This window comes from Taudactylus pleione, unplaced genomic scaffold, assembly GCF_031769625.1.
Source record: "Taudactylus pleione unplaced genomic scaffold, aTauple2 ptg000302l, whole genome shotgun sequence".
Lineage (NCBI taxonomy): Eukaryota > Metazoa > Chordata > Amphibia > Anura > Myobatrachidae > Taudactylus > Taudactylus pleione.
In genome coordinates this window covers 1,929,293-2,073,471 of record NW_028284703.1, presented here as the reverse complement: position 1 = coordinate 2,073,471, position 144,179 = coordinate 1,929,293, and positions in this window count along the sequence as shown.

Below are 144,179 nucleotides of genomic sequence, written 5' to 3'. Positions count from 1 at the left end.
TATTCTGTGTGCTGTACCTGTCTGTCAGAAATTTCCTGTGAATCACCTGCTGTGATTCTATATGCTCACATCCTTGCTGTTTGGATTTCCCAGCGCAGTGACTCCTGCAACTGTGGCCTACCTCTCTGCTGCCCATGACATTTCTATACCACAGCCCTGTCAAGCTGTGTCAGTCTGTTTCCAGCTGATTCTAGCCTGCAGTGTTCCTGTCATGCCTGAGTGCACCTGTCTGCCATCTAGTTCTTGCACCTTGGCCTGCAAGGCCACATTACAGCGTGTCTACATGTTGACTCTCAAGTCGCAACTCAGCTGTTATAGCCACAACTCGGCCTGCAAAGCAGCATCACAGCCTGTCTACGTCTTGGCTCAATAGCCGAAACTCAGCTGTCCTAGCCACACCTTGGCCTGCAAGGTCGCATCACAGCCTGACTACATCTCAGCTCTCATGCCACAACTCAGCTGTCAAAGTCGCACCTTGGCCCTCAAGGCCACTATGTGTTGTTCCTGTTACACCTCAGCCCTCAAGGCTGCAACTTGGCCCTCAAGGCCACTCCATGTTGTTCCTATTACACTTCGGCCCTCAAAGCTGCACCTTAGCCTCAAGGCTGCTTCGTGTTGTCCCTGTCACACCTCAGCCCTCAAGGCCACTCCATTTCGTTCCTGTTGCACCTCGGGGTCTAGGCCACTCCATGTTTTTCCTGTCATACCGCTGCCCTCAAAGCTGCACCTCGGCCCTCAAGGCCACTCTGTGTTGTTCCTGTTGCACCTCAGCCCTCAAGGCCACACCTTGGCCCTCAAGGCCACTCCATGTGGTTCCTGTCGCACCTCGGCCCACAAGGCAACACTTTGAACTTAGTCTGCTACTTCAGCTAACAGCTCCGCCACAGTATTGTGCATGGCCTGTCTAGTCCTTGTTTGTTATTTGTATGTCTAGTTCATGTCTGTTATTGGCCTGTCTAGTCCTTGTCTGTTATCTTGCCTGTCAAGTCCATGTTTGTTATTTGCCAGTCCAGTCCTTGTCCATTATCTTGCCTGTCTAGTCCTTGTCTGAAATCCTGCCATATCACAGGCCAGGTCACTCCTGCTGTGCAGCCTGTATTGTTTTTATAGTCGCTCCTTGCTTGACAACCCAGCTGCACCATAGTCCCTAGATGTTCCTGAGACCTAATAATCTGTTGATGCTAGAGTACCCTGTCCATCACACCTGTTCTAGTACCACTCTCCTGTGGAAGGACTGCCACTCCTCAGCATCGTTTCTTGTCAGCAGTCCTGCCATGTCTCATTGGTTGTGTAAGCCTCTACTGCTGTAGGTTTAAATAACAGTGTGAGTATAAATCACTAAGGGAACAACGGGTGGCTGTTATTGGTGGAAGATCCTCCCATTGGCTCTAGAGGTCTACACAACTGTACGAGAACCATAACAAATATTTAAAAAATCCTTACTGTTCCAAGCATAAGGTAATAATTTAACAGGTGACAAAAAACAATAATATCTTCCTGTTTGCCATCATCTTATTTAAATGTAGACACATGATCATCCTGTGTCTTCATTTTAAGAAGATGATGGCAAATAAGAAGACATTATTGTTTATTTGGTCACCTACTACATTTAGTACCTTATCCTTGGCAGAGTAAGGATAATTTTATTTATTAGCTGGGTGAGTGCCTCATCTAGGAGAGAGAGAGAGTCATTAGAGTGTGTGTGTGTGTGTGTGTGTGTGCGAGAGTGCGAGTGTGTATCTGTGTGTGTGTATTGATGCTCTTTCTCGCACAGGGCACCAAAATGTCTAGTTACGGATCTGGTAGAGAGTTCCTGAGAGTGTGAGAAATCAGAGTTAGGGGTAAATTTAAGTAGAGATTTTGCCCATAGCAACCAATCAGATTCAACTTAACATTTAACTAGCATATTCTAGAAGAAAATAGCTAGAATCTGATTGGTTACTATGGGCAACATCTCTACTTCTAAAATCTCTCACTTTAGTAAATACAGTCAGGTGCATAAATATTGGGACATTGACAGAATTTTCATATTTTGGCCTCTATTCACCACCACAATGGCTTTGAAATGAAATAAACAAGATGTGCTTTAACTGCAGACTTTCAGATTTAATTTGAGGGTAATTACATCAAAATCAGGTGAACGGTGTAGGAATTACAACGGTTTCTATATGTGCCTCACACTTTTTAAGGGGCCAAAAGTAATGGGACTATCAACTCAAAAGCTATTTCATGGACAGGTGTGGGTTATTCCCTTGTTATTTCATTATCAATTAAGCAGGTAAAAGGTCTGGCGTTGATTCTAGGTGTGACATTTGCATTTGGAAATCAGTTGCTGTCGACTCTCAATATGAGATCCAAAGAGCTGTCACTATCAGTGAAGCAAGCCATCATTAGGCTGAAAAATCAAAACAAACCCTTCAGAGAGATAGCAAAAACATTAGGTGTGGCCAAATCAACTGTTAGGAACATTCTTAAAAAGAAAGAACGCACCGGAGACCTCAGCAACACCAAAAGACCCAGAAGACCACGGAAAACAACTCTGGTGGATGACAGAAGAATTATTTCCCTGGTGAAGAAAAACCCCTTCACAACAGTTGGCCAAATCAAGAACACTCTCCAGGAGGTAGGTGTATATGTGTCAAAGTCAACAATCAAGAGAAGACTTCACAAGAGTGAATATAGAGGGTTCACCACAAGATGTAAACCATTGGTGAGCCACAAAAACAGGAAGACCAGATTATAGAGTTTGCCAAACAACATCTAAAAAAGCCATTACAGTTCTGGAATAACATCCTATGGACAGATGAGACAAAGGTCAACTTGTACCAGAGTGATGGGAAGAGAAGAGTATGGAGAAGGAAAGGAACTGCTCATGATCCAAAACATACCACCTCATCAGAGAAGCATGGTGGTGGTAGTGTCATGGCGTGAGCATGTATGGTTGCCAATGGAACTGGTTCCCTTGTATTTATTGATGATGTGACTGCTGACAAATGCAGCAGAATGAATTCTGAAGTGTTTTGGGCAATATTATATGCTCATATTCAGTCACATGCTTCAGAACTCATTGGACGGTGCTTTATAGTGCAGATGGACAATGACCCAAATCATACTGCAAAAGCAACCAAAGGTTTTTTTAAGGCTATAAAGTGGAATGTTATGCAATGGCCAAGTCAATCCCCTGACCTGAATCCGATTGAGCATGCATTCCACTTGATGAAGACAAAACTGAAGGGAAAATGCCCCAAGAACAAGCAGGAACTGAAGACATTTGCAGTAGAGGCCTGGCAGAGCATCACCAGGGATGAAACCCAGCGTCTGGTGATGTCTATGCATTCCAGACTTCATGCTGTAATTGCCTGCAAAGGATTTGCAACAAAGTATTAAAAAGTGAAAGTAAGATTTAGGATTGTTTAGTTTGTCCCATTACTTTTGGGCCCTTAAAAAGTGTGAGGCACATATAGAAACCGTTGTAATTCCTACACCGTTCACCTGATTTGGATGTAATTATCCCTCAAATTAAATCTGAAAGTTTGCAGTTAAAGCACATCTTGTTTGTTTCATTTCAAAGCCATTGTTGTGGCGAATAGAGGCCAAAATATGAAAATCTGTCAATGTCCCAATATTTATGCACCTGACTGTATACCTCTTTGTATAGTTCACTTTTTGCATCTGCACTAATGTGAAATTAAATACTGTATGATCATCTAGATTTAATGAAATAATAAGCATACTGTAAAGTATGAAGAAAGGTTTTAACCGACATTATGATTAGTAGCAAGTAGTATATTCTGTAAACATATTTTGGTATATCAATGTTAGTGAACTGTATGTCTCAGAGACTGTCTCCAGTTAAGACAATTAAAAATAATTTTCTTTGTTCAGATTTAAGGGTTTTAACTAAAGTTTATTTTTATATTCAGTATTTCTTTATCAAAGTAATACCATACTATACCTTTGTACAAATCAGGTCTCTTCTGGTCACTTTACACACCTCCCTCATGTTTAAATTAGGGATGAGTGGGTTCGGATTTCAGAAATCCGAACCAACCCAAGCCTCCCGATCCTAGCCGGGAACCGAGTCCGGCTCGAGTTTTCCCACGTGTCTCGGAACTCAAATCGAGGCAAAACGTCATCATCCCGCCTTCCAGATCTCACAGGTTTTGGATTCTATAAAAGGTCCCTGCGTCGTCAACGTGAAGAGGGAGGGTGGGAGTTAGGGCTGGCTGGGCTGTGTTGTGCTGCTGTTGTCCATAGGGGCTGGCTGGGCTGTGTTGTGAGGTCAGTTATCCATAGGGGCTGTGTCCACTCCAAAAGTCTATAGGGGCTGGCTGGGCTGTGTTGTGCAGTGTCCCATACAGGCTGTAGTCCTAAAGGAGTGCTGTAGTGTTGTCCAGGGGGTGATCTTTCCATCATGGGTGGAGCACCCCTGATGCACCCAAGTGCAAAAAAAACATTTATTTCTGTATTTGTGAATTGTGTGCACTGTAGCTGCATGTGCATCAACAAAAGAGCAGTGCCAAGCATGCGCCTGTATCATAAGTAAATGGCCGGGTGGCTCATCTCTTAAATGGTGGTGTAACCCCCAAAGTGCACTTCCAAAAAAATAAAAAAATCTTCTTTTCTGTGTTGTGAATTGTGTGCACTGTAGCCGCACGTGCATCAACAAAGGAGCAGCACCAAGCGTGCACCTGTGTCATAAGTCTGTTAAAGGGTGGTGTAACCCCCAAAGTGCACTCCAAAAAAGATTAAAAATTCTTCTTTTCTGTGTTTGTGAATTGTGGGCCTGATTCAGACCCGCTCGCAAGCTCTGAGCGCTCGCAAGCGGGTCGATGGTGCCCTAGTGCGCATGCACACGACGGAGGGAGCTCCATCGTGCGCATGCGCGAGACCCAAATAGTGACGGCCAAGCCATCGCTATGGGTCTCGCACCAAAGGGGGTGTGCTGTCGATGGTGAGTGACAGCATGCCCCCTTTGGTGGGCGTGCCGTGTGCGTTGCTGCCCAGACGGAGGCGTTCCCATGGGAACACCTACTGTCTGGGGACGGCCCCACTGACATCACTAGTGATGTCAGTGGGAGTGCTTTTGGCTCTGATAGAGCCAAAAGTACTCCTGGGCTTGCGGCAGCAAGACCCTACCACAGGGTCTCATTGCAAGCCCGATGGTCGCGATGGTCTTGACCATCGCGACCATCTTTTTTGGCCGCTCGCATAAGCTGTGGGTGGTCACCCACAGCTATGCAAGCGGCCAGGAGGTTGCTCCAATTTTAGGTAGGAGGGCCCTGATGCAGAGCGAGCGCTCTTGTCAGGGCATCCGGCTCTGAATCAGACCCTGTGTGTGCTGTAGCCGCACGTGCATCAACAAAGGAGCAGCACCAAGCATGCGCCTTTGTCATAAGTCTGCTAAAGGGTGGTGTAATCCCCAAAGTGCACTCCCAAAAAAATTAAAATTCTTCTTTTTTGTGTTTGTTAATTGTGTGCGCTGTAGCCGCATGTGCATCAACAAAGGAGCAGAGCCAAGCGTGCGCCTGTGTCATAAGTAAAGGGCCGGCTGGCTTGTCTGTTAAAGGGTGGTGTAACCCCCAAAGTGCGCTCCACAAAAAATAAACAATTCTTTTTTTCTGTGTTTGTGTGTGAATTGTGTGCACAGTAGCCGCATGTGCATCAACAAGGCAGCAGCACCAAGCGTGCACCTGTGTCATAAGTAAAGGGCCGGCAGTTAAACGGTGGTGTAACCTCCAAAATGCACTCCACAATAAATAAACAATTCTTCTTTTCTGTGTTGTGAATTGTTTGCACTGTGGCTGCATGTGCATCAACAAAGGAGCAGCGCCAAGCATGTGCCTGTGTCATAAGTAAAGGGCCGGCTGGCTAATCTCTTAAAGGGTGGTGTAACCGCCAAAGTGCACTCCAAAAAAAATGTAAAATTCTTATTTTTTGTGTTGTGAATTGTAGACGCTGTAGCCGCACGTGCATCAACAAAGGAGCAGCGCCAAGCGTGTGCCTGTGTCATAAGTCTGTTAAAGGGTGTTGTAACCCCCAAAGTGCACTCCCCAAAAAATTAAAAATTACTTTCTGTGTTTGTGAATTGTGTGCGCAGTAGCCGCACATGCATCAATAAAGGAGCGGCGCCAAGCGTGTGCCTGTGTCATAAGTAAAGGGCCGGCTGGTTCATCTCTAAAAGGGTGGTGTAACCCCCATAGTGCACTCCAAAAAAAAATAAAAAATTCTTCTTTTCTGTGTTGTGAATTGTATGCGCTGTAGACGCACATGCATCAACATAGGAGCAGAGCCAAGTATGCGCCAGTGTCATAAAGCAAGGGCCGGCTGGCTCGTCTGTTAAAGGGTGGTGTAACCCCCAAAGTTCGCTCCACAAAAATAAACAATTCCTTTTTTCTGTGTTTGTGTGTGGAATGTGTGCGTAGTAGCCACACTTGCATCAACAAAGTAGCAGTGCCAAGCGTGCGCCTGTGTCATAAGTAAAGGGCCGGCTGGCTCATCTGTTAAAGAGTGGTGTAACCCCCAAAGTTCACTCCACAAAAATAAACAATTCTTATTTTCTTTTTTTGTGTGATAAATGTGGGCCTGATTCAGAGCCGGACGTTCTGAATCAGGGCCCTCCTACCTACAAATGGAGCGGCCTCCTGGCTGCTCCCATAGCTGTGGGTGACCACGCACAGCTTAAGCGAGTGGCCAAAAAGATGGTCGCGATGGTCATGACCATCGCGACCATCGGGCTTGCGACGAGACCCTGCCGCAAGCCCAGGAGTGCTTTTAGCTCGATCAGACCCAGACGGTAGGCAATCCCACGGGAACGCCTCCATCTGGGCAGCAACGCCCCCGGCACGCCCACCAAAGGGGGCGTGCTGTCACTCACCATCGACAGCACGCCCCCTTTGTTGCGAGACCCATAGCGACAGCTTGGCTGTCGCTATGCGGGTCTTGCGCATGCGCACGACGGAGCACCCTCCATCGTGCGCATGCGCATTAGGGCACCATCGACCCGCTTGCGAGCACTCAGTGCTCGCGAGCGGGTCCGAATTAGACCCTCTGTGCACAGTAGCCACACTTGCATTAACAAAGTAGCAGCACCAAGCGTGGGCCTGTGTCATAAGTAAAGGACCAGGTGGCTCGTCTGTTAAAGGGTGGTGTAACCGGCAAAGTGCGCTCCACAAAAAATAAACAATTCTTCTATTTTTCTGTGTTTGTGTGTGAAATGTGTGTGCAGTAGCTGCACGTGCATCAAAAAAGGAGCAGTGCCAAGTGTGCTCCTGTGTCATAAGTAAAGGGCCGGCTGGCTTGTCTGTTAAAGAGTGGTGTAACCCCCAAAGTGCGCTCCACAAAAAATAAACAATTCTTTTTTTCTGTGTTTGTGAGTGAAATGTGTGCGCAGTAGCTGCACGTGCATCAACAAAGTAGCAGCGCCAAGCATGCTCCTGTGTCAAAAGTAAAGGGCCGACTGGCTCATCTGTTAAAGGGTGGTGTAACCCCCAAAGTGCACTCCAAAAAAAATAATTCTTCTTTTCTGTTCTGAGAATTGTGTGCGCTGTAGCCGCACATGCATCAACAAAGGAGCAGCGCCAAACATGCGCCTATGTCATAAGTCTGTTAAAGGGTGGTGTAACCCCCAGAGTGCACTCCAAAAAAATTCTTCTTTTCTTTGTTTGTGTACACCTTAGCCGCACGTATAAGTCAATATAATATAAATGGAGGACCAAAATAAAATAAAAATAAAATAGGGAAAGCACAAGAACCACTTCCTCCTAGTGCTGAAGCTGCTGCCACTAGTCATAACATATATGATAAAATGCCATCAACATCATCTGCCAAGGCCGATGCCCAATGTCATAGTAGAGGGCATATAAAATCCCAAATGACAAAGTTCAGGAAAACGACCTTAAAAAAAACATTTAAATCATCTGAGGAGAAACGTAAATTGCCATTTACGACACGGAGTGGCAATGAACGGCTTAGGTCTTTCCCTATGTTCATGACTAGTGGTTCAGCTTCACATGACGATGGAAGCCCTCCTCCCGCTACAAAAATCAAACGAGTTAAGCTGTCAAAAGCAAAGCAAAGAACTATGCGTTCTAAGAAGATATAACAAATCCCCAAGAAGAGTCCAAGTGTTGCGGCGGTTGTGATGCCTGACCTTCTCAACACTGGGCAGGAAGAGGTGGATCTTTCCACCATTTGCACACCCTCTGCAAATACTGCAAGGAGCACCCACAGTCCACTTGCTGATATTCAAATTGAAGATGTCACTGTTGAAGTACAACAGGATGAGGATACTGGTGTAGCTGGCGCTGAGGAGGAAGTTGACGAGGAGGATTCTGATGGTGATGTGGTTTGTTTAATTCAGGCTCTGGAGGAGACAGTTGTTGTCCATGGGATGAAAAAGCCCATCATGGTCAAGCCTGAGCAGAAGACCAAACATTCCACCTCTTTGTTCTGGCAGTATTTCTATCCAAATCCAGACAATAACTATCTTGCCATATGTACCATATGTAAAAATGAAATAAGTAGGGGTAGGGATGTTGACCACCTAGGAACATCCTACCTTATACGTCACTTGCAGTGCAGCCATAAAATGTTACTGTCAAGTTCAGAAACTTTGGCTAAGACCGTAAGCAGTCCAGGTACACCTAAATCCCTTTGTCCTGTTGTATCCAAGTGCCTGCAAACCACACCATCAACTCCCACCTTGTCAATTTCCTCCTTAGTCAGGATCGGAAGTAGTCCTGCAGGCCATGTCCCTGGCATGACTGACTCTCCTATCCGGGATTCCTCCGGAGGATCCTGCATTGCTACGCCTACTGCTGCTGATGCTGCTGTTGCTGCTGGGAGTCATTTATCATCCCAGAGAGGAAGTAGGAACACCACTACTTTTACTAAACAATTGACCCTCCAACAGTCCTTAGCGAGGAGGTTGAAGTATGACAGCAGTCATCCTGAAGCAAAACAAATAACTGAGGCCTTGACTGCTATGCTGGTGTTAGACGTGCATCCGGTATCCGCCATTAGTGCAGTTGGATTTAGACAATTGATGGAGGTAGTGTGTCCCCGTTTCCAAATCCCATCTAGATTCCACTTCACTAGGCAGGCGATAACGAGACTGTACAGAGACATCAGAAAAAGTGTCCTCAGTGTCTTAAAAATGCGGTTGTACCCAATGTCCACATAACCACGGACATGTGGACAAGTGAAACAGGCAGACTAAGGACTAGGGGCTTCATTCAGAGGCGTCTGTATGGTCTACAACCGCATGGCCGTCTCGATGTTTGTCCAGTGCGCATGCGCACAAGGGAGCCGGCTCCTTTGTGCGCTTACGTGAGACCCGCTTCGACTGACAGCGCCGGTCGTAGCGGGTCTCTTTCCAAAGGGGCGAGCTGTCGATGTTGATTGACAGCTCACCCCATTTGGAAGGCGGGCCGGGGGGGTGGCAGCCCAAAAGTGATGTCAGTGGAGAGCTTCCGGCTCTGACAGAGCCAGAAGCTCACCGGGGCTTACGACAAGTGAGACCCTACCCTAGGGTCTCGTCATAAGCCGCGATGGTCGCGATGGTCTATGACCATCGCAACCATCACCTTAGCGGTCGTTAGAGCTGTGGGTGTAAACCCACAGCCTAACGACCGAAACAGAGGTGGCCCGTCAGGATGCAAGCGTCCGCCCAGTTTCTGAGCGACCGCTTGCATCCTCCGACCACCTCTGAATGAGGGCCTATATGACTGTGACAGCCCACTGGGTAAATGTGTCACCTTACGCAGCAACAACAGCAGCGTCACCAGTAGCAGCATCTCAGAAACGCCAGCTCGTTCCAAGGCAGGCTATGCTGTGTATCACCGGTTTCAGTAGGAGGCACACCATCAACAACCTCTTAGAGAAACTGAAGGAAATCATCGCCCAGTGGCTTACCCCACTTAGACTCTCCTGGGGATTTGTGATATCTGACAATGCCACCAATATTGTGCGGGCATTTCATCTGGGCATATTCCAGCACGTCCCATGTTTTGCTCACACAATAAATTTGGTGGTGCAGAATTTTCTGAAAAACGACAGGGGCGTGCAGGAGACGCTTTGGGTGGCCCGAAAAATTTCTGCCCACTTTCGCCATTCAGCGACTGTGTGCCAAATACTGGAGCACCAGCAAACACTCTTGTACCTACCCCAGGATCACCTGAAGCAAGAGGTTGTGATGCGGTGGAACTCAACCCTCTATATGCTTCAGAGGATGGAGGAGCAGCAAAAGGCCATTGTAGCCTATACATCCTCCTATGACATAGGCAAAGGAGGGGGTATGCACCTGACTCAAGCGCAGTGGAGAATTATTTCCATGTTGTGCAAGGTTCTCCAGCCCTTCGAACTTGCCAAACGTGAAGTCAGTTCAGACACTGCAAGCTTGAGTCAGGTCATTCCGCTCATCAGGCTTTGGCAGAAGCAGTTGGAGAAAGTGAAGGAGTAGCTAAGATGGAGCGATTCCGCTCGGCATGTGAGACTTGTAGGTGAAGCCCTTCATTTGCTTTGCCAGGATTCTAAGGTGGTCAATCTGTTGAAATCAGACCACTACATTTTGGGCACCATGTTCGATCCTATGTGGTGTCTCTCTTTCTGGCTGCCACAAGCCTGCAGAGGTGCAAAGACCTGCTGGTGAATACACTGTCAGCTGAAGCGGAACGTGACATGTCCTTCTTCATTTTCTCCCGCAACTGGGACTGCCAGGAAAAAACTTACCAACCTGCTGGCGGTAATGCAGGGCAGGCAGGACCAAGTTTGGACATCTGGTCCCAACTGAAGGACCTGGCAAAAATTTCTAACATGTCTACTGTCACTGCAAATAATACTGACAGAATGGTGGAGGATTACATCGGTGACAGCATCCAAGTAGGCATGTCAGACAGTCCGTACCTGTACTGGCAAGAAAAAGAGGCAATTTGGAGGCCCCTGTACAAACTGGCTCTAGTTTACATAAGTTGCCCCCCCCTCTAGTTTGTTCTCCAAAAGAGTATTTAGTGCAGCCGGGAACCTTGTCAGCGAAAGGCGTAGGTGGTTGCTTCCACAAAATGTGGAGAAGGTGATGTGCATCAAAATGAATGATCAATTCTTCCAGGGAGACCAGCCTCCAGAACGTATAGAGGGACCTGTGGTGGTGGATTCCAGTGGGGACGAATTAATACTCTGTGAGGATGAGGATGTACACAACACTGAAGAGGGTGAGGAATCAGTGGTTGAGGAGAATGAAAATGACATTTTGCATCCGTATAGCCAGTTTGCGCAGGGACAGATTAATTACCTGCTTGTTTTGTGGGGGCCCAAATGAACCAATCATTTCAGCCACAGTTGTGTGGCAGACCCTGGCGCTGAAATGATTGGATTGTTAAAGTGTGCATGTCCTGTTTATACAACATAAGGGTGGGTCGGAGGGCCCAAGGACAATTCCATCTTGCACCTCTTTTTTCTTTGAAAAACTAGGCCCCAAAGAGTACATAATGCAAACTGCCATCCTGTCTGCCACTGCAGTGTCACTCCTAGATGGGCCACATGTTTGTGCTGCCCACTTGTGTTGCTTAGCATAGTTATCCAGCTACCTCGGTGCAACCTTTTGCCCTAAAAACAATATTGTGAGGTGTTTAGAATAGACTGGAAATGAGTGGAAATTAATGTTATTGAAGTTAATAATAGCATATGAACAGAAAAACCCACAAATTCTGTGATTTTAGCTGTGTTTATGCTTTTTAAAAAAAAAATACAGATCCAAAACACAAAACCCATAACCCAAAACATGGAAGGGTGGTTTTGGCAAAACCAATCCAGATCCAAAACACGAAGAAAGATCCAGATCCAAAACCAAAACACAAAACACGAAAAGTGGCCAGTGCACACCCCTAGTTTAAATCAATAAAGGGAACTATTGTCCCATTATCAAACAATAGTCATAAGCCAGGCCAGATGTTGAACATGCCTTTTGGTCTGGTTCTTCCTGTTGAGACAGTTAGTCTGCATGGTTCTTTCCCTTGTGATGACAAATTATAAAATCAAATGTTTGCAAAACCAGATTCAGAAAACTCCCTGTCTTCTCTGCATTCTGTTGTAGCCAGTTAATGGGGTTATGGATGAACACCTGACCATACAGATAGGGCTTCAATCACTTTGCAGCCTACTTTGGCCAAGCATTCCTTTACTACTGTGGCATATGCCATCTCCCGTGTCAGTAGTTTGTTGAAAAAATATGCCATAGGGTGCTCTCAACCATTCTCCCCCACCTGGCTCAGCACTGTGAACAGTCGATGAACCAAGGCATAGGTCTACACAATGAACTGCTTCCAGAAGTCTGGGTCCACTAGTACTGGGTGGCTGGAAAGTATCCATGTCAGTCTGTTAAATGCCTGCTCACAGTTGTTGTGTCCAGTTTATTTGTCAACTGTACTTTTTGGATGTTAAATCAGTGAACGGTTTTGTGACGGTGCTATAATGGGGCACAAATGTTTGGTAATATTGAACTGTTCCCTGGAAAAGACACACCTGCATTTGATTGCTTGGTCAGGGCCTTTGAATGACCAAATCTTGCCTCCACCAATATGATGACCCAAACACAACACCTCTGCCATCCCTGTATGGCATTTGTCCAGTCAGATGGTCAATCCAGCCAGAGCAAATATGTTTAATATCTTCATCTCATGTTACAGTCAGTCCTCCCAAGTCTCACTGAAAATAGCTATAGTGTGTCATATGCCTGGGCGTACTTGCAGCAGATCATCCACCGCATGCTAGAACATATTTTGGGCATTCTTCAACCTGTAAGAGCATCATGGTGACCTTTAATTGCCCAAAAAGGATGGTGAGTGCCTCCCTGGTAAGGGGTATCTGCCTGTACCCCTTTTTAAGGTCCAAGGTGGACACAAAGTAGTTTGCACGCAGCCAATTGATGAGCACCTTATGTTTTTGGGCAAATGCTTTCCCATGACAGCCATTTAGTACACCACACCCTGTGTCTTAGTGTCAGAGTAATTACCTGCCTCCCCAAAGGCAGGTTCCTTGTGAAAAGTGGTTAATCAAGAACCTTTTCATTAATCTTGCTACAGATGTTCCTAATGATGGTACTTGATGATACTTGAAGCAGCAGCATGTCTCATGGTTTGCAGACCATTGTTGTCTTGGTGAAGAGGTGTTTGAAGATGGAAATCATTGAGGAGGTTGGTGTGATGTCTTCACCGCTGTCATGTGACTTTGCTGAGACCTCCATAACATGATAGATTTGGGCTGTGCAGTGCTTCCCCACAATGGACAATTTGCGAGGAACTCATCATCTAATTTGGCAGGATGCAGCATTGTAATTGGATTATGGTCAGAGACCCACGCTTTGACCTCCAAGGCCATTGAAATGTAATGTAACATTTGTTAAGCATAGTTCACTATGTTGTCCCTTTTAATTTCCTTTTCATGTTGAAACTTTATCCACAATTTTGAAAAATTCAAACATCATAAGGAAATTATATACTAAACAATATATTGTAAAATGTTATCCACTACCTCCTGTAGTGCCCAAGGTTGATTACCATTTCTTTAATTTTGTTCACTTACATTGGGATCTAGGGTAACCCTGTGCAATCCATCTCAGGCTGCTTCTATTATCTGTGCTTTGGGTTTTGTATATCACAGCTCCAAAGCCATTTGCAAAGCAGCTGCTCTAGACTAATGACATATGTAATTGGAGCAATGGTATTGTATTGCTGGCATGATAACCTCTGAATGCAGTTCCTTCTCAGTTGCCTCACAAATTCTGCATCAGAGGAGTCACATGCCCACATGTTAACTTGGAATTTAATGCTACATTATTCCAGGGTGACAGCATACCAAGCCAAACACATTTCCTTAATGTTTTCATACTCAGCACACTCTGCTGGACTTAATGACTGATAAAACTTTAGTGCCTTTCTTGTCAAGCTATTCATTCAATACTTAGCACATGCAGCACCTTTCAACTACAGTAATTCAGTACCAATAATGACTCAAGTATGTGTAAGTAGCTGTCTATATTGATGTTAATGTCAATGGATGTGGACATGTCTTTGTATCCTAGCCTGGGTGTTGAAAGGACTGGGTTATATACAAGAACGTTTAGCATAATGTTTAGCACTGCCCCTCTCTCATGCATTGCAGCTCCCTCACCCTATTCATCCAGGGACTCACACAATTGTGCTGGACTACCTGCAATGACTAGAGTGAAAGTAGCCGGTTGACATCTGCTATTTGACTAGATCCCACTTCCTTACACTAATTATTAGACCTCTCACCTTCAGAGTGAGGACTATCTAAATGCCATTTGACTAAATTGCCAATTAGAATAGGGCAGATCTCTACTGGTGTGCTCTTGATACCTCTCAGCTGGCATATTTCCTGTAAATGAGCCTTCTTGGCCTGGCTTGTTTGTTTGACTTTTTAGTAAGTGATCCAACTGCTAGCAACTAAATTGTGAGGTAATGTGGTATTCAATCACTGGGACTAACAACTGGAGCTGGTTCAATAAGGTTTTTTTATTAGCTCACATATGGCAGGACCCAACAAAAATAACCAACCGACCAAGACATTAGAACATTGACCCAGATGAACCTTTGGGTCAACAACTGCCTGTGGGCAATCTCATTTTTATAATACAGAACACCTATTTACAGACCAGTTGCAACACCTGGCTTATTTAAACAAGCAATACTATATTAATCTTTGTACTGACATTATAATATTATTACTAAATATCTGAACTATACAACAGGTCTCCTCTGGTTACTTATGCAAGTCAACATAAACATCAATGTATTATTCTATAAGGTAGTTAGCAGATTTGCATGAAAAAACTATATATGGATAGATTGTTTTAGAAAATTCATAAATAGCACTTCACCTCTTGCAAAAGGCTTAGAAACTGATATAGTCTGTTGCTCTGGTTTGTAATAAAATACACACTTACTGGCAGGAGCTGTGAATTCATAGATGCAAAATGTCAAGAGGACATAGTAGAGTGCCAGAAACTCGGGATTACGCATGGGCAATAACAGAATGTCAGGATACTCAGGATTGCACTCAAATATTAGTCTCTGAAGCTCATGATTGCACACAGTTCGCAGAATGTCAAGATCTCGTGATTGCACTTGGGCAGCAGAATTTCAGGAGCCTTTGAATAGCAGTGTGCCAGATACTCAGAATATCTCTCACACATTATATTGTGTCAAGATCTTGGGATTGCACACTGGTGGTCAAAACTTTAACTTTACTTTAACCCTTAAGTGATCTGTCCTCACTCATCTTTCAATTCAATCTCTGTGAATAATTTTCTTTTCAGTACCAGACTGCTAAAAGTAATTCTTCTGGAGCAAGTGTTTAAGAATACATGATTAGAACTACCTTTGTGTGTAAGGAATGGATGACAGATTGGCTGAATTTAGAGCCATTCATCAGGGTGCAATTTAAAATGATTTGCAGATGCACAGAATTCTGTCTATGGTGAAGATATAGTTGGTCTCAGCAGCTGAAGCAGTTTTGTCATTAGTGGATGATTGAAGCAGGAAAATGACAGGCATATGCATATAGTTACCTGTTAATATAATATTAAATAGCTGGATATTTATTTCTGATAAAAAAAATTGTATTGTACAATACAAAAGGTGGACAGAAAATGAAGCACTAGGGTAAAGGAGTGTCATCAAGTATAAATAAAGCCATTTTCACTTTTATTTATTAAAATAGGTGATGTATCAAGATGGGCTATAATAATGTATATCCATTACACAACAGCACGTAAAATCAAAGCATATAGATAGATTTGATTTTACATTGGCAGGGAACATATTATTCAGTGATTCAGTCAATTTTATTTATGCAAATTAAATTTAAATTGATGCATATGTAGACCCAAAGTGACTGGCAACAGGTCAGATGCCAATTAGGACTGGCACAAAATGTGTTTGGTTAATGACTGTAGTCTGACAGTGAGTGGCTATTTGGTAACCACACTAATTGGACAATGTGTTATTGTTATCCAGTAGCTTTGACAAAGTGCTACCTCAAAGCTGATTGGTTGTCATGGGGAACGTCTCCAACTGTCCACTTCTCCGCTCATCAAAATAATTTTTATACATCCCTCCCAGTCACCATTGTAATTCCATAACATGATACATGACATCAGAACATTGGAAACATTCACAATATCCAATTGTTTTATAAATCATGTTTTTCTCTGTGAGTTGTTCAGTACTCCACATACACAAAGTTACTAGCCAAGCTGAATTCCTTATGACTGTAGACATCAAACAAGGCAGCAACTTTGAGAAAACTGTAATTTGTGAAGTGCTCTGGTGATTTGTGCTACTTTATATACAAGGCAGAAAAGAAGACGAAATCAGGAAAAAGCAAAACAGCAATTTATATAAACATAAATAATATTGTATATAGTTAACTATTGCTTATACAATGTATATCTCCTGTTAGATTTGTATCCCTTTTTCATTATCAATTGTTGAATGTGTTCCTGATGACAAAAAAATATATATGCTAGTTCATGTGGTGGAGCATTTGAGTGTAATACAAATTATAGTAATGAATATTGTAGTAATTTAATGCTCTAAGGGGTCCAAGTACTAAGTCTTTGAGAGAGATGAAGTGGATGGAGATATAGTACCAACCAATCAGCTCCTAACTGTCAATTTTCAAACACAACCCATGGAGTGACAGTAAGGAGCTTATTGGTTGGTACATTATCTCCATCCACTTTATATCTCTCCTAGGCTTAGTACATAGATCCCTAAGTACACTTAGGAATTCTCGTTCAACAGATGGATTAAAAAATTCTTTTGGAGAAAGTTGCTATGGTGACCGGAAAAAAATGTATTGTTTCAAATTACACAAATTAAAATTAAAATTATACTGATACATTATTTTGGACTTTTATCTATACCAACACTACAGAGAATTCAGATGGTGACTTAAGCTGGGTGCACACTTACACGACCCAGCGGCCTACCGGTCATTGTACCAACATTGCAACTGGGTGGGTATTTAAATTTGCCAGTCCAGTAGTGATGTCAGTGTTGGCGGTTCCTGCAGCCGATGTATGAGTCCCAGACAACGTCAATTACAGACTTATTGAGAGTACACACCCGCTGATGCACTACAGATTTATAATTTGTCATCCAAACAAGTGTTAAATCAACAAGTGTACCCAGTTTAAGCCCAGAGGGCAAGAATACAAGGGACTGAGACAACCGATTGGAGACAAATATCTTTATCTTAGTGTTTTTCCCTACTTTATTATCCTAATTTCTTTTGTTATACTGTATATAACTAATATTGAGTGTTTTAATTTTAAGTTAAGTATCCCTAAAATGTGCAGTCAGTAGGGCTGATTATGAGTGGCACACCATGGAAATTTAAATGCAAATGGTCAATGTTTGCCACCTGCGCAAGGTGCAAAAAAGTCACACAGTGCATATTTTCCACAGTGTGTTCGTCTTATAGGCGTGTTATGGAAGTGGTCACAGGCGTGTTGCTGAACTGGTTGCGGACATTGGAAACCATACTTTGATGGGGAATCTGCACGTACTGTAGCATGGGGCTGGTGCTAGTTAAGACGGTGCAACCAATGGTTGCATCTAAAGACACACCAAGCGGTATTTCAGCATCTATTGATGCTTAAAATGGGCATCTCAGTCCTTACACATTCAGGCACATAGCTGTATACCAAGGCTTGTAGCAGTAGTAGCCTAAAGTCACAGGTGCAAGACCAGCAAAAGATCCACACGAGGACACTGCAGCGTATGAGTCAAGTCCAGTACAGAAATATATATTTAAGGCAACATGAAGCCTAGATTATGGATCTAAATGAGTAATTGGAAACACTGATATCCATTGACAACATGTAGATGAGTTTGCTGATAAGGCACTGATTGAACCAGTGGAGAGGAGGAAGGGGGTCACAGTTCGAAGAAGGCATAACATGGAGGGTTTAGAGAAAGTTGATCTAACACACCCCAATAAAAATGCTACATTTTTGGATTTTTTTTTTTAAATTTCTATATTGTTTTACATGGAATAAATACATTGAGAGCTACTCATCATTGTCAAGTATGTCCTTGATACATCATATAGTTTTCCTGGTTATAGAAAAGCATTTATGCCTTACAATTGCATACATGTTTATAATATGAAATTATATATTTTCTTGCTTGAGGGAAATTTAATGCACTCCAGTACATTGATTCAGACTTGTGCTGCCTGGTAGTCAGGGCCGGAAACAGAAATCCTGGGACCCGGCATACTAATTTGTTGGGGTCCCCCTATCCCCTCTTAGAACATATATGCAGGTGGCCAATTGGCTCATCCCCTGTGTCTCTCAGCCTTATCCTCGCCTGTGTTGCACCAGCCTCATCCTAGCCAGAGTTGCTACAGCCTCATCCTAGCCAGCGTGTCTCCAGCCTCCATGTCTCTCCATCTCCAGTCATCCACTCATCTCCCCTCTGTCCCCCTGCTTAATCATCCCCCAGTCCCTCTGTCTCTCAGCTTAATCATACCCCTGCCCCTCCGTCACTCAGTTTAATCAACCCCCAGCCCCTCTGACTCTCAGTGTAATCAACCCCTGGCCCCTCCATCTAAGTTTAATAATCCCCCATTACCTCTGTCTCTCACCTTAATCATCCTCCAGCCCTTCTTTCTGTCAGTTTAATCATTCCCCAGCCCTGTGTGTCTCAGCCTCATTTCTTCAGCTCCACCTCAGCCTCATTTCTTCAGCTCCACCTCAGCCTCATTCCTTCAGCTCCTCCCCAGCCCCCCCTTCATCTGCAGCCCTGCCCAGCCAACACTTACCTGCTGTGCTGTTCTGTTCCTCTTCCTAGGCAGTCAGCTATGGCCCGGCTCTGGCTCCTCTCTCTTTTCCAGCAGCGCGACGTCATGATGTCACAAGCGATCTGCCGGGCTGCCGGCCCCGGCTTCTCAGCTCTCTCTGCATATGGTCTGCATTTAGAGCAGGAGGCCAACGGCAGAGGCAAGGGATAGGGGGACATGCACGGGGCCCCTTGGAGTCTCGGGCCTGGTACAAGTGTCCCCCTTATCCCCCTCTCTCGCCGGGCCTGCTGGTATTACACAAATGTAGCATGAGCAGGTTGTTTAATGAATTCAGGAACGTCATCAGTGCTGTGTGCTGCAGGGGTGAAAAGTCTGAACACATAATTGAGCAACTTTCTAACGTGTTTGAAGGTTTGACAAACAAAGTGAACACTTTGCTTGGTCTCCAAGGACACTCAACAATAGTTTGATAGCAAATGTGTATATTGTAGTTACATTGGAAAACATAATTGTGCAATGTGCTTTAGAATGTATCTAATATTCCATGGTGAGATTGAGTTACAGTATCATAAATTACATTCCCATAGTCTATAGTTGCTACTATATTAGAGATGAGCTGTTTGGTCGTGTTGAAAACCAGCTCGGGTCTATCCAAATTTCGGATCACTGATCTAAAAACCGGATCACGGGTTTTGCATTGCTTGTAAACAAATCCAAATTACATGACTTTAGCTGTTTTTATAAATTTTAAAGAAATTCAAAACCGAAACAAACCAAAACACTTGAGGGCGGTTTTGCCAAAACCAAAATCATAATATTTGTTGGTGGTTTTACCAAAACCAAAACACGGGAGTCCAAACACATCTCTAGTTGTCATCTATTGTGCCATGTGCTTTGTGACCATGACTGGGAGAGACCATTTTTTTCTATACAACATTCCCAAATTAGAATATATTTTAGATGTCATTGTGTGTATATGCAAACTGACTGATAGGTATAAATTAGAGTAAGCCATATAACCACATATTTATATTTGTAAACTGGTGTCAAATTACAAATAAATGCATAATTTGTTGGTTTGGTCCACTTAGCAAATGTATCCTTTGTCCTAAGATGTAGGGAAATAGTTTTCAGTGTTAAACAATACTTACAGTAATTCTCAGTTACAGTATCCTTTGTTCAACCTTCTGTAATAGAAATCACCACCTATAATAATAATTACAAATTGGAAGGCTTCAAGACAAAAAAAATGTGGTCGACCTGATGGCTGATTTTAACTATCCAGATATAAATTGGCACAGTGAAATTTGTGGTTCTGACAAAATAAATACATTTGTATTAGTTTTAAAAGGCAATTACTGTACCTTTTGCAGTTATTAGAGAATCCAACTAGAGGGGCAGTTCTGCTTATTACTCTATAACAGTAAAGATATATCTAATGTATAGGTGAGGGGACATTTATGTAATAGTGATTAGGAAGCTACAAAAGGTGCATGAAGGTGCAAAGTTTTTGTGCATATAGATAGATAGATAGTGTGACACAGTCGGGATAGGGGTCCCTCTCCTGGGGTAGATGGACTCCCTCTTTACACACACAGCAGCTGCGGAAACAGGATACAAGTCAGGGGTTCTTGTACAAACTGATTGGCACAAGTTTTTATTGTTCCAAATGAATATAAACATAAAACATAAACATAAGTCCTAGCCCGGCTGGGCACTAGCTAAACAGCAGATTCCCTCACCATCATCAAAACATGTGCACAGTACTTACAAGGATTATCACCAAGTGTCTCTGAACAGGCTAGTCTGCCTGCTCTCCCAGGTGTGAGACACTCAGCCACAAACAAACCCAGCTTATATTAGCCATTTCCAGCTGAAAGCCCTAATGAGCCTGTTACCAGGCTGAAAGGCCCAAAACCTGGAGTGGCCTGTGGATGGAGCCCTCCCTCTCCTCACATTCACACCCCCAGGACCCAAACCGGCTTGTCTCTAAAGCCGACATTTCTAGTCTGTTTTTTCTAAACAAACTTCTCCTGGTGGTTTCAGAACACATATGACAGGAACCTAGGACATACATAGAACCCATTCCACACTTCTCCAGTGCTTCTATCACAATAGATAGATAGATAGATAGATAGATAGATAGATAGATAGATAGATAGATAGATAAATAGATAGATATGCACCATATTTATTTTCCATTCTTTTTTTGGGGGGGGGTGTACCAAATTATAACTTACCTCTGTGCATCTGGAAAGAACTTATGCCACTGATTAGATCTGTACATGCACAGTGCAACTTCTGCGCATGCTCAGATCTTAAACCTTCATGAACATCGGAGTTCCAAACATCTTTGAATTAGGCCTCTAGTCCCATTGCCCACTGAGGCAGGTCAGACTCATATCCAAATAGCCAGAAGCAGTCAAGTGCAGTCCAAGTATCAATATACTGTGTCTAGATCACTGTGCAGTTCTGAGTGTTGCCTCCATGTATCCCTGCCTGAGGTACAGTACAACAGCAGTATACAAGAGAAAGTTTGCACCTGTCCTGGAAAAGCTGCTATTAGTCTGCGCAATTATCTTAATGTTGCAGGCCAATCAATGGAACACTTAGGGCTCTATTTACTACAATGCGCATTTGTAATGCAGATTGTAGTGTGATATTACCGGCAGGCAATATCACAGGGATTTACTACAAATCCCTTGAAGGGACAGAGCTTGCGATAAAGCTCTGTCCCTGCGAATCCCATCCGCACACTTATCACGGTATTTTCGCAAAAAAAAACCTGACAAGTGCAGACACATGTGCTGACCGACAGTCCCTATGCCCTGTCCCCCGGTGCTAAGCCCCGCCCCCCACATTCACGGACCCCCCATGACCCACTCCACCCCCCGCGATCCCCCCTCCCTTAATTACACTTACCTGCAGTCATCGGTGCTCCAGTGATGTCCTCCTTATTTTTTGGTCAGCTGACATTCCATACTGCACTAGGACTCAGCCAGGTGACGACCAGGCACCAGTGCAGGCTGGGAGACCAGCTGACCGGAGGGAGGACATCACGGGGGGGTGCCTAACCCTAACCTCCCCCCAGTGGTGCCTAACCCCTCCTCCCCACAGCCTAACCCTAACCTCTGCAGGGGGGTGCCTGACCCTAATTTCCCCCCAGGGGTGCCTAAACCTAACCCCCCCTTCCCCTGGGAAATAAACAACACTTACCCGTCCGGACGATCGGGATTGCGGATGTTCGGGATGTCGATGCTGGTATCATGTTCACCTTCGGGATATCCTCGTTGGCATTACGTGTCAGTATATCGACGGCCGGCAATATAACTATATCCACATGGAAAAATAAATCTTGATGAGTGACACATCATATCTAAATGTCTGGATCTCATGTAAAAAGCCAATTATATAGTATTAGGTTTTAAATGAAATCTGCAAATGTTTATACTAGAACATTTTCAGATTGAGTAATTGCTATCTGCCATAAATTATTATTTTTCACCGTGTTTGTGGATTATTAGAAATAATGTGTTTGTGTTATTTAAAATGGGAACAGTTTTGCCAGTTTAATACATTTCTGAGTTCAGATGGTTTCATATCTAACCTGACAAGATTCAGTATTTGAACAAATGGCAAAAATGATTGCATCATCACAAACCCCTCTAATGCCTTTCCTTTGGCTGTATTAATGCTTTGTTTCTGCTTTTTTCTAAAGTTTCTGCCTGTAAATAGCTTATGCTTTTTTATAAGGGAAAACAACTCTCATAATCCTACATTTATTGCAATAACAAGTTAAAAAATATTACTGTGTGGGTAGAATATTATTTTTTTTGCAGTCGGTTTATATTGATTGCCTAGAAAATAAGAACAAGTCATCTATATTGTGTACACGAACATTAAAAGTGCACAGAGCTACAATTTAATAAAAAGGAGTAGAACCTTTATTAATTCAATGTATTTACAGTTGTTGTGTAATATACTATTTTGTGCAGTACACAGCCAGGGAAGGATATAATTGGACAGTTATATATGGAACAAGACAGTATTAAAATAAAAATTGCTCATTACTACTTGTAGTTAATACAATATTGCTTTGGATTTGTTGGGGTCTGTTACAAACAGTAGCACATATGTATATTTTATTGTGCTATCATGTATGACAGTTGGAAACCCATGACCTTGAAATTAAAAGTACTGTATGTCCCATTTGATAAGTTACAATGACGTACTTTGAGGAGCGGTATTAAAGCTTCTAAAGAGTTGAGAAGTTTTACATGGCAACCAATCAGCTTCTAGCTAGCCTTTGTCAAGTACATTGTTTTAAAATAATAGATTGAAGATGATTGGTTGCTACAGTATGAGCAACTTCTCCAATTGACCTTTTCTTCACATTTCAGAAAGTTTTATACAAATATCTTAGAGACAGGTGTATACATGTTTTTGATGTCTTAGACATACAGTATATTACTTGGAATTACTGGTGGTCCATGGCCAGATCCCACACATAAAGGCTGTTTTTGTGGCCTAAATATACTATGATGACTTTTACACACTATACTGTTTGACATATTGGGCCTGATTCTGAGTAAGTTTGAATGCAGCCACTTATAGCAAGTTTTGTCAAACTGCACATGCACCTGTAGTAATCATATGCATCTTTGCATATCTCTAGGTGAGTTGGACGCATCTCAGACGTATCTCTCTCCTGTGAAATGGATGTTTCTGTCATCTGGCACTCAACTGGTCATCAGAGCCTTAACTAGACTTTTTGGTGCCCTGTGCCAGAAAGAGGCATTGTCGCCCCCCTCATTTTTCAAAGGGACATAATGCACCCAAAAAAGTGCCAGGTAAGAGATATGAGAGGCCAGGAGATGCTGGGGATGAAATAAGAGAAAGCTACAAGCAAGAATGATAATAAACAGAAAATTGACAGGTCCAAACAGCGCCCCCTGACCTGTGGTGCCCTGTGCCATGGCACCGGCCACACTACCCTAGCTACGGCCCTGATGGTCATACAGTATGCATGTGGTGGGTATGTAACCAGAGCTACTCACTATTCTGAGTCATGCATATGCACTCTGGATGCCAAACTCAGATAGCTCTCCTGAACCTAGCATGGAGTCGGTGTAAGTCCCCGTGATAATGATAATGGCTGCCCTTGTGTATGGAAAAATGGAGTTGCGCATTTTATATGCATTAGGACTTGCAAATAGTTGCATTAGCATTCTGTTTGCAATTTATTCACATTCAGAATGTGGCTGCATTTGGACATAGGCATTTGGACTACGCAGATACAAAGCCATCGCAGACTGAGGGATGAGACATCAGTAATTGGAGGTGAAGACCGGGGAAGTGGTTGGAGAAACACATTAGTGCCTGTCCAATTGAATGCAGTTGCATGGGCGTGCATAAATTAGCCACTGCGATGGCATACACAATTTGAGTACTCACAGCATGCAACAAGGATAGCATTTTCTGAGTAAGGTCAGACCTGTTGAAATTATGCATGAGGTGCCGATGTTACTCAATGTTTCCGATGTACAGTATACGCAGGACTGCAAGGTATTATGGATGTGAGATAGCGGTAGTGGGCGTATCTATTCTGGCCATACATGCCTACTCTCCCATAAGTTGTGGGAGGCTCACGATTTTTCGGGTAACCCCCCACACCCCCGGTAGAGTAGGCACTTCTCCCGTATCCCTGCCCACTTCCTAGTGAAGTGGGCAGAATGGGGAGAATTTCCACGGCAATCTGGGGTCTACGAGTAGGGGGCAGGGCTTAATGATGCAATTCTACAAGAATCACACACTTTGGCCATGCCTCCTATTTAAATATGTGCTAATCGTGGTCATTTACCGCAAGGGGCATGCCTTAATGGTGTAAGCCATCAGGCCCTGCCACCCATCGGCACCCACCTGCTTCTACTCCCAGGGAGGAAAAAAAATAGTAGATGCTGCCTGTACGATGGCTTTGCGTTTGCATTCATTAGCATATTTTCACATAAAACCTGTGTGTGTAGTCGCAGCCACTATCACAATAGCGATCCGTTATGAATCAGACCCATAGTACTATATGAGTACTGTATACAGTAGTAGTATGTACAGTAGTAAGATATTGTGAACTGGAAACCAGTATGTAGAGCACACTAAATTGCTTTCACCCTAGTGCTTCAACTTGAGATACAGCATACAGTCACGTGTATTATTTAAGAATATGTGAGATTATATTTTTAGTAAGTTTTACATTTTTGAGCATTTTCAAACTGATCTCTTGGTGTCCCAGCAAATCATTTATTATTAGTTATTTTTTTTGTAGGATTGTGATAAAATAGGTCATCTGGAATAGAATTGATCTCTGGCCAAATCCTAAAATTATGAACTTTGAATTCCTGCCACCAATTCCAGACAATATTTTTATAGTTTCAATTATAGCTTAATTTTTAATAGGGGTAACTAAAATCTAAAAATCCATATTGCACAATATAATGTAAGCCAAAAACGTGAATTATGTCCATGTTGGCAGAGAGTTCAGTGAACCAAGCCAAACATTCAAACGATATTTAATGTTGTGGTCCTGGCCAGGCAGCTTGTGTGCCTTCATCCCATTTCTTACACTGTGATGATACATTGTTTATGTATTTTTGTATAACCTCCTGATAACTGCAAATATAAAATGAAAGAATGAGAAGATTCTTAGTCCATCTGTGCTTCTTATTAAGTTCAAGCAAGCGGGAGCTATTTTTTTACAGGCTAAAATAAATGTTTTTTTGCTTTACATATTTTGTTATCTTAGGTTTCAAAAGTCTACTAATGGTCCTTATTTACCTTCATTATTCATTTTAGACATAAATGAGGGTAAAAGAAAAACTGAAAAAAAATAAATTTAAATGAATGAACAAAGGAGTCATAGGGTGGGATGAATGAAGCATTGCATTATGGATCCTATACATCCCGCCACTTACTGCATGCATACTGACGTTAATAAGATACACATACTGTATAACTGCAATTGCAATCACAAAGAACAGCTCTTCTGAAAAGAGCTGTCCTTTGTGAAAAGGGGAATTCCAGATTTAAGACCTGAGTGTCTTTCTTTGCATGCGCTAGCCACCACGAGATATACTGGGAGGGATCCTATTGTATCCCTACCATTGAAGAATGCGGAAAAAAGAAGCCCATAGGCTTTTATTAGGCAATGCCATCTATGGATGGCATTGCCTACCGGGTACAAGTTCTGTACAAGTGGAGAATACGTCCAGAACTCAGAAAACTTCATATTCACTAGAACATCCCTCCCATAAAGTGATATCAGTTTTCAAGCTAGTGATGATGTTTTTAAATGTTCCACCATGAGTTTGGGCACAAAAGTTGCAGTTCTTAAACTCAAAAAGGACAAATAGGCACACAGAAATGTAGTGCGCCCCGCACATTTTACAGTTTGCTAATTTCTATTAATGTATTTCTTTGAGGCATACACAGTATGGAGCACCACCCATTCCCTATATTGTAAGATGTAGTCATGGCCATAGTGAGCCTACGGCCCTTGCCGTATCCCAGTATTTCTGTGGGGCATGGTCTAATGTCAGTAGATATGGTCATGCCCCTTTAAATTAGTTTTTGCTGTACCACAAGCCCCTTAGCCAGGAGCTTATCCCATTCGCACAGCCAGAGGAGACTGCTTCTGCTAATCAGCGACAGGAGCCTCCTGTTCCCAATGCAGCCCAGCACACAGCAGCATGTGCTGGGCTGAGGAGACAGTGTCATAGCAACTGATAGGTAAATAGGTAAGGGCGGAGGGCAGGTGACGTACATAAGCCCCTCACAGGCTGATCCATCGAGTTATTGTCTCACTGTTTTATTTAGTCTGTCTTTATAGCACATGAAATTTTAACCATAAAATCCTGCCATGCATTGAAATGTCTTACCAATGATGAAACAAGTTGTCTGTAGGCGGCTGTTGTGTGAAAGCCCAAGTCTCTGCCATGCTCAGTGAATAAAACATTGCTCCAAATGGCTACTACTGTATATATGTGTCATTGCCAATATGATTATTTTCCTGAATCAGAGGAAGTTTTTTGCATAATGTCTCAAGAAAGTGTCCTTAACTAAGACACTATTTGTAACTTTACACTTTTGTTCACACTGAGGAGGGTGTTTATGGAGTAGGAAGTTTACAATGCAGAGTCAACTTAGTCCTACTGAGCATCTCATTGTAGAGATGGCCATCAGTGGGTTAACCATCTATGTGTGAAACCTTGAATGGGTAAACATTGATGACTTGCACCCATCAATGGACATCCCTGCAATAGGGAATAGCAAACCAATAAGGGAAAGGGGTAGGGTAGAGAAGGCTGCCAAGGGACCTCCTGCACTGAGAAATAAATCATGGCTGCTTCCCAGCCATCGATGGCAGAGAACCATTGGATCGCTGCCATCAATGGCAAAATCATTGACCTTTGGAGGAAAACCATCGATGGATGTTAACCCTCGATAGCCAGTGGCCATCCCTATGTTGATGATGAACTCAACTCACATATAACACTTGTAACATGCTTCACTTATCCTACCCTCAGGCAAAGGAGATTTCTCAATACACACCTTTGATGCATATTTTCCAAACCCCTCCTATATCTATCATCATACACTACTGGGGGCAGTACTTCAGGATATTGTGGAGTCCCAAATCTCATGGGTCCCATGTTACAGCTGCCTCAGCTGTATTAGGTAATTGACTACTGTTTCCAGCATATTCTTGCTGCATTGTAATTGTGTGTCCTTGCCTCAGTTGTATTAGGTAATTGACTACTGCTCTAAACAATTAACTTAGAAGTAATGTTGAATTAAATAGTTTATCACTGCATAGTATCTGTAGCTGATGGTTTTGAATATAGTTTTTTATGTTTTTGTTTTCTTTGTTAGCTTCTAGATATATAGACCCAGATGCTAGCTTAATGGTATGTGCTATTTGTTTGTTTAAGGTAATTTATTGCTGGCAATATTAGTGGGAGTGTTTTGGGGGTATTAGGGGGGTAGTTAGAAATTAGTGGTTTCACATGCCAGGTCTGCTATGTAAGGTTCATTAGAAGGCTGGATAGCCTTGGCTGGACTGCCCTATCTCATAAGTGCCCAATTTAAAAGTGCCAATTACATTTTATATCAATTATTGGCATTATATCAGCGTTATACAGAAGTGAAACAGAAGGGAACTCACCAATCTACAAACAAACAACAACCCAACCATTAATTGGACAAAGTGGGATGAACTATTGTGAGTTCACATTCTCCAAACTAGAAGATCCTGTGGACTACATAACCCAGACTTTCATCACTGAACTCCCTGTCTGGTGGCTGCATAAACCTGGTGCCTCCCTTGCTACTATTTGTGCTGGCTCTGTGCTTTACATATAATCCTAATGCATACTTATCTGTGTTAATGTCAGTTTACCTCTATAATAATGTACTTTTACCTTAGCTCTTTTTCTAAGTCTTATATCATCTAGCTCCAACCACTGGCTATTTTATTATTTAATTTCTGCTCCCACCACATGTCCACTTTTATTATACTCAATAATAAACTTTTGTTTTACAGACACACTTTTCCCACACACTACTCTTACTTGCATTTCTGGAAATCTGCACTCTCTTACATTCTTTCTTCATTCCTACTTTCAACTTTTTCTTCCCCTATTTACATCATCCTTACCATTACCATGTTTTCTTCAACTCCCACCTTCACCCAGTGTCTACCTAATCTTTTGTTCTGCCCCTTGCTTCCACCTTTATCCTTTCCCCCTTGTCTCCTCCACTATCTTTTCCCCTTATCTCCTCCACTCTGTTTACCTTCTCCTCATCTTCTCACATTACTCCACTTTCATTCTCTTATACTCCACCGCAATCCTATGACCTCACTGCTAATCCCTCCTCCCACCCCTCTCTCCATGACACTTCACCCCACATCCATCCACATATCATTAAGCTCCCTTCCTGCCCACCTTCTACTGGCTCCCCTTCTAACACTGGACACTACACCATCGCTACACTCTATTCATCTCGGTCCCCCAAATTAATCTCACCTCCATGCTACAGCAACCCTGATAATCTCATTCAAATCTCTCCAACAAACTTTGTCCCTCTCTCCTATGCCCTCTGGAATGAAAGGTCAGTCTGTAATAAACTGGTCCCAACCCATGTCCTTTTCATCTCCAACTCCCTGAATCTCCTAGCCATTACTGAAACCTGGATTTTACCCTCTGACACCACTTCTTCTGCAGCTCTCTCAACTTTTCCCACACCCCATGACCTGGGGGTCACCATGGTGGTGGTGTTGGGGTCCCAATATCCCCTGGTTACTCATACCAACCCATTCCCTCTGAACCATCAATTACATTCTCTACATTTGAAGTCCATGCTTTACACCTCTTCCACCCAGTATACCTTTGAGTAGCTGTCATTTACCATCCCCCTGGCCCTCCCTCCAAGTTCCTTGACAACTTTGTTTCCTGGCTCCCTCACTTTCTCTCCTCAGACCTTCCCTTCATTATCCTAGGTGACTTCAATATTTCAATTGATATCCCCACAGAATCCTCTGCCTCCAAACTCCTCACCATCACATCTCCACTTGGTCTCTCCCAATGAACCTCCTCACCCTCCCATGTGAGTGGCCATATGTGTGATCTGGTCTTCACTCATCGATGTGATATTTTTGATCACTCCAGTTCCCCTTTCCCACTTTCTGACCATCACCTTCTCTCTTTTAACCTGTCCCTCTCTTCTTCCCCTCCTCCACCTCCAAAATCCACCATCACTAAGTGTCATATTGATGCTATTGACAGTTTCCTTTTCTTCCCTGCTTGACTCACTTCTCTCCCCTATCCTCTTTCCTGCCCTGATCAAGCCACTTCCCTATACAATGACTCCCTTACTTCTGCTCTGGACTCTGTTACTCCGGCGATTACTACTCACACTCGCAGATCTACTCCTCAATCCTGGCATTCCAAATGCACCAGATACCTTCAAAAGTGTTCATGAACTGCCGAGCAACAGTGCAGAAGATCACGCTCTAAGGCACATTTTTTCCATTTCAAATGTATGCTCTCATCCTATAGTGCTGCTCTCTCCCTCGCTAAACAGTAATATTTCAAGATCCTCATCTCCTCTCAGTCCTCTAATCCCCAGTATCTCTTCACCACTTTCAACTCCCGCCTTCGCCCACCCCCTCCTCGTCGCCCCTCCTTGCTCTCTGCCCTTGACTTTGCTACCTATTTTACATCTAAAATTGATTCCATACATCAGGACATCATATCCAACCAGTCCCCCAGCTCTCCACCTCCTCCTTTCCCAGATAACCCCTCCCCATCAACTTTTCCAACTCTAACATCCTTCTCCCCTGGAGAGGAAGTCATGGCCCTCATCCAGTACTCCCCCCCTTCCACCTCCCCTCTTGATCCTATCCCCTCCCACCTCCTCTGCTTCCTCTCTCTTTCTGCCTGCTCCCATCTAGCCAACCTCATTATCCTCTCCCTCTCATCATGCACTGTTCCTTCTGCATTCAAGCATGCCACTGTGTCCCCCATTCTTAAAAAACCTACCCTTGATCCTAACCTTCTTTCTAACTACTGACCCATCTCTTTCCTCCCTTTTGCCTCCAATCTCCTTGAGCGGATTGTCTACAAACATCTTACCACTTTTCTTTCCTCCCACTCCCTCTTTGACCCTTTTCATTCAGGCTTCCGTTCTCTCCACTCCAGTGAAACTGCCCTCATGAAAGTCAGCAACGATCTCCTTGCTGCCAAATCCAAAGGCTACTACTCTCTTCTCATTCTCCTTGATCACGCTGTTGCTTTTGACACTGTGGACACCCTTTTCTTGCAGGATATTCTTCACTCCCTTGGTCTACGTGACACTGCCCTCTTCTGGCTGTTGTCCTACCTCTCTGACCGATCTTTCTCAGTTTCCTCTCATGACTCCTCTCCACACCCTACAGCCTCTTACAGTAGGTTTTCCCCAAGGTTCTGTTCTTGAACCTCTCCTATTCTCCTTCTATACTTCCTCTCTAGGTGAACTCATCAGCTCTTTTGACCTTCATTATCATCTCTATGCTGATGATACTCAATCTACCTTTCCTCCCCTGATCTCTCCCCCTCTCTTCTGACTCGTATCTCCAACTGTCTCTCTGCTATATCTTCATGGATGTCCCAGCAATTTTTTAAACTTAATATGTCTAAGATAGAGCTGATCATCTTCCCACCCTACCACATTACCTCACTTCCCACTATTTCTTTATCAATTGATGGAATAACTATCTCATCTAGTCCCAAGGTGTGCTGTCTTGGAGCTATCCTGGACTCATCCCTCTCCCTCAAACCTCATATCCAGAACCTTTCACAGTCCTGTCATTTCCATCTCAAAATATTTCTAAGATCAGACCCTATGTCACCCAGGATGCTACTAAAACCCTCATACACTCACTGGTCCTCTCCAGATTGGAATACTGTAACCTCCTCCTATCTGGCCTCCCCAAATCCCATATCTCTCCAGTCTATCCTTAATGCTGCTGCACAACTTATCTTCCTCTCCAAATGCTCTACATCTGCCTCCCCTCTCCTACAAGCCCTCCACTGGCTCCCCTTCCCTTTTAGAACCCAATTTAAGGTTCTCACTCTCACTTACAAAGCCCTCACCCAATCTTCTCCCATATACATCTCTGATCTCATCTCCCTTCACTTTCCTCTCCGCTCTCTTTTTTCAACTAATGCACGCCGCCTTTCATGCCAGCTGATTACTTCCTTCCACTCCTGCCTCCAAGATTTTGCCCGCACTGCTCCCCACCTCTGGAACTCTCTCCCACTCCCTATCAGACTCCCCACCTCTTTGCAATCCTTCAAACTGGCTCTTAAGACCCACTACTTAATCCAAGCCTTCCAGCTATCATTCTAACTCCCTGCTACATGCTTCTTTCTCCCCGTCTACCCCATTTGTGTCACCCCTGTTTGTCTTCGCTCCCTTTTAGAATGTAAGCTCTTACGAGCAGGGCCCTCTACCCTCTTGTGCTTCTCCCTACTTTAGTTTCATCTACTTCTTACTCACCACTAGGGCACCTAAAACTTGGTTGCTTATGCTCTTTTGCTTATCTGGGTGTTATGGTCACTAATGTAGCAATATATATTATCCATGTCCTGGTCCTGTAGTGTATTGTTCTGTAAGTCGCTTATCTATAACTTGTTTATGTACTTTGTAAGGCGCTGCGGAACATTTGTGGTGTCATATAAATAAATGATAATAATAATATTAATAATAATACAGGACTCCTGGACTCTTATCTAGGATAATTATCTACAAACTGTGGGTTAATTAGACGAAGATGACAGAGTATAAATTTAAATATTTTATCATAGCTGGAGAAAACTATTGTTATATTTGTACATGGTAATATTTCAGCAAACGCAATTTTTATGGACTATCTATTAAAATGTTTTGTTGACTATAATTATGCACTAAATATTCATGCCTCATAACTTGCTAATGACATACTTTTCATATAATTAATACAATTATCAAGTCATACAGTATGTAATTTACATACCATTCTGTGACAATCTAAATTATTCCCTATTTTATAGAATGTACACATCTTTAGGAGCCTCTAGTGTAATTTCATGATGCTCATTACATTATCACTTTGCACAAATGTAATCTGGGATTTAAATATTGCATATTGCCTTACTTTGACCAGGGATTCCTTTATGTCATTAAGGACTGAGGGCCTGATTCAGACACGCTCGCTAGGCTGTATTCGCAAGCAGCCTAATGATGTTTGCATTCTGTGCATGCGTACGCATCACAATGCGCATGAGCGAACTAGTCCACGCAATCAGGAAGCGTTTGCTCGCTGCGCATAGATAGCTCGCAAGAGAAGCCGTTTGTGGGTAGTGACAGGGGATGGTCGATGGAAACAGGGGAGTGGTGGTGCAAATGCAGGCGTGCCTGAGCATCTTAACGCTGTTTCAGATGCGTGCATAATTAAGAATCAGCGTTATAGTACATATCACATGGTTGAAATTCACACTGAAGCACTCGCATGTTACTTGATGTTACCGAAGGTTGTATACACATCCTGGAGATGACGTGCATAATTGGGCGTCTTAAGAAGGCAGGTGGGCATCTGCATACACACTGCGATCCTGTGATCGCACCCCAAGACATAGGGGGCATGCTAATGCCTTGCCGTGTGATCGCAGTTTTGCATACTTTTGCTGCGTGCGAACGCATCTAGTGAGCGGGTCTGAATCGAGCCCTGAGCACAATGGACAAGTTGCTGAAAATTACTTGAGTAAAGAAAGCAGTACATATACTAGTTATTTAAAGTGCTGGCTGTTATTAAAGAGGAAATAATCCCTTTGTCGCTAAGGACTGAACAAAAATGTACATACAGTAGTGTGTATCAATACGTGATGACCTGTTTGGGTTATCATCTAAACCAGGGGAGGGGAACCTTTTTTCTGCCAAGGGCCATTTTGATACATAAAACATTATTCACGGGCTCGGTGCAGACCACGCCCCTCCTTATGATGTCAGAAGGGGGCAGGGCCCCAATTGCCGGTGATTACAGCAATGCCCGGAGTATCCTGAGGATGCTCCAGGGAGCTGTAAGTGCATCTGTGTGACCGTCTGAAGCATCCTAAGGACGCTCCAGGCGGGACTGCTGCATAGATTCTGGCTGCAATGTGCCATTCGAGACACCCTGCTAGCCAGATGAGGCTTGCAGGAAAAAGCTCAGCGGGCCAGACCAAATGATTCTGAGGGCCTTATACGGCCCCCGGACAGGAGGTTCCTCATCCCTGATCTAAACTTAAACTCCCTGATTGAACTTTTTAATCATTAACTATCTCAGGGGCCTATTCATCATTACATTATTATCACTAGTGATAATTATGTTTTAAACTCGCTGTCTCTCCCTCACCCCTCCCCCACCACCAGTGTCTGTCCCGGGCCCCCTTATCCCCTGCAGCCACTGGTGTTTGACCACCCCCTCCACCTGTGGCCACCGGTGTCTGTCATGGCATCCTCCCCCTCCCACCGATGCTGTTGGTGTGTTGCACTATCACCACCTCCCCCGCCAGCAGTGTCCATCCAGCCCCTCTCCCCCTTATGCAGGTATCCGATCCGGGTTCCCCCCAGTGGGTGTCCATTTCACCTCGACGCCCCCCATGGCCACTGGTGTCTTCTTCCCCCTCCCCCCACGGTGTCTGTCCTGGGTGTTCCTAGAAGGTAATGGCAGTGGCATAGCCAGGCATGGTGTGTCTCAGGCATGTCACTGACAGCAACTGCTGGCAGAGGATGCAGTTACACTGACACAGAAGGCCATGTTCAGATGACAAATTTGCACCTGTCATAGGGCTGGGGCAATCTTTGCACCACAGCAGAATAGCACCACAGTGGGCATTTTAATAGGCTGAGAATCGGTCATGCCACTAGCAGAAAAAGATGCCGCTGGGACCACATCTGTGTGCACCTCTGAATCAGGCCCTATGTGTCTTATCTGATTTCCATGTGGAAAGGGTGATTAAGATGTCTATATATGATTTTTACACCTGATTTTCTTGAACACGAGAAGGCCCATTCATTGTTATTATTGCAAGTTGTGGTGGTAATTCAATATTGCTCCAGTCCGGGGGACATCTGCTCTGAAAGCGCCCTTACACTGACAATTCTGTTACTTATTAGTAGCAGTCACATTTTACTCTGCTGGGTCTGACCAGGAAGTGCTACTGCACCAGCATGGACACTGCTGGAGGGTGGCAGGGCAGGAGGTGGAAAGATCTGAAGGGATTCCTCTTTGCATCCTACACCTCCTTCCTATAGAAAGAAGCAGGGCTCCGGGAACCAATTCCCAAACAATTCCAAAAACATTAAGTTTTCAGAGTTTGATCAATGAAAGTCCCCATTTGACAATGGCAGACCAGTTTGGTATTGAAAGGTAAGCTAGAGATATCTGTGAAATCTTTTGCATTACCTTTACAATGAAACCCCACATCCACTGTATTATCCCAATGCTCAATATAACATAACATCATTAACATGATGATGACCAGTCACCCAGCTAGCCATAGATGGTGTTAGCCAATGTGGCCTGTGGGCTACTTTCCCCAAAAATTACCGAAAAGGGATCCACAGGATCCCTCTCTGGCACTCACAACTCGCATGCTTGGTCAGCAGACCAAACATGCACAGATCAGCTCTGAAAGGAGAAGCTAATGGATTCTTGATCTCTTTATTTCTAACATGACACAGAGATGAGCTCTATTTGGAGCCCACAACAGGGCACTGTCCACACCTACACAGCATTGGTCACACCCACAGGGCATGTGCCACCCCCAAACAGCACTAGCCACAGTTCCTCTGCCTCTCACAACAGACCCTTTAGCATTTTCAGCCGCAGGCCCGTCTGGCCCTTAAACTAAGACTATGATTTGCTCACTCTACATCAGTGTGTGAAGTAAATACAGATGTGTGCAGAACCCCATGTTTTGATTTTGGTTCTAAATCATCTGTGGTTTGGTATCATTTTCTGTTTTGGCAAAACTACCCTCAAGTGTTTTGGTTTGGAATCAATTTTGGATTTTTTAAAAAATTAGTTAAAAACAGCTAAAATACTATAAAGTGGACATATTTGTGTTCCTACTGTAGTATTAACATTAAGAATATTAATTTCCAGTCATTCCCAGTCAATTTTGACCACCTCACAGCACCTGAAGTCATGAGGAAGGGTCTTAAATACAATCGAAAACAAGCGAGATCTGATTTTTAAAACCAAGTTCCCAATTGCGAAAACAACCAGTTCTGGACTCGATTTTACTCAGAACCATTCATTTTCAGATGTGTTCAGTTTTCTCAAAAACCGAACCGCTCATCTCTACAAGTTATTGACATATATTGGTTCTCTTCTCTCACATATTTTTCTGTGTGTATACTTACAAGTGATATGTGCAAGAGATATCTTGGATTGCCTTCTGCAATTTTATTTTTTGTACATTGTAGTCTAGATTGTGTCACTAGGTAGAGAAAATATTGTTGTTTTTAAATGGCAATTAGTATTTATTGAAAATTTGGTTAAGTGACTAAATACTAACCATATCCAAACTATGGGTTTCACTCCCATTGTACCGCTTATCTGCAGGTCTGTTGGGGGCTTTAAGACTTCTAATTGTACGTAAACTGTTTTTGTGTAGTAATTAGCCATGAATTGTCTTCTGCATTTAGTTATTCAATAAACCTGGGCCGGGCAACCTATGGGGCATATATAATTGGGCGCGGGGTTTAGCGAGGAAAAAACCTTGCGTCTCTCAAGCCCAATTTAGGTATACCGCGGGTGTGCGCACTCCCGATACCTGTGGTATTCAATTAAAAAAATAGTGGTTGCAGGGTTTTCAGCTCTGAAAACCATGCGCCGTATAAATTTTAAAATAAAAATGTTCACCTACCTGACCGGGGGTTTCTGGTGGTCTCTGCGGCTCCTGGTAGCTTCCCCTCTCTCTTCTTACTGGAGAGAGGGCTGCTGGTAGTCTCGGGGGTTCCTGGGAGACTCCAGTGGCTGGTGGGAGGGACAAGGGCTGCTGGGAGATGTAGTTCACCCAGCACCCATTCTGGGGGCCACACGGATACTGGGGGAGCACACTGGCAGGGGGGTCGCACACACACACTCATACACACAAACACTCACTTATACACACTTACAAACACCACACATACTGACATACTCACCATGCTGCAGAAGAGATGGCTCCCGACCCTGGATGCAGATGACAGCGCTGCAGAAGGTAAGTAATTAAGGACAAATTAAGATTATTGGAAACTTCCAATTGCTTAATTAGTCCTAAGGGGGGGTGCCGCCGGGGTCCCAGAGCAAGTCCCTCTGATTTTTCCTAAAATTAATGATTTTAGGAAAAATCCCGCTTGCTCTGGAGGTGCGAGAATGAAATCCTCCCAGCGGCCAAAAATAAAAAAAAGCACCTAGTTGAATAGCAAAAAACCCACACCTGCTGGAAAAACCTTGCAGGTGCGGGTTTTTTGCTATTCATGCACCCAATTAAATATGCCCCCCTATGTGTCCATATTTGTTCCCCATCATGTCGAAAAGCTGTCTATGCCACTGGTGAGAGAGTGTTTCCAGTGCTGTAGGTGTCTTATCATTGTTATTCATTTTTTTTAAAGTTAGGTACTGTAGCTGAATTTCTTCTCAAGGTCATCCTCTTTTCACTTGAAACCATATTTTTTGTGTTTTTATATAAATATTCTAGTGTGTTCTTTTGAAAGTTGATTTCTTTCCTCTCTTTTTGTAACCTCTGATAGTTTAGAATATAAAAAATGTAAACTTCAAAATTACTGTTGTGTGCCCTAGAGATATAAAATTATTAAAGTATTTAAACTATAATTGCTAGTTGTTTGAAAGAGGATTTATATTCAGCAGCAATTTTTTATATGGATATCCAATAAGTTTACTTTATAGCCAATGTTAAAAGAGTTTTGACCTTTAGTGAAGCACTCAAACATGTTTTATAATCCTTTTAGATTAAAACCGTGTATTCTAATTTATTCTAAATAAGGCACTGCTGTGCCTAGAGTAGTATCAATATCATAGAACAAATGCCTTTGGGTTTCTATATATGTGTCTAACTTATTGGTATTTATTGCGGATAATTAATTAATATATTTTTTTAAGACACAGTGATTTTACAATATAGTTTGGAACAGAGCTGAAAGGAATAATGACAAAGCTGTGAATGTCACTCATCAATAAGCATTATGATTACACAAATATAAGGCTATTCCCGAAAAGAACTGATTAATGATCTTTTTCCACAGGCTAGGGAACAGAGGAAGCTTTTTTTTTTGCTTGCTGTATACTGTTTTGTTTTTGTTTTACCATGTTATTATATCATGAAATATTGTGTAGTGGATGAAAACAAGGCAGAAAATCAAAGGTATTTCTGTTGCCTGAAAATGCTGATCAATTTTTTTTTCTTTCTAAAGAAAATAAATGAGAATAGAAATCTAGTGTAAAGGATTTCATGGAGAAGAGAACAAAAGTGACAAGAGTTGAGTAAGAAACTGATACAAAAGTAGATCATGTAAGTCATTGATTTATACAGACAAGGTTGAATAACAGAGATAAGGTATTGTAAATGAATGCTGAGAAACCAGCAGAAACAATATGATGCTTTTTTTTCTTTCTTTTTCTTTTTTGAGACAGAATGATGTTCAGTCATCTTGTCTATTGAAGGGTAATCTATGTATCACCAGTTTTCAAAACATTCCAGAAGATAATAAAATAATAATCATAGAAATCCCCAATTTCAGAACTAATGCTTCCCTGAGCATGTACTGGACCCCAAACATGCTCAGAGGAGCAAAGTGGGGTCCATGAGAGGACAGGTCAGTAGTGCCGTTGCCTCAGCCAAAGTTTGCTATGGTTCCTGAAGTCTTATATTAATAGGTTCCTTTGTTTATGCTCAGTGTTAAATATTCACTAATATAATTGTAGTAGAAACTTTCAATATTTAGCATAATCAAAATGAAAATAAATGTAAAATTCTGTATTTCTATGTGATAAAAAAAAATATATAATGATTAATAAACACTACTGGGAACATGAGGAAAAATGCAAGATAATTTGGATTTCATATTACAACTCAATAAAGGTGTTCATATGACAGAACATAAGATATAACTTATCCTATTAATTTAAGCAGAAAACACAATTGAAAAGAAAGGGTCAAATTAAATGAAGGGTGAAAATCAGTGATGGTTCTTACCTGCCTCCTGTGGAGGGGTTGCCCGGGCTGCAGCACACCATCACCTCGGCTGCGGTCCAGCCCCTATCCATTGCTTAAGCATGGAGAAAGAACGGTTGATAAAAACACATAAGTATTGCTCATGCGCAGTAAAAAATTCACCGACTGCTAGCGGCTGCATCAGCTGCATCCTCTAGAAGCCGAATAGGCTGCTATAATAAAAGCAATAGAAGCGATCTATCTGCTAATGGAAGTCCCAGGGAGGGGGAACTCCTCCCCCTGGAACTGCCTGCCTGAGGTGTGATTAGCAGAAAGTGCTTCCAATGGGAAGCCACTTCTGCTTTTATGATAGTAGCCATAGGTGGAAGACAGCAACCATTGTTGTTTTGTAGAGCTGGAGACTGGGGGCGCACAGAGAACTGTTGTATTTTACAGGGGGGCTGCAGTCATGCAGACCTCAGTTAAAATCTGCCACTGGCATAAACACTGAGATTTTTAAACATGGCTGTAACATGTACCTCTTTTAAATTGCTAAAAAAAAACAATGCATCATAGCTAAGAGTGCCATGACAGAGAAATCCAGTTTTTGTCTAGTTAACCATAGCAATTTGTCCAATTTAAAAATGGAAAAATTAATCTTTAATAGATCTTTTCCCCATAGGTGTATTCTTCCTATGAGTGCTGAAGACATGCTATGGATATTAATGTATAGAATGGGCTTTCCAGTATTGTACGTTTGTGCAATATGCTTCCTGTGCTTTTACATGTAAGATTAATCTTCTTTTCTGCATTTGGCCTCAAAAAATAATTAGGAAGATTAGGTCTTAAGTGCTACTAGTCCTACACCAAAGAGTAGAATTAATTCACAATTTCCCAGTGCAAAAGCATGTGCCCAACACAGTCATGTATCTTCTGTAACCTCCCAAGCACCACATTCTCTTTCTTAGTCTAGGGGGTAAATTTACTAAGATTCGAGTATGGTCGAGTTAGCATTCTCTGGAAAGTTTGTGCATTTTTTCCACTTGTAAATTTACTAATGACAAACTCAGGAGAGAAATCTCCTTTGCTAAGGGAAAATTCTGGAGAGTTACAGTAGCAAACTCTCTTCACTTCACCATCGGCCAAACTTGAGTAACTTTTTACTAGTGAAGATAAGAATTAACCAAGATGAGAGTTTCTAAACTCTCATGAGAACTCCTGTAAACATTTGTGAAATCAATTCTTCTGCCTGTGAGCTGCGAGTTTGGCAGAGACATACACAGATCAGTGTGATCCATGTATGTTTCTGCCTGTGTATAGTAAATAAAGGGTTAATTTGTTAAAAACAAAATAACTTAGGGTCCCCCCATAACCAGCCCCGGACAACTCAGCCAGTCTTGTTCCTAACATTACGGGGAACAAAATGTGTAGGATTCCTTCGTAATTTAGTAACCAGCACCGGGCTGCAGGGCCTGTCCTAGTTTTAAATATAGGGGGAAGAAAATGTGTAGGGGTCCCGCTATATTTAAAACCAGCACTGGACCCAAACCGACCATGGTGTATTGTCACAGCCAGGAGACCCTATCACCGGGTCTCCATACCCCAAGCCAGTCAGCCCAAGCTTGGGATCTCAGGGGAAGTGGGTACCCCCCAAGAAGGGGTCCCCCCTATCCCAAAACCCCAGGCTTAGTCTGAAGGCCGGGGCTCTTCCCCGCACACCTGGGTTGTAGTTATGGGGGTCATAATGTGGAAAATTGTTCAAAACTATTGTATTTTTCAATGGTACTACAGGTGCCAGCATGCCTGCCCTTTTGCACTTGTGGAACTACAAGTGCCAGCAGGTGGCCAGAACCCGTACCGCCACTGTATAATAAATAGTTAAAAAAAACACAGTACACACACACCATCTAAAGTACAACTATTAGATCCTATACTCACATACATCCTCGTGCTGGTCTCCGTAGCATCCAGGAGCCTTGGCAAAAAACAAAATGCAACCTGATCCAGATACTTACATGTGACTACATAACCGCTACCCAGGTCCAGACTGATCAGTGTGAACTGTCAGGAGCCGGCAGCCAATCAGCGGCTGCAAACTATTTCACACATTATTATCCTGTACCCACAGCCCATGTGTGCGGGTAAGAGCCCCGGGCTTCAGCCTAAGCCTGGGGTTTTGGGAGAGGGGGGACTCCTTCAGGGGGTCCCCACCTTCCCTGAGATGTCTGGCTTGGGCTGACCTGACCAGCTTTGGGTGTTAATGCTTTGGCTGTGGAGACCCAGAGATAGGGTCTCCTGGCTGTGGCATTACACCCTGGTCGGTTTGGGTCCAGTGCTGGTTTTAAATATAGGGGGACCCCTTATAGATTTTTTCCCACTATATTTAAAACCAGCACTGGTTCCTAAATTATGGCAGAACCCTAAATGTTTTTTTCCCTGTAATTTTAGGAACCAGGACTGGCTGAGCAGTCCGGGGCTGGTTATGTCTAATTTTATTTACAGGTGTAACACAAGCAGCCTTCACATATTTCACTGATATGTGCAGGCTGCTTGTTCAGGAGAGTTAGGCAGAGAGAAGGCAATGCAATCAAGGGTAAGTAATCTTCTTCAAAACTTGCTACTTGGGGCAGAAATATCGATCTGCTTCACCATCGGCCATCTCACTCTCAACTAAACTCACTTCTTAGTAAACTTGTGAGTTTCAGGAGCCTCAAATCACCCGAGTTTTGGCGTAGCTAATAGAGTTGAAAAAAAAAACTCAACCAGACTCGATTCTTAGTAAATTTATCCCTAGGTGTGTTAAATTCAAGACACTGGGACTTAAGAAGATATTGTGGATTTGTGTAATCATGAGGAGAGTGTAAGAGTGTCTGTGAGTGCCAGTGGTGGCTCCAGAGGAGGGGCTGCAGCGTAGTACAAAATTCAACTGCCACTGAGTCCCAGCCGGCGATGTTTGGCAGCATTTGGTGTGGCACTTGGTGTGGTTCCCCTATTTGGATTTTGTACTGTGCTTCAGCCCCACCTCTGGAGCCTCCACTGATGAGTGCTATGTGTGAGTCTGACATTTCAGATTCTGACACTGTATTTACAAAGCAGTTTCTTTATATAATTACTCAACCATTGGGAAATGTAAGAATGAGCCATAATGATGATGATTTAGGAATAGACATTGAAGATACTGCTTTGTAAGATGTTAATATGCAAGAGGATGTGGGAGATAATTGTGGATCTGACAAAATATATGATAACAATGATGAATGTGATGGACTTGAAGAATAGAAGGAGGAGGATTTTGATTGTGTCAAAATAAAACAGCAACCTCATGCCCCTGATAACTGCATTGTCTTATTTTTGGCAAAAGAATAAATCAACACGACTACATTTATCAAAACATCTGCAACCTGTATCATGACAACATAAGTAGAGGTATGGATGCAAATCATCTAGACAGGTCCACTCATATGTTGGCAGCAAATTTATTCAAGTGGTTCATATAAAGCAACAAACAATCCAGCATCAGCTACCAGCAACATACATATCTTCTTCATCAACCTCTCTATTAGGAAATAGTTCTGCCGTACCCAATTTGCAAATGTAAACTGACTCCTCAATTGCAATCCGTGATTACTAAGACCAATATTTGCTTTATAGGGCTGCTGCTGCTGCTGCTGCTCGTGGACCAAGAAGAATAAACAAAGTTGTTAAACAATCTTTTGCAAGTGTAATCAATTATGGCAGCCAGCATTCTGTTGCACAGCATGACTAGCCATGACAGCTGTGTTAGCTGTGTCCAATTTCAGCCATCAATTAGTCAGGTTTTAGCAGATTAGTTGAGGTTATATGTATATTCTACCAATCTCCACTATATTTCCATATCTTCTGAACATAATTTTATCAGCTGAACAGGAAAGTTAAGGTAATTAATTACCTAGAATGATACTGACCATGTACTTATCTATGGTATGTGGATAAGCAGGAATTGGTCAAACTGAAGACTACGTGACTATGACAGCAAACTGGGTAGATGTACCACCTTCAGCAGCAGCAGTGTCTTACAGTATTATCATCAGCTTCACCCTGCCAACACAATAGTACTAGCACATAGCCGCAGGTCACTGTCAGGCAAGCTACTGTAACAGAGCAGATTGCAGCTAAGATCAAGAGCGTGGGCTTTATATGCAACCCAAAACAGGAGAAATTTGTTTTTTTTCTTGAAAAATGTTGTTCCTCATTTTCAGATCTGGATTCAGCAGGAGATAAAGTACTGCAGATTCCTCGGTCCACCCAGTTTTACCAGAATGTGGTTCTATCTGATGCTTCTGAATCCAAACTGCTCATCTTTAGAATATACATTAGGAATTGATATCATTTTCTAATGTTACATCTCATTTAATAAGATTATTTCTGAAGAGAATTTATTAAACAACCATTTGGTAATATCTCTGGTATTTGGATTTTTTTTTCAAATTGCTTTAATTATCCCACTGAAAGTCCCACTGAAAATCCCATCCCAATTTATTTTTTGAATGTTATGAAAACAAATAACCAGATTTAATAAACTGCTTTTTTTACAAACCACTGAAAAAAGTGCTTCTGGCCAATTACATTTCTCAGTCTGCTTGTAGTTTGAACAATCTGACTATTCAGAACCTTTAAATGAGGTACCATATTGTAGACCGATGTAAGAATAATGCACAGTTACTGTATAGGGTCAATAACAATAATGATTATGTTTAAGGGGGCACAATTATTTATTGAATGTATGATGGCAAAAAAAATCCTGTGTGTTCAATTGTACCTACTGTAACTCAGCATTTTCTGAATGGTCTGTAGCAGACCAGAAACATATGTACCTTCTTAGCAGTGTCAGTGGTCGCACTACAGCAAGCAGTGCTGGCTAATTAATCAATGTTAACTCCTAATAGGTTCCAGGGGAAGGAAACCCTGACATAAAGCCTCATACACTGACACCTCCAACTTTTGAAGGCGCCTTATGCTGCTGGTCACAAGAGAAACAGACTACTGTAGCACATGAGAAGTCAAGATTTTCAATAGGCTCAGTACACAGATACCACATTAAGGTGTCTGTCAGGAAAAACTCCCACTGGGTCTAACAAGGAAAGAGTTTTTTCTGAGGAGGTAATTCTGTATAGAGAAAAAATAAGCTGGGAATATCTCAAGGCGTTCATAAGGGTAGAGCATATAATCCCCTTTCCTGGATATTAAGGGGTACAGAAAACAAAGTTTCATGAACATTAGAGCATCATTTCTACTGGTCAGGGATTGTTACTTACATACCCAATTACTGTTACTCCTATCATGCCTATCAAATGGCAAGAAAACCTGAAGATGTGTCTCTTCAGTATAGTTTTGAAGAGACCTGGCAGGACTGCCTAGACTCTGCTGGAGAGATTAGCTTGTTCAGGGTGAAATAAACATCAGAGAGCAAGAGAGTCAGAGTGAGGATTGGGCTCATATCCTGTAGCAAACCGCCATAAAATGTCCATCCTCACGGCCAAGTGCACTGAAGTCATGCACTGGGACTTCAACCTGATGGAGGCCAGCATATATTGCCATCCAGGAGAGTTGCAGGTCATGGCCAACTCCCAATATACTCCAATTTCATTCTGTGTGTCCCTACTGTTTGGACTACCCTTCCTGTAATCTGTATCCCTACCACTACCACCACCCTACTTCTAGTATTACTACCAACGATAGTTGTCATGTGTGTCCCTAGTATTACATACCAGCTCTTGCCCCTGCTATTGTTACTAGTACCCAACCTTATAGCCAGACTTTGGACCTCAATCAGAGACGGTCATTGCGGCCGCACGGTCGTACGCCACCGATGTTCGCTAAACTCTGCATGCATAAAATTTGCAGTGCGCATGCGCAAACTAGCTATTATGATCAGAAATTGCTCTCTCCTTCAACTTGGCCAGGTCATTAGTTTGAGTGACAGGATGAGGCATTAACAGGGGAAGGTGCTTGTGAACGGGGGAGTGGAGATCCGAATGCAGGCATGCCTGACTATGCAAACGGCGTTTTATGGGAGTGTATAATTAACTAAGTAGTGTCATTGCACATGTGACATGAGAGGTTTTTACACTGACTTGATCGTAGTGCTTAAGAGAGGGTATGGTCAACCTTAAGGTCTACGACCAGTTCCGATGGTTCCCGTTGGTCTCGATTAATCCTTATATGCCCGGAGATGACGTGTAATGGGAACGAGAAGGTGTATTTTTAGTCTTACGGCCGCATCCTCTCCTCGCTTGTCCAGCTAACGATCCCATCTTAACGACGCAACTTGCGAGCGCTTCATTTGCATATCTGGCCCCTTTTACCTTATGACCGTGCGGCCACAATGATCGACTCTGAATGAGGTCCTTTATCTCCCTCAAACAATGGGCTGTTGGAATGATTTATTGAAACCCTTAAACTGATGTTCAGTAGTCTTGTGGAGTTGCAGGGAAGAGGCTGTGGGCAAATTTACTAAATGGCAGGTTTGCCATCATTTGCAAAACATTGGGCATTGCCGGCTGTTTAAGTGGCTACATACAGTATTTACTAAGCATCAGATTTGACAGTGTTATAGAAACTGCTGTTGATACTTCTCATTCTAAATCCACAAAGCCCCATTGATTTAGTAATTTCAGATAGAAGCTGATGTCCAATAATGTTGCAAAATGATGGGAAGTGCAGAAAAACTAACAGAAATCGGTAGTGACTTCCTGGAGCTTTGCCATTTGTTTTCACATCCCACATGCTCATTTGACATTACACTAGCCTTATAGAAAATGCCCCAACCCATTATATTACTTAGCAAGGGTGGAGTAAGATGACTTGCTACCGGTGGAGTTTGGAGGGAGAATAATATAATATGTTAATAGAATATGTTTTACAACAATTGTTGAGTGATGGCCAATCAAATCCTGTCTATTTTTCTGTAGTCTTGTTATTTTAATTATCTGTAAATAGCAAGGGGTTATCAGTGCTTTATAAATAGAACGCCTAATACTTGTCACAAACACACATTACAAAGTTGATGGTGAGTTCTGATGTGACAGTAATAAATCTAATAATAAAAGACAATGGGCAGCGTACACCATCACAAATCCTCACACAGGGCCACTATTAGACAGGGGTAGTATGCATTATAACAGGGTGGTTATGAGTCCCGTACCATTGTGAAAAACAGCTTGGTTCGAGTCAGATCAGAGCAGAAATGGACCATCTATTTTGTGTGGGCTACAACAACTATGTACTGTACCCTTTTCTCAAAGGATACCACCTCCAAACTGAATAATGATGGGTTCCCCACCCCCCTGGACTTATGGGGCTAGTTCTTTTGACCAATCTTTAAAAAAGCAAAGTTCATATCTTGCACCGTTGCTGAGAAAAAGACCCTGAAACAAACACTGTATTGTTATCTTCTTGGAATAAGTATAAATATGATGTACCCTCAGTTTTGTGCTACAGTATGTAATATTTTTTTGCCCATAACTATGAAACAGAGATCTCGTAAGGTGCGTATCCACTAGCAGATAGTGGAACTACAGTACGATTACAACATTGTAATCGAACAGTCATTCCTCTTCCCCTGCAGTGCCAACACTCAACGCTGAACATGTTCAATCTGTCGTTATTGTCCAGCATGTTCAACATTTTCATGCCCGATTCATGGACAATTAATGAGCGAATGAACAATAACGTTATCGTTCAGTCGCTCATTTTAAACGGCAAGTGGATACACGGTATTCCATGTTGGCTGTACTCCCTCCAAATATCAGCCTTAAAGGCCAAACCATTCTTTTGTAGCATTCTCACACAGTCTTCAATGGCTCTTTTGCAAAGGTGGACTTTCATAAATGTGAAAGTACTTTACATTTTGCACTTTCACACATAATTGAAAGAACATATTTTTACTTCAAAAATCAAAGAAAATAATGATAATCATAGCAAATCCTACATTTAAATGGCAAATATTGGTATAATCATTCACTGAAAACAAAATTGCATATTTGTGACACTTTAAAAGCCATTTTCAAAAGTAAGAAGTGAATTTATGATACTGTCAAACTTTTTATTTACTTTTCTAATCAACTTACAATGAAAAATAGGTTTCTTGATAACTTTTAAACTATTTTAATATTTTTACATAAAATACTAAATTGGTACACCATGCCTGTATTGTTGATCTAGATTTTCTAGTACAAAATATTCTAATGCTGAAGGAGGTGACTGTAGACAAAAGATGCACCCTGATCGCATCGCAGATCCGAATTTGCATCCAAAGATGAAGCACTGGTTTAGCATTGCAGACATAGGCCATAGAATGACCTCTGGAACTGCTCAGCTGGGGACAGGAAATCTGCATTGGAAGATGCACACCCTGACATTGCCACTCCCAAAAAATGGGGATGACATCATCCCGTTTTTGGGTACGCTGACAGACTTTGCTTATTCCCCAAAAGGCTGCAACCTGTTATTCACGCTGTAGCATAGGGGCAATGCGAGCATTCTCACAGATAGAGACTTACATATTTGAAGTGCAGATCCTGTGCATGAGCAGATCTCTAACAAAAGGACTTGTAACGCAAACCTTTGAGTTTGCATACAAGTCTGAGTCAGACCCACAGTCAGACACAACAAGTTGGTAGAATCCAAGATATATAGATGTTGATGTGTTGAACAGATGCAAAGTGGTAGGTCTAAAACATAGGTCTTCACCAGACCATCATAGGTTGGCATAAATTAACTCTGTCCCTGCGAATCCAATTCACACAGTTTTCATTGTAAAGTGAGAAGGTGTCCGCGCATGCATGCTGGCTCACCAATGCCCTTACAACTACCCACCCCACAATCACACACAACCCCCACTGTGATTTCCCCACTCCAGCTTACACTTACCTGCCTGGTGATTCGTGTCACGGTGAGGTTCTCTCACTGCTCATCTCCGTGCTCCTGCACTGTGACCCCGGTCATTTGCTCTATGCAGTAGCTGACTAAGGTCTCGGTGTAGGAGCTCATAGACCAACTGACCAGAGCCCTAGAGGACCTCATCAGAGCACCAGTCACTGGTCTCTGGATGCATTTTAGGTGTTTGGGCTTCTTTAACAATTTTTTTTAAGTTAACAGCTTGTGGTCTATTTAGACCACAAAGTTGATAACAGGGGCCAGCTCCCAGCACTGCTCTGCCTGTCAAAGCTGAGCAGGAGTCAGGGAACTGGGGAAAAGCCATAATAATGCCATCTGAAGATGGCATTATAATCACAGGACTTTCTCCAGTATTTTTTTTACAATTAATTTTTAAAAAATTTCAGGCAGATCGCATTTCCCATTACAATTATGGGAAATGTGAACTGCTTACTAAAAATATGTGAAATGAAGGGATTGGTGTAGTTTGTCATGAAAACTACTCCTATTTCACTTTAATACATTTATGTTATGCTAAAATAATGTTAAAAGGTTGTGAAAACACACTTTTTTCACATTATTTTAGTAAAAATAATGTTAATAGATAGGCCCCTTACTGTGTTTCCATCTCTTCAGGAACAGATCTTCCTCCAAATGACTAATGTAGCAGACTTGTGTCTCTATTTCTCTAAAAAACACAGGATTGTCCTGATTTCCCGTCTGTGGGAATTCAGTTAAGGTGCGTACACACGGTGTGATTAAAATGCACGATATTATTATTATTATTATCATTTATTTATATGGCACCACAAGTGTTCTGCAGCGCCTTACAAAGTACATAAACAAATTGTAGACTTACAGAACAATACAATACAGTACCAGGACATGGATAATATACATTGCTACATTAGTGACCATACAGTATCACCCAGATAAGCAACAGAGCATAAGCAACCAAGTGTTAGGTGCCCTAGTGGTGAGTAAGAAGGAAATTACACAAAGTAAGGAGAAGCACAAGTGGGTAGATGGCCCTGCTCGTGAGAGCTTACATTCTAAAAAGGTGGGGGAAGACAAACTGGTTTGACACAGATGGGGTAGATGGGGAGGAAGGAGCATGTAGCAGGGAGTTAGAATGATAGCTGGAAGTCTTTGATGAAGTAGTGGGTCTTGAATCATATCGCTATTGTTCATATCGTGCATTTTTTGGTGTTTCCAACCCACCAATGACCTGCAATGTGCGGGCATGTATGGATGATAATGATCATCCGTGCATGCAGGCCAACCTGATCGATATCGACCAGGTTACTATAGGGATACACAATCATTGATTGCGGGTTGTTGGCCATTGTTGGTGGGTTGGTGGTGTGCTGGATGATCGATATCAATCATCCAGCATACCTAGAAGATCGTTCAATTATATCGTTATAGTTGACAATCGTCCTGTGTGTATGCTTTTGGAAAGACAACTGGTTCTTCTCCAACTATATATATTTATAAGACAGCTGACAACAAATGTTCTTTGTTTAATTTTTGTAATCAACAGAAGATTGATGTAAAAATTAGGCTATAAAGACAGCACTAATGAAGTAGTATTATAACTCAGAGCTTGTGTGTAATTAAAAAAAATTACATACTCTTAATATATTAAAAGAAGATGAAATACAGATGACAGCATATACTTACACATGTCCAGCATGGATCGTGTCAGTTGTGTTTTTTTCTTGCCAAGTACGGGGATACTACGGATAGCCACACCAGGAAGGAGGTGAGTATCAGATCTTTTTTCAGGTACTCCCAGTGGATTTCTACTTTGAGAAGGGGACAGAACAGCTGGCAACAGGTAAGTATTTGAGAGTGGGGTACGTAGGTGTATGTAATAAAGTTGTACTTGTCACGGTGTGTGAGTGTTGTGGTTATTTAACTATTTTATTTTACAGTTGGGGTACAGGTGCTGGCCACCTGCTGGTACTTGTAGTCCTACAAGTGCCAAAGGGCAGGCATGCTGGCACCTGTAGTTCCACTGTAAAATACAATAGTTTTGATGAATTTCCCCCATTATACCCCCGTACCCACCACTGCAGTGGTGTGGGGAAGAGCCCTGGGCTTCAGACTACGCCTGAGGTGTGGGGAGAGGGGGGACCCCTTGTTGGGGGGGTCCCCACCACCCCTGAGTTCACTTGCTTGGGATGACTGGCTTGGGGTGTGAATGCTTCGGCTGGGGTGCACCAGTGATGGGGTCCCCTGGCTGTGGCATTACATCCCGGCTGGTTTGGGTCCGCTGCTTGTTCTAAATATAGGGGGACCCCTACGCATTATTCCCCCTATATTTAAAACCAGGACTGGCCCTGCATCCAGGTGCTGGTTCATTAATTATGTTTTTTCCCTGTAATTTTAGGAACCAGGACTGGCTGAGCAGCCCGTGACTGGTTATGCTTTTGGGGGGGACGCTACATTATTTTTTTGTAAACATTTAACCATTTGTTTACAGGTACAACACAATCAGCCTTCACATGTCTCACTGATATGTGCAGGCTGCTTATTCGGGAGAATTTGGCAAAGATTAAACACTGCAATCTCGGGTGAGTATTCTCATCTAAACTTGTTACTCAGGGGAAATATATTGATCTGCTTCACCATCGGAAAACACAATCTCAGCTAAACTCATTTCTTAATAAATTTGTTTCAGGAGCCTCAAAAAACCCAAGTTTCAGCAAGTTAAATCGAGTATAAGACTGGAAAAACTCGACCACACTCGAATATTAGTAAATGTACTGTACCTCTTATACTCATATGTAAGGTAATAATGGATCAAAATAGTATAGGTGACCATCACACAAACACACACATAACATACAGTATATGCTAAATTATGGTGAAGCAGCTCACACTCAAAAATCGTACTCTAAATTGGATAATTCAAGTCCTAAAACAATGTTTTAGTATTTAAGGAATGACAGCATACTATGATGGTACTTATCAATAACAGATGTCAGGTTGGTCACAAAGAGGCATAAAGCTGGTCATCCTTGTAAAGTGCAGTGGCCAGACAGATGTTTTGGAGTATTCTGTGCTTTTTCACCAAAGGCTACTGGTGCAGTAACATAATGGCTCCTAAATACCCAAACCAATTAAACAAATTAAATATATATCTCACCCACTCATGTGCAGCACATTCCTCTATCTACAGCAACCCCAGCTGGCACAGAAGTGACATCACAACACCTAGCAACCAGGTCAGACCAAGGGTCATGCATTGCACATGTCAGGCGTATCATCAGGTAGTCAAGATGACCAGTATGCAGCATAGATGAACAGTTTGCTGGTAAAACTGCAAGTGATGTCGCACATCCACATTTTTAAATTGAGCATGTCTAAACATCTCCTAGACTACCATATTAAGCATAAAAAGATACATGTCTGGTGAAACCAGAAATGATGTAGAATTACCTAACAATGTGCATAAGCAAATCTATAAATATAAATAAATATAAAGAGGAAGTATCTGCTATACACTGAGCTACAAGTATAGATGAACCAAAAAAATAGTAAACAGATATTGATAGGAATATTATTAGAGAACTCAATAAAGTAAATCATTAATATACACAAAGATAGACCAAGAAGTGTGTCAACTAACATATAAAATCATATGTACCTTAGGCACACAAAACTCAATAAAAAGCACATAATGCATCACAAAAATGTAACTAAGTGAGGAACCCTCATTCAAACCAGAGGAAGCCATAGTATTTAAATGATCAATCCAAATGTATTCTCTTTGCTACAATAATCTGCCCTTATCACCTCTCCTACTTGAGCATACTAGTGGTTTTGTCCACTTAGATCAAGTTACAGGGACATGTGATGAGATATACAACATACCGACTTTCACAAGTTTGATGATGTTTAATTTCAAAGTTTCTTTCCAAAGCTGGATCCATTATAGCTATCTCCCATACATAAACATATGGCAATTGACACACCCATGACATCTGTATGTCCCTAATTTGAATTATAACTAGTTGTGTGTCTTGATGGCACCCACGTTAGATTTTACAAGTAGATCCCTAATATTGCAGCTTCTTTTGAAGCAGAACATGTATTTCTTTTGACGTAAAAGTATCAATAATCATTTGATTGTAAAGTGTGCCAATGTCACAAAAAAGTATTTGAAAAGACACAGAGTACTGTAGGTACTCATAAAGATTAGTCAATCAAATGTATCATCACGTAATGTGCTGATATCTTCCCTGTTCATGTGTAAACATTTGTCTACGGCCTCTTTAATTTCATTCTTTCGATAACTGTTCAACAAATTTATCTCCCATTGTACAAATAGCCAATAGTTCGGACAGTACTCCAAACAACTTGACAGGGGTAAACTATGTTTCAAAGGTTGCAAGCTATATACCCTAAGAAAAGTAATCTGCAGTGTCCTTTCCTGAACATAAAAGTATGAAAGCCATCATCATATTTGGTGACACATACATCAAGATAGTTGATAGTTACATCACTAAATGCTAACGTAAATCATATCTTAGTGTCCAGGGTATTAAGATGAAACCAGTCAGAAGGTTGGAACTCCCTGTGCACACAAAAAAAATAATCAATGCATCTTCCATGAGTAAATATAAGTTGTGGAAAAAAGAATGTGCCATGATCTGTTTATTTTCATACATATGCATGAACAAATTTGCATAAGATGGGGCCATGTTCGACCCCATCACAGTCCCTTTTAATAATAAATTAAAACAATTTTGAAACAATAAAAAATTCTTATGTAAAATTATGTCAATCGAAAGAAAAAAAAAATTAACTGATGGACCTTTATGGTGTGGATTTTTTATGAACAAACTTCTGACTGATTCCATCCCATTATCATGATCAGTGTTTGTATATAGGCTAATTATAGTTAATGTAACCAGAAAATATGAGTCAGGGAGAGAGCAAAGATATTTAAATTTATTAATAAAATCAGTAGTAGAGTAGCTCTGAGATAAAAGGGTGTATGTTGTACCAATGGTTGCAACCACAAATCCATATATTGTGAAATTGGCTGACAAAAGTGATACATAGGAGAAAATTAGAAGATTTAACAAGGGTTTTTTTATGTACCTTAGGCAGAATATAAATCAAAATAAATTTTAGAAACTCTTCTATATGAAATTGTGAAGTCACTCATTTCTTAAGCCCATTTCAATTTAATTTGTTTATTACATGAACTGTACATTCGTGACTTTTTTGTGTGACTGGGGTTACCAACTTCCTGACTGTTGCATAGACCATCTTAATTCTCTGGATACCAAGACATTATTTTGCATTTAATGATGTAATTATCAACTATCTTGATGTATGTGTCACCAAATGTGATGATGGCTTACATATTTCTATCTTCAGGAAGGAAACTGATGAGTATACTTTGCTTAGGGCAGATAAAGTACTGTAGAAGGCCTCAATAACATCGGTGGCCTGCATTTTGGGAAGTAATGGAGCCATTTCCAATGCTTCAACAGTGATTCCCTCCTGTACAATTTCCTTATAGAGAGCATCTCTTCCTCCCTGAAATTCCTGCTGTTGTTTTTGTAAAATCTTAATTAAACATTGCATCATTGCCTTTATGGTGGTTTGTTTAGGACCCTTGGAACAGGTCTCACTTGAACCTACTTCTCAGCAACAAACTTGTAGCGGGTAGACTCAGGTGACCATTGAAAACAAATAGGCTTTTATTCCAGCAAAATGTACAGCCAGTGCAATAGCTTCTTCCACAGGAGTGCAAACAGCAACTCAGGAATATAGCAATACTGTGACCTCCCATCACCAACTGTGTAAGCCATTTATCAGCTAATGCTCTTGCATACACACCTATACAATTGTCAGGCTGATCACCCCATATTGGGTGATTGGACCAATGATTGTATAGGTGTGTAACCAGCTTTATTCATATAAATAAAACAATCGGAAGCTACAAAACTACTTTTGCTAGATTACACAGATCAATTTCATGTGCAACGTTTGTACATCTCTGTGGAATTGAGGCTGAATCTGTGTACAGACACACATAACATGTACTTGCCTACTTTTGTAAAAGCATTTCAAGGAGATTGTGAAAGCTACGTCTATGAGTACAGCAATAAAGTGAACGTGTACTGCTACATCTGAGAGGCGTTTCATAAAATTGACTTTCTTCCAAATATAAACAAGCCCCAAAGCAGTTAGTAAGATCTATTTGTTGATGAAAACACATTAATACTTTTCAGGGCTTACTCATGCATTGTGTTTTAAAATGACTTCCATCTTAGATTGAGAGTATTAAGAGGGGAGGGGGCCCACGTGCAGTCTCCATCTGGGGCTCCTTCCTCTCTACCCAGAGGCCGGCAGCATACTGAGCGCAACCGACTTCGGGCCAGAGTCTACTGCACATGCAAAGGTCACCAAGGAAATGTTGAGGCAGCTGTGTTCCCAGTGATTTCCTAACTGTGTCTGCCCCTAACACCAGGAAAATGGCCACAGTTGGCATTTTCCAGACAATTTCTACAGAGGTGCTACTGCCAACTTGGAACTCCAGAGAGGTAAGTATTTAATAAATGGGTGCAGGGTGTGCAGTGCACATGGGCCCCTGGGTGCAGGGCAGCCCACACTGCACACCCTACACCCATTATAAATATGCCCCTGCATTTATTTGTTCAAGAGAAACTTTATATGAATATGCATTTAGCCATAGGGATCATTGTGCCTTATAACCAATGCGCAGAACTGGCACTGATTATATCATATTAATGTATATATCACTGATTTCTTTTTTCTCCTAGTACATAACAGCTACATGATGAGGGGTAAGGTGCAATAAGGGAGATTACTAGACTTCTCAGGGAGTCAGGGAGATTGCTACTATTTCAGTGAGTTTCCCTAACAATCAGGGAAAGTTGGTAAATACTGTATGACACATAAGGAGGAAGCAGAGAGTGCAGAAGCACACACACAGTAAGACAAACACATCTACTATATTTCTAAATGCCTTTGCTATAATTACTCTTTTATTTCAATTCTGATTTAGTTGTTGTGTACATTAAAAATACCAGCAAAAGCAATAATAGTTATGCAAGGTTCTAAGAAAAAACACAATGTAAACCACTTGTTTCCTAACTTGAGTTTTATGAGTAGCTGAAAGAATACAGAATATGTTCTCTTTGTTATCTTTTCTGTAGACTAACCTTTTTTATTTTATTCATTATCTCTTTTTTCAAGGCCATGTAAACACAGCCCTCACTCTGCAACAGTGGATTTGTTTTGACTGTATTCTCCAGCTTTTTGTTTTTTTTTCTACCCACGGTCTAGCACTACCATCTGTATTCCTATCAAGAAAATTCTCTAATTTACTTTCTAGAGAGATATGTCCTCTTCTATTTGTGAATTATTATTTGTTTAGCCCTATTAAGAAAGGATTCAGAATGCCATGACTTGGGCTTATTGTATGCCTTATGCTGCCACAGCTAGGTTATTCAATTGGTCATGATGATCAATTGTATACACAGTAGGATTTAATAGAGGTTTTGCAGTTTTCCATGATGCAACCATGAACTTGACTGTGATTTTTGTTGCCTTAACAGCTTTAACAAGGAGAAAACCCACAGATGTAATACTGTTCTTCCTATTTTCTTTTCTTCCTATTATGTTCTTCTCAACAAAGAGGTTACTATTTTTATATTGATAACTGTTTTGAAGGTTTGTTGTACAATCTTGATTTTTCTGTGTGTTGCAAAGATCCATTCTACTAAAGTGTCTGCAGGATCAGGGAAGCAGCAACTCGATCCTAAAGCAACATAAATAGAATAAATAAAAAATTATATATATATTAGGGGTGTGCACCGGCCACTTTCCATGTTTTGTGTTTTGGTTTTGGATCTGGATTAGTTTTGCCAAAACCACCCTTCCGTGCTTTGTGTTTTGTGTTTTGGATCTGTATTTTTTTGGAAAGAAAGCATAAAAACAGCTAAAATCACAGAATTTGTTTTTTTTTTGTTCCTACGCTATTATTAACCTCAATAACATTCATTTCCACTAATTTCCAGTCTATTCTGAACACCTCACAATATTGTGTTTAGGCCAAAAGGTTGCACTGAGGTAGATGGATGACTATGCTAAGCGACACAAGTGCACAGCACAAACACGTGGCCCATCTAGGAGTGACACTGCAGTGGCAGACAGGATGGCAGTTTGAAAAACTAGGCACCAATGAGTACATAATGCAAAGAACAAAAAGAGGTGCAAGATGGAATTCTCCTTGAGCCCTCCCACCCACCCTTATGTTGTATAAACAGGACATGCACACTTTAACAAACCAATTATTTCAGCGACAGGGTCTGCCACACGACTGTGGCTGAAATGATTGGTTCGATTGGGCCCCCACAAAAAAAGATGAATATTAGTCTGTCCCTGCACAAACTGGCTTTACAGAGAAGCCTCATCCACTGATTCCTTCCTTTGTCAGTGTTGTGCATCCTCATCCTCGCAGAGTATTAATTTGTTCCCGCTGGAATCCACCACCACCTCTGTATTTTCTGGAGACTGGTCTTCCAGGAAGAATGGATAATTCATTTTGATGAACATCATCTTCTCCACGTTTTGTGAAAGCAACGTCCTACGCCTTTCGCTGACAAGGTTCCCGACTGCACTAAAAACTCTTTCGGAGTACACACTGGTTGGGGGGCAACTTAGGCAAAATAGAGCCAGTTTGTACAGGGGCCTCCAAATTGCCTCTTTTTCCTTCCAGTACAAGTACGGACTGTCTGACATGCCTACTTGGATGCTGTCACCGATGTAATCCTCCACCTTTCTGTCAATGGTGACAGTATCATATTATTATTATCCTTTATTTATATGGTGCCACAAAGGTTGCACAGCGCCTTACACAGTAAATGAGCACACAAGAGAAAGAGTTATTAATAATACAAAACAATGTAGGACAAGGACATGGTTTATAAACATAGCTGCATAACACAAGCAGCAGGGTGACAGCAACAAAGTGTTAGGTACCAATTGAGGAGTTAGGAGTAAATGCTAATATAAGTAGGGGAAGGAAAAGCATGTGAGGGGTGAGGGCCATGCTCGTGAGAGCTTACATTCCAAAGGGGAGGGGCAGACAGAGAGGGGTGACACAGATGGGGTAGATAGTGAGGAAGGAGCATGGAGCAGTGGGTTAGGATTTGTGCTGCGGAATGTGTGTGTCTAAGATGACCTGATGTAATGTCAAAATTAAGTCCTTCATTCATCTATCTCTATGACAGAAAATAGATTTTGATTATTTTGTACATCTTTCATGTAAATAACACATAAATTTGTAGCACTGTGTGTTACATTTTAGCATCTAAACACTGTACATCCTGATAAAAAATGGATATATTATGGGACTGTCCCGCCATCCTGATACAGTAGCGACTACTTTAATCCCAGCTACTGGGTGCTATGCCATGCTCCTGTGAGAGGGTGCATCTCACATGCTAGACCCACCCACAAATGGGTGCAGCCATGCCCAACATGCTGTGGTCCCACAAGATATTGTTGTACCCGGGCCCAGAATTTCTCTTGGCAGCCCTGGAGGTATCAGGCAGAATCAGGAGGGCATAGGGCTTAGTGGTGGGGTAACAAGGCCATAGAGGGAGGGAGGTGGCTGAGAGTGGAGGGGCAGGAAAGGCAGGGGTAAGAAGCAGAGGGTTGGAAAGCAGACTGATGAGAAAAAAAGGAGGAACAGCAAGCAGAGGAGACAAGAGGGGGAGGAGAGGGATGGATAAAGTAGAGGATTATGTATGGCACTGAATAAGGGGGTGTTTGAAGTAAGTGTGTTCATGCTGTGGACGAGGTAATAAGTGAGATGAAAACTGGAGTGGAGGCTATGTGATATAGAGACAGTGTGTATAAAAGTTATTAAATGTTCAAAAATAGAGATAAAAGAACAGTGCTGCTAATGTATGAGCACAGCTCCAAAAGTGATATATAAAGAGAGATGTGTGAGTAGTGGGTGCAGGAATTAGTTATTAAACAAATGATTAAAGTGGACATATGTGATGCAATGGAAAAAGGCAATACAACCAAGAGTTTATGTAGTATGAGGGCAAAATTACAATGTACCAAGCCAATCCAGTTAAAAGTGTTATGATCAACAAAGATCAATCAAAAAGAGCAGCAAGCAGATAGGGAAGTACTTGCAATGTCCAAGCAGTGAGTGCAGTCAGGAGTTTCCTGGATATTCATAAAGCAGAAGATGCAGTGACAGTAGACATGTCAGAAATTGTTGGCAGGTCCTTCAGTCCGGACCAGATGTCCAAACTTGTTCCTGCCTGCCCTGCATCACTGCCAGCGGGTTGCTCAGGATACCTAAGTTGTTTCCTGGCTGCCCCAGTTGCGGGAGAAAATGAAGAAGGAGCTGTTGGCATGTCACGTTCTGCTTCAGCTGACAGTGTTTTCACCAGCAGGTCTTTGCACCTCTGCAGGCTTGTGTCGGCCGGAAAGAGAGACACCACGTTGGCTTTAAACCTAGGATCGAGCATTGTGGCCAAAATGTAGTGGTCTGATTTCAACTGACTGACCCCCCCCGAATCCTTGCAAAGTGAATGAAGGGCTTCATCCACAAGTCCCACATGCCAAGCAGAATCGCTCCAACTTAGCTCCTCCAATTTCTCTAGCAGCTTCTGCAAAAGCCTGATGAGGGGAATGACCTGACTCAAGCTGGCAGTGTCTGAACTGACCTCACATTTGGCAAGTTCGAAGGGCTGGAGAACCTTGCACAAGACGGAAATAATTCTCCACTGCGCTTGAGTCAGGTGCATACCCCCTCCTTTGCCTATGTCATAGGTGCATGTATAGGCTTGAAGGCCTTTTGCTTCTCCTCCATCCTCTGAAGCATATAGAGGGTTGAGTTCCACCGTGTTACAACCTCTTGAATTCTAGTGATTGCGGGGCAGGTTCAAGAGTGTTTGTTGGTGCTCCAGTCTTCCGCAAGCAATCGCTGAATGGCGAAAGTGGCCAGAATTTTTCGGGCCACCCAAAGCGTCTCCTGCATGCCCCTGTTGTTTTTCTGAAAATTATGCACCACCAAATTTATTGTGTGAGCAAAACATGGGACATGCTGGAATTTTCCCAGATGTAATGCCTGCACAATATTGGTGGCATTGTCAGATATCACAAATCCCCAGGAGAATCTCTATAGAGTTTCTATAAGAAGTTGTTGTTGTCAGCGGTGTGCCTCTTACTGAAACCAGTGATACACAGCATAGCCTGCCTTGGAACGAGCTGGCATTTCTGAGATGCTGCTACTGCTGACGCTGCTGTTGTTGGTGCATAAGGCGATACATCTACCCAGTGGACTGTCAGAGTCACATAGTCCTTAGTCTGCCCTGTACCACTTGTCCACGTGTCCGAGGTTAAGTGGACATGGGATACAACTGCATTTTGTAGGACACTTTTTCTGACGTCTGGGCATTCTCAGTATTGCCTGCCTAATGAAGTGAAATCTAGATGGGATTTGGTACCGGGAGTACACTACCTCCATCAATTGTCTACATCCCACTGCACTAATGGTGGATACCAGACGCACATCTAACACCAACATAGCTGTCAAGGCCTCAGTTATCCACTTTGCAACAGGATGACTGCTGTCGTACTTCATCTTCCTCACTAAGGACTGTTGGAGGGTCATTTGCTTAGTAAAAGAAGTAGTGGTTATCCAAATTCCTCTCTGGGATGATTAACGACTTCCAGCAGCAACTGCAGCAGTGGCAGCAGTAGACATAGCAATGCAGGATCTTCCAGAGGAATTCAGGATAGGAGAGGAGTCAGTCATGCCAGTGACATGGCCTGCAGGACTACTTCTGATCCTGACTGAGGAGGAAATTGACAAGCAGGGAGTTGACGGTGTGGTTTGCAGGCAACAGGACAAATGGATTTAGGTGTCCCTGGACTGCTTATGGTCTTATCCACAGTTTCTTAACTTGGCAGTAACTTTTAATGAACGCGCTGCAGGTGACATATAAGGCAGGATGTTCTTAGGTGGTTAATGTCCTTACCACTACTTATTACACCTTTACATATGCAACATATGGCAAGACAGTAGTTGTCCGGATTTGGACTGAAATATTTCCAGACCAAAGAGGTGGAATGTTTGTTCTTCTGCCCAAGCATGACCGTGATGGGCTTTTTCATCCCACAGACAACAACTGTCTCCCCCAGTGCCTGATTTAAATAAAGCACATCACCATCAAATCCTCCTCGTCAACTTCCTCCTCAGCGCCAGCTACACCAATATCCTCATCCTGTTGTACTTCAACAGTGGCATCTTCAATTTGAATATCAGCAACTGGACTGTGGGTGATCCATCCAGCACTTGCATAGGGCATGCAAATGGTGGAAGAAGCCACCTCTTACCATCCAGTTTTGGGAAGATCAGGCATCGCAACTGCCGCCACACTTGGACTCTCCTTGGGGATTTGTGATATCTTCTTAGAATGCACAGTTCTTTGCTGTGCTTTTGCCAGCTTAACTCATTTAATTTCTCTAGTCGGAGAAGGAGGGGTCCATCGTCATGTGAAGCTGAACCACTAGTCATGAACATAGGGAAGGACCTTAGCCATTCCTTGCCACTCAGTGTCGTAAATGGCATATTGGCAAGTTTACGTTTCTCCTCAGACGATTTAAATTTATTTTTTAATGTAATTTTACTGACCTTTGGCTTTTTGGATTTAACATGTCCTCTACTATGACATTGGTCATCGGCCTTGACAGATGACGTTGATGGCATTTAATCATCTATGTCATGACTAGTGGCAGCAGCTTGAGCAGTAGGAGGAAGTGGTTCTTGATCTTCCACTATTTTATCCTCCATTATTTTTGTGGAGTGAATAACTCCTGTAAAAGGTTTTTTTTTTTGAAGGGTAGCGTACCCCTGCACCCAACAGGACAGCACCTGTAAAAATTATTTGTATTTTGGGCAGCGTAGCCCTGCACCACACAGAACAGCACTTGTAAAAATTATTTGTATGAGTGTACCCCTACAGCAGACAGGGCACTCCCTGTAAAAAATATTTGTATGAGCGTACAACTATAGCAGACAGGGCACCCCCTGTAAAAAATATTTGTAAGTGCATACCCCTACAGCAGACCGGGAAGCCCCTGTAAAAATTATTTGGATGAGTGTACCCCTATAGCAGACAGGGCACCCCCTGTAAAAAAAATATTTGTATGAGTATACCCCTACAGCAGACAGGGCACCCCCTGTAAAAAATATTTGTAATAGTGTACCCCTACAGCAGACAGGGCACCCCTGTAATAAATATTTGTATAAGCGTACACCTACAGCAGACAGGGCAGCCCCTGTAAAAAATATTTCTATGAGCATACCCCTACAGCAGACAGGGCACCCCCTGTAAAAATTATTTGTATGAGTGTACCCCTACAGCAGACAGGGCAGCCCCTGGACAACACAGCACTACAGCCAGCCAACCCCTATAGACAGTACAACAGCCAGCCCCTATATGCAAGGACAACAGTAGCCAACCAGCCAGCCCCTATGTATTTTATATGGAAAACAGTAGCCAGCCAGCCCCTATGGTCAGTGACAGCAACAGCTCCCTCCCTCCCTCCCTCTTCACAGTAGCCAGCCGTACTTTATTATTTTTTATTTTTATAACAGTCCATCTAACACACTGAGCTCATAGCTCCCTTCTAACTCACAGCTGGAATGAAAAATGGCAGCGATCACAGGACCTTTTATAGAATCCAAAACCCGCGAGAATATGATAGCGGGATGATGATGTTTTGCCTCGATTTCAGAACTAAGCCAGCTGGGAAAGCCTGAGCCTGACTCGGTTCCCGGCACGGATCGGGGGGGTTCAGATTTCAGAAATCCAAACCTGCTCACCCCATATATATATATATATATATATATATATATATATATAGTCTTATATGCGGGTGGCACTCCTGGTTCACACAGAGACTCCAATACAGTCAATATTTCAAAGCTTCAATACAGCTTTTTCCTCAGGACTACAGAAACAATCAAACAATCATACTTATATCTACAACATCACCCAGTGGCAGCATGATGAGCCTGGAGCGGGACTTCTCCCCCATCAGGCAGCACTGAACAAAATACATCATCATCCCGGTGGTCACATGCTCCGTCCTGACCAATGACGCCACTTTGCTCCCCGTCACCAAAGCAACTAATAAACAGATATAAATGCACTAGAAGGAGATGCAGAAGATAAAGCAACAGCTATTACTTATCTATAATCATAAATTCTATATAAATACATATCTGGGATACATCAAGTATGTTCCCAAGTACAATTTATGCAAGAAAATGGTACTATAAACATACAACAGAAATAGCATATTGAAAAGAAGCACTCTAATAGCAAACAATTATGGATAACAACAATAATATACCATATATAATTAAGTGAGAAGTTATAGAAAATCACATATTAGGTCATAAGGCCGCCCAAGGAAGCAGCACAATACAACCCTCACAATCATCTCTTAAAAGACATACTACATTTAAATAAAACAATGGAGACCATGGTGTTCGTTGAGCCCCTTGAGAGCAAGGGTCCTCAACCGGTGGATCCATCGGGTCTCGCATTGTATCAATTTAATGGACCAATTGCCACCCCTAATTGAAGTGGAATATAGTCTATCATCCGATAGCGTAAGGATGCTAGTGAATGGGTGGCCGAGGCAAAATGCCTCACCACAGGTTGGTCACTAGTACCTGTATTAAGGGCATCACATATGGCCATTCGGTGAAGGGCCATTCTTTCTTTAAAAGACCTTTTGGTCTTCCCTACTGTATGTAGGTGAGCCCACAAAGACACAAAATGTGATACACTACAAAAGTCGTATTACATGTGAGTGTATGTCTAATGTGATACAATATACCTGAATGTGGGTGGTAAAAAAACGGCACATCATGCAAGTACATCTAATACAGCCCAATATTTTGTGTGGATTACAGGGGTGGAGTGTCTTATTTAACGGAGTGATGTCTGCTTTAAACAGAATGTCACTTAGATTATGGCCGCATGCAGTGGCGGGCTGGGCCGGGGGGCAGGGTGCCATGTGCCACCCGAACCGCAGAGTCATGCGGGCCGTGGGCCAGTGCAGTCTGTGTCACTGTGACACAGACTGCACCGCGTGTGTAGCGCTGACCAGACGGAGTTCGGTCAGCACTACACAGCAGAAACACACAGCCGACGGACCGGCAGCTGTGTGTTTGCTGTAATCAGCAGCCGCTGAGAGTCTGTCAGACTCTCATCGGCTGCCACTGCTTCCACTGCGGGAGCCATCTTCTGGCTCCCGCAGTGGGTAATGGGAGAGCCGTCATCATGACAATGTCTCTCCCATAATGCAAAGCGGCCAGAAGAGCCGGTGGATGCGTCGGGACTAGGCGCGGGAGTTTCAGGTAAGTGGTTTTTTAAATTTTTTTTTAATAAGTCTCTCTCTCTCTCTACTGGGGGGAGCTACTGGGGGCACTACCAGGGGGGGATTACTATGGGGGCACTACAAGGGGGGGACTACTACTACTGGGGGCACTACAAGGGGGGACAAATACTACTGGGGGCACTACAAGGGGGGGACTAGTACTACTGGGGGAACTACAAAGGGGGACTACTACTACTACTACTGGGAGCACTAAAGGGGGGGCTACTACTGGGGGCACTACAAGGGGAGGGGACTACTACTAGGGGCACTGCATAGGGGGGAGGGGACTACTACTAGGGGCACTGCAAGGGACCACTGCTGGGGGCTCTATATAAAGAGCAATACTGGGGGTACTGCATAGGGGGGAGACTACAACTGGGGCCAATTGTACAATTATATATGTCATTTTAATTCTTTATCATTTCATTAACACTTATTGATTTATCTTTACTCAACTTTTCTACATACTTCACTATCACCTTTTTCCCTTTTTCGTGTGATGCCCTGGGGATGGCCCTTGGTTGGAATTTTTTTGGGGTGCCTTGCTTCTCGGACGTGAGCCCCTTAATATTAGGGACGCCAGTATAGAGGAGCCTTGACGATTGGCCTGGCGCTTATTCATATATTTGCAAATATGTGTAACCAATACCTCTAAATCTCTATTATTATGTAGGATTTAAGTATTGTTTTTGCTGCAGTGTGCTGGAGGGCAAATCTCTCTTTTTTTCTGTGTCTATACTACACAGCCAGATTTCTTCGTTAAATAAAGGTAATTAATTTAACTTTCTCAGCATGGTGGAAGTATCCAACAAATAACGTGGGTGTGTTCTGATGCAAGGTTGCATTAGTGAATCCAAGTAGACAGAAGACAGTTGAAACAAACACCTCTGGCCACTATAATTGGATGACCAGGGGGAACCCCCATAAATTTGTGGATTTTAGGGATCGGGTAAAATATTGGCACCAATGGATACTGTGGTAGTAATGCATCTAGTAGTTTGGTAGAGATCATATTATTGTTTATACAGTAGCATTCACTAGGATAGCCTTCAATTCCTCTTTATAAGCACCAGTTGGATCAGTTGGCAATAGCTTACAAGTAGGGGTGAGCGGGTTCGGATTTCTGAAATCCGAACCCCCCCGAGCCCCCCCGATCTGAGTCCGATCCGAGTCAGGCTCGACTTTTCCCGCCTGACTCGGATCGTCATCATCCCGCCTTCTGAGTCTCGCGGGTTTTGGATCCTATATAAGGTACCCGCGTCGGCGCCATTTTCTCACTCGGCTGTGGACAGTGAAGAGGGAGGGAGGGAGTTAGGGCTGTGTAGTGTAGTGTAGTGTAGTGCTGCTGTTGTCCACTACTTCAAAGTCCATAGGGGCTGGCTGTGTAGTGCTGTGCTTCTGTTGTTAATAGGGGCTGTGTCCACTACTTCAAAGTCCATAGGGGCTGGCTGGACTGTGTTGTGCAGTCAGTTCTCCATAGGGGCTGTGTCCACTCCAAAGTCCTGTGCAGTGTCCCAGTCCTAAAGGAGTGCTGTAGTGTTGTCCAGGGGGTGCTCTGTCCATCAGGGGTGCTCCCCCCAAGTGCTAAAAAAATAATATATTTTCTGTGTTTGTGAATTGTGTGCGCAGTAGCCGCACGTGCATCAACAAAGTAGTGCCAAGCGTGCGCCTGTGTCATAAGTAAAGGGCCGGATGGCTTGACCGTTAAAGGGTGCTGTAACCCCCGAAAGTACACTCCAGTCCAAACCAAAAAAAAATTATTTTCTGTGTTTGTGAATTGTGTGCGCAGTAGCCGTACGTGCATCAACAAAGTAGTGCCAAGCGTGCGCCTGTGTCATAAGTAAAGGGCTGGCTGGCTTGACCGTTAAGGGTGCTGTAACCCCCGAAAGTACACTCCAGTCCAAACCAAAAAAAAAATTATTTTCTGTGTTTGTGAATTGTGTGCGCAGTAGCCGCACGTGCATCAACAAAGTAGTGCCAAGCGTGCGCCTGTGTCATAAGTAAAGGGCCGGCTGGCTTGACCGTTAAGGGTGCTGTAACCCCCGAAAGTACACTCCAGTCCAAACCAAAAAAAAAATTATTTTCTGTGTTTGTGAATTGTGTGCGCAGTAGCCGCACGTGCATCAACAAAGTAGTGCCAAGCGTGCACCTGTGTCATAAGTAAAGGGCCGGCTGGCTTGACCGTTAAGGGTGCTGTAACCCCCGAAAGTACACTCCAGTCCAAACCAAAAAAAAAATTATTTTCTGTGTTTGTGAATTGTGTGCGCAGTAGCCGCACGTGCATCAACAAAGTAGTGCCAAGCGTGCGCCTGTGTCATAAGTAAAGGGCCGGCTGGCTTGACCGTTAAAGGGTGCTGTAACCCCCAAAGTACACTCCAGTCCAAACCAAAAAAAAAAATATTTTCTGTGTTTGTGAATTGTGTGCGCAGTAGCCGCACGTGCATCAACAAAGTAGTGCCAAGCGTGCGCCTGTGTCATAAGTAAAGGGCCGGCTGGCTTGACCGTTAAAGGGTGCTGTAACCCCCGAAAGTACACTCCAGTCCAAACCAAAAAAAAATTATTTTCTGTGTTTGTGAATTGTGTGCGCAGTAGCCGCACGTGCATCAACAAAGTAGTGCCAAGCGTGCACCTGTGTCATAAGTAAAGGGCCGGCTGGCTTGACCGTTAAGGGTGCTGTAACCCCCGAAAGTACACTCCAGTCCAAACCAAAAAAAAATTATTTTCTGTTTGTGAATTGTGTGCGCAGTAGCCGCACGTGCATCAACAAAGTAGTGCCAAGCGTGCGCCTGTGTCATAAGTAAAGGGCCGGCTGGCTTGACTGTTAAAGGGTGCTGTAACCCCCAAAGTACACTCCAGTCCAAACCAAAAAAAAAATTATTTTCTGTGTTTGTGAATTGTGTGCGCAGTAGCCGCACGTGCATCAACAAAGTAGTGCCAAGCGTGCGCCTGTGTCATAAGTAAAGGGCCGGCTGGCTTGACCGTTAAAGGGTGCTGTAACCCCCGAAAGTACACTCCAGTCCAAACCAAAAAAAAATTATTTTCTGTGTTTGTGAATTGTGTGCGCAGTAGCCGCACGTGCATCAACAAAGTAGTGCCAAGCGTGCGCCTGTGTCATAAGTAAAGGGCCGGCTGGCTTGACCGTTAAAGGGTGCTGTAACCCCCGAAAGTACACTCCAGTCCAAACCAAAAAAAAATTATTTTCTGTGTTTGTGAATTGTGTGCGCAGTAGCCGCACGTGCATCAACAAAGTAGTGCCAAGCGTGCGCCTGTGTCATAAGTAAAGGGCCGGCTGGCTTGACCGTTAAAGGGTGCTGTAACCCCCGAAAGTACACTCCAGTCCAAACCAAAAAAAAATTATTTTCTGTGTTTGTGAATTGTGTGCGCAGTAGCCGCACGTGCATCAACAAAGTAGTGCCAAGCGTGCGCCTGTGTCATAAGTAAAGGGCCGGCTGGCTTGACCGTTAAAGGGTGCTGTAACCCCCAAAAGTACACTCCAGTCCAAACCAAAAAAAATTTATTTTCTGTGTTTGTGAATTGTGTGCGCAGTAGCCGCACGTGCATCAACAAAGTAGTGCCAAGCGTGCACCTGTGTCATAAGTAAAGGGCCGGCTGGCTTGACCGTTAAGGGTGCTGTAACCCCCGAAAGTACACTCCAGTCCAAACAAAAAAAAAAATTATTTTCTGTGTTTGTGAATTGTGTGCGCAGTAGCCGCACGTGCATCAACAAAGTAGTGCCAAGCGTGCGCCTGTGTCATAAGTAAAGGGCCGGCTGGCTTGACCGTTAAAGGGTGCTGTAACCCCCGAAAGTACACTCCAGTCCAAACCAAAAAAAAATTATTTTCTGTGTTTGTGAATTGTGTGCGCAGTAGCCGCACGTGCATCAACAAAGTAGTGCCAAGCGTGCGCCTGTGTCATAAGTAAAGGGCCGGCTGGCTTGACCGTTAAAGGGTGCTGTAACGCCCGAAAGTACACTCTAGTCCAAACCAAAAAAAAAATATTTTCTGTGTTTGTGAATTGTGTGCGCAGTAGCCGCACGTGCATCAACAAAGTAGTGCCAAGCGTGCGCCTGTGTCATAAGTAAAGGGCCGGCTGGCTTGACCGTTAAGGGTGCTGTAACCCCCGAAAGTACACTCCAGTCCAAACCAAAAAAAAATTATTTTCTGTTTGTGAATTGTGTGCGCAGTAGCCGCACGTGCATCAACAAAGTAGTGCCAAGCGTGCGCCTGTGTCATAAGTAAAGGGCCGGCTGGCTTGACTGTTAAAGGGTGCTGTAACCCCCAAAGTACACTCCAGTCCAAACCAAAAAAAAAATTATTTTCTGTGTTTGTGAATTGTGTGCGCAGTAGCCGCACGTGCATCAACAAAGTAGTGCCAAGCGTGCGCCTGTGTCATAAGTAAAGGGCCGGCTGGCTTGACCGTTAAAGGGTGCTGTAACCCCCGAAAGTACACTCCAGTCCAAACCAAAAAAAAATTATTTTCTGTGTTTGTGAATTGTGTGCGCAGTAGCCGCACGTGCATCAACAAAGTAGTGCCAAGCGTGCGCCTGTGTCATAAGTAAAGGGCCGGCTGGCTTGACCGTTAAAGGGTGCTGTAACCCCCGAAAGTACACTCCAGTCCAAACCAAAAAAAAATTATTTTCTGTGTTTGTGAATTGTGTGCGCAGTAGCCGCACGTGCATCAACAAAGTAGTGCCAAGCGTGCGCCTGTGTCATAAGTAAAGGGCCGGCTGGCTTGACCGTTAAAGGGTGCTGTAACCCCCGAAAGTACACTCCAGTCCAAACCAAAAAAAAATTATTTTCTGTGTTTGTGAATTGTGTGCGCAGTAGCCGCACGTGCATCAACAAAGTAGTGCCAAGCGTGCGCCTGTGTCATAAGTAAAGGGCCGGCTGGCTTGACCGTTAAAGGGTGCTGTAACCCCCAAAAGTACACTCCAGTCCAAACCAAAAAAAATTTATTTTCTGTGTTTGTGAATTGTGTGCGCAGTAGCCGCACGTGCATCAACAAAGTAGTGCCAAGCGTGCACCTGTGTCATAAGTAAAGGGCCGGCTGGCTTGACCGTTAAGGGTGCTGTAACCCCCGAAAGTACACTCCAGTCCAAACAAAAAAAAAAATTATTTTCTGTGTTTGTGAATTGTGTGCGCAGTAGCCGCACGTGCATCAACAAAGTAGTGCCAAGCGTGCGCCTGTGTCATAAGTAAAGGGCCGGCTGGCTTGACCGTTAAAGGGTGCTGTAACCCCCGAAAGTACACTCCAGTCCAAACCAAAAAAAAATTATTTTCTGTGTTTGTGAATTGTGTGCGCAGTAGCCGCACGTGCATCAACAAAGTAGTGCCAAGCGTGCGCCTGTGTCATAAGTAAAGGGCCGGCTGGCTTGACCGTTAAAGGGTGCTGTAACGCCCGAAAGTACACTCTAGTCCAAACCAAAAAAAAAATATTTTCTGTGTTTGTGAATTGTGTGCGCAGTAGCCGCACGTGCATCAACAAAGTAGTGCCAAGCGTGCGCCTGTGTCATAAGTAAAGGGCCGGCTGGCTTGACCGTTAAGGGTGCTGTAACCCCCGAAAGTACACTCCAGTCCAAACCAAAAAAAAAATTATTTTCTGTGTTTGTGAATTGTGTGCGCAGTAGCCGCACGTTCATCAACAAAGTAGTGCCAAGCGTGCGCCTGTGTCATAAGTAAAGGGCCGGCTGGCTTGACCGTTAAAGGGTGCTGTAACCCACAAAGTACACTCCAGTCCAAACCAAAAAAAAAATTATTTTCTGTGTTTAGCCGCACGTATATATCAAATCGATATAACATAAATGGAGGACCAAACTTTCTCCGATAAAAATAAAATAGAGAAAGATCAAGAACCACTTCCTCCTAGTGCTGAAGCTGCTGCCACTAGTCATGACATAGACGATAACATGCCATCAACGTCGTCTGCCAAGGCCGATGCCCAATGTCATAGTAGAGGGCACATACAATCCCAAATGGCAAAGTTCAGGAAAATGACCTTGAAAAAGACATTTAAATCAGCTGAAGAGAAACGTAAACTTGCCAATATGCCATTTACGACACGGAGTGGCAAGGAACGGCTAAGGTTGATCCCTAGTATGTTCATGACTAGTGGTTCAGCTTCACATGACGATGGAAGCCCTCCTCCCACTAAAAAAATCAAAAGAGTTAAGCTGGCAAAAGCACAGTGAAGAACTGTGCTTTCTAAGAAGATATCACAAATCCCCAAGGAGAGTCCAAGTGTGGTGGTGGTTGTGATGCCTGACCTTCCCAGCACTGGACGGGAAGAGGTGGCTCTTTCCACCATTTGCACGCCCCCTGCAAGTGCTGAAAGGAGCACCCACAGTCCACTTGCTGATATGCAAATTGAAGATGTCACTGTTGAAGTACAACAGGATGAGGATACTGGTGTAGCTGGCGCTGAGGAGGAAGTTGGCGAGGAGGATTCTGATGGTGATGTGGTTTGTTTAAATCAGGCTCCGGGGGAGACAGTTGTTGTCCGTGGGATGAAAAAGCCCATCACGGTCATGCCTGGGCAGAAGACCAAACATTCCACCTCTTTGGTCTGGCAATATTTCTATCCAAATCCGGACAACAACTGTCTTGCCATATGTACCATATGTAAAGGTGAAATAAGTAGGGGTAGGGACGTCAACCACCTAGGAACATCCTCCCTTATACGGCACCTGCAGCGCGTTCATAAAAAGTTACTGTCAAGTTCAGAAACTTTGGCTAAGACCGTAAGCAGTCCAGGGACACCTAAATCCCGTTGTCCTGTTGTATCCAAGCGCCTGCAAACCACACCGTCAACTCCCTCCTCGTCAATTTCCTCCTTAGTCAGGATCGGAAGTAGTCCTGCAGGCCATGTCACTGGCATGACTGACTCTCCTATCCGGGATTCCTCTGGAGGATCCTGCATTGCTACGCCTACTGCTGCCGCTGCTGCTGTTGCTGCTGCTGGGAGTCGTTCATCATCCCAGAGAGGAAGTAGGAACACCACTACTTTTACTAAACAATTGACCCTCCAACAGTCCTTAGCGAGGAGGATGAAGTACGACAGCAGTCATCCTGAAGCAAAACGTATAACTGAGGCCTTGACTGCTATGTTGGTGTTAGACGTGCGTCCGGTATCCGCCATTAGTGCAGTGGGATTTAGACAATTGATGGAGGTAGTGTGTCCCCGGTTCCAAATCCCGTCTAGATTCCACTTCACTAGGCAGGCGATACCGAGACTGTACAGAAACGTCAGAAAAAGTGTCCTCAGTGTCCTGAAAAATGCCGTTGTACACAATGTCCACTTAACCACGGACATGTGGACAAGTGGAACAGGGCAGACTAAGGACTATATGACTGTGACAGCCCACTGGGTAGATGTATCACCTTACGCAGCAACAGCAGCAGCGTCACCAGTAGCAGCATCTCAGAAATGCCAGCTCGTTACAAGGCAGGCTACGCTGTGTATCACCGGTTTCAGTAAGAGGCACACCGCTGACAACCTCTTAGAGAAACTGAGGGAAATCATCGCCCAGTGGCTTACCCCACTTAGACTCTCCTGGGGATTTGTGATATCTGACAACGCCACCAATATTGTGCGGGCATTACATCTGGGCAAATTCCAGCACGTCCCATGTTTTGCTCACACAATAAACTTGGTGGTGCAGAATTTTCTGAAAAGCGACAGGGGCGTGCAGGAGACGCTTTGGGTGGCCCGAAAAATTTCTGGCCACTTTCGCCATTCAGCGACTGCGTGCCGAAGACTGGAGCGCCAGCAAACACTCTTGAACCTGCCCCGCCATCACCTGAAGCAAGAGGTTGTGACGCGGTGGAACTCAACCCTCTATATGCTTCAGAGGATGGAGGAGCAGCAAAAGGCCATACAAGCCTATACATCCACCTATGACATAGGCAAAGGAGGGGGTATGCACCTGACTCAAGCGCAGTGGAGAATGATTTCCGTGTTGTGCAAGGTTCTCCAGCCCTTCGAACTTGCCACACGTGAAGTCAGTTCAGACACTGCCAGCTTGAGTCAGGTCATTCCCCTCATCAGGCTTTTGCAGAAGCAGCTGGAGAAAGTGAAGGAGGAGCTAAGACGGAGTGATTCCGCTCGGCATGTGGGACTTGTGGATGAAGCCCTTCATTCGCTTTGCCAGGATTCCAGGGTGGTCAATCTGTTGAAATCAGACCACTACGTTTTGGCCACCGTGCTCGATCCTAGGTTTAAAACCTATGTGGTGTCTCTCTTTCTGGCCGACACAAGCCTGCAGAGGTGCAAAGACCTGCTGGTGAACACACTGTCAGCTGAAGCGGAACGTGACACGTCAACGGCTCCTTCTTCATTTTCTCCTGCAACTGGGGCTGCCAGGAAAAAACTTAGGTATCCTAAGCAACCCGCTGGCGGTGATGCAGGGCAGGCAGGACCAAGTTTGGACATCTGGTCCGGACTGAAGGACCTGGCACAATTTCTGACATGTCTACTGTCACTGCATATGATACTGTCACCATTGACAGAATGGTGGAGGATTACATCAGTGACAGCATCCAAGTAGGCATGGCAGACAGTCCATACCTGTACTGGCAGGAAAAAGAGGCAATTTGGAGGCCCCTGTACAAACTGGCTCTATTTTACCTGAGTTGCCCCCCCTCCAGTGTGTACTCCGAAAGAGTGTTTAGTGCAGCCGGGAACCTTGTCAGCGAAAGGCGTAGGAGGTTGCTTCCACAGAATGTGGAGAAGATGATGTTCATCAAAATGAATTATCAGCTCTTCCAGGGAGACCAGCCTCCAGAAGGTACAGAGGGACCTGTGGTGGTGGATTCAAGTGGGGACGAGTTAATACTTTGTGAGGATGAGGATGTACACACTGAAGAGGGTGAGGAATCGGTGGATGAGGAGGATGAGGATGACATCTTGCCTCCATAGAGCCAGTTTGTGCAGGGACACATTAATTGCCAGCTTGTTTTGTGGGGGCCCAAACGAACCAATCATTTCAGCCACAGTTGTGTGGCAGACCCTGGCGCTGAAATGATTGGTTTGTTAAAGTGTGCATGTCCTGTTTATACAACATAAGGGTGGGTGGGAGGGCCCAAGGACAATTCCATCTTGCACCTCTTTTTTTTCTTTGCATTATGTACAGTTTGGGGCCTAGTTTTTCAAACTGCCATCCTGTCTGCCACTGCAGTTTCACGCCTAGATGGGTCACGTGTTTGTGCCGCCCACTCGTGTCGCTTAGCATAGTCATCCAGCTACCTCGGTGCAACGTTTTGGACATAAAAACACTATTGTGAGGTGTGAGGTGTTCAGAATAGACTGGAAATGAGTGGAAATTAAGGTTATTGAGGTTAATAATAGCATAGGAGCAGAAAAACCTACAAATTCTGTGATTTTAGCTGTTTTTATGCTTTTTTAAAAAAAAATACAGATCCAAAACACAAAACCCAGAACCCAAAACACGGAAGGGTGGTTTTGGCAAAACCAATCCAGATCCAAAACACGAAGAAAGATCCAGATCCAAAACCAAAACACAAAACACGAAAAGTGGCCGGTGCACACCCCTACTTACAAGTAGAGTAGTCACTAAATTTTTTTTTGTAATCTGTGATTCATAGTCGATAAAGTCCTGCATTACAAGGGCACCCCCTTATCCACAGGGTGGAATACAAGGTCAAAGATCCTGGACAGAGTTTGAAATGTGTGTGAGTCTTCATGACTCAGGTTATATCAGGTTAGGAAGTCTGGAAACCTCATCAGAGACTTCTGCATTTAATAACATCATAAAGGTCTTGATAAAAGGGTTAAAAACCTGAGGCTCAAATGTTGACCGTGGTACTAACAATTTAGTAAATTGTGTCGGTAGTTCAGGAACTTCAAGATTGGGACTTGATGTAGTTTTTGCAAACAACTCCATAAGTTTTAATTGTCTCTGTAATGTATACTGTTCTATCTGCTATTGTAAAGGGTTAAAAGTGACAGAAGGCACAAACAAAAGTCCTTTATCCAAAACATGAAGTTCCACATCAGTTAATGGATATGAGGACAAATTAACCACTAGATTTTGCGTTGTAGGGGTGTTTTTTTGCAACGTCCTTTGTATGGCCCCCCCATCGGGTGTGAGTTCTCCTCCTACAGGGCCTTGGGCTTTTGTAGACATCCCTAAAGGGAGTGCTGGGGTTCTTTTGCAAGACCTGCCATGTGTATTGTCATTGTCACTAGCAAAGGATAGAATTTCCTTAGGCGTGCTGCCACTGGGTGATAGTGTAGATGTAAGGTAAGATTGTTTGGTTGTTTCAACAGCCCTGATGAAAAAGCTGTATTAAAGCTTTGAAACATTGACTGTACTGTAACGCTGCCTTGGAGTCTCTGTTTGAACCAGGAGTGCAGCCCGCATGTAAGACTGTTCAAATTGTTTCTGAGGGCACCCTGTCAAGGTATTGTGTTATAGGGAGTGCCAGACCCTGTATATATATATAAATATATAAACAGAAAAATGTTCACTTACATAATAGCAGTTATATAATAATAGTTATAGCACTCAATACAATGTTTCTCTAAAACATGCTTGCATTCTTATTTTATTTGAAATATATAGTGTATGTATTTAAGAGGCATCCATCTAAAACAGTTGTTAAACAATACTTTAAAATTAGCCTTTGCTTTTATTATTTGGGTAGATTTGCTTATTTATATGTATTTAGGTAAAACAATAAAGAAGCATAGGTCCCTATATTAGATACCATTGTATCTGTGCAACACTTCTGTTGTCCAATCTTAGATCAATGCTCATAAATAAATCGATGGAAGACAACATTCTATGAATATAGTGTACAGTAATGCTTTAATGTATTATTCACAGTGTAAATAATGAATCCTCATGCACTTTTAGTGCAGATTCCGTAAAAAATTTTCCCCAAATCTGACATAAATTCCAATATAATATGCTAATTAATAAATCTAGTACCCATATCTTGTTTCAAAACCAATCATTCATCAATAAATGTACCCAACTGTAAAATAATAAATAATGTATACAATTTAGAGATGTGTGTGGACCCCGTGTTTTGTTTTGGTATTGGTTTTGGCTCGTAAACCATTTCAAGGTGTTGGCTTTGATTTCAACCTTGTTCAAAATGTCTTGTGTGTTTCGGTTTTAGTTTTGCATTTAATAAAAAATGGTTGAAAACAGGTAAAATCATGTAATTTGCAGGGTTTTATTTCGTTCCGACATTACTATTAATATCATTAGTGTTCACTTATAATCATTTACAGAATATTTTACAAGTGAACACCTCAAAACTTTCAATATTTTCATTTTTCATCAATATTGTCCAAAGGCTGTAAGGAGCTCCCCACAGATATAAAATGGTGACAGATTTAGAGGCCAGTTCCTTTTAAAAGTTAGATAAAAGTTGATGTTGAAAAGATAGCTTTGTGTAAGGATGCTGTGGCAGTGGGAATAGTACTGCATCCTTAACAGAACAGGCGATGTGCAATTTAATCACCTGTAGTTCAATCTAATAAAAACATTTATAGGTAGCATTTATCAAGTACAGTCTATAACTGATTGTTGCTATTGGTCCACTTCTCCACTGCTTATTATATCAACCCCTACATTCGATTAGAATAATATAATAACTAAGAGAAATAAAAATGTATTTTATTTATGAGGTGTAGAATGGAAGCAATAAGAATAGAAGAAAATAACGTATGTAAAGGAAACCCTCGAGAATCCTTCAAAATACAAACTCAATACTTACCTGTTTACTCAAGCATTGCTCAAGCATTTCATTAATGTCCCAAAAGTTACTTAAAAATATACAACCCAAATGCTCTATTTTCTTTTCTCTTAAGTTTATTTTGGATATTGTTTTTTAAATGCAAATGTAAACACTTTGAGGGTGATATAATTGTTTTGGGTGTTGTCTATTCATTAACATGCTTGTCATCCCCATTTAGACAGGGTTTAGCTGTGTATAGTGGCTAAGCCCAGCTAAAGTCCTGGTTATGGCGCCCAAACTGCCATTTGGGCACCCAAACCATGGACTTTTCACAAATTTCTGATCGCCTACTCAGAAAGGGGCTAGCAGAAATGATTTGCTTTGTCGGACGCCCGGCACTGAAAACCACCGGCTCAATCAATTGAATCTCCCTCTTTGAGTCCTATGTCCTATTAAGAGAAAAGTACTATATAAATAACATTATATTACTATTATTATTATTATTATTATTATTATTATTATTATTATTACTATTATTTAATAAAATGGAGATGGAAATGGAGCTAGACTTGATTAAAAAGTTTATAATTAATTTAATTTTAAAGGAGACCATGATTGCAGAGCTTACTGGCCTCTGTATTAGATGGTGGTTGTGGTGAGAATGAAGTGTACCATACAGTGAGGTTCTTGCAATTATTTTTTGGATTTAAAAAAATATATTAAAAAATAATTACAAATCAATAATTAATTACAACTATTAAACTTTCACATCTATTACTTATTTGGGTTGTTAGTCTGCAGCGAGGCAGATTAACACCTGTCTTACTACTGGCCCTTTTGGCACCTCCCGTTCCCTATGGACAGTAAATGGAATTAGGACATTTTAAATTCCCCTGAAGAGCATACATTGGTGGTCCAGGCTGGTGACAGCAGCAGTCTTTTTAGTTGTATGTAAAGTATGATTTTTCCCCTTTAGGGTTGGAACTGATGTGAATAAGCAAAAATTCTCTGCATAATAGAACTTTTTGGCAGCACAACATTTGGCTTCATATATTAATCAATATAATTAAAAAAGTAATTGTTTATGAAATTAAATAAGATTAAATGGTGGTCCTGACTCCAGGGTTCGACAAGAAAAAAGATAAAAATGGTGGTCCATACTATTGGAACCAGCAGCAGCCTTCCATGGGGTGACGTGGAATTGTAAAGAAACAATTATATGCATGTGGGTGAGAATCTGGATGTAAGTTTTCTTCCTAATTCAATATTAGGAGAAACAAATTAGGATAAAGATAAAGATACCTTTATGGGTGAGAACCCTTATGTAAGCATTGGACTTATTTCTTATCAGAATCCACTCCTGAGAAGATAGTAACATATACTCTATTCTTCGTATATATTACACATAGGGAAGCACTTGTTTAGTGATTCTTTTGATTTCTGTGATATTAGTAGAGTGTGGGGTGTATTCTTTTTTACTTGCACTAGCCGATATACCCTTTCAAGCGCGAAGGTCAAATACTCTTACTTGTTTAGTGTATGAAATACCGCCAGAAGCCGAAACACTGAAGATCCCGACAGGGCTGTAAGTATACTATCCCTACTCCTCTACCCCCCTAACCCTCCCTTTGGTGCCTAACCCTAACCTCCCCCTAGTGCCTTACCCTAAACTCCCCCCAGTGGTGCCTAACCCTAACCCCCCCTTAATGAACACCAAACCTAACCCTCCCAGGTGGCTGTCTAACCGTAACCTCTTCCCGGGGGTGCCTAAACCTACCCCCCCATCCCAGGGGAAACTGCATACTTACCAGGGTCCGGACATTCAGAATTCAGGCATTCAGGATGCCAACACCATTTTCCTGATCTCCTTAGGGATATCGGGATTGGCATTTTGCCAGGTGGCAGGATTGCGGTCGGCTTCCCGTCCATCGGCAATTTAACTACATCCCCTCGGGAAGTTGCAGGAGGTGCATGATTGTTTTGGCCACTCACTTTTGACATGGGTTTGTTTCTGCTAGTACCATGTTTAGCAAATGTTGCCATGGTCTAAGCTTTTCTTTGCTACCATGGGTGATGTATTGAATGTTAGCTATTTTCTTTCTTTTGGCCAAATCACTACATTTATCATCAATGACATCTCCACTGCCAATCACATCACCACAAGCTTATGTTTTATTTAACATTGAGCAAGATTTATGGTATTTGGAATGGCCTCACTTAAACTTTTTTCTTCCCACATGGACTTTGTTTCCCTCATTAGAAGACTATGAATTACTAGTAGTAGTACTGCTTGTACAAGTGCTGCTAGTACTAGGATGATCATCCTGACGGAATCAGTATGAATCCCGACAGCGGCTGCCTGACATGGGTGAAAATCCTGATCATCCCTAATTCCCTCCCCTAACCCTAACCCTCCTTAGGGGTGCCTAACCCTAACCTTCCCCCCAGTGCCTAACCCTAATCCCCCCTCTAAGTGCCTAAACCTAACCCCCCCTTTCCTGCTGCCTATGCTAAGTCCCCCGGGGGGGGTGCCTGACCCTAAGTCCCCCCCGGGGGGCCTAACCCTAACCCTCCCTCCCCTAGCCTAACCCTAACCTCCTGGGGGGGGCTAACCGTAAGTCTCCCCCGGGAGCTCTAAACCTAACCCTCCCCTGCGGCTGTCTCTCGATGCTGGTAAAATGACAGGCATCTATAATTAGATGCCTGTCATTTAGCCCTCACCAGGATAAAGCAGTCGGGAAACCGGCTGTTGGGATTAGGTCATCCGGTTTCCCGACTGCATACCATCCTGACCCATATACCGATTCACCACTGAATATAAAACAATCAAATGATTTTACAACTAATATACACCAGGTAAACAGTACAGCAAAATAGGGAAAAGGGGGGACTGATACCTTACAATTCACAAAAATAAAATACCAGCATAGTAGTCCAAACTTTTGTAGATTCTTAGGTAAATTGTGATATAACTCAGCACACAATATATAATATCAAGTAAAAGATCATTTTTTTGGTGTTATTTAAGACTGTTGAAATGGCCTTAAAAAGGGTCATAAAGCCTATTCATATATAAAAAATTAAAGAGTACAGTAAAGCTTAACAAAGATTACAATTCTGTGATATAAAGTTTAATTAGGTGGTAAGGAAAATGGTAGTTCCATACTTACTGTACATGACAATGAAGGATGATTTTAATTCAGTTCACATTATTTCAAGGTGAATTCTCATAATATTCCAGCTTGTATGTACTTTAAGTGCTTGTTGTTTTTGAAGTATGTGCTTATTAAGGCTTACAGCTTTAAGACATCACTAATATGTGTTCTAACTGTAAAGTCGCACTGATCTTGTTATACAGCAATGACAGGTTTTCACACATATAAACCTACAGAGCAGGGGACATATAATTATGCTACATCTCTGAAACTTACAAACGCATATTGTAAAGTGAAAAGTAGACACTATATGAAATATATATATATATATATATATATATATATATATAATAAACATGTTTTTATTTGTTTATTTTTATAAGGGCATGTTGTGCCATTATATTAAGGCTGAATGGAATAAAAGGAATTCTCCCATAGGCAATTTCTGAGAGGGGGCAGGGTGTTTGAGGGGCAAGACTTTAAAAGTTATTGAATGTACTAAACTCGAATTTGGAATGGACATGTCGAACTGTCCCCCCCATTGTGGAGTAATCTTAAGTTTAAACTGTGGCTTTTTTTCTTCAACTTCCTGTTTGGTCAAAACTTTTCTGCATTAGTCTATGAGGGATTTTTGGGAAGGCATAACTCAGGGTAGAGGATGAATTAAGACTTGGGGTCTGTTTTTTAAGTAGCTATTGTTCCAATGTAGGGCCTTTTGGGGTTAAGGTAATAGCAAAAGTTACAGTTTTTTTTAACAATTTGCCCAAATATGTGTCATTAGAAAGATAGAGATTTTTAATTCATTGTGCATGTCAAGTAGATAAAGGCCTCTCTTGAGTGTATAGATGGTGCCTTCACAAGGGTGTACTAATTTGGCTGCCTTTTCCCCATATCCACATTAGGATGCAACAGTGGCGGTCATGGTGGCGGGTCATGGTGGTAGCGGTGGGTCCCTGTGGTGGTTGAGGGTGTGGTAGAAAGCTTGGCAGCAGTAGCAGTGGGAGGTGGCGAAGGGCATGGTGGCGGGACATAGTGGTCATCAGGGTGTGAAGCGGTGGGCATGGCGGCGGGCCTGGATCCTGAAGGCTCCTGTCCCTATCAGCCAGTAATGCAGAATATGACAGCAGGTGTGCAATGGCATTGGTTCCCTTTATAAAAATCAAAATGGCCATGGCGAGCCAATTTGTCTGGATATATGTAGATTCAAAAATACCAAATAAATCCAAAAAATTGTGTGCGTAGGATAATCCATATGACCTGTATGGCAATACTCCTTATCAGAAATAACACCAAAACACTCAAAGTCTGAAAATTTGTAAAAACAGGGGTTCCTTCTAGTGCAGTAACAACTGGTAAACACCAAAAGTGCTATTTATATAAAATGAACTTGTACTAAATATATAAAAATAAATATGAAATAATTTTGGATATCAAATAAGCCTTTATATTTATATAAGTGGTCCCAGTGATATGAATTTCAGCTTCTACAGTATTTACAGCTCCAAGATATAAAATAAAATGAACAAGAGCACATAGTGTACTCCTGTTTAGGTTTTGACATATCAACAAAAATATACAATAAAGCATGCATATAGTATTGAAAATATCAACAGATGATTTATAATGAAATAAGCGTGCCAATCCAATGGTGCTGCAGGAAATGCTTGGGTGGCCACTTACACCCTATAAACATAAAGGAAAAGTTAATTATTGAGAAGGTTTCCCCAGAATGGATTCCTATACTGTTCCTTTTCAAACGATTCAACCAGTGAATATGCCAAAATTCCTCAAAAAAATATTAAAAAGTAGTATATAGTGAAGTACAGTTTATTTCAAACATAAAAACATCAATAAAACACATAAAGGTAACTGCATACCAGATATATAGGGGTGTAGGACAATACACACCCAAAATAGCATGTACAGGGATATAAACAGTCACCTCCCGGGATAGGTTCGTGTGGTCCCCATGCTGTCTATATGGCAGTGGTTCGTCTTCTAGCCCTTATTCCTGGTATTCTCAATGTAGCTCCTTTCTCACCAATGCTTTTCTGCTCATATAGAGCCTTTTTCAAGGTGTATGTTAACCACCATATACTACTTCCTTAAATACCCTAAGGTGTCTCCCCATTGGTCCATCTCTCAATGATCCTAATTTACTACAATAGGGGCACAATCACCACATATAGGACCTCATTAAGAGTCGGTCGTTACGGCCGCACGGTCGTATGCCACCGATGTTCGCTATACTGCACATGCGTAAAGTTCGCAATGCGCATGCACAAACTAGCTGCTACGATCAGAAATTTGGAGGCGTTTGTGGGTGGTAACAGGGGAAGGTGCTTGAAAACGGGGGAGTGGAGATCCGAACGCAGGCGTGCCTCATTATGCGAATGGCATTTTATGGGAGTGCATACAGATTATGGGAGTGCATAATTAACAAAGTAGCGTCATGGCACATGTGACATGGGAGGTTTTTACACTGACATGATCGTAGAGCTTAAGAGAGGGTATGGTCAGCCTTAAGCTCTACGACCAGTTCCGACGGTTCCCGATGGTTTCGATTAATAGTTATATATATGCCAGGAGATGACGTGCAATGCGTACGAGAAGGGGGCGTATATTTTGGTCTTCCGACCGCTTCCTCCCCTTGCTCGGCCAACTACCGATCCGAACTTAGGGATGCAACTTGCGAGGGAATAATTTGAATATCCGGCCCCTTTTTCCGTACGACCGTGTGGCCGCTTCGTCCGACTCTGAATGAGGTCCATAGTCCAACTATGTCTCACCTCCTGAAATTAAATTTCATCATTCTCCCCAGATCTACTTTGTAATTGCCATCCAAATGTAATTTATCGGTTTGCGTTCCATTAATTGGAACACATACCACTTCCGGCGGGCTTCCTGCAGCGCTCAGCGGAGGTGATGTATATTGACATAATTTCCGTATCAACAGAGCTACCTACAAAGGCGTCTGGCATCTTGTGCGTGTGTTCCATTCAATGGAATGCACGCCGCTTCCGGTCACAAAAACCCGGAAGTGACGCTGTATCAGCTCCGCTTGTAACTTATTCCTAGGCAACAGATTATGCTTGCGTTCCAGCTAGTGGAGTGCACAAAGCATCCAGATCACCACTTTCAATTGTGCAATCTCCGCTGGTACTATATTACTCAGCAACAGATTATGTTTACGTTCCAACTAGTGAAAGGCATAAAGCGTCCTGATCACCACTTTGAATTATAAATCTCCACTGTGCAAATAACAATCAATACTCACAATGAAATAAATACCCACTTCCCATAAATAATTAAAATAGGTGCATCATGAACATACATCATAAAAATACATCATAAAAATGGGGTAAATAGAATATAATAAAAGGCATATTAAAAATATATACAACATTATAAAAACCATTTTAATTCAAACTCTACATTCAGTCCGTTGGGTATTAAAGATCCCATTTTATGGATCCACTTCATTTCTGTCTGGGCCAAATTTTGATCTACATTATTTTTCCGCCAATGTTTAGAGACTGTTTGAATACCCATAACATATTTCAAGGACTTACAACATTTATTATGACTTTCTAAAAAGTGTTTAGATAGCGAGTGATTCATAAAGCCGTTCTTAATATTACGCAAGTGTTCCGCCCACCTGTCTTTCAATGATCTAGACGTGTGGCCTATATATTGCAGGCCGCATTCACACTCTATTAGATTAATATAATTTTTTGTGTGACATGTTATAAAATCTTTAATATCGTGTGTAAAATTTGTATTTGTGGACTTGAACTTTTCCATCTTGCTTGCTTGTGTATTGTGACTCCTACACATTAAACATATACCACATCTATGAAAGCCTACTGTTTTTATTCTTCCTGATTTCTTGGGAGCGATCGCACTCCTTACTAATTTATGCTTCAAATTGTTAGCCTTACTATATATAAACTGAGGTTTTGTAGGGATTATGGTTTTTAACACCGGATCTCTATTCAATAAGTGCCAATGTTTCCTCACCACTCTTTCCACTTCTTTGGATTGTTTACTATATTTAGTAATAAAAGGTAAATGTATTTATTCTTTATTGGTTACCTTTTTAGATTCTAATAGGCTAGTTCTATCGATCTCTATGAGCTCCATAATATATGTGTCTAGGCCTCCAGGATAAGGAAGGGGTTGAGGAGACTACGATTTTTAATTTGAGTAAACACATGCTAACGAAAAAAGAAAGTTCAGTCCTGAAGAAAGGACTTAAATTTGCTCCCGATAGTCAACTTAATAAATTTGAAACGTTTTTGGATGTTCAAAAGTTCACCAGAAAGTTAGCATTAAAACGGTACTTCCTTAGTCAAAAGGGAGAAACCACATTGAATAGGGATCCTTTTAAACCCAAATCAACATTTAATCCCACATTCAGCAGGGGCAGTATCGTGGAAAGCTTTAACAAAGCAGTTACCGCTGATATGGAGAAAATTATCCCGAAGTGGGATAGAATACAGAATACCAGTAAAAAAGAAAGAGAAGCTAAAAAGAATTTAAGTGAAAATAAAGAAATCATTATTAAACCTGCTGACAAGGGGGGGCAGTATTGTCATTATGGATATAGAGAAATATGAGAAAGAGATCGCACGTCAACTGGATGATAGATCAACTTATTCTACTTTACGCAATAACCCCAGTGAACGAATAGATAAAGAATTAAAAAACTTACTATCCAGATATAAAATGGAAGAAGTGATTACAGAGAGGGAAGAGAAATATATAACTGTGGAAGACCCAAGCCTTCCAGTCTTCTACATCTTACCTAAAATACACAAGGATTTACGCAACCCCCCGGGAAGACCCATAGTGGCCGGAACAAGAAGTATATCATCTAACTTATCACATTATATTGACCATTATCTTCAACCTGAAGTATTAAAAGTGAAATCTTATATAAAATACATGATGGACATCCTTCAGAAAAATGAACAAATTTGAGTGGAAAGAAAGTTACATCCTGGCCACGGCAGACGTCAGCAGTCTCTATACCATTATAGAACATTCAAAGGGTATAGAGGCAGTTAGAGACTATTTAAGTAGGAGTAATCTGGATACCAAGAAAATCTCATTTATTTTAGATAGCATTAGTTTCATTTTAAATAATAATTTTTTCTGGTACAATGGGAAATTTTATCAACAAAAAAAGGGAACAACTATGGGTACACGATTTGCCCCATCGTATGTGAACATTTTTATGGGTTTATGGGAGGATCGTAATATATGGACAAATGAAGATTTTTTAAAGAATATAAAAATTTGGTACCGTTTTATCGATGATATTATCTTTATTTGGGAAGGCAGTAAAATGGAATTAGAGAATTTTTGTAATAGATTGAATGTGAATGATTTTAATATTCATTTAACATATCAAACTAGTAAGGTGAACATAAATTTTCTTGACCTGACTTTTTATATTGACAATGGCAGTCTTAAAACTAAATCATATTTTAAACCGACTGACAGCAATTCTTACCTATCCACAAAAAGTAATCATCATCCGGTATGGATTAAAAATGTACCCAAAGGGCAAATGAGACGGATTCGACGGAACTGCACAGATGTTACAGTATTTGAAGAACAAGCCGGCAACCTTAAAGAGAAATTTCTGTCTAAAGGATATCAGGAAGAGTGCCTAGACACGTATATTATGGAGCTCGTAGAGATCGATAGAACTAGCCTATTAGAATCTAAAAAGGTAACCAATAAAGAATAAATACATTTACCTTTTATTACTAAATATAGTAAACAATCCAAAGAAGTGGAAAGAGTGGTGAGGAAACATTGGCACTTATTGAATAGAGATCCGGTGTTAAAAACCATAATCCCTACAAAACCTCAGTTTATATATAGGAAGGCTAACAATTTGAAGCATAAATTAGTAAGGAGTGCGATCGCTCCCAAGAAATCAGGAAGAATAAAAACAGTAGGCTTTCATAGATGTGGTATATGTTTAATGTGTAGGAGTCACAATACACAAGCAAGCAAGATGGAAAAGTTCAAGTCCACAAATACAAATTTTACACACAATATTAAAGATTTTATAACAAGTCACACAAAAAATTGTATTTATCTAATAGAGTGTGAATGCGGCCTACAATATGTAGGCCGCATGTCTAGATCGTTGATAGACAGGATGGCGGAACACTTGCATAATATTAAGAATGGCTTTATGAATCACTCGCTATCTAAAAACTTTGTAAGTCCTTGAAATATGTTATGGGTATTCAAACAGTCTCTAAACATTGGCGGAAAAATAATGTAGATCAAAATTTGGCCCAGACAGAAATGAAGTGGATCCATAAAATGGGATCTTTAATACCCAACGGACTGAATGTAGAGTTTGAATTAAAATGGTTTTTATAATGTTGTATATATTTTTAATATGACCTTTTATTATATTCTATTTACCCCATTTTTATGATGTATTTTTATGATGTATGTTCATGATGCACCTATTTGAATTATTTATGGGAAGTGGGTATTTATTTCAATGTGAGTATTGATTGTTATTTGCACAGTGGAGATAATTCAAAGTGGTGATCAGGACGCTTTATGCGTTCCACTAGTTGGAATGCAAACATAATCTGTTGCTGAGTAATACAGTACCAGCGGAGATTGCACAATTGAAAGTGGTGATCTGGATGCTTTGTGCACTCCACTAGCTGGAACGCAAGCAAAATCTTTTTGCCTAGGAATAAGTTACAAGCGGAGCTGATACAGCGTCACTTCCGGGTTTTTGTGACCGGAAGCGGCGTGCGTTCCATTGAATGGAACACACACACAAGATGCCAGACGCCTTTGTAGGTAGCTCTATTGATGCAGAAATTATGTCAATATACATCATCTCCGCTAAGCGCTGCAGGAAGCCCGCCGGAAGTGGTATGCATTCCAGTTAATGGATTGCAAACCGCTAAATTACATTTGCATGGCAATAACAAAGTAGATCTGGGGAGAATGATGAAATTTCATTTCAGGAGGTGACATATAGTTGGACTATATGTGGTGATTGTATCCCTATGGTAATAAATTAGGATCATTGAGAGATGAACCAATGGGGAGACACCTTAGGGTATTTAAGGAAGTAGTATATGGTGGTTAACATACACCTTGAAAAAGGCTCTATATGAGCAGAAACGCATTGGTGAGAAAGGAGCTACATTGAGAATACCAGGAATAAGGGCTAGAGGACGAACCACTGCCATATAGACAGCAGGGGGACCACACGAACCTATTCCGGGAGGTGACTGTTTATATCCCTGTACATGCTATTTTGAGTGTGTATTGTCCTACATCCCTATATATCTGGTACGCAGTTACCTTTATGTGTTTTATTGATGTTTTTACGTTTGAAATAAACTGTACTTCACTATATACTACTTTTTAATATTTTTTTGAGGAATTTTGGCATATTCACTGGTTGAATCATTTGAAAAGGAACAGTATAGGAATCCATTCTGGGGAAACCTTCTCAATAATTAACTTCTCCTAAATATGACATTTACTCCAGAGGAGCGCGGGAACTGCAAGTACTGTATTTATTGAGTATTGAAAATATGGGCAAGGTAACAGAAGGGTGGCTAGCCAGATACGGGCATGTTGCAGGTGTGATGCTGGCAGCGGCTGCATCTGAAGACTCAGAAGCGCTGACATAGGACAACATGTTCAGATGGAGAAACTGCGCCTAACATAGGTCTGTTGTAAGCTTCAATGGGGCGACCGATGGTGCATCTAAAGTAGAGATGCGCTGGCCCAGTTCTCAGGGAACCGGACCAATCCGTACATTGCAATTCCGAGTTGGATCGAAGACCGGCTCAGATTTTCCCGTCTGACTCGGATCCAAAAACGAGGCAAAATGTCATCCTCCCGCTGTTGGATTCACATGGGTTTTGGATTCTATAAAGGTCCCAGTGATCGGCGCCATTTTCACTCCGGGTGTGGATAGTGAACTGAACAGATGTGTTGCTGACTTGCTGTCACTGTCTGTGTCAGTGTGTTGTCCAACTTGTCCTGTCAGGCTATGGGGCTGAAGGCTGCTGCTGTTGTGTTGTCCATAAAGGGGCTGGGGCTGCAGTATATAAAGGGGGGCTTCAGTGGGTGGTGCAGCTGCTGTGTCACTTGTCCTGCCAATCAAGGGGCTTCTTCTGTGTTATACCTAAGGGCTGCTGCTGTGTTGTTGACTGGTCCATCAAGGGGCTAGGGCTGCAGTCCATAAAGGGGTGCTGTGTTATCCAGGTAGTTTTGTGTGTGTGGGTAAGCAACTTAGCTGTGCTATTATTGTTTGGTGACACTGCCAGCCAGCCCACAGTTTATCATCCACGTATTGTGACTCTGCAGGTGGTCTGTCCGCACTCGGCAGGGGTGCTTTGTTGTCCATAAAAAAGGGGTGCTGTCTGTGTTGTTCATCAAGGGGCTGTTGCCTCATTCAGGGATGCTCTTCCCTAGTGTAAAAAAAATAAAAGTGAAATAAAACTAATATCAATCCACAAAAAAAAAAAAAAGTGCCAATACGTTTAATACAAAAATTAGCTGTGTATATTGGTCACATACATACATATTTACATGGTACATACAGTATGTAAAGCAGTCTGAGGTAACCTGAAGCACGCGACCCATTGTTGACAAATAACTTCCAGTAGGCCCAGCAAACATCATAGATGCATTTGAGTTCTAGCTTAGCTGGAGAACTACAGGCTGCTTTCCTCTGCAAGTCTTGGTCCCATTATCCCTAACAACCTCCCTGAGCGTTTGTTTACAGTATGCTCTAGCATTAAATCCACAAGCAAGGCCACCTCATTTCTATTAGATGTATAAAAATTAAAAAACCTCCTCCAGATCAAAAATGTCTTTTAGGAACTGTAGAACTTGATCCTAGATTGATCTTCCCTCATAAATTTTCTTAAGATTCAAAACATTAAAAAAAAAAAAAATTAAAAACGAATCAATCCTTCCGTCCTTTCCCTGGCTTCAGCCCATAAACATATTCCACCTCCCTCGGATCTCTGACATAGTTCTTGATTAATGAAAACATTTGGTTTTCAAGCTTCTTAGGGGTCATATAGCTTATTAAACTGAAATCCTTTCCACCACTGCAGTGCCACTCTGAGCCATGTTGGAAGCTGAACTGCCACATGTTAGTGCCGTCCACTGCTGTCGCTTAGCTTAGTCAGCAACCTTTTGGCCTAAAGTAGATTAAATCAATATTGTGAGCTGTGAGGTGGTCAAAATTGACTGGAAATGACTGGAAATAAATGGTATTAAGGTTAAAAATACTTTTAGAAAAAAAACAGATCCAAAACCAAAACAAGCAAGACCAAACCAAATCCAGATCCAAAACATGAGGAGATACAGATCCAAAACCAAAATCAAAACATGGGGGTCGGCGCACATCTCTAGTCAAAATATGCTCTGAAATGGATTAGTGCCACTGCAAGTGGGCGTCTCATTATGATCAGAATCAGCCATGTTTGTTCCACCTCTGAATCAGCTCCCTAAAAACAGTGTACTGGAATTAAAAATGGATCTGTGTCATGCTGATAGAGGTCTGTGGATATAACAATGTGCACTGTAATAATGGCTATATGTTAATCAGGCTTTGTAATGTGACTGAGAATGAGGTTTTGAAATTTTTTCAGGCACCATTTTAGCCATTAATGTATTGATATCAAATCATTTTTCCCAGTGTTCTTTCCCCATTGTTGAATATCTCTGGTATTATAATACAGTTGGCAGCGATCGCAAAATGCATCTATGTACGCTGATCGAGCAATTGTTGGGGGTGGTGACGGGGGAGTGGTAGGGCATGCATAAATTAGCCACTGCAAGCCCATTGTGTGCGAAGACACTTGCAGTGTTTGCAGCAGGTCAGACCTGGTGTAAATGTTGCATGAGTGGTCATTACTGTATGTGTTGATGGTACCGATGTTTACACAGAAGAGCGACAGTGGATGGATGTGAAAAAGCAGTAGTGGGCGTATTTATGCGGGCTGGGCTTTGGCAAGCATTAGCATATTTTTCAAGCTGCGTTCCGTGCGAATGTGCAATTGCTGCTGAATCAGGCCTTGTGTAAGCTAATCACATGCTTATTAATTCATCAATAAAAACTGATGAGCAGACCCCAGCGCATATAGTAAGTATATATACAGCCTCCACTATATGTTTCTAAAGTTGTCATTATTCAGCTGGATATAAAGGGGTCAATCCTATTAGCCGCAATTATCTCGTCGGTGTGAGTCACAGCGGCAATGGGTGCATTTTACGGCAGCCTGGGTTCGCTGAATTGTTCTCGCAGCCCCATAGGGCAAAATTATGCAAATTCGGGTTCAGAGCGGGCTGCAAAGGGTGCAAGGTGCCGGTCCATTGCCAGCATTTTAACACCGTCGCAACGGCAACTCGCACCCTTCGCACTTAATAGGATTGACTGCAAAGTATTTAAAATCTATATTAACCAAACAGATGCATATGTAAAACTAGCCACAGCATCTACATTGATACTATTACTACAGATAGAACTAAGAAATATAAATTCTGATTAATCGCAATTATATGTTTTTCTAGACCTGTTGTGAAATTTCAAATTAGGTTTATAATAAAAATAATATTAATAATAATAATAATAATAATAGCAATTATTATTACTATTATTAGTAGTAGTATTACTAGTATTAATAATAATAATAATAATAATAATAATAATAATAATAATAATAATAATAATAATAATAAGGAATGAGTACATTTCCTGGTACAGTATTTGTCATCATTGAGCCACAAGAAATTCAAGTGATATGGTGCCCACTACCTCTAGGTACAGCGGGCTTTCTGTACCCCACTCTATGTAAACCTGTATCTGAAGTGCTGAAAATTGTATTATTTATTGTTTAATGGGTTAATATCATGCTCGCATACTATAGTCATATATTTAGTGATTTAAGTGGTATTATTTGAACCTCCATATATTCAAAGCCAACTTCTTCTAACACAGTGTTACATACAACCATTCAATCCATTCTTCTCATAAAGGCCATCCCTACAGGACACTATCTGTAACAGTGTAAAAAAGCTGTAATGATGCCTTTGGATCAAACACTTTTGCAAAGCTGTGACCTTTCTTTCAGAGACGATGCAAACAAGGGCATTCAAAGTTGACCTACAGCCGAGCACAGCACAGTGTTAGACCTAATAAGATTCATGGGGTGCAAAGCAACAAAAGATTTAAAAATAAAAGGTGAGTTACAAGTGCTAAGTATCAGGCTGTGGTGTTAGTGGATGGAACAGGATTAGTTAGGGTGGGCAGCTTTTGCAAGAAAGAGCAGACAGTTGTATTGTAGCTGGCAGGTAGCAGCACTGATGGTAGATAAACAGTGCAATTTCGAAGCAGAGTGATGAAGCTTTAGTGATGGAAAGTAGCAGGCAGGAGTTTTCGTCCTTGGATGTCGTAAGTAGATAACAGTAGCTGACAAGTGGCAGCAGTGATGCAAGGTTAAACTGTCTGTTGGAAGCAGCATGCTGCAGCTACAGTAGGGGAGGTACTAGCAGACAGGAATAGGGGTCCTTGTATGCTGAAAATACAGTAGATAATAGTAGATAGGTAATATCAGTATTGTCAGAGAGGACAGTTTATCATGTTAGGGTTAGAGATGTGCAGGCTCGGATTGGTTCAAATTTTCCCACCAAGTTTGGACTTTTCCTGCCAAATATCGGGTCACAGAAAGAGGCAAAATGTCGTCTTTCATGGACAAACATCAACTTTCATGGACAAAAGTCCCTGAAAGATTTCGTTTTTGGCTGGAAAATCCGGCACAAATAATATGAATTTGGCGGGAAAATCTGAACCAATCTGAGCCTGCACATTTCTAGTTAGGGTGGGTACACATCAGATGATATGTCATCCATTCCCGCAGATAGGAGAAACATATCGTACACAGCATCTGATGTGTACGCACTACTGCACACTCCTGCCGAGGTCATCCCATCTACTGTGGGCATATATTAGCATTGACTGTACAAAATGTTTTAATACTGATTAAAAACAAAAGGAAAAATAGATGGCGCAGTTTATGTAAAATACATGGTACACTGTTTATTAAATCAAATACATTCACACATGCAGGGGCTGATTCAGAGGTGGACTCTATGCTGATGTTTGTGCAGTTGGGTGATGTTTTTTGTGCTGCTCATGCAACTGAGTCACACTGCGCATGTGTGCGATGTTTTATCAATGGTGACCGTAGTGAGTATTTGGACGCAGAGTGATTGAAAGTCAGTGTGCGTATATGAAAGGTAAGAAGGGTGGTTACTGATACATGGGCATGTCGCTAGCACTTTGTGGGCATGTTGCAGCCAGCAACACAGGTCCCGGCAGCTTACATCTAATGGATATTCTGAGCAACCATAGGGTTGCCCAAAAGATCCACGGTGCAACCGATGTGCAACAGATGGTGCGTCACTGAATGCAAGCAGTGGATCAGATACACAGCAGGGGCGTCGTTATACAAATGACAGTGGCTGCAGCATTAGCATAACTTGTCAGTACCGATGCGTACAAAGTCGCAGCCGCAATGGATGAATCAGGCCCTCAGTGAGATTACGTTTATACACATTGGAGGAAGACAACATAGGATAAGTCATTAGAGAGTTACATCTGCACGCCCACATCTATCGGAAGTCCTGTTGGCAAGTCAGTTGTCAGACCATGCACACTGCAAAAAGTGTTTGATTCCATGACCTAATTTATCTCACATTAAAGCATGTTTGAAGATCCAAACATGCAATGAGACAGATTAAGCTGAGATAAATGGAGATTGTACGTATATAACATACAATTCTCTGTCCGATCATAAATTGTTGAGCTGATCTGCCATATAATTGTACAGTGTGTACCCAGCTTAGCTACTTAGCGATTCCATGACCTAATTTATCTCACATTAAAGCATGTTTGAAGATGCAAACATGCAATGAGACTGATTAAGCTGAGATAAATGGAGATTGTACGTATATAACATTATACAATTCTCTGGCCGATCATAAAATGCTCAGCTGATCTGCCATATAATTGTACAGTGTGTACCCAGCTTAGCTACTTAGCCCTAAGACACAGAAATGTTCTTATTTAACTAACCTTACTGCTGGACATTTAGGCGGCATTGTGTGATATACAACAATCTCCTTATAAGGTATCACAATTTGTTATAAGGTGTCACAAGCTATTCTATACTATTATAATAAGAACGTTGTGTCTGTCTGTTAGTTCCAAGCTGCACAAAAACTACTGAACCGATTATCATGAAAACTGCATCATATTGTAGTGGAAACTCTCAAAAATAACCTTGGTCCATCAAGTAAATGCAATAACAAAAACATCATCTATGCAGGAGATAGGTGTGGTACCATGTGTGCCACTGGTAAGGGATGTGGGGAGAGGTACTTTGGGCCAGCATTCTCTTGAATAGGATAGACCACATAGCAGTCAGGGCACACGGTGACATTGGTGTGAGTGGTGGATGAAGCGCTGTTGCCACCAGTCTGTATAGCGCTGCTTATCACGTGGGCCACTCCTGCGACAGTGCCTCTATGCAAAGCAATACAGCTAGAATACCTTAAATAAAAAAATGTTGGCAGAAATAATTTCAACAGCTAGTTCTCTATACCAGTTGGGTAGGAGTTGCTGGCAGTCAGGATCCCGGTGATCAGAATCTCGATGCTGGGATCCCGACAGGGTTAACATACTGTACCAAACACTTGTTGGTCGGTATGCTAACCCCCTCTCCCCCTCTACCTGCCCTAACCCTAACCCTCCATTCCTGGTGCCTAACTAGTGCATGAACCTAACCCCCCCTCCCCACACTCTAAACCTAACCCTCTGCTCTTAGTGCCTAACCCTAACCCTCCCGCTAACCCACGATACTTACCTTCGGAATGCCGATGGTGGGTATTCCAGCGCCTGTATTTAGACCGTCGACATCCCATCAGCCGGGATGCTGAATACATGCCTTCTATACATACTTGACTACCCTCCCGATTTGGTCGGGAGCCTCCCGAAAATCGTGTGCCGCTCCCGACCTCCTGGGAAGGCAGGCAAGCCTCCTACCCCCTTCCCCGCAATTACATGTAAAAGTCCAGCAACAGGGGGTGGCAGTGATACAATTCACGGGGAATCGCGTCATTTTAGCCCCGCCCCCTGCTTCACAATGCCTGTAATATCGGCAGTGTGTAGCGGGGGTGGTGCAAAAATGATGCAATCGTGTGGCTCCGCCCCCGGCCCACCCACGTCTGCCCGGCCCCGCCCCCATGTGCTGACACTCCCCCCAGTCATGCCAATCTGGCTGCTCCCTCCCGGAAGGGGGTAGCCAGATAGTCGGCAAGTATGCTTCTATACAGTTATAGAACATCAGCTTGTGACACCTTATCAACAGTACTGATATTTTATCAGTCACAAGATATTGTTTATTTATCAGCATACCACTCAAAGCAGCTCTGTCTACAGAAAGTTATGCCCATCCAGTAGGATAGTTAAATGAAAATACATCTGTATGGCAAAGACTGGAAGAAAAAAAAACAGTTCTGTTATAGGGAAATGTAAACTTTGCTCAAATTTCACAAGTGGAAATGTAAAGGTGAACATCATTGGTCTGACTCAGAAATGGACCCAATGTTGAATGGAGTGGAGCGATTTTTTTGGCCACTGCGCGTGCATCAAAGCTGCACTGCACACGCATGGTGATGAACTAGCGACGGCCGTCGCAAAAAAGATTTATTTACAAAGTGAGTGACAGGTAGTTTCAGGGCGGTAAATGGGGGAGTTGGTCAAAGGAGAGACCATTTTCTGAGCGTTCTCTAGTGAGTCTCTGCAAGTTCATTCTCAGCTGCGAAGACCCTGGCCTATAAGGTGAGACACTCACTCTGAGACAGCATAGGTGTGCTTGGAGGTTTGCAGTGTGGCCGATGTGCAAACGATGACTTTGCCTTTGACGTGAGATGCCAGAGATGGGCGTCTCAGTGCACTAGATGGCGGCTTAGTCATTAGCATATTTTAGCAAGTCCACTGCATACAAAATGGCAGCAGTGAAGTTTATTGGGTGCATCTCTGAGCCAGGCCCCATGAGACATCTGTATTCTGTTTCGATGATTACTCAGTTGAGCGATAATTGGTAATCTGCCAATGCATCTGAGTCACACAGTGCATGTGTCAAGGTACAATACCATAGTTGCTCCCAATGACTGTTTACTTACAGTGTGATTGACAGTCGGGGAGTGTTTGCGGGAGGTAAATGGGGAGTGGCATCTTTTCCCAGGATCACTCTGCACGACCATAGGGTTGCTAAGAAGACTGATAATTTAAAGAGCTGTGACCGATGCTGCATCTTTGTACACAGATGCTTGGATTACAAAGCCGCAGATGGGTGTCTCATTACATTCTTTGGTGTCTGAGACATTTGCATATTTTCCCACAGCAGCTACGTACAGGATCACAGCTGCAATGGCATTAGCGTACGTTGTACGCCGTACAGTACATTACATCACTGAATCAGGCCATTAGTCCAAACTGTCTGCTAAGAACATACACATTTTCTAAATGACCAAACAACACATTAAGAAAGGTTGTATATTACATTTGTGGAAGGTATAGATAGCTGCTTTGTAAATACATCTTATTTTGCCACACAAGCAAACTTGGATATCCAAATGTCTGTCAAGATTATAAACAGAGGTTGTTATACACTTTAGCCTGCCAGAAACAGTGGCAGATTGATGCATGCCACCGTCACTGTCTACTGTTTACACTTGTTGCCTTGACAGCACTTGATTTCTTTGATGCTCAGGTGCTTAGCACTACTAAACAGTTCTGTGAGAGGAGGACTGATCGGCTTCCAGGATTGGATACTGCTGGTTCATTACCTGTAATAGTGTTAGCCTACCTGGTTGTTTGTGCTGTGTGTCAGTTTGATGTCTTCACATTGTTTCAGCCTGTTCATTTTGACTATTCTAACCTGTAGCCAGCCCTGACCTCTACTTGTTCCAATAATTCTTGTCTGCTGCCCATACTGATCGCAATTGCTAATTTGAGCATCTTCATGAAACAGTTTAAACGGTCCCAACGCGCTGCATTTGCCTAACCACCCCTGTTAAAACCTCCATATGCTGGCTACCTGTCACTCACTTTGCAAATAAATCCTCTGTGCAAGCCTAATCGCCAAAAAATTGCTGTGCATACGCAGTGCGGCTTTCATGTATGCACAATAGCTAACAATCGGCATTTGCATGCGGATCTGAATCAGGCCCTTAGTCTCCAATATATACTTTGATTCAGCAGCGATCGCAACTGCGATTATGTATGCAGTAAGCCGATTGTTGCGTTTTGCACATGTGTATGCATCAAGTCTGCACTGTGATTGGGACTATGGCCCTCATTCTGACCCACTCGCGAGCGGCTGTCCACTCGCAAGTGGGTCGATGGTCTGCATTGCGCATGCGCACGACGGAGGGAGTTCCGTCGTGCGCATGGGCGAGACGCGACGAGCGAAGGACTTTCCTTCGCTCGTAGTGTCTGATCAAAGGGGACGTGCTGTCGATGTTGATTGACAGCACACCCCCTTTGGTGGGCGTGCCGGGGGCGTGCCTGCCAGACGGAGGCGTTCCCAAGGGAACGCCTACCATCAGAAGCCGGCCCCACTGAAACTCAACCGCAGGCTTCTGCTCGCAGTGGTGATGGTCGCGATGGTCAAGACCATAGCGACCATCATCCTGCACACTCGTATATGCTGTGGGTGGTGACCCACAGCTATACGAGCGTCCAGGAGGACGCTCCATTTTAATGGAGGTGGGCCCTGATTCAGAGCGAGCGCTCTGGTCAGAGCGTCCGGCTCTGAATCAGGGCCTATGATCAAAGTGATTACGCAGACCCATCGCAGAGTGATTGACAGGAAGTACCATTTGGGGGTGGTGATGGAGGGTGGTCAGCAAAACGCAGGTGTGCCATTGTGCGTTTGAACACCGTTACAGAGGCGTGCGATGAGGTTAGCAATTCCCGAGTATGGACAGACCTTGTGCAAGTGTGCGTGAGGCTGTGTTTGTACTCGATGTTACCGATTGTTTTGCAGTCTTGCTAAGGATTACAGATGTGTGTAAGGTAAAGAGGTTGTCCTTATGTTAAGCTGCGTATGGCATTGCAATCGCAATCATTCGCATATCTTCGCAGTGATACTGTGTGTGTAATCGCTATAGTGCTCTGTGGGAAAAGGGCCTGTATAAGTGAAGATCAGATGCAGTACGATAGGTTTATTGGCAATAACAATTCATTTTTATAATAAGTGTTGGCATCACTTGATCACTTATAACAAGTAGTAAAATATGGAAGCACTGACAGGGTCTCTAAATGTAAATATTTACTAAAATTTAAAAATAACTATATTAACAGTATGGACAAAAATAGAAACTGGAATAGATACAATATAAATGAGCCAATAACTTTATAAAAATAAGGATGTGGAAGATAGAATTAGCACTTATGTTAATGCCAGCATTAACCTTAAAACTGTGGCAGGGAATGCTGAAATGTGTAATTCCACGGCAGCTGGAGTGCTACAGGTTGCCTACCCCTGATGTATGCAATGCATTCTATTATAACACCACCTGATTAAAGATGTACTGTAGGTTCCAAGTTGATTGAGAATCCACAAAAAAATCCAACAACATTGTAAAAAATGTATGAAATATATCCAAGAGGTCACAATAAGCTTTAGGTAAGTCGATATCCTTTATCCACCAAAGTCCTGTAATTATATGTAAATTCACCAATGGGGCTGAAGTCTGCATTCTCCTCTCCTCATCTTACACCTCCTCTTGCCTACTTGACCCTATACCCTCCCATCTTCTCCACTCATTCTCTCCAGATGCTTTTTCCCACCTCGCCCATCACTTCAACTTGTCCCTCCCATCTTCCTTCAACATGCCTTAGTCTCACTCTGTATAAAAAAACTTCACTCTACCCAGACTTGTTCTCTATCTACTGCCCCATCTCTTTCCTCCCATTTGCTTTCAAGCTCCTTGACATTATTGTTTATCTCCATCACACTTATACCTTTCCAACCACTTACTTCATAACCATCAGTATTCTGGCTTCCAACTACAACTCTCTTGACCAAGCACTCCTCCTTTAGACTCTCCAATCCATTGGCCTCCATGACTCTGTCCTATTGTGGTTCAACTCACACCTCTCCAGCTCCGTTTCTGTCTTTATCTCTGTCTCCCCCTCCCCCTCATTTTCTCTACCTACTGGTGTCCCCCAAGGGTCATTTGTGGCCCTCTTATCTTCTTCAATATATCTGATGCCACCAAAACTCTCACTATTTCCCACTTAGACTACTGTAAATTCCTCCTCCCTGATCTCCCTCTCTCTCACCTATCCACACTTCAGTCTTTTCTCAATGCTGTTGCTTGTCTGATTTTCCTGTCCCACAGCATGACATCTGCCTCTACTCTCTGCAATCTGCTTTACTGGCACTCTGTCCCTCTAAGAATTCAATTAATTCTACTCAGCCCACTTACAAAGCCTTTATACATTCCTCCCATCCATAAATCTCTAACTCTTTGCTCTTTTGGCAGTCACCGTGATGTTCTCCATATAGTATGGAAGTCAGTAGGACATTACCTGTATGGTATGACAGCCACTAGGATATTCTCTATATACAGTAATATATCAGGCACTGGAAAGTTATCTACATTGCAAAGCAATCAGGGATATTTGCTGTATTGTATGGCAGTCACTGTGATGTTCTCTGATTGGTATGATGGTTACTGGGATGCTCTTTGTGTGGTATGGCAGTCAATAGGATTCTCTCTATGTTATGTCTGTCCCTGGGATGTACTCTTTATTGTATAGCAGTCACTAGAATGTTCTCTGTTTTGTATAGCAGTTCCTATAATGCTGTCTGTATATTATAGTGGTTACTAGGATGTTCTCTGTATGGTATTGCATCACTGTGATGTTCTCTGTGATTTATTTTTAGTTTTACACTGATGTACAAATTGTATTTTAACCATGTCTACTTATGTGTTGGCACTCATGTCAATGAAGAAAGTTGTTTTATTATTTTACTTCACAATAAAAGAGAAAGCACATTATTTATTATTGATCTCCAGTCCTCCTTTCTTTCCCTATTGTGATTTTAGTGCCAGATTTTAAAATTTATGTCCTGTATAGAAGGAAAAAGTTTACTAAACTCATGCTTGATGTATGTTTCCTAGTGCACTACTTTGAAGCAAGTCTTCTATTTTATTGTTACAGTTGTAGAAATGAGGATTGCAAAACCAGCAGGCATTATTTTGCTATTTGTAAATATGTGAGCTGACAAGTCACTATTTGACAGTTGCTTTCAATAGAATAAGCACATGCAGTTGTAAGCGAAACAGTATATCAAGGGAATTAGGCAGTTAGTGGAGAAACACTGACAGAGGACGCTGCAGGCCTTACTGGTAGGTTGCAAGTTCTAACAACCTCAAGTTCACCGCCTCTGGCTATAAATTCCTTATTTGCTATGTAGGACAAACTTAAAAAGCTATGGTCCCTGGAGTGAAGGTGCCATAGGACTTTATTAACCCTATCAGGCTCTATGGGAGAACATTTAATGTCTCAGACACAAATCATTTAACCTAGCTCATCAATTTGTGCCCTTGTTAATTCTCTGACTCGAGCATGTTGAATCAATGGTGGATTTTTGCATATCCTTAATTTGTATAGTTAAGTAAGTAAATACTCAAATTTAATTTCTCTAAGGCAGGGTGCACATTAGACGACACGGCATTCTTAAAGGTAAATCGCCCGGACCATGCAAGATTGCCGATACACATTACCTCGTGACGTCCTTCAATACACCGCTCAGCCCCTCATACGTTATTGTGTGATTGGCCGTGCAGTATGGCCAATCACGCGATATCTCATGCGATCCACGGAACCGCGCAATCGTGGGTACACATACACATTAAACAATGTGCCCGATATATTGTTCCAATCAGCCTCAAAATTATGCATTGGACGATATATCATCTAATATTTGCCCAGCCTAAAATCTCTTTTGTGCCACCTGGAACTCATTCAAAAACATACAGCATAGCTGGATTTTCTATTAGTGAGAAGCATCTTGTAAAGACTATTTTCATAAAAAGCAGATTGCGGAGCAGCAATAGAAAGGTTATATAAGGATTCCAGGTGTATTTCAAAGTCTACTCGCTGCTAAAACACTTATGTTATACCTGAATCATGAAAGTGTGAACAATTTTATAGCACAAGCTGTAAAAATAATAAATAAAGACTTCCTGATGCTTTATTATCCTCATTGCAAAAAGTGTCTTAATGAAAGTTCAAATTGATGTATCCCCACAGTTTTTGCCTTGATAAAGCCCTTTGCCGTTATTTGTTTATTGCATTGATCTGTTTTATTGCCACATTTTTAACTATACAGCTCTTTTCACAAAATAAATAAATAAATTCACTATTCACCATTATTTTCTATGGGCAAACTATTATAATCAAAGGATTGGAGAAATAATTGTAATATGCTGTTTAAGATACGTTCTCAGTAGATTATAAAATAACTTATATATTTTTTTTTTCATTTGAACTTTTTTCATTGAAAAAACATTGCTAGTTCCATCCATTTTCGCTGTTGCGCTGTTTGTTTCTTGATTTACGCCATCTATAATGGAGTTTTCACTACTGGGGAAGTTGAAAGGTCTGTTTATGCAGGACTGCTATTGATTTTTACATTTTCATGTTGATTTTGCTGAAGACATTGTTTATGATTCTTAAATACTGTAGGTGAAATAAGGTATCTACTCTTTGGTGGAGTAAACAGTACATTAAATATGCCTCCTCATTTCTACCTAATTAGGCTTTAAAATAAAATAAATCATAGCAAACCAACCAGTCAGCAATTAGCTACTTGTTAGTATTGTTAACAGAAAATAACCATCAGCTGTATTGCAGAAAATGTCATTGCCGGGTGCTCGCATCCTAACGTCATTGCCATGAGGTGATCCTATCAAAGTCTACCCATCTGCTGAAAATGCGTGGGGCTGGCATTTGTGCAGTAAAGCTTCATTGAAGGGCAGCTTGGGGGCCTCTGGGGGATGGACTGACATTGCTGGGGCAAAATGATGAAACATTAATGCCATGATTGAAGGACTGTTATTAGTAGCTGGGTTTGTTCTAGCAGACATACAAAAAATAAGGACATGCAAGATATAAAAAAAAAATGAACACATGAAAGGACACAACTGAAACAAAGAAACGAGTGGAGCTCAGAGTATAAATCGGGACAGTTGGGAGGGTGCAGTAGTGTGGATTGTGTAGACTGGAGCAGATTAAACTCTGATAAAGAGATGGTTTTTCAGAGAGTGTTTAAAGATTTGAAGGCTGTGAAAGAGCGTGGTCCAGCATTGTAATGAGTTGGCAGAAGTGAGAGGTGGGTACCAGAGCCAAGGCACGGGTATTGAGTTGAATATTTGGAGATTAATTTCAGATATATGAAGGTTGATGTTTGTGGTTTGGTAGGCAAGCGGAAATCATTCGGATTGGATTCTGGAGGACACGGGGAGCTGGTGTAGGTATTTGCAAAGTGGAGCTGCAAGAGAGGAAGATTTTAGATGACTGAAGTGAGCATAGATGTGTGAAGGTAACTCCAGATACAGTAAGAAGAGGTTGAATGTATGGTCGTCAGTGAATGGTTGTCAGTGTATTACATGATACCTTTTATGGTGGTGTAGTCTCCTTTCAGGTCCGTCACCTAAGACTTCATGCTGTGAACTCTATAATTGTTTGGCCATACACCGTCTTTCTTTAGATACCATATATAGCGCATTTGTCCAGCTGTGCTTTACTGAGAGTCTGGGCTTGAACATTTTTTATTTGTTTTTATTTATTGTTTGTACTGTATTTGAAGCAGTAATAAAAGATGTGTGAATCGATTATCTCCCCATGTAACATCAAGTACAATAGCAGCCTTACTCAGAAATTGCAAACCTTCTAGTATGCAGTGAGTACACAAGCAGCATTTGCCATCACAGTGGCTAATTTAGCACGCTGCTGTAATGGCGTTCAAATGCACTGACACGCCTGCATTTTTCCAACCACCCCCCGTCACCACTGCCAAATGGTACTTCCTGTCAATCACTCTGCGATGGGTCTGTGTAGCCACTGTGATCACAGTCCCGATCGCAATGGAGTGTTTGCGCACTGTGATGCATACACATGCACTGTACGCAACAAACAGCCATTTCCGTGCGCAACCGCAGTTGCAATCTTTGCTAAATCAGGCCCAGTGACTGGTCATTATACAATAAAAAATTGTTTGAGAAGTCATCAAAGTGCTCCCTGCCTATTTGGGAACTTTCATTTGCGGACTGGAGTGAATATAAATTTAAAAGAAAAGTGCATTGACGATTTATGAAATTGTGAAGCCTGGAAGCTCTATTAAAAAACAAAACAATATCGTATTAAATCATGAATCAGCTAAACCCATGAAATTGTGGTGCTCTAAGATTGTATGTAGAAACATTCTCTCAGCATTATTTATTACAACATTTGTTGACACAGAGTTGCCATTTTTTGTCTGATTATATGCTGTGGTATATGATTATGGATATAGATATTTTACTATTCACTGTTTATTTATTTTTTATTATTTTTATTGTCATTCCATACATATGTGTGATTTATTATTGATGCTTTTTATATATATGAGCATTGATTGCGTTATTGTATGTAGAAATAAATGCAAATATTGTTTAATTTAATCTTCTATACTCTCACATATATTTATTTGAACTGAACTATTGTGTATTGTGTTCCACAGCGTTGTTATTTTATTTTATTTTTCTACACATACACTCCCCACTACAAAGTGCAAAACACATATTGTGTAGGACAATTGAATAGGAATAAAGTATTACTTTTGTCTAAAGACACACAATAATGCTATACTAAAGTACATAATAATAGAATAAACAATAGTTTTCTAATTAAAAATCACCCTGAGATTAAAGAAATTACAAGTTCAGTTGTACAGAGTACCAAAGTGGCATACACAATAATATTATAGAATAATTGCATATGCTGATGGAGACATCTAATATACCTTGTTACATGTGCTTGCCACTATTTTACCTAAAACACAATTTACAGTGCTAAGAGAAACCAATGTGATTTTAAGTTGCAATACGCTACATTGCAGTTTTATGCAAGTTTAGCCGTTGCTCCTCCTTTTCTGTAATTTACTGTGAGTGTGGCACTGGGCATTTATGTCACAGTCTAGTACGAAACACCCAGTCTGAGTGGCAAGAAATGTCGTTCTTACCTCTCACATGTTAAGGTAGGACACAGCAGTGGGAAGAGGTTCAATGACCAAGGGTGTGTGTTGACACAAGGATTCGATTCCCATTAAGCTTTCACTAGAGTTGAAAGATAGGTGCTGGGCCGGATTAAGCCTTTGGGGGGCCTGAGTCACTTAAGACAGTGGGGCCTGCCACTATTTCTCTGGTCCTACCACTCTTTTCAGCGCCGTCCCCACTTATCATTCAGCCTGTTCCCAGTTATCGTTTGGTCCCATGCGCTCTTCTATCATCCTGATACCCTCACTCCCTGACCACATCCTCTCCCTCGCATGCTAACCACATCCTCTACTCCATCATCCTTCTTTTCTTACACCCTGACCATATCCTTTCCTCCATCGACTTCATTCCTCACAACAAGGCCATATCCTCACCTCCATCATCCTCCTTCCCACACACCCTGGCCACATCCTCTCCTCCATCACCTTCCTCCTTCCCACACACCCTGGCCACAACCTCTCCTCCATCACCTTTCTCCTTCCCACACACCCTGGCCACAACCTCTCCTCCATCACCTTTCTCCTTCCCACACACCCTGGCCACACCCTCTCCTCCATCACCTTTCTCCTTCCCACACACCCTGGCCACACCCTCTCCTCCATCACCTTTCTCCTTCCCACACACCCTGGCCACATCCTCTCCTCAATCACCTTCATCCTTCCCACACAACCTGGCCACACCCTCTCCTCCATCACCTTCCTTCTTCCCACACACCCTGGCCACATCCTATCCTCCATCACCTTCCTTCTTCCCACACACCCTGGCCACATCATGTCCTCCATCACCTTCCTCCTTCCCACACACCCTGGCCACATCCTCTCCTCCATCACCTTCTTCCCACACACTCTGGCCACATCCTCTCCTCCATCACCTTCTTCTTCCCACACACCCTGGCTACATCTTCTCCTCCATCACCTTCCTCCTTCCCACATACTCTGGCTACATCCTCTCCTCCATCACCTTTCTCCTTTCCACACACCCTGGCCACATCTTCTCCTCCATCACCTTCCTCCTTTCCACATACCCTGGCCACATCTTCTTCTCCATCACCTTCTTCTTCCCACACACCCTGGCCACATCCTCTCCTCCATCACCTTCCTCCTTTCCACACACCCTATCCAGGGCTAAAAGGTCTTTTTACAGCTTTTTTTCTGTTCAGAGTAGGGGTTACTGAGAAATCTAAGATTTCTCCAGCGGTGCCCCTGATTAGTATAGACATTGTACCTTCTGTGGGAAAAGCAGTGAAGACAGCCGTCTCCCTTCCTTCTCCCTGTTCTACCCGCTCCCTTCACTGACAGATGGCCAAACAACTGCCTCCTCATTAGTTGCTCTGCCCAATGCTCAGTCAGTGTCAATAATGCACTGAACACTGTCATTTAAGCAATGGGTAACACAGATCTGATAGCTCTTTTACACATTACTGTAACTGAAAACAGTCCCAACATCCCTGACCCCAGGGATGCCATGCCCCACAACCACATTGGAGGTGATGAGGGAGGCTGTAAAGCTCTGGATGTAGAGCTGCACCAGGGAGAGAGGCAGACACCACTACTACAGCATGAATAGACTGATGGGACATCGCAAGATGGGTATTGTTGAATCACTCTGTACCTTGATGATATATTACATATATTACATCAAAATGATGTGATTTGTCTTGAAAGTTACCATGACCCACTTTTCTATCTTTATGAATAGACCCTATAATGCAGTCTCTGAGCATTAACAATCAGGATGTACTGCTGTGTGACTAAAACGCATGCGCAGACATTGAGCACCAGTCAACTGCGTGCAGCACTGACACTGCATCAGACTCACAATTAGGCCCTGAGCATTATATGTCTATAAGTTGATTTTCTTGTCAAGTGCAAGAGTAATAGTTAGGGGCATAACTAGCTCTTTGGGGGCCCCATAGCAAAGGTTGACACAGCCTTCCGCCCTATAATATGTCTTTTTTTAAAATATATGTATATATGCACACATGTATACAGTATATGTATATTTATATCCATATATATGAACATATACACACACATATATATATATACTGTATATATATATATATATATATATATATATATATATATACTGTATATATACATATATATATATATATATATATATATATATACATATATACAAACAGCCATGGTCTGGCTTTCCCAATAACACATTCATAACTTCTTCTGGTGCCCTCACAGATATGTAAACAGTCCACATAAGGTGCAGGACTCCTGGCATCAATAATGAAAGATCGAAGTACTGATGTTGCAATCAATATTTCGGTTCTTTAATTAACTTTTTTCAAGATAAACAGACATACAAAAAAACATACCTTATATACCGGAACTGCACAACATGTGAAGCCGATCCCGGAGCTGGGACTGCTAACCCGCCCAGCCTCAGTACTTGAGGAAGCGTCATATACTTAAGTAATGTTATTGACATATTGTATTTTTAACCTTATGTCTAGCACTTAATGTTTGCAATTGTGTGATGTGTTTATTATTCAAGTTATTTATTAGTCACTTTGTTTATTTTGGTAGCTATGGTGATGGTGATACTTCAGTGAGCATCATGGGCGTGTAGACAGCGTGATGATGTCGCATGTATGTGCTGCCGGGCGGGTGTGCAGTCCCAGCACCGGGGATCGGCTTCACATGTGGTGCAGTTCCAGTATATAAGGTATGTTTTTTTGTATGTCTGTTTATCTTGAAAAAAGTGCATTAACTGAAACGTTGATTACAACACCAGTACTTTGATCTTTCATTATTGATGCCGCACCTTGTGGATTATATATTATACAGTATATATATATATATATATATATATATATATATAAATTGTGACACAGTCAGATTAGGGGGTCCCTCTCCTGGGTAGGGGACTCCTTCCTTACACACACAGCAGCCGGGAAACAGTATGCCAGACTGGATTCGAGTACAAGCTGGTCGGTGCCAGTCTTTATTGTGCAAAACAGAAACAACAAAAAGAAACAATAAACATAAATCCTAGCCCTGGCTGGGCTCTAACTTTACAGGTGGTTCCCTCACTACCAGAACCTGGGAGGGCCTAATGCCCTCACCAGCAACAAAGGCACATCACAACACTCACCGATAGTTTTTCAAGTGTCTCTGAGCAAACTCCCTGCCTGCTCTCCCAGGTGAGACGCTCAGCCCTAAACACACTAGGCTTATATTGGCCACTCTCAGGTGGAAACCCTAACATGCCTGTTACCAGGCTGCAAGGCCCAAAAACTGGAGTGGCCATGGGTGGAGCCCTCCCTCTCCTCTCACCCACAACCCCCAGGTCCCAAACCGGCTTTTCAAAAAGCCGAGACTCAAGCCTGCTACACTGCAGACTTTCTCTTGGGGGTTTAAAACACATAAGACAGGAATCTGGGACAAATGTACCTGCCACAGACGACTTTACCAGTGACCCTATCACATATCCCCCCCTTTGTTTCGACCTGTGGGGTGGAACAACTGAAGCCCCCAAACAATGAACGCATGACAACGCATCTGCATTGGCCAGCTGGCTTCCTGGCCTGTGTTCCACTGAAAATTTAAAAGTTTGTAACGCCAAGAACCATCTCGTAATTCTCGCATTACTGTCCTTATTTTCGGACATCCACTTCAAAGGGGCATGGTCAGTGATCAATTTGAACTTTCTTCCAACCAAGTAGTACCTGAGAGCCTCTAACGCCCACTTTATGGCAAACGCCTCCTTCTCCACTGTGGCATAGTTTCTCTCATGTACATTCAACTTTCTGCTTAGATAGAAAATAGGGTGATCCTCACCCTAATTGTTCTGGGACAGGACTGCTCCTATACCTACTTCTGATGCATCGGTTTGTACTATGAATTCCCTGTCAAAATTAGGAGTCATCAGGACTGGTTGGGAACACAACGCTACTTTCAACTCCTGAAAAGCTTTCTCTGCCTCAGGACTCCATTCTACCATGACTTTTTGTTTGCCTTTGGTCAGGTCAGTCAGTGGGACTGCCATGGTGGCAAAGTTGGGTGTAAACCTCCTGTAGTACCCCGTAATTCCCAAGAAAGCTCTCACCTGCTTCTTATTCAGAGTCCGTGGCCAGTTTTGTATGGCATCAACCTTATTGAGCTGAGGCTTTATCAGGCCTCTGCCAATGGTGTATCCCAGATATTTTACTTCCTCCATGCCTAGACAACACTTTTTTGGGTTGGCTGTCAAACCTGCCTTATAGATGGAGTCCAACACTGCTTGTACCCTGGGTAAGTGAGACTGCCAATCAGGACTATGAATGACCACGTCATCCAGATAATCAGCCGCATACCGTCTATGGGGCCTTAGAATCCTGTCCATCATTCTTTGGAAGGTAGCAGGTGCCCCATGTAGCCCGAAGGGTAACATCTTGTACTGAAACAAGCCCTCTGGTGCTGAAATAGCTGTCTTTTGTTTGGCGCTCTCGGTTAACGGTACTTGCCAATACCCTTTGGTTAGGTCAAGAGTGGTTAAATACCTTGCTGTCCCTAGTCTCTCAATCAGTTCATCCACTCTTGGCATCGGGTATGCATCGAATTTCGAAACACTGTTCAACTTTCGGAAGTCATTGCAGAAACGCACACTCCCGTCGGGCTTTGGAATCAACACAATGGGATATGACCATTCACTATGTGATTCTTCAATAACCCCTAACTCTAGCATATTTTTAATTTCTTTCGACACCGATTCTCTTTGTGCTTCTGGTAACCTATAGGGCTTTAGATTAACTTTAACCCCTGGGTCAGTGATGATGTCATATTTAATGACCGAGGTTTTCCCAGGCACGTCAGAGAACAGCACCCTATTTATGATCAGAAACTCCTTGACCTCTTGTTGTTGAATTGCTGACAGGGTTTTTGCCACTGTCACTTCGGGAACTAAGGGCCCTGGATTTACTGGAGGGGATCAGACGGCCGACAGTACCGTTCTATCTTTCCAGGGTTTTAACAGATTTATATGGTATATCTGTTCCAGCTTTCTTTTTCCCGGCTGGTAAACTTTGTAATTGACCTGTCCCACTCTTTCTAAGATTTCAAAGGGCCCTTGCCATTTAGCCAAAAGTTTATTTTCCACAGTGGGAACCAACACTAACACTCTGTCCCCAGGAGCAAAGCTGCGTAACCGAGCATTGCGGTTGTATACCCTCTGCTGTGCCTGTTGAGCCTGTTCCAGGTGCTCTCTCACTATCGGCACTACCGCAGCAATTCTCTCCTGCATTTGAGAAACATGCTCAATCACCGTTTTGTAAGGACTAGTCTGCCCCTCCCATGTCTCTTTGGCAATGTCTAGTAACCCCCTTGGGTGTCTCCCATACAACAAGTCGAAGGGTGAAAACCCGGTGGAGAACTGGGGAACCTATTTTATTGCCAACAATAAATACAGCAATAAGTAATCCCAATCCCTACCATCCTTGTCGACCACTTTCCTAAGCATGTGTTTTAACGTCTTGTTAAACCTCTCAACCAGCCCATCGGTTTGGGGGTGATAAACTGAAGTTCTTAACTGTTCAATTTTGAACAGGCGGCACAACTCTTTCATGACTTTTGACATAAACGGTGTACCCTGGTCAGTTAGTATCTCCTTAGGTATACCCAGCCTGCTAAAGATATTAACTAGCTCTCTGGCAATGGTCTTGGTTGAAGTATTGTGCAACGGGATCGCTTCCGGGTACCTGGTAGCGTAATCCATTATGACCAGAATATACTGGTGTCCCCTGGCAGACTTCATCAAGGGTCCAACCAAATCCATCGCTATTCTTTCAAACGGCACCTCTATAATAGGCAATAGAACTAGTGGACCCTTAAAATGTGGCCTGGGAGCATGATACTGACACTCAGGGCAGGATGCGCAAAAGTCAGATACCTCTTTATGAAGCCCGGGCCAGAAAAACCTCTGCATTATTCGCTCAGTGGTTTTCTCTACCCCTAGATGGCCTGCCGTTATATGACCATGGGCCAGATTCAACACTGTTCTTCTATAGGCTTTGGGAACTATTAGTTGTTCCACATTATCTTCCCCCTTCTTAGTCACCTGATATAACAAATCCTGACACATTGCCATGTGGGGATAGGACAAAGGACTATCAGGGTCTACGGGTTTACCATCAACTACTTTTACATTCTCCCTGGCTTTTACCAAAATAGGGTAATTCAACTGCTCCACGGCAAAGACCTCTCTTCTGACCTCTAAATCAGGCAGACGATCAACTGGCCCAACAACACTTCCCACCTCAATGGGAGGCACATCAGTTGGTGGGCCACCGTCATGCTCCGCATTCTCTAGTTCGCCAATCATAGTAGAAAAAGGGAATAACTCTGACTCAGAAGAAACTCCCTCCTCCACTACATCGACAACCTTCTCAAATGGATCGGGGTTGTTCACTTCTGGAACAAAACGGCTTTCCCACAACTTCCAGAAGTGAGCCAAGTCTCTCCCCAATATTGCATCGTACATCAGACCATGCACCAAACCCACAGAAACTATAGCAGAACCACATGGTGTCTCGATGTTCACCTCGGCAGTAACATAATATCGAATATCCCCATGTAAGCAGGTCAACAGTTTTCCCCTTACGCCTCAAGGGGTTCACCAGCTCAGCTTTCATAAGTGTCACCAAGCTACCAGAGTCTAACAGTGCCTCTACTCGGTTGCCATCTACAGTGAGTACACACATGTGCTTATCAGTCTCAGCCTGCCGGTCAGCCGTACAGGCTGTCTGTGCAAAGAAAGACCCCCTGCGGTAGACCTGAGCAGTATCACATTGCATAGGTTCAGTTGTAAGTGAACAATTAGCGGCAATATGGTCGAAGCCACCACATCGGAAACACTGAGTCATATTAATGTCTAGTCGTTTATGGGGCAAGAACCTTCCCAGCCTGGCAGGCCTGTCTTCAGGTTCTGCTCCCTCAGTCTTAGGTACATTCCACCGCCCAGCACCCTTCTCCCCTGGAACAGTCTTACCAGTGTCTGTGGGAGTTCGCCGGTGCGCCATCGGGGCTCGGTGGGGCATACTCATCAGCTCCTCAGCCGCCACGTACCTCTCCACCAGCTCGACCAACTGGTCCGCGGACTAAGGGTCTGCATGGCTCACCCACTTGCGCAGAGTCGCAGGTAACGATTGCAGTTACCGGTCCATCACGACCCTTTCCACGATCTGTGGTCCCGTCAGCGTCTCGGGCTGTAACCATTTTGAGGACAGAAGGACGAGGTCATGCATCTGTGAATGTGGAGGCTTGTCCATATGGAACTCCCAGCGGTGGACCCGTTGGGAACGAACAAAGGTGGTGACTCCCAAGCGAGTTAGGATCTCCTGTTTTTGTTTTTTATAGTCCTTGGCATCAGCCAGGCATAAGTCGTAATAGGCCTTTTGTGGCTCCCCAGACAGAAAAGACTTGCCCACTGCTCCTGGGGCCAACTCTCCCTTTCGGTCATTCTTTCAAATGCGGTGAGATAGGCCTCCACATCATCGCCCAAAGTCATCTTTTGGAGGAAGTGACTGGCTCGTATGGAGTGAGTGGTGGTGGGAGGACCAGTAGTAACATCTCTGGGCCGGGCGACCAGGTGCTGTACCACCTCTTTTATGGCCTGGCTGTTTTCCGCTAAGGCCTGGCGGGTTTCCTCAATGGCGACCTGTTGAAGTTTGTTCGTCTCCTGCTGAACTGCTGTAGCTTGGAGCAAGGCCTTAATAATGTCCTCCATTTTGTCCTGGGGTGTAGGTTGGAAGCTGAACCTTGCCTCTCTGAGCATTGGCTGACGCCTCCTCTATGGGACTCCAAGGACACAGCGTTATTTCCAAATTCACAAATTGGGTGTCTGTCCCTTTAATTTTTAAACTGAAAGTTTTCCGCTTGCTGCAACTTCAGTGTGTGAATGCCCGCATTCTCCCCCAAATTGTGACACAGTCAGATTAGGGGGTCCCTCTCCTGGGTAGGGGACTCCTTCCTTACACACACAGCAGCCGGGAAACAGTACGCCAGACTGGATTCGAGTACAAGCTGGTCGGCACCAGTCTTTATTGTGCAAAACAGAAACAACAAAAAGAAACCATAAACATAAATCCTAGCCCTGGCTGGGCTCTAACTTTACAGGTGGTTCCCTCACTACCAGAACCTGGCAGGGCCTAATGCCCTCACCAGCAACAAAGGCACATCACAACACTCACCGATAGGTTTTTCAAGTGTCTCTGAGCAAACTCCCTGCCTGCTCTCCCAGGTGAGACACTCAGCCCTAAACACACTAGGCTTATATTGGCCACTCTCAGGTGGAAACCCTAACAAGCCTGTTACCAGGCTGCAAGGCCCAAAACCTGGAGTGGCCATGGGTGGAGCCCTCCCTCTCCTCTCACCCACAACCCCCAGGTCCCAAACCGGCTTTTCAAAAAGCCGAGACTCAAGCCTGCTACACTGCAGACTTTCTCCTGGGGGTTTAAAACACATAAGACAGGAATCTGGGACAAATATACCTGCCACAGACCACTTTGCCAGTGACCCTATCACAATATATATATATATATATATATATATATATATATCAGAAAGTAAAATCGACACTCACCAGGTTTTTGACAAGATATAAATGAAGTTGACATTTCGGTCCTAAACGGACCTTCCTCAGGACAGCAGCAGATGTAAACAGGTAAGCAACCAAGTGAGGAATGAATACCATCACCAGTAGATGACATAAATACCCACACTGATTATACCCAAGTCCGCCCCCTGGCCACAATGCCTTCTGGGGCGTCAAGACCATTAGAAAAGCATAGCGGCACATAACTGTCAAATACCGCTACTAAAATGCACCACCATAAGTATAAGAAACTCCATGGCCATTGGGAACCGCGACCTCCAGAACAAACTGGACAAACCACAACACATCAGCTCCCCAGCAACCACGGTGCCAAACCCGGAAGTAGCGTGTGTGCCACCACTGTGGAATGCATGCAGCAAATCAGATGTGTCACAGCCTGCTGCCCCAGCAAATTATCTCACCAGCCACCATGAAATATTTTTAAAAGGAGTTGTGGCGCTAATATACTGTAAATAATCAAATCAAGTTCAAACCAAATATATATAAAGTCCCTTGGTGTAGAGGTTAAAATCCTCCAGTATACACACACTCCCTGATTTTCAGATGGCTGCTTGTTATCCAGAAGCCTACAGTTTGGATTAGGGATGAGCGGTGCGGATTCTGTGGAATCCAAACAGCTCCAAACATCGGGGATAACGATGTTCAGGTGTTCCCTGCCTGACTCGGATCCTCGCGAGGATCCGAATGTCATCCTCCTGACATCCGATCCTCACAAGAGAATCCGACGTCAGGGCTCCACAAGTGTAGGGCAGACTGCAGTAAGAGTGGTCTGCCCTACACAGTAACAAACACACAGCCGCCAGCGGCTGTGTGTTTGTTATAGCAGCCAATGACAGTCAGATAGACTCTCATTGGCTGCTGTGTCCATGGAGGGAGCCAGCTTGAGCTCACTCATGAGCTCTGCCGGCTCCCCCTGCTGCGGACGGCAGGAGTGGACGGCAGTGGTTGCGGCATGAGCGTGGATTCAGGAAAGTTTTTTTTTTTTGTGTGTGTGTAGGCGGCCGCTACTGGGGGCACGGTATAGGGGGAGCCAAATCCAAATCCAGCAAAAATTGTCCGGCGCATATCCCTAGTTCGGATAGGTAAAAAAAGAGAAACAGCGCCTCCTAGTGTATTTTGTGAAACTGAAAAAAGTTATTCCAAATGCAGACATACCATATTAATTGAATTTAGGCATATTCATTCAATTTACATTGTACGTGTGCATTTGGAATTACTTTTTTTCAGTTTCACTAAATTAATACATTAGGAGGCGCTGTTTCTCTTCATTTTTTCTATATATATTCTACTCTGTAGAGTGTCCCCAAGAGACCTATCATTTACAACAAGGCTCCTGGAGGAGCAGTAGCATTGTTCTTTAGTTTTGCCAAGACCCAGTGATGCTACTTGGAATGAAGAGGACATGATTCCTTGGATTTGTGAATAATATAGAGGAGAACAAGTGGTGTGGGTGTAACTAGTTAATAAAATATTACAAAATTCGGTGTGTATCTTTTCATATGCTGAATATTTTTTACATGTGGGCTACCACCGCGCCCATTAGCACTAAGGGTGTGGAAAAGAGCCAGTAGTGCAGAAAGGGGACAGTAGTGCGTGAAAATCAGTATCACAGCAGGATCTAAACACACTGCTTAGTAAATCTGGGATTTTTATTCTTCTAATGGTAAAATCATTGATTGTCATTCGATGTTCTATTTTTTAAGTGTGATTTCTCTGCTGTTTTGCAGCGTTTTGGCTTAGTAAATCTGCGGGATGCAAACCTCCACACTACAGCCAGGATTTCAAAACTGTTGCTTAGTTAATGTACCCCATAGTGAGGTTATTAAAAAATATTTTTACACCTATGGCATATTGCAAAATCAAACACCAAAAACAGTTTTAGAAAATTTTTCATATCTTTTGGCAACAATCTTTTTTTAAAAGTTCTAAGGTCTTTTATCTTATATGTAAAATTCATTGGTCTGTTTGTTTGTTTGTCTGTCCGGTTATGCATTCGGACTCCCCTACACCATTGCGATTAAACCAATGGAAGGTGGTCCAGTTGGATCATGGCCAGGTTTTAGGGGGGTTAGGGTCCTGGTAAGACCTCCGGTTGGTGTAGGCAGGGCAGAACTTTGACCTGAGGAGCCTGTTCTGAGCCTTCCACTTGATGGATTTGGATGAAAACTTCATAGAGGGGAGGTAATTGGTCTGGGATGCCTAACTTAATAACTTAAAGATTTAAAATTTGGGCAGCTAGTATGTAATAAAGAAAGAGTAGTGTATATTATATACTGTAATCAGTGCTACAAAAAAATCCATTGTCCCACAACAAATGTACATATGAAAACACAATGGGCCTGATTCAGAGCCGGACGCTATTTGCTCTCGCTCGTTCAGAAAAAAGGGGTGGCTATTCAAATGAACCGTTCGCTCTTTGCGGTCTGTTCACGCCTCCATGTCTGAACGAGCGAACAAAACATGCGGTCGTTTTTTGGAAAACTACGCCCCCTGGCTGCTCGCATCCTACGTCATGTCCGCTATTTATTAGATTAATCGAGTACATCGACCAGCGTATGAACTGCTCGCTATTCTTGTGGTTGGTTTTTCCTACCACAATCTTGCGAGCAGTTCTGACTATAAAATAACCCAGTGACGTGGTCAAGACGCTACTGTATTAATTATGCATACCCATAAAACACCCGTTTTGACCTTTAAGTACGCCTGCGTTCTGAATTCCACTCCCCGTTTTCAAGCTCCTTCCCCTGTTACCACCCACATACACCTCATTCTGTCATTCAAAATAGCAGGCATTCGCTATTTAGCGAACAAACGATTTTCGTCCGCACTGACTGGTTCGCGCATGCGTATAACGATCCGTACACATGTGCAGTTGGGCAAACATCGCTCAGAGCGAACAAGCGGCCGCTTACGAGCGGCTCTGAATCAGGCCCAATGTATTTGAAATATTAAAGTTACAGAGCCCCTATGTTTTCTCTCTAAGTATTTTATTCACACTATGGTAGTTCAACAAGCATTTAAACAAATGTAATATTGGACATAAACTTTAATGAGATTCCAAGGAACAGATGGGAATTATGTAGTTATGTGTCTTGGCAAAAGAGAATACAACCTATATTTTCAGAACAGTTCCTTTGGAGATTTTATCTGAAATAGATTTTAATGCTTATTTTGACTAGGGGTGAGCGGGTGAGCCCCCCCGATCTGAGGCCTATCCGAGTCAGGCTCGACTTTTCCCGCCTGACTCGGATCTGAAATCGAGGCAAAACGTCATCATTCCGACTTCCGGGTCTCGCGGGTTTTGGATCCTATAAAAGGAGCCCCCGTCTGCGCCATTTTCTCACTCGGCTGTGGACAGTGATGAGGGAGGGTGGGAGTTAGGGCTGGCTGGGCTGTGTAGTGTAGTGTAGTGTAGTGCAGTGTAGTGTTGTGCTGTGCTGCGCTGTGCAGCTTTTGTCCATAGGGGCTGTGTCCACTCCTCCAAAGTCCATAGGGGCTGGCTGGACTGTGTTGTGCAGTCAGTTGTCCATAGGGGCTGTGTCCACTCCAAAGTCCAGTGCAGTGTCCCAGTCCTAAAAGGGTGCTGTAGTGTTGTCCAGGGGGTGCTCTGTCCATCAGGGGTGCAACCCCCAAGTGCAAAAAAAATATATTTTTTCTGTGTTTGTGAATTGTGTGCACAGTAGCCGCACGTGCTTCAACAAAGTAGTGCCAAGCGTGCGCCTGTGTCATAAGTAAAGGGCCGGCTGGCTTGACCGTTAAAGGGTGCTGTAACCCCCAAAGTGCACTCCAAACAAAATAAAAAATATTTTCTGTGTTTGTGAATTGTGTGCACTGTGGCTGCACGTGCATCAACAAAGGAGCAGCACCAAGCGTGCGCCTGTGTCCCATTAGTAAAGGGCCGGCTGGCTTGTCCGTTAAACGGTGCTGTAACCCCCAAAGTACACTCCAAACAAAATAAAAAAATATTTTCTGTGTTTGTGAATTGTGTGCACTGTGGCTGCTCGTGCATCAACAAAGGAGCAGCGCCAAGCGTGCGCCTGTGTCCCATTAGTAAAGGGCCGGCTGGCTTGTCCATTAAAGGGTGCTTTAACCCCCAAAGTGCACTCCAAACAAAATAAAAAAATATTTTCTGTGTTTGTGAATTGTGTGCACTGTGGCTGCACGTGCATCAACAAAGGAGCAGCGCCAAGCGTGCGCCTGTGTCCCATTAGTAAAGGGCCGGCTGGCTTGTCCATTAAAGGGTGCTGTAACCCCCAAAGTAAACTCCGAACAAAATAAAAAAATATTTTCTGTGTTTGTGAATTGTGTGCACTGTGGCTGCACGTGCATCAACAAAGGAGCAGCGCCAAGCATGCGCCTGTGTCCCATAAGTAAAGAGTGGTGTAACCCACAAAGTGCACTACTCTCCAGCAAAAATAAAAAAATATTTTCTGTGTTTGTGTGCGCCTTAGCCGCACGTATATATCAAATCAATATAACATAAATGGAGGACCAAACTTTCTCCGATAAAAATTAAATAGGGAAAGATCAAGAACCACTTCCTCCTAGTGCTGAAGCTGCTGCCACTAGTCATGACATAGACGATAACATGCCATCAACGTCGTCTGCCAAGGCCGATGCCCATTGTCATAGTAGAGGGCACATACAATCCCAAATGACAAAGTTCAGGAAAATGACCTTAAAAAAGCATTTAAATCATCTGAAGAGAAATGTAAACTTTCCAATATGCCATTAATGACACGGAGTGGCAAGGAACGGCTAAGGTCTTTCCCTATGTTCATGACTAGTGGTTCAGCTTCACATGATGATGGAAGCCCTCCTCCCGGTAAAAAAATCAAACGAGTTAAGCTGGCAAAAGCACAGCGAAGAACTGTGCATTCTAAGAAGATATCACAAATCCCCAAGGAGAGTCCAAGTGTGGTGGCGGTTGCGATGCCTGACCTTCCCAGCACTGGACGGGAAGAGGTGGCTCTTTCCACCATTTGCACGCCCCCTGCAAGTGCTGAAAGCAACACACACAGTCCACTTGCTGATATGCAAATTGATGTCACTGTTGAAGTACAACAGGATGAGGATACTGGTGTAGCTGGCGCTGAGGAGGAAGTTGGCGAGGAGGATTCTGATGGTGATGTGGTTTGATTAAATCAGGCTCCGGGGGAGACAGTTGTTGTCCGTGGGATGAAAAAGCCCATCGTGGTCATTCCTGGGCAGAAGACCAAACATTCCACCTCTTTGGTCTGGCAATATTTCTATCCAAATCCGGACAACAACTGTCTTGCCATATGTACCATATGTAAAGGTGAAATAAATAGGTGTAGGGACGTTAACCACCTAGGAACATCCTCTCTTATACGGCACCTGCAGCGCGTTCATAAAAAGTTACTGTCAAGTTCAGAAACTTTGGCTAAGACCGTAAGCAGTCCAGGGACACCTAAATCCCATTGTCCTGTTGTATCCAAGCACCTGCAAACCACACCGTCAACTCCCTCCTCGTCAATTTCCTCGTTAGTCAGGATCGGAAGTAGTCCTGCAGACCAATCTCTGGCATGACTGACTCTCCTATCCGGGATTCCTCCAGAGGATCCTGCATTGCTATGCCTACTGCTGCCGCTGCTGCTGTTGCTGCTGCTGGGAGTCATTCATCATCCCAGAGAGGAAGTAGGAACACCACTACTTTTACTAAACAATTGACCCTCCAACAGTCCTTAGCGAGGAGGATGAAGTACGACAGCAGTCATCCTGAAGCAAAACTTATAACTGAGGCCTTGACTGCTATGTTGGTGTTAGACGTGCGTCCGGTATCCACCATTAGTGCAGTGGGATTTAGACAATTGATGGAGGTAGTGTGTTCCCGGTTAAAATCCCGTCTAGATTCCACTTTACTAGGCAGGCGATACCGAGACTGTACAGAAACATCAGAAAAAGTGTCCTCAGTGTCCTTGACAAATGCGGTTGTACCCAATGTCCACTTAACCACGGACATGTGGACAAGTGGAACAGGGCAGACTAAGGACTATATGACTGTGACAGCCCACTGGATAGATGTATCACCTTACGCAGCAACAACAGCAGCATCACCAGTAGCAGCATCTCAGAAATGGCAGCTCGTTCCAAGGCTGGCTACGCTGTGTATCACCAGTTTCAGTAACAGGCACACCGCCGACAACCTCTTAGAGAAACTGAGGGAAATCATTGCCCAGTGGCTTACCCCACTTAGACTCTCCTGGGGATTTGTGATATCTGACCACGCCACCAATATTGTGCGGACATTACATCTGGGCAAATTCCAGCACGTCCCATGTTTTGCTCACACAATAAACTTGGTGGTGCAGAATTTTCTGAAAAGCGACAGGGGCGTGCAGGAGATGCTTTGGGTGGCCCGAATAATTTCTGGCCACTTTCGCCAATCAGCGACTGCGTGCCGAAGACTGGAGCACCAGCAAACACTCTTGAACCTGCCCCGCCATCACCTGAAGCAAGAGGTTGTGACACGGTGGAAATCAACCCTCTATATGCTTCAGAGGATGGAGGAGCAGCAAAAGGCCATTCAAGCCTATACATCCACCTATGACATAGGCAAAGGAGGGGTATGCAAATGACACAACCGCAGTGGAGAATGATTTCCGTGTTGTGCAAGGTTCTCCAACCCTTCGAACTTGCCACACGTGAAGTCATTTCAGGCACTGCCAGCTTGAGTCAGGTCATTCCCCTCATCAGGCTTTTGCAGAAGCAGCTGGAGAAAGTGAAGGAGGAGCTAAGATGGAGTGATTTGCCAGGATTCCCGGGTGGTCAATCTGTTGAAATCAGACCACTACATTTTGGCCACCATGCTCGATCCTAGGTTTAAAGCATATGTGGTGTCTCTCTTTCCGGCAAACACAAGCCTGCTGAGGTGCAAAGACCTGCTGGTGAAAACACTGTCAGCTGAAGCGGAACGTGACACGTCAACAGCTCCTTCTTCATTTTCTCCCGCAACTGGGGCTGCCAGGAAAAAACTTAGGTATCCTAAGCAACCCGCTGGCAGTGATGCAGGGCAGGCAGGACCAAGTTTGGACATCTGGTCCAGACTGAAGGACCTGGCAACAATTTCTGACATATCTACTGTCACTGCATATGATACTGTCACCATTGACAGAATGGTGGAGGATTACATCGGTGACAGCATCCAAGTAGGCATGTCAGACAGTCCGTACCTGTACTGGCAGGAAAAAGAGGAAATTTGGAGGCCCCTGTACAAACTGGCTCTATTTTACCTGAGTTGCCCCCCCTCCAGTGTGTACTCCGAATGAGTGTTTAGTGCAGCCGGGAACCTTGTCAGCGAAAGGCGTAGGAGGCTGCTTCCACAAAATGTGGCGAAGATGATGTTCATAAAAATGTATTACCAACTTTTCCAGGGAGACCAGCCTCCAGAACGTACAGAGGGACCTGTTGTGGTGGATTCCAGTGGGGACGAGTTAATAGTCTGTGAGGATGACGATGTACACAACACTGAAGAGGGTGAGGAATCGGTGGATGAGGAGGATGAGGACGACATCTTGCCTCCGTAGAGCCAGTTTGTGCAGGGACAGATTAATTGCCAGCTTGTTTTGTGGGGGCCCAAACGAACCAATCATTTCAGCCACAGTCGTGTGGCAGACCCTGGCGCTGAAATGATTGGTTTGTTAAAGTGTGCATGTCCTGTTTATACAACATAAGGATGGGTGGGAGGGCCCAAGGACAATTCCATCTTGCAACTCTTTTTTTTCTTTGCATTATGTACTGTTTGGGGCCTAGTTTTTCAAACTGCCATCCTGTCTGCCACTGCAGTGCCACTCCTAGATGGGCCATGTGTTGTGCCGCCCAGTCGTGTCGCTTAGCATAGTCATCCAGCTACCTCGGTGCAACCTTTTGGACATAAAAACACTATTGTGAGGTGTGAGGTGTTCAGAATAGACTGGAAATGAGTGGAAATTAAGGTTATTGAGGTTAATAATAGCATAGGAGCAGAAAAACAAACACATTCTGTGATTTTAGCTGTTTTTATTCTTTTTTTAAAAAAAATACAGATCCAAAACACAAAACCCAGAACCCAAAACACGGAAGGGTGGTTTTGGCAAAACCAATCCAGCATAAAAACAGCTAAAATCACCGAATTTGTAGGTTTTTCTGCTCCTATGCTATTACTAACCTCAATAACCTTTATTTCCACTCATTTCCAGTCTATTCTGAACACCTCACACCTCACAATAGTGTTTTTATGTCCAAAAGGTTGCACCGAGGTAGCTGGATGACTATGCTAAGCGACACGAGTGGGCGGCACAAACACGTGACCCATCTAGGCGTGATACTGCAGTGGCAGACAGGATGGCAGTTAGAAAAACTAGGCCCCAAACTGTACATAATGCAAAGAAAAAAAAGAGGTGCAAGATGGAATTGTCCTTGGGCCCTCCCACCCACCCTTATGTTGAATAAACAGGACATGCACACTTTAACAAACCAATCATTTCAGCGCCAGGGTCTGCCACACAACTGTGGCTGAAATGATTGGTTCGTTTGGGCCCCCACAAAACAAGCTGGCAATTAATGTGTCCCTGCACAAACTGGCTCTACAGAGGCAAGATGTCATCCTCATCCTCCTCATCCACCGATTCCTCACCCTCTTCAGTGTGTACATCCTCATCCTCACAAAGTATTAACTCGTCCCCACTTGAATCCACCACCACAGGTCCCTCTGTATGTTCTGGAGGCTGGTCTCCCTGGAAGAGCTGATAATTCATTTTGATGAACATCATCTTCTCCACATTCTGTGGAAGCAACCTCCTACGCCTTTCGCTGACAAGGTTCCCGGCTGCACTAAACACTCTTTCGGAGTACACACTGGAGGGGGGGCAACTCAGGTAAAATAGAGCCAGTTTGTACAGGGGCCTCCAAATTGCCTCTTTTTCCAGCAAGTACAGGTATGGACTGTCTGACATGCCTACTTGGATGCTGTCACCGATGTAATCCTCCACCATTCTGTCAATGGTGACAGTATCATATGCAGAGACAGTAGACATGTCAGAAATTGTTGCCAGGTCCTTCAGTCCGGACCAGATGTCCAAACTTGGTCCTGCCTGCCCTGCATCACCGCCAGCGGGTTGCTTAGGACACCTAAGTTTTTGTCCTGGCAGCCCCAGTTGCGGGAGAAAATGAAGAAGGAGCTGTTGACGTGTCACGTTCCGCTTCAGCTGACAGTGTGTTCACCAGCAGGTCTTTGCACCTCTGCAGGCTTGTGTCGGCCAGAAAGAGAGACACCACATAGGCTTTAAACCTAGGATCGAGCACGGTGGCCAAAATGTAGTGGTCTGATTTCAACAGATTGACCACCCTGGAATCCTGGCAAAGCGAAAGAAGGGCTTCATCCACAAGTCCCACATGCCAAGCGGAATCGCTCCATCTTAGCTCCTCCTTCACTTTCTAAAGCTGCTTCTGCAAAAGCCTGATGAGGGGAATGACCTGACTCACGCTGGCAGTGTCTGAACTGACTTCACGTGTGGCAAGTTCAAAGGGCTGGAGAACCTTGCACAACACGGAAATCATTCTCCACTGCGCTTGAGTCAGGTGCATACCCCCTCCTTTGCCTATGTCATAGGTGGATGTATAGGCTTGAATGGCCTTTTGCTGCTCCTCCATCCTCTGAAGCATATAGAGGGTTGAGTTCCACCGCGTCACAACCTCTTGCTTCAGGTGATGGCGGGGCCGGTTCAAGAGTGTTTGCTGGGGCTCCAGTCTTCGGCACGCAGTCGCTGAATGGCGAAAGTGGCCTGAAATTTTTTGGGCCACCCAAAGCGTCTCCTGCACGCCCCTGTGGCTTTTCAGAAAATTCTGCACCACCAAGTTTATTGTGTGAGCAAAACATGGGACGTGCTGGAATTTGCCCAGATGTAATGCCCGCACAATATTGGTGGCATTGTCAGATATCACAAATCCCCAGGAGAGTCTAAGTGGGGTAAGCCACTGGGCGATGATTTCCCTCAGTTTCTCTAAGAGGTTGTCGGCATTGTGCCTCTTACTGAAACCGGTGATACACAGCGTAGCCTGCCTTGGAACGAGCTGGCATTTCTGAGATGCTGCGACTGGTGACGCTGCTGCTGTTGCTGCGTAAGGTGATACATCTACCCAGTGGGCTGTCACAGTCATATAGTCCTTAGTCTGCCCTGTTTCACTTGTCCACATGTCCGTGGTTAAGTGGACATTGCGTACAACGGCATTTTTCAGGACACTGAGGACACTTTTTCTGATGTTTCTGTACAGTCTCGGTATCGCCTGCCTAGTGAAGTGGAATCTAGACGGGATTTGGAACCGGGGACACACTACCTCCAGCAATTGTCTAAATCCCACTGCACTAATGGCGGATACCGGACGCACGTCTAACACCAACATAGCAGTGAAGGCCTCAGTTATACGTTTTGCTTCAGGATGACTGCTGTCGTACTTCATCCTCCTCGCTAAGGACTGTTGGAGGGTCAATTGTTTAGTAAAAGTAGTGGTGTTCCTACTTCCTTTCTGGGATGATGAACGACTCCCAGCAGCAGCAACAGCAGCAGCGGCAGCAGGAGGCGTAGCAATGCAGGATCCTCCGGAGGAATCCCGGATAGGAGAGTCAGTCATGCCAGTGACATGGCCTGCAGGACTACTTCCGATCCTGACTAAGGAGGAAATTGACGAGGAGGGACTTGACGGTGTGGTTTGCAGGCGCTTGGATACAACAGGACAACGGGATTTAGGTGTCCCTGGACTGCTTACGGTCTTAGCCAAAGTTTCTGAACTTGACAGTAACTTATTATGAACGCGCTGCAGGTGCCGTATAAGGGAGGATGTTCCTAGGTGGTTAACGTCCCTACCCCTACTTATTCCACCTTTACATAAGGTACATATGGCAAGACAGTAGTTCTCCGGATTTGGATAGAAATATTGCCAGACCAAAGAGGTGGAATGTTTGGTCTTCTGCCCAGGCATGACCGTGATGGGCTTTTTCATCCCACGGACAACAACTGTCTCCCCCGGAGCCTGATTTAAACAAACCACATCACCATCAGAATCCTCCTCGCCAACTTCCTCCTCAGCGCCAGCTACACCAGTATCCTCATCCTGTTGTACTTCAACAGTGACATCTTCAGTTTGCATATCAGCAAGTGGACTGTGGGTGCTCCTTTCAGCACTTTCAGGGGGTGTGCAAATGGTGGAAAGAGCCACCTCTTCCCGTCCAGTGCTGGGAAGGTCAGGCATCACAACCACCACCACACTTGGACTCTCCTTGGGGATTTGTGATATCTTCTTAGAAAGCACAGTTCTTCGCTGTGCTTTTGCCAGCTTAACTCTTTTGATTTTTTTAGTGGGAGGAGGGCTTCCATCGTCATGTGAAGCTGAACCACTAGTCATGAACATACTAGGGATCGACCTTAGCCGTTCCTTGCCACTCCGTGTCGTAAATGGCATATTGGCAAGTTTACGTTTCTCTTCAGATGATTTAAATATTTTTTTCAAGGTCATTTTCCTGAACTTTGTCATTTGGGATTGTATGTGCCCTCTATTATGACACTGGGCATCGACCTTGGCAGACGACGTTGATGGCATGTTATCGTCTATGTCATGACTAGTGGCAGCAGCTTCAGCACTAGGAGGAAGTGGTTCTTGATCTTTCTCTATTTTATTTTTATCGGAGAAAGTTTGGTCCACCATTTATGTTATATCGATTTGATATATACGTGCGGCTAAACACAGAAAATATTTTTTTATTTTTGCTGGAGAGTAGTGCACTTTGTGGGTTACACCAGCCTTTAAGAAATGAGCCAGCCGGCTCTTTATTTATGGGACACAGGCGCACTCTTGGCGCTGCTCCTTTGTTGATGCACGTGCGGCTACTGCGCACACAATTCACAAACACAGAAAATTATTTTTTTTTTGGTTTGGACTGGAGTGTACTTTGGGGATTACAGCACCCTTTAACAGTCAAGCCAGCCGGCCCTTTACTTATGACACAGGCGCACGCTTGGCACTACTTTGTTGATGCACGTGCGGCTATTGCGCACACAATTCACAAACACAGAAAATAATTTTTTTTTAGTTTGGACTGGAGTGTACTTTGGGGGTTACAGCACCCTTTAACGGTCAAGCCAGCCGGCCCTTTACTTATGACACAGGCGCACGCTTGTCACTACTTTGTTGATGCACGTGCGGCTACTGCGCACACAATTCACAAACACACAAAAAATATTATTTTTTTGGTTTGAATTGGAGTGTACTTTGGGGGTTACAGCACCCTTTAACGGTCAAGCCAGCCGGCCCTTTACTTATGACACAGGCGCACGCTTGGCACTACTTTCTTGATGCACGTGCGGCTACTGCGCACACAATTCACAAACACAGAAAATATTTTTTTTTTGGTTTGGACTGGAGTGTACTTTGGGGGTTACAGCACCCTTTAACGGTCAAGCCAGCCGGCCCTTTGCTTATGACACAGGCGCACGCTTGGCACTACTTTGTTGATGCACGTGCGGCTACTGCGCACACAATTCACAAACACAGAAAATATATATTTTTTTGGTTTGGACTGGAGTGTACTTTGGGGGTTACAGCACCCTTTAACGGTCAAGCCAGCCGGCCCTTTACTTATGACACAGGCGCACGCTTGTCACTACTTTGTTGATGCACGTGCGGCTACTGCGCACACAATTCACAAACACAGAAAATATATTATTTTTTGGTTTGGACTGGAGTGTACTTTGGGGGTTACAGCACCCTTTAACAGTCAAGCCAGCCGGCCCTTTACTTATGACACAGGCGCACGCTTGGCACTACTTTGTTGATGCACGTGCGGCTACTGCGCACACAATTCACAAACACACAAAAAATATTATTTTTTTAGCACTTGGGGGGAGCACCCCTGATGGACAGAGCACCCCCTGGACAACACTACAGCACCCTTTTAGGACTGGGACACTGCACAGGACTTTGGAGTGGACACATCCCCTATGGAGAACTGACTGCACAACACAGTCCAGCCAGCCCCTATGGACTTTGAAGTAGTGGACACAGCCCCTATTAACAACAGCAGCACAGCACAACACAGCCAGCCCCTATGGACTTTGAAGTAGTGGACAACAGCAGCACAGCGCTGCACAGCACAGCACAACACTACTCTGCACTACACTACACTACACTACACAGCCCAGCCAGCCCTAACTCCCACCCTCCCTCTTCACTGTCCACAGCCGAGTGAGAAAATGGCGCCGACGCGGGTACCTTATATAGGTTCCAATACCCGAGAGACTCGGAAGGCGGGATGATGACGTTTTGCCTCGATTTCAGATCCGAGTCAGGCTGGAAAAGTCTAGCCTGACTCGGATCTGCCTCGGATCGGGGGGGCTCGGGGGGGTTCCGATTTCAGAAATCCGAACCCGCTCACCCCTAGTTAAAACAAATGGTTACAAACAAGGGTGTAAGTGTAAGTGACTTACATGGCAATTGCAAACCTGGCGCTTATGACACTAATGATCACTTGCACGCATGTTGTGATAATTGCAAAATAATGGCCACAATCCAGTTTATGCCACACATTCGTCCCCATTGATTTGCATTATGCCTCAGTTTTGGCTATTTTTTCACATTATGCTACACAGTAGTCCCCACAGTTCATATTATGCCACAGTAATGTCCATATTTCACATTATGCCACAGTAGTGCCCCTTATTCACATTATGCCACAGTAGTGAACCTTATTCACATTATGCCACAGTAGTGCCCCTTATACACATGCCATAGTAGTGCCCTTTGTTGGCATTTGGTGTCAGATCAGTGAGGCATGACCTCACCAGTCTCACTGCTCAGGCTTCTCCCAGTCATGGGTGCCATGACCCAGGCTCTTAGCACCCGGCTCAGGCCTCCCTCCCTTCAGCAGCAGGAAACCAGCTGCCATGTTCTCTCCTCCGTGCAAACCGGGCCGGCTGAAGTCAGGGCCAGGGTGGCAGGTGGGGACTACCTCAGAGGTGGAAAAGAGGAGAACCCGGGGGTGGTAATGGGAGGGGACCCCCTCTTTGTTATTGCCTGTGGCTCCACCCTTCCTTCCTTCTGTTCAGTCCCAGAGCCAGATTAAGGGCCCTACGCAAAATACTGCCTACATATTAATGTATATATAAATAAATACATACAGTGTATATATACATTTCTCATACAGCTCTCCCCACTCACTCAGATCTTCCCCCTTCTCACACAAATCTCTTCCCCTCAAACACACACAACGGTCACAGCTTTCCCCCTTACACAGCTCATCTGCCCTTACACAGCTCTCCCCCTTCTATCAGCCTCCCCTCACACACACAGCGCTCCCCCAACTCACATCTTCTCCTCACTAAGATTCCCCCTTCAAACACACTCACACACACAGCTATCCCCCTCACAAAGATCTCTCATCCTCACACAGACCAACCCCAGCACACACTCATACACACACAGCTCTTCCACTTTAAAAAGCTCCCCTCCCTTCACACACACATATTCCCCCTTAATCAGATCTCCTTGCCCCCTCCCTACTGTTGCAGGGCACCAGAGATCAGCCATTTGACTGGGGGGGGCATCTGCTGATGAGCTGAGCCTGAAGCACATAAAGAGATCAGTGCATCCATACTGGGGGTGTGGTGTTGGCAAAGCCACTAGCACCGCTCCTTCCACACCAGACAGGGGGGGTCTGGAGGCACTGGTCTCTTTCTGTGTTTCACACTCAACTCAGCAGATGCTCTGCCCTTCATCGGCTGGCTGATCTCCAGCGCTCTGGCTGGAGCAGGCGCCTGGAGCAGGTGCTCCACTGGATCCACCCTCGCTACACCCCTGCTCCCAATGACTCATTTTGTTTTTGTTTTTGCCATGAAATTTGGCATGCAGCACCAGGAGACAGTTCTACCTGTCCATGCCAAATTTCAACTCAGTACATCCAATAGATTTTAAGATGTAGCTCTCAAATATCATGCACCCATCTCAGTAATCCCCTATGGGTGAATTCCATTTAGTTGAGTCAGCCTTAATATGAGGACATGATGTGCCCGTATATATATATATATATATATATATATATATTGTGATAGAAGCACTGGAGAAGGAGTGGAATGGCTGCTGTATATGTCCCACATTCCTGTCTTATGTCTTTTAAAGCCCCGGGGAGAAGTTTGTTGGATAAGCAGACTAGAAATGTTGGCCGTAATGAGTCCTGGGGGTGTGGATGTGAGGAGAGGGAGGGCTCCATCCACAGGCCACTCTGGGTGTTGGGCCTTTCAGCCTGGTGGCAGGCTCATTAGGGTTTGCACCTGAAAGTGGCTCAGATAAGCTTGGTTATTTCATAGCTGAGTGTCTCATACCTTGGAGAGCAGGCCGCAGGTTAGCTTGATCTGAGACACTGTTGGCTGCAAACAAGAAGGTACTGTGGATGGGGATTTTGTTTAGTGTTCTGTTAGATAGGGAACTTACTGTCTAGTTAGTGCCCATCCGGGCTAGGGTTTATTTTATGTTTTGTTTATTTGATTGTTGAAAACGCACAATAAAAACTGGCACCATCCAGCTTGCATGAAAATCCATGACTGGAGTGCTGTTTCCTGACTGCTGTGTGTAAGGTGGTGTCCATGTACCCCAGGAGAGGGACCCGCTACCCCAACCTTATCACAATATATATATATATATATATATATATATATATATATATTATATATATATAAAATTTCTTTACTGCACATATCCCTACTTTTAACAACATGGTAATTTGCACTTCTTTAAAACATACCGGTGTAAGCACATTTCTAATAGAGAGTTTATAAATGTTCCAAATGCGTATTAAAAGCTACAAGTTAAAATAGATGTATAAAACATACAGTATTGTGTACATTCATTTATTATATGCAATGAGAATGAAACAAAATATATCTTACTATACAGTGTATTATTTTAAATAAAACCCTGTAAAACTAATGACGGCTTTACTTGGTCTTATGATGTACTATAGATTGGTGCTGCAAGGTGGTCCTGTAAGTGTAAGTTTGTTTCCTTGCCATCGTCAGCACAGAGAGATCATCAGATACATAGAATATGTGCTTAGATTATGTGCAGGCACTTTGTCCCTTTTCTTACCTGTTATCTTTATTCTTCAGGAAACTTTGATATTGATTATTTCTCTGGCTGAATAGACAAAGCAATAAGATCATGATGTCTAAATACTGCCTTTATCCACAACAGGGCTGCAGAGGGTAGTGAGCCATATCGACATAACCTTTATCAGTGACATCTAACGTTTTGATCTGAGACAATTATTTGCTCTCATTATGTACTCAAGCATTAAACAGAAACCAAGAAAGTGGATATTAGACATGGATTCAATGATTGGTCATTTACTGCGCTAAAACATGTAATTAACCAACCCACTACATTTGGGTTGCAGCATCCAACTTTAATACAGAGAAATCAAAGTATTTACTATGAATAAGATTAAATGTAGGACCAATGCTACCATTTAATGAACCTAGGCTCTTATTCAGAGCCGCTCGCTATTTGCGGTCGTTCGTTCTAAAACAAGGGGTGGCTATTCAAATGAACTGTTCGCTAATTGTGGTCTATTCACGCCTCTAAGTCTGAACGAGCGAGCAAAACTTGCGGTTGTATTTTGAAAAATACGCCCCCTTGCCGCTTGCACCATATGTCATGTCCACTATTTATTAGATTAATCGAGTACATCGAACAGCGTATGAACTGCTCGCTATTCTTGTGGCTGGTTTTTTCAACCGCTATTTTGGCGAGCAGTAAAAAAAAACCAAGTGACGTGGTCAATGACGCTGCTGTATTAATTATGCACTCCCTTAAAACGCCCGTTTTGACCTTTAAGCACGCCTGCATTCGAATTCCACACCCCCGTTTTTAAGCACCTTCCCCTGTTACCACCCACATACGCCTCCTTCTGTCACTCAAAATAGCAGGCATTCGCTATATAGCGAACAAACGATTTTCGGCCTCACTGACTGGTTCGCGCATGCATATTAATATCCGTATGCATGCGCAGATGTGCGAACATCGGTCAAAACGAACGAGCGGCCGCTTACGAGCGGCTCTGAATCAGGGCCCTAGACACCATTGGTTAGGGGGTGCCTAAGATACTAAAAGAGCGATATACTGTAATGTCCCTCATTCAGGGGGAGATGTATAAAGCCTTTGAGAGAGTCAAAGTGGAGAAGTTGCCTATAGCATAGCAACCAATCAGCTTCTAACTGTAATTTTATAGACTGTGCTATATAAATGACAGAAATGCTGGGTACACACTAAATGATGTGTACCCTGTGGATATCGTGAGCGGCGGACTCAACGGGGGTGCCAGCATTAGCAACTGCATATACACTTGCCGATACTGGCAGCAATGGAGCGATGGCAGGGGCCATGCTGACGATATCGCATGTCGGACCTGCATGCAGGTCCAACGGGCGATGTCGCTGATGATGTTGGGGAGGCGCATCATCATCAAAATAGCGGGTACACACTGGCCAATGTGCCCCATATGCCTCTTCAAACCGCTGGATCAGACGACATATCGTCTAGTGTGTACCCGGCATTAGAAGCTGATTGTTTGCTATCGGCAACTCCTGCAGTTTATCTCCCTTAAAAGTTTGATACATCTCCTGGCTATGATGTCACAGACAAGTACCATACTTCCTGTCCCAGGATTAGAGGACGTCCCTACTTCCGGTCTGCTAAGTAAGCAGGAGGGGTAGCGGCAACACATCTGTTGGCGGGTGGGAAATTAGGCAATCCCCATGTCTAGTGCTATCTCTGTTTACATGTAAACAAACACTCAATGCTTACCTTTAAGACTCGCCACCGGGTGCCGCTGGTCTGTGTATGCTGGTCCTCAATTTCAGCTGGCGTCACCTCCTAAATCCAGATGTGCAAAATCTGCACCAATTTATATATTTGCAGCCACATGACTGCTAATTGCTCTCTGGTGTCAAATTCAAACCACTGTGTCTACAAGATCAAGCTCTTTACACAAATTTGTTACAGAGTATTAAGTCCATATCCTTAGCTGCAGCACATGTTACTTTTAAGAATTACCTTTCTGTGTATTAGTCCCCTTCTTATACCTGACTCTGATACTGTGTCCTGACTCTTGCTTATTATAGTAATACTGTATCTCAGCCTGTGACTCTAACCGTTTGTCTGAATACAGCACCAGACATAATGGCTGTGTCTCTGGTCTCCTACTACTTAGACCATTCTCCTGATTTTGTTTCTGTACCACACCAATATACTTTCCAGTTAGTCATGTTATGAGCATTGTTAGTGAGTAACGACCAGTGGAGTTCCATCAGTGAAGCTCATACCACCCTGGGCTAGTTCTTGGCTTCGCTCTTCAGCCCCTAAGTGACAAAAGACAGTTCTTGGCATTGTTCTTAGAGACAAACACAATATGTACACATTTACATTATGTGGTTTCCTTAATGCAGTGCTGAGAGGGACGGCCATTTAGTCTGCTGCTAGAATTAAATAACCTAATTTGAAATGCAATCTGACTAATGCTGGGTACAAACTGACAGATATATTGGCCGATCAATTGATCGCCCAATATATATGCTGCCTGTCAGCCAGTGTGTACTCGCGATATGTGGGTGAACATCATCGTTCACTGACATATCGCATTGGCTGTGCTGCACAGCCAATGGACAGATATGTCTACAGACATATCTGTCCATCGGCAGGTGTGTACAGGCGGTCTGCAGACCACCCATACACACACAGCGGCAGCCACGGGGAGGGGGGCGGAACACCCCCCTGCCCACCAGGACACGCCCCTTGGCCGCCGGGACCGCAGCCAAACACAGATTATGGCTGTTCAGTGTGTATCTTCATCTGCAGATATATCTGTATAGTGTGAACCCACCTTTAGAGACTAGGGTGGCAAAATTAGGAAAGTCACAAAAGGTTCCCTAGCAACATAAGCCTTGCCTTAAAATTAGTTAAAGCATAGGAGGAGTGGAGCACTTACTCATTGGAGGAGGTTCAGCTTAAATCAGAATTTTTATCTTACTGGCAACTGGGCTGTTATGATGCTGGTATTCTTATTGAGGGGAAAACTCACCAAGGATAGAATATGGGCTGTGTTTTAACAAATTTGGTGAAAAATTTTAGTTAAAATGTCTCAGATCCTTTAGATGTGGCAAATATTTTCATTAAGAATTATTCCCAATTATATTATCTTGCAGATGATCCAAATATTCCTTAATCATCCCCTTTATAGATCTTATGACTTGACATTCCATTAATGTTGTTTGGTTGGAATAAGAAGACTAAAGACCCCCTACCCACTGTTAAGGCAAGGCTTCTGAGCCTGACTGTATATTATGTACTGTGGAACACTTGTAACGCCATAGAAATAAAGGATAATAATAATAATAATAATAATAATAATAATAATAATAATAATAATAATAATAATAATAATTATTATTATTATTATTATTATTATTATTATTATTATTATTATTATTATTATTATTATTATTCTTTCACCCTGCTAATTATTTGAGTGATATGACCACTGTTTATGTACTTTGTTAGGCGCTGCAGAATTTATATGGCGCCATATAAAGGATAATAATAATAACATTCAGAGCAGATCAGACTTCAATTTTAATGGGTGTGTTCAATGATTCTTGTTGTTTGAGCTACGTAGTGTATATAAATATTCTTGTAAAGCAAAAGTCTTATCTACCTGGAGATGCAGATCCTGATACTGTAGTAGCAGCTACTGTAGTATTTTATTTCCCATCCTTAGTAAGCTGCTGACTATGACAAGGGACTGGATGTTATAAGAGGTCTCATGGCTGGGACACATGGTGACAATAAGGATTATGTTAATGTGAAATGTATTGTATTTATTTAATCCTCTTCCCAGAATGCTTCCAATCTCTCTCTTTAATATATTTTATTCTGTGATTTTGAAATATGTTTGGAAACTCAAGAATCCTAGACTAGCCAGGTGTACCATGACACTGCCTAAAAGGTCGGGGAGGAATAGTATTGCCAAACTTGGAATATCATGCATCCTTACTGAGTCAAGCTAGGGGCTGGTTTGCAGTTGACATCCCAAACCGTGGATCCTCTTTGAATATGGAATGTCCCATCCATACTCTTTGTCTGATATGTTATGGCTCCCTCGGTCTATCAGGCCTCATACTCTAGCCTCTTCCAAAGTTATCTCTGTCACTTTAACAGCATGGTATAGACCGGCAGGTTGCTCGGATATACACTTGTCTTTCACTAAACTCTCCTAGGTTGGGATAGCTAGTCTGATTCTAAACCTACAGTTCACTAATTGCCAGAATAGTGGGGCAGTCACTCTTTGGGACATTATGTCTGGAGGCAGTAGTCTTCCTTTTTCCCAGATTCAGAAATCCTTCAATATACCACTTCTTTAAGTACCTTGACTTGAGCGCCATCATCACAGCTCTTGAAGCTATGTACATTTACCTAGCTGTTTAAGAATTCCCGTGGGTGCAGTTAGAGAAAGTTTCCCCTGTTAACATCCCATGCTTACCTCACGGTTCATCCAAAGCCCAGAACAAGCCTTCTCTCTTGGAGCTCTGCTGCTGCAGTTCTTGTCATCATACTTACTTACTTCTCCTTCAAGTTATGAATAGTTTAAACAGTGGTTTTTAACACCTGGTGCATGTTAAACCCTACTTCTTCAGGGTTACACTTTCTATTCCAAGGAACATACTCTAGGCTAGACATGTTGTTTTGTTGTCCTCTCCTCTCGCAAAACCTAATAGGCACCAGTGGTGGCTACAGAGGTGGGGCTAAAGTGTGGTCCAAAATTCAAATAGGGGAGTCATGCCGACTGTCATGCTGTCAAATATCACTGGCAGTTAGTGTGGCTCCCCTATTTGAATTTTGGATTGTGCTGTAGCCCCACCTCAGGAGCTTCCACTGATATCCTTCCCAATACCTGTTCCGACCACTCTAGTGTGATGTCTACATTTAAACTCCTGGAAACCTTGGTTCATACACCTTTCTGAAGATTGAATGAGACTTTCCAGAAGATACCCCTTTTTCAGGATAAGATTAGAGCATCTACAGTATTTTTGAATATTTTTCTACAAATATCACAAAATCCTTGTGTTTACACTACACCTGGGAACAGGGCCATAGAGAGCCTGGCCGGGCGCCGGTACTTTGGGGGGGTGGCCTAATTGTGGAGGCATGGTCCTGCCCCTTACCAAAAAATGTGAATTGGACACTCCACTGGGGAGGCAGTTTGGGACCGGAGGCAATTAGTCCAGCAGCAGTCCCCCTATATCCAACCCAGCCCAGAAAACAGCAGTGTGTACTAGACTAGGGACACAGGTTGCTGTACTGCAGCTGACAGGCAAAGGAAAGGGGAGTTAGTATTGCTCCCCACCTCTCTCAGTGCCTCTGCTCTCTTTCTGCCCCATTGCTCAATGGCCCTCATTACCCCATCCTTTGTGTCCCCTCTCAGCTTCCCTGTACTCACATGTCCGGCCTGGGTTCTGGTATCCCCGCTGCCTCTCTGTGCAGTGATTGTAGCGGGACAGGTCTGGTGATGTCACTGGGAGTCCAGGCTGCTGAGGGCAGGAGGAGGGAGGACTGACTGCTTGCTGCTGCATCAGCAGCCATATGCTCCCTCTCCCTGTGCAATGCATACAGTGCTGCCTGTTACATGGAGGGGAGGGGACTCTGGCCCCTACCGGGCCCCTCCAACAAGCCCAGGCCCAGGTAAAGAGTACCCTCTCCCCCCCTCTCTGCACCTCTGACTGGGAAGTCCATACGGCTGTAATCCAGGGGCATGTCATTAGCTATGCCGCCCACAGAAATATAGACCACGAACCAATGATACTGTACACCTATTCACAGACACCTTGCAGTACAACCTACACAGATTTATAACATTTTGCCTCTATCTACTCTGAGCTCTATAACTTTCACTCTACTGGTCCCACTGTTACTGATCCTTTACCCGCAATAAGGGAGTAAGTCTTCCTGTGATGTTCTCCATATTTTTTCTCCCTCCACATCTATCAAGCTTGACAGTTTATAAATGAAGTGGAAATGTGTGCAAAAATCCACCAAGGTGCCCAGTCAGGATGGCTATCCCATGGCTTACTATAAAATCATTGCTGATAGTCCTGACTCCTGATAGACTACTTTCACATACTGTAATATAGAATCATTTATTTAGATTCCGGATGGTACATTCTTCCATAATGCAACTATTACTGGCAAGATTACAGTGATTCTGAAACCGGGGAAGGACTCCATGCTATGCTCTAACTATCGCCCCATAACACTTTTAACACTAATTTGAAGGTTTTTGCTAAAATTTTTGCATCCTGGTTGAGCCACTTACTTTCAAGCCTGATTCATCCTGATCAAGTGGGCTTTGGGCCTGATTCAGAGCCGGACACTCTGACCAGAGCGCTCGCTCTGAATCAGTGCCCTCCTCCTTAAAAATGGAGCGGCCTCCTGGCCGCTCGTATAGCTGTGGGTGTAGCAATCGGCCATGATGATGGTCGCGATGGTCTTTGACCATCGCGACCATCGGGCTTGCAACAAGACCCTGCGGTAGGGTCTCGCTGCCGCAAGCCCAGGAGTGATTTTGGCTCTATCAGAGCCAAAATCACTCCCACTGACATCATTACTGATATCAGTGGGGCCGGACTCAGACGGTAGGCGTTCCCATGGGAACGCCTCTGTCTGGCAGCCACGCCCCCGGCACGCCCACCAAAGGGGGCGTGCTGTCAGTCACCATCGACAGCACGCCCCCTTTGGTGCGAGACCCCGAGCGACGTATTCCTCGTCGCTGGGTCTCGCGCATGCGCACGACGGAGCTTCCTCCGTCGTTCACATGCGCATTCGGCAAACATCGACCTGCTTGCGAGTGTCCTTTGCATGCGAGCGGGTTTGACTGACCCCCTTTGTCCCATCCAAACAAGCACTTGAAAATACTTGTCGCACCATCAAATTCCTCCACCATGTAAATGTTCATAAAATTCCCTTTCTGGTGCTTGCTGTGGATGGGGAGGAAGTTTTCAATAGAAAATCTTGGCCTTTTATGATGAAGTCACTTTGTAAGTTTGGGTTTTATGCCAGATTTCTCCAAGCAATCCAATCCCTTATTATACTCTCACAACTACCATCCTGGCTGTGGGCCTAACTGTATGTCTGACCCTTTTGAGGTTTCTAATTGAACCCATCAGGGTTGCCCTCTTTCCTCCCTCATTTTTGCCCTAGTCATAGGTATCCAGGTTGGTGAATCCAAATACAAACTCTCCCTCTTTGCAGAAGATGTTCTCCTTACTTTAGCTATCCCTCTCACATCCTTCCCCAATCTATTACGCTCATTTTCTAATTTTGGCAATTTGTTCAGATATGAAATCATAACAGAAAATCTGAAACCACTGAAATCTGAAACCTCTCTTTCCACCTCAGAAAGCCCTTGCAAAAGCTCTCAAATTAAATTTCAGTGGTGCATATACATCGCGCCGCTGCTCGCTTACACGCCAGCGTTCATTACGCCGGTATGCATGAAACAATGCACAAAAAACCACACTCTCGGTAAGAGCGGTCCTTTTCGAATGAGGGACTTCCAGGAGTATGACCTAGAAGTTCGTCTGGTGTCCTTCTGCGCATGCGCAAAAGGACGCACGTGCTGCATTTTCGGGGTTTGACCATAGTTCTCCCTTTGCTGCATCCTCCACAGGGGCTGAATTTCCTTTCTTTATCAGTCAAATCTAATCTCAGAATCCCTGTCCCTACTTGTTCATGAGCTTGCCAGGGAGTCTGACATAGGACAGTCTTCAGGATCTCAGATGTGAGACATTATTCAATTTAGTGCCTCTAAATGCTCTTTAAGTGTTGCCATCAGGGAAAAAACTTTTAAAGTTTACACTAGATGGTATCTGGTTCTAGACAGGCTCCATACAATGTACAATATCATGCTACTTATAACCTCTGTTGGAGGCACTGTGACCAAATTGGTGCTTTTTTCATACCTGGTCATCTTGGCCTTAGTTGATTCCCTACTGGAGGCAGATTATTTCTCTTATTGCTTCTCTGACCACAGCCTCGATTGTTCTGACCCCACTTAACCTCTCTCTCTTGCCCCAGTATGCCAAAAAAGGGAAAATAAATATGGTGCATATCTATCTTATCTTATCTATCTATCTATCTATCTATCTATCTATCTATCTATCTATCTATCTATCTATCTATCTATGCGCACAAAAACACTGAAATAGAAAATGTGAATTTCTTTCTATTAGACCTATTTACTAAAGTAAATTTGCAGGATAATCCTCCCCAGCACCCTTTTCGGGTATACACAGTGGGTATGTGTTAGTCACAGATAAAATAGTGACCTGTATAGTGCAATTTGCATAAGGCTTAGAGTCCTCCTGATGAGGCGAAAGCCACCTGATGTGGGGTTGGGAGCCCTGCCGATACTCCAGATAGAGGGGAAAACCAAATGTGGAATAGAAAATGAGGACAGGTGCGCAATGTGGTCTGTGTAGGAACTATATTTGACTACTGAGCTGCTACACTAAGTGGGGACTGCAACCCACTAAACAAATTATATAGAAAAGGAGAAGGTAGTGCTGATATAAAAATATAAAACAATTTATTTCACCACAATAAAAAGCTAAACAATGTTAACAATTAAAGAAACCAATGTTTCAATTCAGCGTGCTAAAGCAATAAAAAGACAGGCTGTTAAATCTGACACGATTGTAGCAATAGTCTCCCTAATATGACACTTCCTGGATATAGCTGTCCAGATGGTGGGTGTAGAAATTGTACAGATAGGGAATCTCACCTCGTCGGGATCATTAACAATGTCCAATCCGGTATGGGGAATAAAAGTCTCTGTAGTATATTGTATATGCGGCACAGTGCATTAGGGGAGGAGGTCTCCGGAGTGTGTAGATAATTGAGGGTGCCATGGTATAATTCCTGTTTGGTCCTGTGACTCAGCTCAGCCCAAAATTGACTTCTTATAAAACAGTCTCCGTTTAGGTCTCCCTAGGTGGACCCCGTGGTGAGCTGTGTCTATGGCACAATGAAATTTACAGATGCCGTAGTGGAAAGGCGTCGCAGCCTGGTCTACTTGCTTACCTTATCCTTAATTGGCTGTCAGCAAGAAACAGTCTCTGCTTGGGGGGGCTTGAGGGCTGAGGGCCTGATTCAGACCCGCTCGCAAGCGCATTGCGCTCGCAAGCGCATTGCGCTCGCAAGCGAGTCGATGGTGGCCCAGTGTGCACGTGCGGCGTGTGCGCGAGCCCCTGAGCGAGTGCAAAAAGCACTCGCTCTGGGACTCACTGCAAAAGGGGCGGCTGTCGATGTTGATCGACAGCTCGTCCCATTTTGTAGGCGTGGCGGGAGGGTGGCTTCACAAACGGAGGCGTTCCCATGCGAACACCTGCCATTTGTGGGCGGCCCCACTGACATCACCAGTGATGTCAGTGAGAGAGCTTCCGGCTCTATTTGACCCAGAATCTCTCTGGGGCTTGCGACCACGAGACCCTACCACAAGGGTCTCGTCGCAAGCCCGATGGTCGCGATGTGGCCCCAAATAAAAAAACCTACGCCAGCCCTGATTCAGAGCGAGCGCTCACTTTTTGCGAGTGCCTCTGAATCAGGCCCTGCGTTTGAGTCAAGATACTGTAAGACTGCTACTGTGGTGGAACTACAAATTGCAAAATGTCTACCACCGACTGCTTCACATGCAGGGAAGATGCTCCACCAAAGATCTGCCCCCAAACTCAGTAGTCCCCTGCCTCCCATGTCCTCTTACCCACAGTTCCGTCTGGTGCACCCTTGTCGACATCCAGCTCCTGGAAAATCTGCAGCCATGCTTGTGCGCAGGTCCGTGGCTAGAGCTTCCACCAGGAAAGAGTGGTGATGGTAGTTGTGGGTGAGGGGTGTGGTGGCAGAGTCACACTGGGATGAGAAGCTGCAGAGGAGTAGAGACATCAATGAGACGGGACAGGCTATAGATCAGTGGTTCTGAAACTCGGTCCTCAGGACCCCACACAGTTCACGTTTTGCAGGTCACACAGCAGGTGCACAGGTATATTCATTACTCACTGACATAGGTGGAGCTAATTATTTCACTTGCGATTCTGTGAGGAGACCTGGAAAACATGTACTGTTTGGGGTCCTGAGGACCGAGTTTGAGAACCTGTGATATAGATAGATGCATCTGATGGTCTCACCTGGAGCCTTCCACTAGTATATGGTTATGGTGGCTTCTCAGGTGCGGGAAGAGGTGCCATGTATTGGGCGGCCGTGATGGTACACTAAGGGTACATATTTATAGTCCTAAGTGGGGTGAATATATTGTTGGCAATGGAGAAGATGCCCCTTCAGTGATGGAGCCCAGTGACAGGTGCCTCCATTGTCTCCCATAGTTCTGCCCCTGCATGTTACTAAACTCATGAATAAACTTATCCTGTTCATATTGGGCCTGATTCACCATGGATCGACACAGAATACGCAGATCGTCCGATGGTACGTACAGCACATATGTATATTTCTCAGCGCATGCGCATGAGTTAGCACTACGATCACCTATGCAGACTGAGGGATGGGATGTCAGCATTTGGAGGTGGTGACAGCGGAGTAGTCGGAGAAATGCAGGCGTGCATATATGTTTGAATGCCATTGCTTGGGTGTGCATAAATTAGCCACGGTGACAGCATACGTAGCTTGAGTGCTCACTGTGGGCCTGATTCAGAGCCGCTCGTAAGCGGCCGCTCGTTCGCTCCGAGCGATGTTCGCACAACTGCGCATGCGTATGGGTCGTAATGCGCATGCGCCAACCAGTCATTGCGGTCAGAAATCGAGCGCTCGCAAAATAGCGAGTGCCTGCTAATTTGAGTGACAGGATGAGGCGTTTGTGGGTGGTAACAGGGGAAGGTGCTTGAAAACAGGGAGTGGAGATCTGAACGCAGGCGTGCCAAACGGTCAAAACGGGCATTTTAAGGGTGTGCATAATTAACAAAGCAGCGTCATCGACCACGTCACTTGGTTGTTTCTTAGCCTGAACTGTTCGCATGATTGCGGTAGGAAAATCCAACCACAGATGCCTTTCGATGTACTCGATTAATCTAATAAATAGCGGAGATGACGTAGGATGCGAGCGGCCAGGGGGCGTTTTTACAAAATAGCGAGCACATGTTTAGTTCGCTCGCTCAGACATAGAGGCGTCAACAGACCGCAAAGAGCGAGCGCTCAATTTAAATAGCCGGCCCCTTTTTCTGAACGAGCGAGCGCAAATAGCGTCCGGCTCTGAATCAGGCCCTGTGTGCGACAAGGTTAGCAATTTATGAGTAAGGTCAGACCTGTTGTAATTGTGTGTTAGGGGCTGATGTTACTAGATGTTCCTGATGTATACACAGAACTGCAATGTATTACGGATGTGTGATAGTGGTAGTGGGCGTCTCTATGCTGACTGTGCAATGGCTTTGTGATTGCAGTCGGTAGCATGTTTTCTCAGCAGACCTGCACACGTAATCGCAGCCGCGATCTGTAGTGAATCAGGCCCATTGTTTGCTGCTAAGAATCATATTGCCCGCAACTGGATCCCCCACAAAGAAACTATAAACCATGTTTGGTTGTCTCTAATATGGAATACATCACTAGTCCTCAAAACAACACATTGTTGACAAATTTATCTCCACCTGGGAGTCGAGGTTCTCAATATACAATACTACCCCCAAGCTCTAAATAGTCTGATGGTGCTTTGTGCTTCTTCTTTGGGTCTGGAAGCTTCCCCACCTGCCCCCACTTGACTTAACATGTTCCATCTTTTTCACTATCATTGCATGCATTCTATACATGCCCACCCTCCCGTAATTCGCGGGAGGCTCCCGATTTTTCAGGTAACCCCCCGCACAACTGGAAGGGTAGGCACTTCTCCCGCATTCTACTGATTTTCTAGTGAAATGGGCAGAATGGGGAGAATTTCCACTGCGATCACGGGTCTCCCTGCAGGTGGCGGGGCTTAATGATGTGACTCTTCATGATTCGCCTCATTTGGCCCCGCCCACTATTTCAATTTGAGCCAATCGCAGCACTTTGTTGCAAGGGGCAGGGCTTAATGATGCGAATCGTCAGGCCCTGCCCCCCTTCGCCACCCTCCTGCTTTTCTTACCCGGCCATCTCCCGGGAACAGAAATATAAAGGTAGGCAAGTATGATTTTAGTTATCCCCAGCCTTTTTCCCTCTACATTTTGTCTCCTTCCTCTGCCTTCACACACAAGACAGCTGGCTGCAACAGTCCATAGTTATCTTGTTAGCGATGTTTGTTTTTTTTTGCATATTGACAATTCATGTTTTCACTTCTTCTTTATATGGTTATGCTGTATTGCCATCTCTGTTTTCATACCGTTCACTTTTTCTGCATATTACCTGCTCCTGCTTTTGACTTTTCTCGAAGTTACTTATATATTGTACAGGGCTTTCCAATGATTGATTTTTGATACTGTGCACTTCTTCCCACTATGCTATATGCTGTGTTGAGGCCGATTACATATACTTTGCTGCTAACACTCTCTTGCTGTCACCTGACTGTCCCAGTAGTAATCAGTGCTAGAGGTGCTCGTTCCAATCTGAAACCATACTGCTTCCTGCTGCATTCTTGAAGGTGGAGTTCATTAGAGGGTTGTCCATCAATGATTCAGCCATTGATAGTTAATGGGTTCCAGACTTTGGTCCGTGTTCAATTAGAAGCGAAAAGCAGAGATCCGTGAAAAAGTATCGCCGATTGCGACTCTTTCGCCAGGCAGAAACTTATCTCCGTATTCAATTCCATCCGCTTTTCGCGTATGCGGAAAGTCAATGCAATGTAATAGGCGACAAAGATTCACCTCTGAATAGCAGGAGGAAATAAGAGCAAATTTTTTATTTTGGGGTGCAAAGGTGGAGAAACCTCTCAGCACCCTTAGGACAGGTCCCCAAAGGATAACTGCATAAAAAAGCCCCCAAAAAGTGAGGAACACCCCAAAAAAGAACTTTGAATTTTGGGGTGAAAAAGCATAAAGTAGGGGGACAAGTTCGCAAACTAGCAAAATAACCTTCTGGGGGTGCTTTAAGAAGGGGTCAAGTGTTTTGGGGATTGCAGGTGCTTTTCTGATGGTGGAAATCCACAATTACTAAAACTGTGCTTTAGAGACATTAAAATATGTTAGCACCCACTTTAAGGTACCCCAAAATGTGACAGGACAACTTATTTTCACCAAAAAATACTGCTTTATGCCACTCTTCACCACTTGTGTAAAGACGCTAATTAGTGGCAATTGTGCCAACTTAAGTTCCCCAAATAGTTGTATTAGGGCAAATCAGGCACTACTACATAGATCCCCAATGTTTCTCCATCTTTTTGGGGGATTCAGGCTGATTTCCCCGATTCTGACACCACTTTTCGCCTGTTCTGACTTTGCGTGTCTCTGTTTTTGCAGTTATTTTAATTCAATAGGGCGAATCACAGGCACGATAAGTTTCCGCGGCTAAAATACGCTATGTAGGCATAAAGTCTGGCATGCAAAACTTTATCACGTACGCGAAACGAATTGAATACAGGCCTTTGCTGGGAAAATATCAGTGGTTGAACCGCTGATGGTTCATGGTGTGCATGCATGCTCCAACCACCACAACCACACATCCGCCATCAGACCTGTATGGTAAAACTAATTAACATTGCCATCAAACCATTAATAGTTGCTAACCATTGATGGTTGATGGCAAACTCTAGTGCATTGTGGGGCTAATTCAGCAATGCACACAAGTGCACTGCTGAATGCAGATTCATGATTATTGGGAAACTGCGCGTGCACAGGACCCATTCTGTGAGTGTGCAGAATGGGTCTTGCTTTATCGCACACAGGAGCTCATTCAGACCCACTCGCTAAGATGCATACTCTTGTTGCTGCCGATGGTTTGCAGTGTGTAAGTTCACAATGCATTCGCTCACTGCACATAGACAGTCCAGCAGAGTGAGTGACAGGGGAAGCCGTTTGTAGGTGGTAACAGGGGCTGGCCATTAAAAAAGGGGTAGTGGAGGTGCAAACACAGGCATACCTGAGCATCTCAGCGGTGTATTAGAGGTGTGCATACTTAAAAGACAGCAACCTGGCTTGTTTTTACACTGAAGTGCTCGCAGTGCTTGCGGCAGGGTATTGTCAACCTTAAGCGTTGCGATCGCATCCCATGTTACCCGATGTACTGATGGTTGCATACACTTCCTGGACATGACGTGCACAAGTGCGCGTCTTATGACAAGCTGGTGGGTGTCTGCATACACTATGTGATCACGCTCTAATAATTACTGGGCGTGCTAATGCATTGCTGTGCGGTAGCACTCCCTATGCAATTTGCATACACATCGTGCAAGCGATCGTATCTAGTGAGTGGCTCTGAATCAGGCCCAGGAGCCCTTGAATGCCTCTGCCTGATTGACAGGTAGAAGCATTTAAGATGGGTGCGGGGGGGGGGGCAACCAACGTTCCCGGAAACAGGGCTCATCCGCCCCATTTTCCGGGAGTGGCCAGCCCTGAGACTGTGTGGATGTACTCAGTCTGTTGGGTCCTCAAGCCGGCCAGCCTGAGTAGGCTGAGGCTTGCTCAGCTGGCCGGCCACCTGACACCTTCCACCATCACGTCCATCGACCAATGATAGTCGCGATGGAGATCCCAGCCTGCGACCTCCGTCGCAGTGCTGAGATTGCAAATGCAGCAGGGTGTGTCATACACTTCCTGCTGCATTTGCATTATTGCAAGGATCGCATTGTAAAGCTGCCTGAGTGCACTACACACTACAGTATATGCCTGCGTGCAGCTTTGCAATTGCGATCCTTGCTGAATCAGGCCCTGTGTCCCTGTCTCCTAGTCAGGCCAAGAGCAGACAGTAGCTAGGCACAGACACTGCAAATTTGATCACTCTGGAATATACCTGTGGATCACATCATTTAACTGTGGGTGTTAATGGTCTGCAAAAGACAATGGGGCTCTATGAGTAGGCGTATTCAGTATATGCAGCAGGGAAACTTTGAGAGACATTAAGAAAAGCTTCATTAAAGTGGGACAAAGTGCAACGTTTTGTCTTCAAATATTATTTATGTAATTGCCCTTAGACCTATAGAATGGGATCAACAAATATTTAGCCTGAAGTGCTTCACATTATATTATTGTTTTCGTTTATGGGCTAACACATTGTTTGTATATAATGTATTGCAGGTTTTTACTGGTATTGTATGAGTTGCTTTGTCAAACAAGGACTGAATACTTTTTCTGTGTGTCATAAACTTTCTTGTCTAAATTCAAAGTAATGTGGGCTACCTCAATGCCAGTCATTATGTATATTACAATCATCATCAAAATCGTTGCACATTATAGTTATTTGCCTGAATTTATCGCTTTAAAAGCAGTCATGCCCTTACAAATAGTCAAGTACAGATCAAAAGCACTAAAGATTATGGCCGTTAAGCTAAATTACCGTCTTTAAATGGATTGACATCTCGTAGACTATTTCCTTCCTCTTTCCACTAACAAAATAAAACATCGCCAATGACTTTATTTCAAATCAAAGAATTCAAATAATTTTGCATGATTATATTATGACATACCATTTTTAGCTCTCTTTTTAAAAGCAACGTTTACATTTGTTGTAAAGAGCCATGTTTCATGGTATCACCTAAGAAATATAAAGCTTTCATTTATATATTAACAGTTACACTTAAATTGTGCTCCCATATTTCGCAGAGCTTTACAGAGAGAATATTTTGTCATTCACATCAGTCCTAGCCCCAGTGGAACTTAAATCTCAGGGAGAACATGCAAACTCAAGACAGACAGGGCCTTGGAGGGAATTGAACAAAGAATATAAGTGCTTTGAGTCGACAATGCTCACCACTGCACCACCGTGTTGCCCATTGCCTTTTGTCTTAGACAATAATTGCAAAACAACTTAATCGGATCACATACTGTTGTTCATGCATTTCTTTATATACCCTCAGGAAAATAGCCATGTCCACGCATTAATTTGCAGGGAAATTCCACTCAATAAGTAATGGTGCATACACACGATCAGATTTTTCCTTCAGATATGAACGATAACGATTTAAAAATTGTTCAGTCGTTCATATCTGAAGGAAAATCGTTCATATCTGACATGCCTGAACGATGGACGATCAACGATGCGCGTTCCCGTTTGTCAGATAACGATATCTGACATCTGATGGGTTTGCAGTCAGACTTGGACGATTCCATTCATTTTAATGCAGTCAAAAATCGTTCAATCGTTCAAATCGTTCAAATCGTTCAAAACTTTGGTAAAATCGTTCAAATCGTTCAGATCGTTTAATCGTTCATCTGACAAATCTGACAAGTCTGACAAATCTGACCGTGTGTACGCTCCATTAAGCTTCAACTGTACACAACTTATTACTAGCATTAGTTAATATTCTTTTTATGTCCACGAGCAGTTATGTATGAAAGAAAAGCTAATACACTTGTCATGTTAAATATTACAAACATTCTATACAGTATATAATATGTGTGTATTAATCTGCATATTCTTTAAATTCACAGGAAAGTATATGGTTTAGAATTGTCATTCAGAGCCTGGTTACAATAAAAACAAACAGTTTAATTGTCATGTAATGCATTATTTGGTGTTATAAAATATATCAGATAATTTATCATTATTATTATTATGACATAGCAAAGTATCTTTATATTTTACAGTTTTTTTGTCCTTCTTTTATGTTTCCTTTGAAACTTATTTGCTTTATCCAGGGAACTTTCTGTCTTTAAGCTTCAGAGTCTCTCAGGAGTCTCCTCTATCTGCCAATTTTAGAGCAGAAAGGGTTTGTGTGAGCTGAGGAAAACGTGTAAGGCTTTGATGATGTGCGAGGCCCATGACTATTTATTGAAGCCTTCTATATCTACTGTATATGTCGGCAAACCATATGGAGTATTTAGCAATATGCAAATAGCTATTTAGAGGTAAATACATTAAAAAGGTTGACAATAAGTTGGTCGACACCAAACGGTCGACATGAAAAAAGGTATACATGACAAAAGTTAGACAGTATAGAAGGTCGACTGGTACAAAAGGTTGACAGGTTCTAAAGGTCAACATGAAAATAGTTGAACCCTTATCTTTACTCTAACCCTCTCCTTGGTGACTAACCCTAACCGTCAGTTTAAGTGCCTAACCCTAACCCTAACCATCCATACTAGTGCCTAACCCTGCCCAAAACCCTAAAAAAAAAATGTGTTGAACATTTCTGTCAACCATTTCCATGTCGACCTTTTGAACCTGTCAACCTTTTGTACCTGTTGGGTATTTTCTGAAGCAGACCTCCAATCTGATGGTTAGAGTTTAAAACAAAATTTTGAATTGGTGTTTGGAATGTAAAGTATGTACACCTCAAATACGGGGTCTAGTTTTCTAAGCAGACCTCTATATCTAATCATTAAAGTAGATGTACAATCTATTGACTAGTTTGTAACAGACCATTAAACTGGGGTTACAGTATAGCAGACTCCCTCCAGGCTCCCTCCAAGTACTCACCACCTGACAAAGCCGCATTCTGTTTTGGGCTTATTTTTATGAGAAATATCTTAGGAAATCTGTAACATCTATTATAAGCTCCTGGCGCTCTGTTTTTCTTAATCTGATACTATTGATAAATCTTTGCACAGGGAATTGTATGATATGTGTTACTGGCAGCTCATGGCAGTTATTCCTCCTAGTAATAAGTCAGTGGCAAAGAGGAGTCTGAGGTATATATTTGAGAACACTGAGGGCCTGATTCAGTGATGTATGCTAAAGCTATGGTTAGCATACTGTACATCTCCAATGTTTTGTGGTCCTGCGAGCTCACAGACCCTGGCAAGCAGCAGCATGATTGATATGGTGTGGCATCTGGGATGTGGTGTGGGGCGTGGCTGGTCACCGTTCCCAGAAACGGGGGAGTGTCACCCCTGTTTTTTGTGAGGGACAAGGCCAGGGTCAGCGCCGGTGGATGCAGATTTCATGGCCTCACAAGTGACCAGGACCCAGTCAGGCTGTGGTAAGCTTCAGCTGGCTTGGGTATGAGATGCCGGCAGTTGGGATCTTGGCAGTCAGAATCTCGACACTGGTATCCCGGAAGGGCTAGGATACTGGCATCTGTCGGTAGGTATTCTAACCGTCCCTCCACGCACCCTAAACCTAACCTCCCCCTG